The sequence below is a fragment of the Homalodisca vitripennis genome, chromosome 6 (genome assembly GCF_021130785.1).
Source record: "Homalodisca vitripennis isolate AUS2020 chromosome 6, UT_GWSS_2.1, whole genome shotgun sequence".
In the NCBI taxonomy this organism is placed as follows: domain Eukaryota; kingdom Metazoa; phylum Arthropoda; class Insecta; order Hemiptera; family Cicadellidae; genus Homalodisca; species Homalodisca vitripennis.
The window spans coordinates 79,180,441-79,324,619 of record NC_060212.1 but is presented as its reverse complement, the minus strand read 5'-3'; the positions used below and the strand labels follow the sequence as shown (position 1 = coordinate 79,324,619).

At 30.1% G+C, this 144,179-nt stretch overlaps 1 protein-coding gene across 1 annotated transcript; it reads left to right on the top strand.

The window, feature by feature from the left end:
• The first annotated feature begins 47,780 nt into the window (after positions 1 to 47,780).
• LOC124365441 lies at positions 47,781 to 139,359 on the top strand. The gene is made up of 7 exons (XM_046821421.1): positions 47,781 to 48,037; positions 48,434 to 48,514; positions 48,608 to 50,650; positions 57,831 to 57,989; positions 130,476 to 130,667; positions 137,825 to 138,154; positions 138,604 to 139,359. Exons 1-7 carry the CDS (start codon positions 47,924 to 47,926, stop codon positions 139,357 to 139,359), a joined length of 3,675 nt encoding a protein of 1,224 aa, XP_046677377.1. The 5' UTR covers positions 47,781 to 47,923.
• Positions 139,360 to 144,179: the final 4,820 nt, after the last annotated feature.

Here is a 144,179-nt window from a genome sequence, read left to right as displayed (position 1 = left end):
GTCTTTTAATGTCACGTGGTTGTATTTAGTACATTTTTAATACTTATTATTATACGATGTTCTTATGCAGCCATGGTTACGCATATGACCAAAGTGATAATGAACACTAGCTCTCGGGTAAAGTTAAATAGAGTGTCATACTCCATAACCGAACTCAGTGTTGCAGGTATATGAATGAATTTTGTTGTCTCTCGAAAGTAGGTTTTACTAACGTTAAACTTTAAGCGTTTTTTTATTCACTCTAAAAAAACGTCTAACTCATTACCAATTGTAATAGTCAGGTCATTGGTTGCAATTGTATAGATGTTTCCTAAGCTATATTTATAGCACATTGTTGAAAGATATACGTAGGCAAGAGATTCACTGTTTCTGGCTACTAACTTCACGGAAACAACTGGGTTTTTGTTTTAGTAGTTTATAAAAAAATTTTAGTCCAGGTTATGGACTACGTTAGTAGGTAAAAAATAACCATTTTACGTAGAATCTTCAACGTCTGCCTTTTTAAACATCTTGAAAATTTTAAAATTTTACAATAAATAAAGAATATAATACTATGTTTTTATTTTGAAAAAAAAAATTTGGTTTTTATTATAAGCTTAAATATTTTGCAATTGATATGTAACATGTTATTTTTATACATGTATGTTTACTCTAGAGTTAATTAGTAAAACATCAAATGTAAGCAAATTAATAGAACTAAACGAAACTAAATAAAATTTACAAGATAACGTGGATGTTGCATACCTATTAAAGATCTTGTAAATGTTAAAACTTTCCAATAAATAACAAATGTAATACTGTGTTTTCATTTTGAAATAATAATTTTTGGTTTTTATTATAAGCTTAAATATTTTACAATTAATATGTAATATGTTATTTTTATACATGTATGTTTACTCTTGAGTTATTATTGAAACATAAAATAGAAGCATAATAGAACTAAATAAAATTTACAAGATAACGTGGATGCTGCATACTTAAACTATAAATCTCTCATATAGTTGAACTGCCTGATGTGTATTGTCAGCCTGGAGCTGAATGTTCACAATATGGGATATTCAAATCCCTTTCCTGGTTAAAATTAGTATATTTTTGAAGAACTCCGTTCGTATATAACAAATTACAAACAATAAACAAGCCTTAAAGGTAAGTAATTTTTGTTACTTATAATAATAACGAACTTAATAGAATTTAGTGCAGTAATTATTTGAAAATATTTAACTGTTTATTATAAAATAATAATAACATTCATACGAACTATTCTGTTATATTCACGATTGTGCACGTCAATTGAATAAAGTACATGTTTTTGAAAAAAAAAAAAAATATAAAAAAAAAACACAGTAACAGTATAAAAGCTACATGTGTATTCAAAAATCTAGTTTTTAATTAGTGTGGCAACTCTAGTTATTTTACTATTTTTATCCACCGATGCATTGAATCAACCAGAGCTTGTCACTCACTGTTGAAAAACGTTTCCTCGGGCAGTTGAACAGTCTTCCTTTCTAAATATCCAAAATATTGAAACCATAGTAAAATATCATGTAGATAATATGTTACATGAATTCTGTGTAATTTAGTTCTGATGATGTGTAGGTGTACATCCTTTGAATACTAAAACACTTATAATTCAAGTATATACTTCAAAATAAATAGATTTTAATTGGAAACATTTAAGTACAGTATAGGTTTACATGAAAATATATATCTCAATATAATAGAATGATACTCATCAACCAAAGACCAACAAGTCAAATATTTGACATATTGTCATAATTTCTAGACTAATAATCCCTAGAGCCAATAAGTTGAAAGCAGCATGGTATATGGTTGCCCCAGTTCTCAGTAAGTCTGCATTTATCAAGTCACCGTGGTAACAAATGATGCGACGTGACGTCCTAGCACCGAGTTAGCTGTCCATAACTCTCCAGTAGCAGATATAGACTACGAAATGCATGAGATTTTGGACTGGATTTTTTTTTTTAATTGTTGGGAGTACTGAATTTGGAAAGAAACTTATGTAAATTTAATATTTTAAAAATAATCAAGATGGCTGCGTTGGAAGGGAGAATGAATTTAATGAATTGAATGTTAACTGATTTTTAATTTAAATGATTGAAAACTATTTCTGTTACAGCTGCTAAGATACGTCTTCTGAAATAGTGAGATTTACATAGATGAAACTGTTGTCATGCGTACAGAAAATAATAATGGAGTAAGTATTAGATAGAAGATTTGTTAAATATGCAGAAATAGAAAAGGATCTAATATCCAGCTTTGAGTATCCGTGACATAAGGACATGTATAACTATTACATTAATTTTACAAAGTCCAAATGAAATTATTTGTTGTGTAAATTGTGATAGTACATCAGGGATATAATCAAAGCAAAAAATTTACTTAATGAGTTAAAATCATGTAATAATTTTATATTTGGAGTATTAAATAACGTTTCTACCAACAACAAAGGATTTAGTTACTGTAGTGTGCACCCATAATTTGTAACACTCCAAGCTCAACATGACAGACTAGGGATATCCGGTAATAAACTGTTTGTTTGTGGCAATAAACCGCCAGTTTGTTTTGAATAACTGACACCTACGTTAACTACCAAACATGAGGGCTGTAAAGTAATTTTCATGTATATGAAAATTTTTATTTCAAACTATAATTTCGTTGGTGAAATGTGGTTTTATTTAATCCATTTCAAAAAAAATTTGTTTATTGATGATCTTTTAATATTGCTTAAAATTTTAAATTACAAAATGTTTCCGTTTGCAAATATATACTCCAAGAAATTAATGATGTATGAACGTATGATATCTATTTACATGTATGATATGTTAAGCATTATATATCTTGTGCATAACTGTATGTAATTGAAATATAAAATTTAATAGTCTTAAACATTATATAAAAATATAGATATTATTTTTAAATATTGCCAAGGCAGCTTTTATTTTCACAAATGACATACATTTTACACGTACTTAGTTACAGATTAGGAATGGTTCAAAATTTACAGCTCATATTTTGTTTATAGTATTCCTGTTTATTTTTATTTGTTCTACTTATGGAAAAAATTTAAGTTCTACCAAATGCATGTAAGTATTACCTCTACCGTCAAGTGTAAGAATTATTTGAAGACAGTCCTAACTTTATGCCACTTACGATGGTTTTACATCATTCCCAAATAATTCCGTACTTTAAAAATATACTTATGATCTTATCAGTGTAAGGTTAGATATTTTGTTCTATGTAATAGTATTATGTTGGAAGAATTTTATCTTTGCTTAAGAATAATAAAAATAATTTAAGTTGAGAGAGTTATATCTGTCAGTTATTATCGTTTTTTTTTATTAGGAATGTATAGAACATATTTAAAAACAGTCACTGCCTTATGTTACAGTCAGTGTCTTCGGTTAATTTAAATGGCGAGTAATGCTGTCGGTTCTGGTTTTGTCACAACAGTTTTTTACTCATTCAGTTTAAATATCCATTTTGGTTTAGTCGGAAGAAAAGTAAATTCTATATGTGGCCTTCATCTCTAACTTTAATACTAAAGACGCTTTATTAATTTAAGTGCTAAATTTCTTCATTGCGAATATTACATTAACTCTCAATTTGGAACCATTTATATAACTTTGATATATAAAGTAAAGTACATAATTTTAGCTGATAAAAATATGCACCGTTTAACTTACTTTCTTAATCATTGCAACAAGGCAAACACAACCCAAGTTGAATGGTCGTAGTTTTATAGCAAATACACAAATTGCGTGCATAGCTGAAGTCAACTGATAGTAATGTAATGTAATTGATATGTAAATTTCTTTTTTGCCCATTTATTAATAGCCATCTTAGAATAAAAGAGATAATGATAAAGTTAAAAAGTAAGAGATATTAATAATTACACTAATAGTTTCAAAATATATATTCCAATTTCAATGCTGGCAATTAGTGGACACAGAATTTTGCTGAAAAAGTGTTGGCCTTTATATTTAAAATTTTTATTAATTAAGACTGAATAACAGAGTAATTTAAACTTATAGAAAGTTCGGCCCTCGTACAAGTTTGTTCTGATTCTGAGGATGTAAGAAGAAATCTCCCGAAACTTCTGTCATGAGGGCGAATGATTCTGATAAAGTTGTGATGTTTGTAAGCAAGTGGATTCATTTAAGTTACCGATCGCCTCATCTAAACAAAACTACACGATAAAAATTAAGTTTGTAAATACTATCGAAACTTATTTTGCTTACGCGACAGTTTCATAGAAGTTTACACAGTGGAATCTGTAAAGGGGTTATCCTAAGGCAGTTCACATCTACTAACGCTCAAACAAATTGTAACGAACCGGCATGGTCGCTCCATTACAGAACTCTAGAATAATAAGAAAATCTTTATGGTAAAGCACAGCTTACTATTGTAATTCGTTTATGCAACTTATCAAGATGCATGCGGATGGACAGAAGTTAATATGTGAGGCGTAATAAATTAGTATATTGTAAATCATATTAAACTCAGTTAAACAATACTAATACTGCTAGCTTAACCTGCTGTAGAAATAACATACTTTTCCACGTTTTACACGAATCACATTTGATATGTTATATAAAACTACGTTTTAATTCAATAAATACATTTTGAATCTCAAAACTCAATTTACCACCAGATATTCAGTAAAATATACAAATTATAACTTCAACTGCCCCGAAATAATAATTCCATACAAACATTAATATACAGTTTGTTGTTTAAAAATAAATGTCTGATTGCAATAGATTCCTGATATCAAATCTAACCTAATATAGTTAATTTAACTTATTGTTAATTTTTATCTAAATCTATTGATTTATAACTTTTTTAGTAATTAATGTAACAATTTCCTGTACAAAAGAGTATACGTGACCATTTTACACTGTCAGCTGCAACAATTATTTTAATTTGGCATGGGTAACTGTGAATGTATAAAACAAAAAATCCGAGTCGAGTTAGTAAATGTTACGCAACAGTTCATTACATTTGGAATGAAGTTTAGAAATCCAATGGAATATAATTAAACTAATTAAGCCTAAATTATACCTCATTCACAACATTATATGTCTTTTGAAACATGACTACGCTTCACTTAAGTTTTAATTGAATCCATTTATCAAAGTCAAGTGGCAGCTAACTCTGAATGAGTTTTAGGGACGTAACGGAGTATTTGACGTACAGTTACTAGCAAATGAGCAAGTAAGCGGTAAATGAGCTTTCATGTAACTGGCAATTGTAACTTAGGCAAAATTCATAAACATTCCTTATTGATTGCAATGTTGTTTTTCTTTTGGTTTATTTATCAATTAGGATCGATTATAAATGATTACTTGTTTTACTTTGTTTATGTAAAAGATTTATTTTCATCCTTTTCTAAATATGACATTAAATACGTAACATTCAGGTAATTTCCGTCGTACTAACAAATGGTAAATTGAAACTTTCCAGCACTGAGCTACCTTGTTTCTTGAAAACAATTAAGATATAAATTAAACTAACAATGGAACAGAATAAGTTGAGGTTTAAGATAATTTATTATTCTTTGCCTATAGAAGCTAACAACCCCTAGACCTAAGACAGTTTATATGACAGCTCACAGCTGTTATTTTCTGGCCCATTAAGTTTACGGTGTCTGGTAATCAAAGCAGCAATAGCATCCATACTCCGATTATTCCCGACCTGTGGGAGCTTACGCCCTTTGATACCTATCTCTCTGCCAGCTTCCTGTATTTAATATCTCCAGGGAGTTCATAAAGATACATTAGGCAAATGCATTCTATTATGATTAATCGATGTTGTTTTACAATAATTTTCACCTTCACGCGTTGCTGTTTGTAAGACTACAAATATACCTAAAAGGATAGTAAGAATATTTCTTAAGAACACGAAGCAATACGTAAGATGAAACAACAAAATAAAAGACAGTAAATTAATAAAATATATCATGTTCAAAAACGTTATATGAGGATTTTATGAAGAAATTGATTATATATAAATCATTAAGAGCAAATGTATATTTATTATGTTAACTTTTGGAGTATTATAAATGTATGAGTTGTATTTTTAATCAATAAATATATTATAGTTAGTTCTTTTTACTTTTTATTTTTAAATTGATTTCAATCTCAAAATAGTAGATTTTTTTTAAACCATCCATCATATATAATATCATGTAAATCAAATGTGGAGTACGTAAGTGTTTTATGAATAGGTATTTATCTGAGATATTTTATACTGCGTTAAAATATGTTTTTTAATCAAAATATACAACAAACGAATAAAAATAATATAAATTTATCGTACTTTATACATAACACAATGCTAGATAACACTCCCTGCATCAGTAATTGCCGAAAGCAACAGCATGTTTCTGGATGTTTAAATCCGTAACGTTGAACAATCGATTCATTTGCAATCTAATCTCATTTCACGTAGATCCCTTAGATAAGAAATGAACACAAACTCGTTTATTTAAGGTAGATAATTAAAGTATGAGTTGCTATGTATGCTATTGTCTATGGTTTTGCTCAGAAGTGAAAACGAATGACTTATCTAATTATATTTCGAATCAAACATGCGCGGTATGAACTGTATAGTTAATTACACCCAAATATGTTAATACCCATTACTAGCCCTAGTTGGTTTAAAGCACAACTACCGAAGACTAGAGATAAAGCTTTATTTTAATGAAAAAAATCAATTTAGAAAGTAAGTTTGAACATTAGCGTTAGAAGAGTGTATTTTAACAATGACCTCTTGTTACTTCTTTAAGGACAATAATAACAAAGAAACAGGGATAATGTAAAATTATTATTATTCTATAAATATTATAAAGAAATAGGGATTGTACCTTACTACTAGGAACGTAACAGGCTTCAGTAACATTGAATTACTATTGATATTTTTCTATTTTCTTTTTTATTTAAAATATATTCTAAGGATATATTAACAAAAAGACGAAGTGTGCCTTTTTTTTCAATTTTGGCAGACAAAAGACAAATTGTGTCAGCCTTCTGATTGGTACGATTCATAGACAATTTCATATTTAGACGTTTATGAACATATTTCGTGTTCATTAGTCCGTACTTTTATACAAGCATAGAAGGGATTATTCAATATAATATGACCTAATAAATATGATAACTGGCAAAATTTTTTAAATATTCAAACTAAATATGGTACAAAGGGCCTACATGCACATAGTCAGGATGGGTTTCTTACGCTGTGTTAGTTAAGGAAGTATACAGTGATCCATTATAATTAAATATGTTTAAATACACAGTTTCTGATAACTTGCAACTAATTCGAGACACGTTGTCACAATCAAGGTTTTATTATTTAATTTTTTGTACTTCGATTATATCAACAAGTACCATTCAGAGTGCATCATATATTTGCCATTTTTTCTGACTTAGAAGTATAAAAAAGTTTTACACGTGAGCTTCACGCTTAAAAATCTGGTATATTATGTATTAAATTTATTCCTTAAAAACAAAAATAATGGATCTAATTCATATCGGACCTAACACTGAAACTCATATCAATGTTGCCTCAGACGGGTTGTTTGTATTGCTAGAGTTAATGGTTGGCTGACTCGCTATCTATCATCGTTTGTAGGTACCAATCAACGATTTATCAAACGTTGTTATTATAAATCGACCTTTTTGATGTGTCTCTATCTAGAGTTATTCTACTGTACATTGCATATTTATTTTACAACAAATTTATATATTAAAATTTTGTTATAACAAAATATTTAAAAAAGTAAATCTGGCTATTATAGCTATCTTGCCAAGTTATAATGGCTAGATAAACCTACATATATCATATATCAAGTGTTATGGATGGAACCTATGTATTTAGTTAGTTGCTTTACCTCTACTCACGTTTGAATGAAAACATTGAAGGATCCTGCTCAAAAAAAAATAAACAATTTAATAACATTATACTAAATGCATACTCCATGTAACTATATACGTGTAAGCTATACGTACAAGCGTACATAAATTTACACATTCAGCACATAAAACTCTTTATAATATTTTTATATCCAATATTTCTTAACCACAATTGCATAAGGCTTTTACAACTTCTTTCAGGCTGATTCATATATTATGTCACTTTGAAGTAAGTGTTTTATGTTTGCATAATAATATTTATCTTAATATAAAAAAATTCAAAGAAATCAATACACATTTTTCATGTTGTTAAATAAAATTTATTTTGTTTTATCGTCATCTATGTAGATGATCATATAATAAATTTGGCAAAAATCAATTGATAAGGATTAAAATATTATTTTTCTCAGAAGAAACATATTACTCCATATACACCTTATTTCATAAAATTGCTGGTTTTTTAGATAGTGAAATTAAAGAAAACATTAATGACCATAATTTTAAAACTATAAGTGATAATAAAATCATTACTTTTTCAAGAGCTGGCCTTTTTTATAACTCAAAAACTAAATTTAATAAATTACGTGTGATATTTGTTTTAAATTGTTCATAAGAAAACATGCATACAGGTGGATGGATAAAAATACTGGGGACGGAGACCTATGAACGTTTAGTAAAATCTCTTTGTCTTGAACAGACGTATAGTATGATATACGAAAGTCTAGTGAGTTACGGGACGCTTTGTATAAAACCTTTTGACGTAACTACCATGTGCTGAATTGCCTTTATGTGATACCGAACATCATCATGGCCAATACGTACAAACAATTTATTTAATATAAATTAGTTTAAAACTTATTTTAATAATATAATAACGTTATATTACTATACTTGAATTTATATTTTTTAGAAGAAGAATTTACTTGTATAGAGTAAGTGATTTTAAGTACACTATCCATTGAAATCTTTTCTTATAATTTTCCCTAATTGTTATGAGCTTGTTCTCACTATGCTCTCAAGAGCAAACAATAAATATGTTATTTTAGGAACTAATCTTAACATTCTTGCAAAGTGTTACATTACTGAAGCTTGGTTAGGCTTATTGAAGAGTAGCAGGTATATTCGTGTTCCGTAACATTTTTCCATTACCCTTCATAATTACTTCAAAGGAATTTTTGGAAGAAATGAATGTCATAAACATTTGATTTATTCACGTACATCAAGTGCTACGCATACATGACACTGTACTTGGACGTCCATAGCATTCATTTTATTACAAGTTATAAACAAGTTTTTATAAACCCAATTATAATAACTGGTGCTACAAAGCAATTACGCACAACCACAACACTCACGAGCCTTATAGTAGCTGAAGAAATAAAATTTTTTAGGTACGACATAGTTTCATTTCCTATCCTGTATGTCTAATTGTATAATAAAACTTGTTTGGTGTTCGAGAGCCAACAATATGTATTATAATTTAAATTGATCCAAGGGAAAATATTATCGAATTTTCATTTCAGTAAATCGTATATAATGTGTGTGCATATATTATATGTATATATAAATATATAAATATATATATATATACATATATATATATATATGGTATATATATATATATATATATATATATATATATATATATATATATATATATATATATAGGTTTTTGTTTTCATAAATTTAATAGATCTTATAGTATATTAATGTATTTAAATTATCATAAAATGTAACTTTTACGGAGAAGCAAAATATGAAAGCCAGCCACAAAAGGAACTAAATTATAAGGGTTCGTGGACAAAGTACCAAAAAAATTTTAAAGTATTAGAATAAGCATTTTACCTTTTTCCTTTACTTCTGAGAATTGTCTAATGGTTACATTTTATTACATGTAAACCTAAACATGAGCATTTGAAAAAATACTAGTCACTGTCTCAGTGAACTAGTTTATTTTTAAAATGTTGGAACAGGTAATATATTAGTTATTGTTCTATACTATTTTAAAACAACAATTAAACTTTTAATCCATTAATAATCTACATTTATATACAATAAAATATGTTGATGAATTATTTAATATCACTAAAATGACATTTCCCCGTTAAATAAAAACACTTACATTTTACAATAAGACATGATACTAAATTAGTTTGTTATACAGATAATTTTTAAAACATAAACTTCCTTTAGATAGGATAACGAGTTCAGTTTCCGTAACTAGTAACCCCACACGCAACGCAGGTCTATAAACTGTGCTCAGAGGTTTGTAGAAATAACACTTGAGGTACAATTTTCTCCGTATTGTCTTTACTGCTTCCTTTCTTTAGTTAATAATCTGGCTTCATCTGTTGTGTTATAAAACTCAACCCAAATGATCATTGCACACAAAGGTATATTTTTGTAACAGATCCATCACCAAATTATAATGTTTTGAATAAATCATTATTTATATAAAATAAATAAATTTCTTTAAATAAAATATGCTTCTGAAAAAAAAAGACATTGCGTTTCACTACTAACTAGTATTGTGTATATCTCACATATAGTTTGCAGTTTTGTTTTACTTCATGCCTGCCTCACATTTAACTCAAATATTATTTAAATAAAAAAATTATGGTTGCCTGTAAAGTCGGTTTTACGGGCGAAGATTTTACGTGACAACGTCTTTTTCTCGGTAGAATATTTATTGATATGAATATTATTAAATTGCACAATAGGAACAAGGAATTGAATGAAAATAAGAATTGCACAAATTTTAACTATAGAAATATATTTTGTTTACTAAAAACATTGTGCATAATTTGAAATTAACTAAAATTTGTTATTGTAAATGGTAAAGTTGAATAAAACATTTACTAAAATTGGAATTTGAAATTCTTGCTAAACACAGTTAAATTCTAACTCCGCGCGTGGTGATTGGTCGGTTTTAGTTCGTTTGTTTGGTCGCACTGTTATGACAGGTTAGAGGTTATAATTTGTTATTTTAAATGTTTGACTAGCAATACGCGCTGTTTCTTCTCAATCGACTGAATTACGATTGATTGCAGAGTGATTTAAACTAATAATTTACTTAACACTATCAACATTTGTCAATAGTATGACATAACCTATAAACTCAGTTTCTCAACTTTTGTGTCAATCTAACAATTAATCAATCAATCATAGTTTACGATAATGAAATATCAGTGTACAATTATTTACCTTTATTGTTGTAGTTGTTGTAAATGACGAATCTAAGCACTCCACATTTTCACGAATAAACATAGTTATCTGCTTTATCCCGTGCGGCGGACCCACAGTTATCTGCTTTATCCCGTGCGGATCCCGTGCGGCGGACCCACTGGACGGGCATCGTAACGTTACCGAGCGTTACACTTTTTCATGAGTGACTCCGTGCCGCAACCTAATTTAGACGTTGTCATGTCAAAAGAAACGTTACGTTTTAAATTTGATAACCAAACCATGTGTTTTATATTCTTTGATACATTAATAATATTAGTATTTGGGTAGGGATGGTTTTTCCGCATGTCTTGTCCTGCTTTTGTCTTTAACTCGTTTATATTCAAATTTTGTACTGCTCTTAATATGTCACTGATAACACTTGGGTTACAAGTAAAAGCCCACTGGCAACCTTTCTGAAAATCTCTTCCTTTATTTACTGCTTTATGAATTGTTCATTCTATAATTACAAGAATAACGTTACATGAAGAGCTTTGAGTATTTACAAATCAAAGTGTATATTTAAACGTTTAAATACATTTTATTATATTAAACATGGAAATATACCTATTGAAAATAATAAAAGCTTAATTTTTTTATGAAAATGATCAATTACGTTTGGTTACAACTGAATTAATGGTGGATTTATAGATTGTTACTATCCAATGATCTGTCTGAATCACTGTATTTCTGTAGTGTTTTGTATATACTATATACTGTATATACTATAATATTAGCAAGAAAATGATTTCTCTCGAAAAAGCATGAACAGCAGATTAACAGTAGATTGACAAAGTAAGATTTACCATCATGTAAGGTTTGGCTGTACAATATTAGAATTGGCTATTGTGAGAGGATTTATTAGTAAGTTCAATCGGCAATACAACATGCTCAGATGAACTAAGACATATTGTATTTATTTTAAAATTAAATTACTTTGTTTCATATCAAATAACATAAGCTATCAGAATTATAAATTTAGAACACGATAATTGAAATATTACTATCAAAATATAATTTATTTTATTGAAAAGTTTGATATTAAAGCGTGTATTTCCAAACTGTTTTATTTGAAATAGTTTGAATTTTTTTTACGAAAGGTAATAACTGTCCTAAATGTATAAAATAAATTTTTAATTAATGTTACGTAATTAAAATGCATGTATTGATTTATATATAGGTTTGAAATGTATTAAATATGCTTCGGTTTCAAACTACTTATATGATATATACACTTGATACTTTATTGGATTGCCTCTTAGGTAAAGGTTTCTTAAAAGGTAAAATGAAACATATTAATATGATAGACAAAACCTTTATAATATCTAATGTTAGGTACCTAGAAATAAATAAAGAAATTTTTGGATATTTTTACTAGACACTGACACAAGACACTATAAGGCCTAAAGTATTTTATACCACAAATGAAAACACTCAAGCTTACGGACGATCTTTGTTATCGCCTTCGATTTACTGATCTTGTTGTGCCGCCCGTTTTTAGAAGTTTTCCCGCTGTCTGTTTTCCACCTGTTCGTCCTACCTTTTAAACGCTCGCTAATAAATTTGTACACGCTGATCAGGAATAGGCGTAAAAAACTGATGAATTTAATAAGATTTATTTTTTAAAATGTAAATTCGGTAAAATTTAAAATTACAGCGAGTGTTTATTATGTTTTAAAAACCAATGAAGAAATCTCAGTGTCACTCACCAGAAGACATACATCCTTTAACAGTAAAAATTAAGTTACTTAAAGCAAAATTCACTGCATAGTACAACAAAAATTGTATTGCTAGCGAATCGCAAGCAAACTTGGCGTAGTTTCCTCTTGTCTCATTTGAATATATACGAGATATTGAAAACCAGCAAGCCTGATATTCAGGGCTAACAGTGATTGGATGGTCAGAGAGAGCTTTTAGGACATCCATTCAATAAAACCTAATAGCTTTTATATCAAATTGATGGTGTGTACACTAAATAGCACTTAAAACCATTCATTGATTATGCAATGAATAAATACGATATAAATATGCATCCTACAAGTATGTTTTTCATAAACTATAAGTTACATTTATTTAAAGGTAGAGAAATGTTCTGTATTTAACGGACTAGTGTCTATGAATGGGATAAATGATTGCTTCAATTCTTAGCTCAAATAACGTTGTAAGGTTTTTTTTATAACATTTTTCTTATGAGGTAACATTTTCAATAAATACAGTTGTAATAAATAACTAAAATATTATTAAATACAATTGTACTAAATTTATAAATTATTTTGACTATGCATGCTAAATTATATGCATTGTTTTTAATATGCAAATAATAACTCTTTGTATAAAATATGTTTAATTTTAAAACTAAAAATACACATTTTTACCTTCATGAACTGTCTCAAATGAAGGACGCTGTTGCTTGCTTCCTATTTAGAATAAAACTGTAGTAATCATAGAATTTGCTGGGGGTTTTTTCTATAATGTAACATTTTTTTTAAATAACGTTTTTATTTAAAATTTAATAAATAAAATTTAATTTTAAATTTAATCCGTAATAAGAGATTTTATTTAATATTTCACTAGGATTGCCTTAAAAAAATATTAATTTTGATGCTGTTGTACAGGTCTACGTTTAATCAAATGTATCCTCTTCCCTACTAAAAGGACTAGACACTATGTACTAGATTGCTTGTAGTACATGTAATATAACCCTTCATTTACAAGAAATAATTCATTAGAATTGCGATGTAACATTCTAATAGGTCGGGTAGATGAGCCAAATACAGAATAAAAAAAATATTATATGATTATTTCCGAGTACCTCCCTGGATTTCAAAATGTTCCTAATATCTTTTTTCATTATAGAACCTCTTTATATCATATAAAATGCTTTCCAAGCCTACAGTTTATTGAAAACTTTAATAACCAATTTCTTCATAAATTATGTAGTAGTATTTTAGGAACTCTGATAGATGTATGCAACGTCACATTATCTCTTTCCAGACTGAATCCAAAGTTTTAAAATATGAATAAATTACTCTACAACTTACTTTGATATAAGCTGGAAACATATTATAAAATTGCTATAAACATATCTCATGAATAACAGCTAATGTAAGCAAAAAAATATTTTTGAATGAATTGTAAAATAAGTGGTTAAAAATTGCTTTTTCTTATACATTCACTTATTAATATAAACAACTCTGCATTTAACAATAATCAATTAATTATAAAGTCAAATTTAATCCTTTTAAAATAGTACGTAGGTCAACAGAATAATTATAAACAATATATAAGCTAAATTCTCGTCCACTTCATAACATTGTCCTTCTATAATTCAGTTAATGAAGGACCCCAAATATAGTTTTAAATTGAATTATGACACATTAGCATTTCATGATTATTAGAAAGAAATAGTATTTCACTACAACCAAATGTATCCGTAAGTCATTTGTAGAATTTGCTTCTCCAATTGCCTCAATAAAGAATAAAGTATTTTGTTTATATTACTGGTAAACCTAAACGCAACTGTTCATAAGCCGTGCTCAGTGACTTGCAGATATATTTCTTAAGGTTGAATTTTCTCCGTTTTGTCTTGACTACTTTTTTATCCAGACAATATTCTGGCTTTGTCGGTTGGGTTGTAAAACTCTTCCAGAACCAACATCTAACCTCATAAACTAGAAAGACGGGATGGTATAAAACAATGTTAAACAATAATACACTCATAATTAATTGAAACTTAATAACATTGTAATACCAACTAATTAGCTGAGCTTTAAGAAAGCCTACTATTTTAGAGCTGGACAACTTTAATTTGTTTCTATGTCTAACTGCCTGTCTAACTGTCTGACTTTTCAAACAATATTTAGGGAATGAGCTAGCTTATTACACTTGTAACTTGCATATAGCTTGTTTTATAAATAAGGAACACAGGGTTTTATCATGGTTTATATAAATCCGACTCAGCTTGATACTTCCAAGTCGTTTTATTTTACAAAATAGTTTTCAGGCATAGGAGTTAAAATTTAAAAGGTATATTATTTATTATTGTTGAACTTAACTGCTTTATTTGTGGACATTTTAAAAATCATAAATATTCCCGGGTAAAGTCTGACACTGGAAAATACGATTTAGTGTCATAAGTTCAGCGGTTTACCTAATTCATAATAAATCTATTTTCACGTAGTTAGTAGCTTAGTGGTGCGGGTGTAGTCTCAATATTTTATAACAGGCAAGACCAAGAAAGTTAAAATTCTTTACTCGCATGCCTTTGAACTAAAATATAAAAACTACTGGTTTTCCATAAATATTTATTATAATAGGGATATTAATCGTTTTAAATTCTACAACTATATTTAATTTATCAACTTCATATCTTAAGAGATTGGATATGGTTTAAAACATTGGTTTTATGCTCTAAGCAGACAAATGAAGAGTTTCTTATGGCGATTAGCCACAAAAATGGTTTAAAATGGTTGCATCTCCTCGATGACCTACACCTATTCTTTGATAATTTTCATATTTCCTAGAGAGGTTACTTACCTATACCTATACCTAAAAGAGACCTATACTTTTTGTTTGATAATTCTCCAATGTTTTAGAGAGGTTAAGTTTTTTCACAAATTTATTCCATACAAATTAAATGCACTTAAGGTTGTATCCATAAAAGAACTATGAATTATATTTTAAATATCCGATGTCCTCTAGCGTTAATATTGCATGCGTCTTTTTTCTCTTGGGATACAATTTAAAGATTGTATATAAAGATCAGCCACCCAAAGGGGTTTAAATATTGTTGGAACCGATAGAAGAGCGATATGTGTTTTAATTTCATAACTTTTAAATGTTTTAGAAAGATGAAAATCGACACTCAGTTTCTAATCACCAAAATAAGTAAACTAAGACTTTTAGTGAAAACCAATAATCTAAGAAGGGTTGAAAACTTTAAGAGAAATATACTTTTGTTTTTCTTACTTCCCAATGGGCTTGAGAGATGAAATTACCTTATGACATACATAGAGAAAGAAATATGGTAGAATAAAACATTCACAGGAGTTAAAAGTAGGGTTATTGTCTTCTAAAGATCTAAACCTTTTTGTTTTAGTAACTTCAAATATCTTAAATATATTAAATTGTGCACATATGATTCTTATAACCGAGAAAGCAAAAATCGTTTTGGAGGATTAACCGGCAAAAGGGGGTTTACGCTATTTAAGCGTTTGAAAAACACAGAAAAAAGTATTTTTTAGCCATCCTGCTGCCCCTAAATCTATCTTTAAATGGGAAATTTGATATACATGTGTATTATGTGCTCAAAAGACCTGTAACCGAGATACCTACAACTTGAATTAGATTAAAGCGGCTGAAAATTGTACTATGTGAAGACGTAGATTTTTGTAGAATTACTTAATATATAATTTCTATATTACAGCAACAATATAAACGCTTCTATATTACGTATTGTAATCTACTACGTGTCCTGAATATATTGAAATTACAGGGTGTGAATTTTTGTTATCGAATAAGGTATTTAAATTTAGGTCTGCTGCTATATAAAACTGATTTCTCTTAAAGAGAGCGTGAAATGGCGTCTAGAGATAAACTGAAACTCTGTGGAACATGAAATTATACTTAAATTGATTTTGTTGGCCTCTCCTATATTATATTAGAATATCTGTTCATTTAAGTGCTAATGAAATAAATGAATTATTATCATAACTACTTCACAATCAAAGTAGAAAAATTCGTGGATAATGTCTGGCTGGGTTATTATTGTTTATATAATATTGTTAAAAGAGTTTACACATTAATATAATTTTCTATATAGCATGTTAACATGTCATTGTTTAGACATCTATATATTGTGCAATGTTCTGGTTACTAGTACCATTACTCTTAAAACCAATATAAAATTAAACATGTGTGTTAGTGAAGCACTGGTAAATTAATATAATTTATCCCAATATTAGACTTCTTATTGCAAGCCCTTTCGGAATCAATGATTCCCTCATCACTGTTTGTTAATACTTAGCTAATGACCACATTACACATATTTCCGAACTTATTTAGGATTTCAACTTACTTGCCCATGTGATAAACTAACAATATATTATCAAAACCACAGCCATATTTAGGACAGACGATAGCCGAGTGGTCTATGACTTGTTGAGACTTTCATTCCAAGTTAAAAATAGCATATTTCAAACCATAAATTTTAAAGTTAAATTTATTAGTAAAGACGATTTTGTGGATCATTTAGTCGGGAATAAGAAAACTATTAAGACAGCCAGTTTTTACTTTTTATGAAAGGGTTTCATTGTTACTATACTAAATCTACGCAAATTAAAATATGATTAAGGACAAACTACAAAATGATGTTAATATTTATACAATCGTTTTTTTTTTATTTATAGTACGCATTTGTAAGAGATTCCATGGTCAGATTCATAGGGATTTTTACAAACAGACATCATAAACATAAACGATTCCATTTACTGCAGTAAATAAATAAATACATATACGTATATACGTAGTATAAATCCGTGATTAAGAACATTTTAAGATTTAATACTGAATAACCTGGACTACTATTCAACTTTCCTAATATCTCATCTGTAAAAAGAAACAATGGGTTCTTTGATAACATACATTTTATATTTGCATGAAAATTGTTTAGAGCACGGGATTACGTCTAACCGTTTTCCATAAATATAACATTAATATTTTCCTGGAGCATCAATCAAGTTTGTTTTTCTTTTAAAACAAGAATACTATTTGTTAAATCTTTTATTGTAAAAAATTTCAGAAAATTTAGTCTGATATAGTACCAGAATATAACTAACGTTTGTATGGTACATATAAACGGATTAACACTAAGTAGTAAACGACACAATAATAATAACAGCTTTGTTTACATTAATCTCCCTGTTGTCATTTGTTTGCTTATGTTAAGCACGCCATTACACAATGGGCCAGTTTTACTTTAATCTGGTCTCAAAAAAACACATATTCATTATTTTTACATTGAGTGTTTTTGGATTATAGAATGATCGGTTTGAATATTTGTTTCTTAGGTAAGTATTTTCATTAGTTATATATTAACTAATATATTTTAGCTAACCACAACTTTTTTAAATATAATAAATGTATAGTTTTGTATAAGCATTATAAGCTTTCAAGTGTAAACAGGTAAAAATGGATGCCATATGAACATAAAATGGCAAATAATACACAGTTTTATTCCAGGTACTTTATAATAACTAAAGCAAATATTATTATTATTATAATGTAGTTGATCATTATTATAAATAGAGTATTTTACATGAAAGTATTTGGTAGTAATTTTTCAGTCCAACTGAATGTATTCTGTGTTAGTTATGAATATCAAATTCGAACCGTGGACTAGTTCTTATGGTACAAAATTAGCAAGCTTTTAAAAGTATTACTTAGCCGGAAATTACTATTAAAAATTTTTACCCAATGATTGAATTACACACAAGTGAAAAGTCAAATAGATACAATTGCAAATATTTAACTTTTAATACATAACAATGCAGTCATATTCTCATTTACAAATAATTATACTATTTAGTTTTGTATCAAATTTAAGAAACGAATATTTAGAAAACTTTAATTCGGCAACAATAACGAGAAGTAAAGGAGTGATTACTTTTGCCTTGAAGAAAGTAGTGTAGCCTACCGTGAGATAGTAATACAGTGGTACGAAAAGTACATAACAAGTATAAATTTATCATGGTCGTATACCTCAATCAATAAATTACAAGTAAAATTACTCACTGTGGGATGGTTACTGATTGATGCAGCCTGATTTTATAACCAATGTGATAGTATCACAGACTATACATATTACATTTCTGTTATGCTATTAGGCCCACAACAAATAATACTTTATTCAGAATATTTCATGAATAATCCTTGAAACAGTACTACCCTATTTGGGAACGGATCTGCCTTTACGAAATAGGTCTGTATACACGGTTTGAATAAATCGATAGCCACGCATCAAGTTAATATCTTAGCCTCTGATTCCGTGCTTGGATATATTATTTCGGTGTCTATGGAGACTGCAAAGGTAAATGATAATACCGGCTCTTCTTTTTCTTACAAATAATGAATGCACGGAAGCAAAGAGTTTAAATTTTACTGACGGGCTGTCTGTATGCGTATCTGTCTTCCTGACCACTCGATATCTATATAATGAACTAATCTATAGACATCAAAATAAGGAAAAAAAATTAAGCATATTATGAGCAATAATTTTGGTACTGAGGTATATGGGATTCGGCTGACTACTAGCGAATATTTTTAAAAACATCTAATGGGTAAAATTGTCTTGGCTACTAGAAAATAGCTGAGTAAATAAATGTTAAACAAAACCAAATAACCAACAAGAGATTCAACACATTGAAACACATTGAAAAACATTAACACACATATCCTTACTATTCTTACACTTAAATTTTTTCATAAAGTGTTCATTACTGCGTTTAATCTTATTATTCAAAACTATTCCATAAACTCCACTTTAATAACAAAACAGATAAAGTATTCTGTTGCTCACTAAGTCATAAAGGAATACATATGTAAAACTTGTATCGTGAACAAAGAACCTAATTTCTACAAGGGTAAGTTTAATGATAACTCATATTTTTGTAAAACTATTATTGTATAATTATGTCTCATGACTCATTCTAAACGATCACGAACCAGTATTTTGTAGATTAAGGATTTTTTTTAAATCAATCCAATTTTATCGAAATGCATATAAGAGTGGCAGGAGACCACAATCCTATGACTGTCAATTCAAATGGTAATGTGTTATGTATATATTGTATCGTTATAATAAAAAAAACAACCTGTTGGTAATTAACATTTCGAGGCAGATTTGTTTGTATGTGTCTTGTATTCCTCAAACGTCAAATGGGAGCATGTGGTAGGTAGTGCTTAGAAAATTCGTTAAACACAATTTCAACAATTTGATTATTTTTGTGACTTAATGGAGTGATGTTTCTAGCCAATTATATAATTTATACTTAAAAATGAATGTTTATACAAATATTACTGCAAATTATAAGATAGTATTTAATAAATGTTTATTGATAATAATTTATGTCCCACATAATCATACAGTAAAGTCTAATTTGTTATAAATAATTATGCTCCCTCCTCGTTTTCGCTTAAAATAAGGGTTCTAGAATAATAAATAATTGCATTATTTTTTATCTCTGTAATATTTGTAAAAATAATAAGTAATAATTATTTTTACACATATTTAAGGAACAAGTTAGTATTAGCTCAATGATATTAATATGTAAATTCAAATAGGATTAAAGGTTTAAGAAATACAAGATTAAATTGGAAATTCAAATAAACTGACAGTTCAGTAATTAGTTTAGTAAATCGTATATGCGATGGAAGCAGTTACAAGTTGACTAGAGGAACGTTATTAGATTAATTAAAATGTTTGTAACATGTAAACTCGTATGTGTTCTATCTCAACTTTTACAATAATTATTTCACTTGGTTTGTTCTCTGGGTCTATTTACAACCTGCTACTAAAGACACCAGACACTAATGTGAGAAAAGAAGTTATATATATATAACAAATATAAAAAAAGTTTCCAATGTTTTTTATAACCTTCATTTTTATATTTGTTTATATTTTATTGTATACATGCATTTGATAATGTTACTGAAAAGTAACGAAATATTAAGCTTTTCAAGTTGAAGAAACATGTTTTGTTTTCTTTTATACCTATATATATATATATGCCAGCAAATTGACAGATATATTAAATAGACTAGTGTTTTTGACTGTTAATATGTACATGTCACTGTGTAAATAAAAGTTTTAATGTAAATACTAATGAAATAATATAAGTTTAAAGTATTAATACAGTTTACTTATACCATTGGATAAATAATAGAAATAACTTTATCATTAATTCTCATTGATTTACAAGAAGGCATGCAGTACCACAAAATAAATGTTAAAGATGAAGAATGGGATATTTATGTGGTGATGTTCCAGTTACTATGCACTTATAACATAACTAAAAATTACACACACAACAACATAATAGTTTGGTATTTGCCGCCCTGAAAAATGACTTGTAAAAAAATTATAATCAAATAGTACATCAACAAACTAACCAAATTTAAAGGTAGAAATATAAATGAATGTAAATAAATAAATAGAAATCATTTATGAATATAACAACTTTGAATGTAGATATTATTATTCCAGAATATTAAGATTTAAATTATCAATGATACATCCAAGACGATATACAATATTTTTAATAGTAAGCTCCGAGTCAATTATCAGTAAAATTTATTACTAGATTTTTAACTATTACATATTAACTGGTTTGTCTTGAATAAAAAACACAGTTCTAAATAAAAATCATGGATTTATTTTAAATTGGCAAAATAATAAGTTCAATTTTTCAGAATTTTCATAACTATTTGCCAAATAGAATTGACATACCGTTTAGTAATTTTAAAAGGTCCTTTGGTAAGAAATAAAAGTATCAATCAAATGTATCAAATTAAAAATCCGAGCTCTCTTCTGAAATAAAATAATACAGTTTTTAAATAAAAATCTAATACCGCTTGGAAATAACTAAAATAAAAATGTTCACTTCAAAGTTCGCTAAAAATCATAATATAAAGTCAAGCTTCTCTTTCCACTAGTTGTACCTTAACTTTCCAGTCTTTACAATTCAGATACAACTCTCTCAAACAGTTATTAAAGTTCATTTATTAATTCCCAATAAAACAGTACAAAATAAATATTAACAAATTACTACATTTCCAAATTTCAATTAATGTTATTAACAACCTTCAATCTTAATTTACTTTTCTTGCAAGTATGAACCAAATGTAACTTGTATGATTCTATTGTCCTCTATTTTTCATCAAGAATCAGTTATGCAGATTGCTCTGTAGTTTCTATAAATTTAATTTTTCCTATAAAAAAATAGAACTTAATTTAATAATTTAATTTAATTTAATTAATTTTAGATATAAAGGTTCGTTTTGAGCTTTTTCGTCGCTTTAGAGACTTTCTTTCGATCTCTTTAGACGATCATGACTCCAGATCCCAGGAGTCAATTCTGAGACAGATTCAGATACTAGACACTGCAAAAAAGGAAGGTGACTCGAGTTGAACTCAACAGAACCAAACTCTTAATAACATAGATTTGTTATTACCTTTTATGTAATCTTTGCGACAAGTAAAAGACTAAGCATTATATGTAACTGCTCAAATAAGGTTTAAGTTTTGTAAAAAAAAGTTTTTAGAAAATGTACCAATAGTAAACAGAGAAATTGATGGATTTATGTCTAATATTTATATTACATTGATTTAGAAACTTTAATGGAGTTATAATTAACTCCTTATAACAAGTAACCCCAATAATAAATATGTATAATAACTTAAAAGTGTTGAATAGGTTTATGTCACGTTTTGATAAAATATTTCTTGTTAATTATTTGAAAATTTCATATTTGTTACTGTAATCTAAACACATAAATACAAGTTTATAACGCCATCTTTAAATTTTAACCTAAAGATGCATTATTTATATGTTTAATTTGCTCAACACCGATGGGATAATAACTTACAATTTTAAGATAATCACGACACTCTGTATCTTTAGGAAACTAATTCTAGTCTTTTGAGATCAACATATATATTTTCATTGGGTTAATAAGGCGAATTCAGCTGTAGGCCTGACATATCCATAATTAAATTCTAGATATGACCATTTACGCGCCCCTCGTAAAAGATTAGGTCACTAAGCACCAATCGTCTTTATTATAAAAATTTAAATAATAATTTATTAACTAATATACACCTAAATACGTTTGAAAAATATATGGTACCATCATATTACATCATACTTATTTTATGTGCCATAATTGTTTAAGTACCACTTTATGTTTTAATCTATAAAGAACTACGGTGCAGTAGTTACCGTGTTCGTGTTCATAACTATCCCTAAATTTAGTATACTACTTAACAATTTGTACAACCGCTACGTGGAAATGCTAAGAGATATAAAAAAATACATAAGTTTAATTTTGACATAAAAAATTGGTGTAAAATTTAACAATGTATCAAAGACTATTTCTATTGTGTTCAGTATTTTATCAGAGACAGATGATACATGGTTAGTTGCGCCAAACGACAAGGCGCGTCCGGACAACACGAAGTCGATGTTCCTGCCACTAGGTCCAATGAATAATTTATCGCCACCTAAAGCGATGATGGATGTCGGAATAGGGAAGTGATCATAACAAACTCCACTTAAATTACAAGGGAATTGTTTTATATTACTGTTCGAGCCAAATTGAAATATAAATATACTACAAATTGAAATATACTAACACTGATTAGTGTAAAACAAAATACAAGGAAAATAATTGTAATCGATTAAAATGGTTTCGGTAGTATAATATTGCAGAGTAAATTTTATGGGATTTACTTAAATATCAGCTGTTGGTATTTTGATTATATCCCATTAAATTTGATTTAGTATTGATATTTTTTACTGATAAACTATTCGAAATGTAATTTATATAAACCTTATCAAAACCAATTGTAAAGAACAAACATACAATTTTAAAAATATTGTAATGAAAACCAATTGTAAAGAACAAACATACAATTTTAAAAATATTGTAATGATAATGTTTAAATTTTTAAAGTACTAGAACATTATTTTTTGGTTAATGAAATAGGCTACTTTGACAATCTTACATGTTCAGAGACGTAATACACTGTCGCATAAGTATTGTAGTGTTTCACTTCTGTTAGGGGAATATTTATTGTTAAAGACATTTTCAGAATGATAATATTTAATAGTTGGTATTCTACACGGCGATGTTTGTCCATAAGACGCATATGACACAATTTGATAAAAAAAAATGACACAAACGTGTCTTCCACCAACGGCAGAACATGCAGGTGGGTGAGAACAAAATATATCTTCTTACGTGTCTCGTACATTCAGAGAATTACAACAGAATATATTTGTACAATATATTTTCCAGGTTTTAATTTTAGAGAAGATCTGTATTCATAATAAATTATATACATTTTATGTAGAAATACTGAATGAATCTGACAATACACGTCAAAGAGTTTATTTGTTAGGAAAATTACTTAACGAGTTTATATGGTTTGCCTAAAACAATAGTATTGTAGTGTTTCACTTCTGCGGGGGGAATACCTGATATTTACTGCTCAAGTAATTTTCAGATTGATAATATTTAATATTACAGTATATAATTTTTATAAAACAAAAATGTTTAAATAAGAAAATAAAAAGGGCACATGCAACACTGTTGTGTAGTTCGCTTCGTTTAGGGCGTATTTTTATTTGATAGTATACATAGCAATATTATACCGGGTGTCCCAAAAGTCCCATCCACCCTTCTAACTTTTGAACGGAGTTAAACAAACCAATATCCTTTGGGGGGTGGTTATATAATGACAAATTATGATTTTTGCGCAACATGAGAACTTAGCCCCTAAACCCAAAATTGGGGGTTGCGGGGTCAAGTCAAAAGTTTTAAATGCAAACCCCCATCAAGTGATATTTCATTTTAAAGGGCTTTATAAAAGAAGATTAATGCCACAGACTAGAGGTCTCTATCTCAATCCAGTACTAAACAACGGCCTGTCAAACTTTTATTGAAAAGTTACGCTAAAAACACTATTTTCTTAACTTATCTGTTCAAACTTATTCTTAATACTAAGTAGTGAAAAATTAAATTTAACATAATTAAACCTAATATCTTACCTCAACCTTTTTTAAGCTCAAAGTAAATGCTCAAAATGGCCCCCATTTACTTCTTGGCAAAAATAAAGTCTTGATTCAACTGAATGCCTTACGTTTTCCAACATTTCTGGTGTGATAAGTCGGCAAGCGTTTTCAATCCGCATCCTTAACTCATCAAGATTCTGATTTTTGTTCTCTTACACTTTTATTTTCAAAACTCCCCAAAGAAAAAGTCTAGGGGAGTAAGATCGGGTGAGTGAGCTGGTCACTCTACAGCGCCCCGTCGACCTATCCATCTCTCAGGAAACACCTGGTACAAGAATGATCTAACGTTTATATCTTATTGAGGATGGGGGCCGTCCTGTTGGAAAAAAGGATCGTAAATGCCTTGCGTTATGTTGTATATAGCAGGAACAATGTACGCAGGGCCGTTGGAATTCCCATCAATAAAAAAATTTCTACAACAGAATTCTCTAAAATTCCTGCCCAGACACTTAACTTATGAGAATGTTGGGTGTGGTTTTCAATCATCCAATGTGGGTTTTTGTTTGTCCAGTATCGACTATTGTGGCGGATAACTGTTCCGTGTATATTTAAAGAGGCTTCGTCACTAAAACATATTTTAGACATAAACTCAGGATTTTGTTCAATTTTGTGCAGCGTTTGCTCACAAACACTTGGCAGAAATTAAGTCTTAATTCAAATACAAAACAACACATCAAAATTAATACAAAAGTCATTTGATGGGGGTTTGCATTTAAAATGTTTGACTTGACCCCGCAACCCCCAATTTTGGGTTTAGGGGCTAAGTTCTCATGTTGCCAAAAATCATCATTTGCCTTTATATAACTAGCCCCCAAAAGATATTGGTTTGTTTAATTTCGTTCAAAAGTTAGAAGGAGGGGGGTTGGACTTTTGGGACACCCGGTATATAGCTAAATGTGGATAATTACACATCAGTTTTTCACGAGCCCCTTGTTTTCCTTAACTGAAATATTTTTAAAGTTTAACAATGTACAATAGACAAGACATGTAAAGTTTTAAAACAATTTCTCAAACAATAAACTCCTGAACGTGTTTCCAGGTTAAGTGTTAGAGAGGGCTTCTTAGCCCTAACTTCGCCTAGTTAAATAAGACATTCTTTACTTTTCTTACTTTTGAACGTTAACCATCAGTTTCACATATGATTTATGTAATTTATTGTGAATAGAGATTATTTAACAATATTAAAACATCTTTAATGAAAATATACAATAATAAAGAATAGCAAATTTAAAATTCGAATGCATAACGATAATAACCTCATTAAATTAATTTTGTGTACTATTGAACTCTAAAATTATAATTTATGTTATTTTTTATCATCGCATCTTATCAAATTACAGTACAGAATATTCACCCATAACACTAACACTCTTTTGTTTTCTGTTGGCGCTCGTGGTAAATCACCACTACAACCTTTACAAAGTTTAGTTTGGTCGTTTTCGCGATTCAAACGAATTTACCAGTAAGTTCACTCAGTGAACTGTGCGTGTTAGATTGTCAACTTGGTCAGTATTTCGTGATTTAATGCGATGACAAAAAGAAAAGTTTGTGTCTTAAAAATAAAGACTTATGTTATATATATCACATTCGGGACTACATTACGAATCATAATACGGTACAAATATATATTCTAATGAACCCAAGTAATCAATTTTTTATATTAATTGAGAGGAAAAATATATGAACACTACTTTGGTGCCGTTTGTATTTTAGACCGAAAATATATATTTTGCAATAAGAAACTTTTTTTAACCACCGATAAATTTGAAACTAATGCATGTAAATTGTTTCTTAATATTAGACAAAATCAAAGTTATTGTCATGTTCAATATGGTTGATTAGATCAGAAATAATTTTCCACATTATAAACTTTAAAAATAACCAACAAAAATTTTTTAACTTGTAACTATATTCTCTTAACTATAAAATAATAATACAGTAAACATGTCTACAACCGATTCAACATTTTTATCAGACTCCCTCACGTTACTCTGAAAGTCTTTCACAAAAAGATTAGTACCGAATGTATCCCTCCAATACGGTTCAAAATAGTTACTGACATTGTTATAACTGTCAATACACATATTATACAACGTTGTCGAAACATTTGTGTCTGCCATTGGGACCTGTAAAAATTGGTTCGTTTTCCGAATTCAGAAAAAAAACTTTTACTCAAAATTATTCAAATTAATTTGAAGGTTAATATGATTCAGGAATATATATCAGTAATCATCACTCATATTCAGAAGCGTTTATTAAGCTATTGAAAAGCTCATGTTTATATATTATGCAATGGGGACAACAACTAGTTATTATGCATTATATAAAATTATATTATATTAAAAATAAATAGTATTATAAAAGTTCCTAAATAAACATAAACGTGATATATTAAATACATAGTAACAATAGGCGTTGCTTAACGTCATGGAATACTGTAGATTCTTATTAAATATTGAATTATTTTTTATAAATAAGTGATAATACAGGTTTATAGTATTTTTTTCGTCTTTTTTAAATTGTAGTGTATGTAATTTAACATTCTAGAGTTCTACTACATATAGATTATATTGTACTCGCACATGTAGTTATATAACCAAATTTAGACACATTCGTGACTATCTTGTGCCAGATACAAAAATAAAATGTAACAGTTATAACAGTAATATAACAGATTTATAGTTATTACCAATCTTTAAAAGCAGGCTAGAATCCTAAGAGTAGAGGAGGTTTTTAGTTGGTATTCTACGTAAGTACGAGTCCCACACTACAGGCTGGCCACCTGTGTGCGCAAAAGCATTTTCGTGCCTCTATCTCTCTCTCTCTAAAAAAAAACTGTCTTTAGAAACAACTACTTTGTAAAAGTAATAAAGTTATAACACCATGCAATTGTCCCTAAACGATACCAGTCTATAATACAGAATCAATTAAACCAGCAGTATACTTTCAAATCACTGATATTAACGCGATAGAGGTCTGCTACTGATATGAAGGTGGAAAGCGTGACTGAGAATTGGAAGGGAAATTTAGCACAAGTTTTAGTTTTTGGACCTTTGATGTTCATTTTAAGTCTCGTACCTATTCATGAACACGTATGTGAAACTTTTCGCTTGTGGCCGCTTCATGAATTTATCTTGCGTTGCATTGATGCTGAAAGTAAAGCTTTAGACGATCGGAGGTATTTACATGAATATATATTTATAATTTCAATATTAATGAAAAGATATTTGGTAGACACAATATCTTTTACATTAAGTAAATACTAAAGCATAGCCACCTATTTCCTTTCTTTTTTAATCTTAACATACATATGTGATTTTTTTAAAATTTATGTTACTTAAAAAATGTGTTCAAAAGTTTATATATTAGTTTCACACAATCTCACCAGATTAAATATTTAAGAATAAAAATTCTACCAATAAATTTTTAGTACATATAAATAAAAACAAATCGACGTGAAGTCAATTTGATAAGTAATAAAGTAGACTGCACGCTTTAGTGAAAATTACAAAAGTTTGATACTTTTGGTAAAAACTGTGCTTTTCTTAATTAATAATTTTCACTAATTAACTATTAATGATTTAATATTCAACTTTAATACTGTAAACATGAAAAGGAACAGTACGAATTTATGAGTATTAATTAACAATTTTTTAGCAAAAATATGCAAGTAATTGTCTTAATATTTAAACACAAATGGATGAAAATTACAATGATTATATAATTACAGGTGCTAGAAAATTAGAATCTGTAGAGTCTACTCATAGTACAAGTGCTAAAATCCATGGCAACGGTAAATACGTGGGTACTTATTTATACATCTTTATTGCTGTCACAATTGAAATTAATTTTATAATTAACGTCAAACCACCTGTAAATCGTAGCAATGTTATATTTAAGTTCAAAATGAATTGTAAGAGCTTTTATTTATTGTACTTAGAATGATTTTATATAAAAATCACGTAAGGGCATACCGTTTGCAGTGTTTGTGGAAGGGGATGCATTCCTAACGTCCTCTACCCACCGGCCTCTCTCACCACAAAAAACTGTATTGCACCAGCTGCGAATCGTTATACTACAGCATACGGTGGTTACACACACGGACTATTCCGTTCCAACCCAACCTTGGTTCGTGACCATATATATATATATATAATATATATATATATATATATATATATATATATATATATATATATATGGTCCTGATGCCTGGATCTGCAAGATTGTAGCTTAACAATGTTACTGACATTTTCACGCGTGCGTTAAAAATACTATTTATTACTAAAGTCATCACGCTAAAATTTTAAAACAAATATTTGATTATTTACCATTCTGATTTTAAAGCTTTATTATGCCAACCTGTGGGAGCTGTAACAATCAATATATGCAGAGAAACTCAGAAACTCTACCCGAGCTTTGAGTATTATAACATTTTTATACCTAAAGTGTTGTAAGGTTTAAATTATCGTGACGTCCTTTATATTACAACAGACACACATATCGAGGTATATATGTTTTTCGAACTTCTACCTCCATGTTTCATCTTTATTTCAGTGTTTCCATCAGTGAGTACGACGATAGTGTCATCTACGTATCTCCACCACAGGTCCTCGTTCAACTTAGATTAATAACAATTCTTCCAAAGAACACTGGCGAAAATGGGTGGTAGCGGACATCCCACCGTCATTTCCTCATCATACCAACACATTTTACCATCTAATTAGAAATATTTACATTGATTGCATGGATATAACAGGTACGTAACTGCAATTATGAAAAGTTTTGTTTTGTCGTATAGTGTTTGATCTTTACTTAACAAAATTTCAATCATATTGAGTGTATCCTAATTACGTATTTATCAACTATTATTGTTTTAAACAAGAAGAGTTAATATATTTTTCTCTTAATACGACTATTAGACTCGATTCCATGTATTCTAACAATTAGTGGCTCCATCCTGTTGGAAGGAGAGTTCGATAGTATCAGTTTTAAGGAATATTATTTAACTAAGCTACTGACCGTTATTTAACAAAAAATCTGATTCACTTAGCAAATTTTATAACTATAACCTTCAATCCATACCATCTCTACACTAAATTCAAAAGTTCTGCCCATACCATTAGAGCGAATACAAATCTAAAACGTGTTTTAAATTGGTAAAAGAATGGACGTTTTCTGGAACTGCTAAGGTGAAGTTGGGATATTTCTGAGATTAAGAGTGTCGGAGTAAATACAAAATCAAAATTTTTGTTACGTAACTTATGAAGAAACTTTCATTCTAACCTTTTTGTATGTTTAATAATACTACTCTTCATTATTTAGTTTATACCAAAATCAACAATCGGTGTACTAGTGTATTCTATAACAAACATGCAAGTATTTCGAGTGCTCACCATTTCATGTAAGTTTAATATGATTAAAATTTAGCACGTAAATTTGTATTTTAATGGGTCACGTTGTACTTTGACTTTTATTACATTTATAATGAACAAATTATATGCTATAAGTGCGTCTACTTGAATCATAGACTTTAAACTGTAATAATCTAGACACTCTTTTATGTAAAATGTTATTTACTAGAAGAAATTCTATCATTTGTAATTTTGAATTTACTTCAAAACCATATTACATAACATATGTCTTCAAATTTAGAGGCTGTAATTGTTTTTCTGTTGATAAAAAAACTACAGTAAAATAAACTAAAAGTTTCACGATGTCAGAAGACGTCAGTTTTGAACAGCCATTCCTTGACCTGATTAGTAATAACTTTATTCTTAATTGTTAACTATAGCTACAATACATTTGGGGCACAGCAGAATATGATGCCCCTTCCATATCTGTCACGTTATTGGTGCATGAGATAAATGTAATGTAACCTCTGCTATAAAAGTAGTAATATTGTAACATTATTAGTAATACAAGGCTATTAATTGAGATTAAATAGGATTAGTTTTAAATATTATTTTGCTAGGCGCTATCAGCGTTTAAAGCCATGCCTAAGCCAGTTCAGTATTACAGTTTATGTTCCATTTTTCTACAGTACATTTCCGGCACAACATAATACATTCCCGTTCATGGCTCTTAAGGTATCATTAAATGTTACGGATGTGGTTTTAATATCTCTCATAAAAGTTACGATGTTGCTACAATATCGCCTAGGCAATTTCTGCTGAATTGTGTTTCATCCTTTATTGTGATGTCTTTTCATAAATAATATGACTAATTTTCATTACGCTGGGTTTGTTTACTTTGTGTATTTAATTTTTAAGACCGGATTGATTAGTGTTGTAGATATGACGTGTATTCCAAATTGTACGAGCAATGAAATGATTTTGGAAAGCATAATAGAATTGTTAAAGTAAAGATTAAATGGATAATGTGTGTAATAACAATATCAACATATTAATGAGGTTATGTAATTTTTTAATCTCCCCTTATCGATTCAAAATTACGCGCTACATTTAGACTCTTTAACTTAACTAGTTAAAAAAATAATATTTTTTAGGAAAAATATAAAATAGTGGCCAGCGGCTAAACGAAACATTTTGTCCTATGTTTCTCTGACCTTTTGAAATTATGAGTATTATCATCCAAGGAAGTTTGTGAGACCCGTTTGTGAATCCTCTGTGTGTATGTATATACACAAACTAAAACCACCTTTATAAGCAAGATGTATGAGAATCTCAAACAATAGAAATGTAGGAGTTAAACTGCAACTGAAGTCCTCAATCTGTAGTTTTTTGTAATATGTTCTTACATGAATATCAGATCTCAATTCGTTCAACAGCAATATCTTTACTGAACTGGAGTCAAGATTGTTCGCTATAGGCCTAATAATGCTCCCTTGTTGTCCCTCTTATAATAGTGATCAGTTGAAAAATAATTTACATGCTTGCCATTAAAAGTTTAATTGTCTCTGATCGTCAGCTATATTTTAATGAATAAAGTATACTATTTACGTGTTCATTATAGGTATATTAAGCGAACACCTCAGAATTATCAAGCATTTTGTGTGAAAATAATACGTTACAGAACATTTAATAACGAATTTATATCAATCAAAATCACTAAAAACGTTTTTATATTATCATGTTAGTGTATAACGAATAATAATATGACAATCGTATTATGTAGTGTATAACGAAATTTTGAAATCGTATTAAATAAAGATTTCATTAATGATTATCTGAGGTATATAAAATTTGCACTGCGATGTTAAGGAAAATATAATTGTATAGATATCTTTCACACAAGGTTATCGATGTCATACGAGCTTTCAAAATGTGACATATTAGCAACTAATCTTTGCTTACACATTGAAAGGAAAATACGTGTAATAACAGGTTCAAAAGTCAGAAATTTTATGTCATCACAATCTTAACTTTAGTATTCTTTCCTCAATTAAAAAATATTTATTATTTTAACACTGCACTGACAGCTAATATGATAAAAATAAATACGAAGGCAAGTATAATTATAATATATAATTATAAAGAATTCATCTGTAGCCTTTTTAATTTGGCATGACATTTAATTACTACATGAAAAAGAATGTACTACTTTTATGATGGCACATACATAATCCTGCTGAATGGTTTTTCATGATTTATATATATATTTGATGCCCCACCGCCTATCTTTCCGCGGGACATCTGGAATATAAAGTGAGATATAGAATGAAAATTGTGCATGCTACTTTACTTATATAAGTTTGTTTTGTAACTAGTGTATTTTGCGTACTCCTCCCCTATAATAATTCAGTAACCTGTAATATTCTGAATATTAAATGAAAAAGTCAAACTATAAAACTGCTTGCTCTTTCAGGGCTCCAACCATGACCTCTCACTTAGTGGAGAAGAATTCAAACCGTTAGACAAATGATCTTCTCTTTTGTATATGGTACTTTATATCAATGCTTTGTTTTAATTACTATATAAATCAGTTAACTGTTACTTAAAATAAATAACCTTTAAGTAAGCCAATTCAAAGAATGAAGTTTAATGACTAATGCGGGGTAAAATTGTAGTCTTAATATTATTTTAAAATGGAATTGTATATGTATTAAATAGTATTAATTATAACGATGAGTATTTTTAGTTTATATATGTAGGAAATCATAACATAAAACATTAGGACGGGAAAAAACAGTTTAAATGGCCTTTATATAAGATATGTGAAGTGTAAGCAAGTGAAAGACTGCCATAACGTATAGAAGAAGTTTGCCTTTTGACGAGAGTCTAAAATTTGATTCTGTTTAACTCATATAGTTGACATTTATGTTGAATCATATTGATAGCTATTTTTAAAAAGTTGAAGATAAAAAATGGCAAAACATTTTATGATACTTATTTGACTATATAATTTATTGATATAAAAATTATTCAACGTAATTAATTCGTATCTATACTGTTTATAACAATATTTATTAAATATTTAATATTTTGCCTATTAAGAATATATAATGTACACACACACACGCGCGCGCGCGTGTATGTGTGGGTGTGAATGTATATATAAAATAATTAGGTTAAACTAGATCAGAACATCGTATTATTTATAACTGTTAATGTACATTATATTACTTTAACATTACCATTAAAGATACATTTATCTTCTTCTAGTTCCAATAAAAGGATCACAATAAGAAGGCTTTAATTATCTCCAGTTAACTGACAAGAATATGAAAGAAGGGGTTATATAAGTAAAATATTGAAGGACATAGTGATATTGAAAAAATGCAAGAATTAAGGGTAAAAATCTCACTTTTTGTAGTGGAAGCCATCACTTTCGTTCAAATTTTAATCTCCACTGCAATTTATTAATCATATCAAAATATTTATACTAATCTGGATCTGTATTCTGATAAAAATTACCGTATGAAAACTTATCGTATTAAAAATAACATTTTAGTTTAGTATAAAAAACCTTATGATTCTTTAAAACCTTATATAATTTAGCCTCTAATAAATATGTTCAAAGTTTATTAAGAATAAACAATTTTTAGTATGAATTTTGCAGCTAGAGTTGGTTTTTTAGTTCGTTATAAAATACGCGGTGTTGCGTAAAATGTTACATTTGGTACAATATTGAATTATGCAAGAAAAATTACACTTGTAATGTAGTAAAAAATAAAACATAGATAAATACTGCTGTAACCTTTCCTGTAAATTTGGTAAATTTTTAAATACAGTAATGTTAGAGCTTGGATTGAATCATTTATTGTAATAAATGTATGCTTTTAATATTTATAAGTGTTTTCGTTTTCTTGTTGGCATCATACTTATGCACAAACCTCTTTTAATATTTTCTTCTAACGCTCAGTCAAATCTCATTCATAGACATGCACTATTATCGTCCACGGTTTTAGCAATATATAAATCAATCTGAATGAAAATTTTCAAATTTATAGGTTAATTCGTTTTTGTGTAAAAACAGTTAAACTGACAGGCAGATGTAAATGTGTTTACTAATACTCAGCAAACGCTTTTATTATATTGTATGTTAATTTTAATATATTTATTTCCATTACTCATACCTAAATATGTATTATAAGGAAAGCATTTGTTGATAATTAAAACATACATAGCTCACAGTACCTTCACAAGGCCCTCAATAACAGTAAAGTCCCAGATAGAGTAATGTAAAGGACGTTTGTGGTCCCACCCAAACATGTAACTGTACACACAGCTCTCGCAACTTACACAGAACTACGCCCCTTGCTTTGACATGTTCCACTGTGAACGTCGATACGTTACCATGCCGATGTACGGTTAGGTATTCAAATCCTGTTATGATTAGTAGGTCTACTCATGTTTGTCTATCAATATCTAGAGTTAGTTCTTTAATGAAACGTGATATTAAAAAAGTGTACAGTTCACTTGGCAGACGTCTACTGCATCTGTTGCAATGTGTGAACAAGCAACTTTAAATTTATGGAACTTCACGATTACGTCTGCAATATACTTAACTTATCTTTGCGAAACTTGGTTTTGGACGTTTTAAAAGGAAATAGAAGGTCAATATCGTTGTAGAGACCTATCGGACTACCTGGTTTGCACTTGTGTTAAAAATTAAATAATTATGCTTTTTAAATATCAATACCTTTATTTTCCTTTGTTATTTGGATTTCTGCTAACAAGCACATGAATGGTTTAAACTACATTATTCTTATATATATTTTCCAGACCGTCTACTGGTATACCAGGAATGCAGTTATGCAGTTATAAACCAGCACACGAACTCTCTTTTCAACTTTCCTGTTCATCCCCAGTTCCACATAATTTATTCATTCAAACAGTAAGTTTGATCCAAATGATAAGAACGCTAGTGCAATTTTCTATTTTGCTTTGATTAAAATGTGTTTTTTCTGTTTTTCAGAAGGATTAGTATGAAAATGACAAGTAAAGACTACCCAGTTTTTCCTATAATACCTGATATTTTCAAAATAAATGTATAAGTGATAATTATATGAATAATGGGCAGGAATATTTAACCTAAATGCACTGTCAGCATAGAAATTATAGTACTTAGCCTACTACTGATATTTAAATAACTTATAGCAGCATCTATAGACCGATAAAAATCAAATTATTTTACAGTTTTTACTACAAAATTTCACGTTTTTGTTTTAAGAAATCAATGCTCCTTTTTTCCAACTTCTGGCATCAATATTCATTAAATCAGTAGGGATACAAACAATCATTTAAAATGGATTCATTTAATCTTTCAGTAACAAATTATATTATCTGATGATTAAGATGAAAATAGATATCTGATACCCAAAAAGAGAGAATTGGAAATCAATGTACAGTTAGCGAAGGTGAGATAAATAATTTCAAAAATATAGTGAGAAATTTCCTAGTTACTATAATAAATTTGCACCAGTATCTCTGCAAAATACTTAAACAGCTATTAAATAATAAAAAATAGAATATTTAGAAACTTTTGGTGCTGAGTAAACGCTAATATTAATCTGGTTATAAATCACATCGAAAGACCGATGAAATGTTACTGACTCCTACGCTGATAACACTTACGCTACATTTCTATCTAATATTCTGTATATTGTTATTCATTACAAACTAGAATGCATGGTATACCATCATGTGTCCTTAAAAATTTAAAATATTGCAAATGCATAGTACATATAGGAAATAAAATCAATGTTAATTTATTTATTACTTGTAATTTTACTTAAAAATTACAAAATTACTGAATTACTAATTTATGAATTAGATAATGGGTTTGTTTGGCTGATGAAACAGTTGACAGAGGATGAATTTCTGCCTCAACTTATGACTACCCAAGCTTTTACCTCCTTCATTGGGCAGTTAAAATTAAAAAGGAATGTGCGTGAGATCAGCAGATTATTTGAATAAATACTCATATAATTACACTAATTAGAATAATGACATAAATTAAATTAAATAACAGCAATTGTTGTCCTAATGTACATGATGAATTAAATCTCTTTTGTGAAGGAAATTGTGCTTTGTTATCACAAGAAATTTCGTGTGAGGTCTTATGTACAAAGAGGATTAATAGATTCAACATTGTTTGTGCCTAACCAGTAACAAACAGCAAAAAGCTGCAAACTTTCTAAAAGAAACTCTAAAGGGAGAATAGATTAATTGCGATTAACTATTCTGTGAGCAAAAGTGTAGTGTTAAACATATTCATACAAAGCAAGCAAATATGTACACATACTCCGAAATGACATAATTTATGTGTAACAATATATATATAGTATGCTATGTAAAATAATAAATGTGAAAACAGTTTTATAAGACACACACGCGAAAGAAAATTGCTTCCTATTCTTTCCTATTTTAAACAGGAACATTTTGTATAAGAGATTAACAACAACCCTAAATTTTTGTTACTTCGGCAACTGCCAGCAAAACTTGATATATCACCCTCACTTACCAACGTTCATATTAGCATGGAGGAAATATAAATAATATCAATTTTTTAGTCCTATTGACATCAACTATCAAATTTATGTTTCATATTTTAACTTTAATTTCAGCACTTGATACAATATAAAATATAATATAATATATACAAGTAACTGTTTTAATAAAATATTCTAATATTTTCACGTTTTTAAATTGAAAACAACATTTAAAGTAGTCGTACCTTTTCACTGGCAAGAATAATGTAAGTACTGTACTGTACTGTAAGTTAAGACTTGGTGAAACACCAATATATGGCACACAATGGAAAATTAACTGAATACAAAAATGGGAGGCTAAAATAAGAATCTTGTGCCCAGTGAACCAAGCAGAGGTTATAGTGAGAGCCAAAAGAACCTCTTCCAATAAATCTCGGAAAGTAATCTGATCATTTTATAATATCGTAAGAATTTTAAATTCTCATCCTTTTTGTGTAAAATATTCATCACTATTTTCAATATATGCAGACATTAACCAATGGGCATTTTCCACACGTAATATTAGTCTTATTATGACTTTAAACAAGTTACGAATATTAATAATAGAACTATTACTTTCTTTGCTTACAAATTTATATTATTTTAAGTGGATAGCCTAAGTTTAAATGTTTATTGGAAATACCTAAACTGAGTTGTTAATAATACATTTTAAAAATCCAGTTTATTGTGACTAAGTTCACGGTCTTGAGTGTATTTTCATTCCCATAAAATTGTTTGCTTTTGACCATATTATGAACAATAAACTGCACAATAAACCATTTCGTGATAGTAGAATGTAGTGAGGATTAAGCATATAACATTATAAACGCATATTACAAAGTTAACTTGTTTGGTTTGCGTATTGTTTCAATAATCAGTCTTAGCCTCCAATAATATTGTCAAATTTACTAAATGATAAAAGGATTTCTATTATGTTTTGTTGATTGGAATAAGTTGAGAAAAATATTGTAGACAGAGCATAGATCTCGTAAATATAAAAATTATATATTTAAAAACTCATGATTTATAGGTTTTTTACTGGAACTCACTTTATCTCTAATCTGATAAATACAAAACTATTATCGATTTAGGAGTGATTTTTATAGTAAATTACATCTGGTACATTAAATATGACTAATCATAACAAGAGTATTACGCTAATTAAAGAAGGTTTAAACCGAAAGGAAATTCCGTTTGTAATATTAGTTGATGAATAATGTTACTTCTTTTAAAATTAAATCTATTTACCTATTTCATATAATTCGAAAGGTCCCATGATTTACAAGAGAATGGGGCATAACGTGTATTTACTGAAAATAACGAACAAGAGCGATACCTGTAAGATTTGCACCAGCGTCCTTTACAGAGTTTAACTACTAAAAATGACGAACAACAAGAGGAAGGTCTGCATTATTAGCGGAAGCGTGCGGCTCAACGCGTATTACATTTCCCTGAAAACGGGTTTCTATTCGCTAAATAGAAGTCCTTTTGGTAACTGCTGTATGCGAAAAAGGAATTTTAATGGAGCAACTAAAACTTTCAAATAAATTATTACGTCTTTTTTAACCCGTCACTCATATTGAAAAGTTTCATAAAAAAATTAAAAAAAAAACATAAACATACCTTTTTCTCTAGCGTCCTTTAAGACAGAATATGACAGAAAAATAAATTGCCATTGCATATGTAGTTTTATCGTTTGCTTACAATTAGTATATCATACAATGAATCGAAAAATATTATTAATCGGAAGAGATTCCAAGCTATGCCCGGTTTCCTGATATTTGTCATTTTAAAAAGATTTAGTTATACACATAGCTCTGGATATAATTTTTAATAGACTTCAGCAACAGCCCATGTCGGCCAGAGTGAATTAAACCCATTTTAGTCGCTACCCAAATACGAAACTCAGTATTTCACACAACATATTTCACACCGCTCCTTAATTAGATATATTTATTAGCAAATTGTTGAATGTTGGTTTTATCGGTAACCATGTTACAAAACAAAAAATAAGTAAATAAAAATAATTTTCTTAGGAATCTTTCTATAAAACAAAAATTAACTAAACACAACATAAATAGTTAAATAATATTACTCCAGTTGTAGATCTCAAACTGTTGTACAATAAGTTATGGAAAACAATATTAGTTTGTGGTATACGTAGTTAAAAGTTTTGCTTATTATGCAAGTGCATGACCAACATTTTAGATTTAGTCGCTTATTTCCTCATTTCTGGAATTCTCATTTAGATATCATGGTAAAACATTAAAATAAATGTTTCTTTCTCTATCCAGCCAAATTAAAGAGGACTATGCCGAATATCAAATTTATTACTTCTTACAAAATTATCATAATACTTAAAATTTACTTTCACAAATTATAATGCACTTAGACAACACAATATGAGTTTTATCAGAACCAGACAACTACCAATAAGATCCCGGAATTTAACGAGCATGGACTACTAGTTATAGGGAAGGTTAGAGTACTGGTTTTAGGTACCAATGACTCCAGAGAGGACATATTGCAACAAATCAGGGCTGATATTGTTAGTAAAGGAGAAAATATTATAAGTTCTGTTCGAAGTTGTAAACCTGTTTTGAAAGAACGGAAAACATTTCGAAGACATTAATAATAAGGTTAGGTAAATAGCATAATTTTTGGGCAGAAATATTTCAAAGCTAGATAAACGTAGGAATTATAATTACTTAAGTTAAAGAACGTAATGGAGAGACAGTTTGAAAAAAGATATAAAATAATTAAGTAGTTACTCAGAACTTAGGTAAAAAGAGGAATTCAGGCGAAGTAATGTTAGAAAACGTCACGAAATTATGTAATATGGGACCGTTTTTCAACGATCCAAGGTAAAGCAAACTTCCGTTAAAATGTTTTATTAAACTGAGCTAATATTAGATTTAATAAAAGTCATAACTTATGAGTTTCTTTATTTAACGGGTTTGAATTATACGATATTGGATCTAATAATAACTATTATAAATGCACTGACACGAGACAACCATAACATATTTGTAGGAAGAGTATTTATTTAATAAATTAGGGTAAAATTTGTAATTAATTAAATTTCTAATAAGTTATAAATAAGCCAAAAATATAAAACAGTGAATTATTGAAATTTTAGTCCCCCCTGTGTACAAGAAGGAAATTAAAGTTAAACACTTTTCATAGTGTTAAATGATTAATCCACGACCCATACACCCTACAATTACATTTGTGGGCTGGAATATAAATAAATAAATAAATAAATATATATATATATATATATATATATATATATATATATATATATATATATATATATATAATTTATTTCAATAAACATTGAATCGCAAAAAGTACTTGCTCCGCCGGGACTCGAACCCGGATCTCTCACTTGCCGGGTGAATGTGCTACCATTACACCACAGAGCCCTCACTTTTTACGATTCAATTATTTTGTATTTGGCCGTTTCTTTCACATATGTGTTTAAATAACCAAACTAACATATGATCGGAAGACCAAATACCTGTCAAATGACTTCTGTTTACATTCATTAAATTTGTATAAATGGCAATAGCCGAATTTAATTTATTTCAATAAACATTGAATCGCAAAAAGTACTTGCTCCGCCGGGACTCGAACCCGGATCTCTCACTTGCCGGGTGAATGTGCTACCATTACACCACAGAGCCCTCACTTTTTACGATTCAATTATTTTGTATTTGGCCGTTTCTTTCACATATGTGTTTAAATAACCAAACTAACATATGATCGGAAGACCAAATACCTGTCAAATGACTTCTGTTTACATTCATTAAATTTGTATAAATGGCAATAGCCGAATTTAATTTATTTCAATAAACATTGAATCGCAAAAAGTACTTGCTCCGCCGGGACTCGAACCCGGATCTCTCACTTGCCGGGTGAATGTGCTACCATTACACCACAGAGCCCTCACTTTTTACGATTCAATTATTTTGTATTTGGCCGTTTCTTTCACATATGTGTTTAAATAACCAAACTAACATATGATCGGAAGACCAAATACCTGTCAAATGACTTCTGTTTACATTCATTAAATTTGTATAAATGGCAATAGCCGAATTTAATTTATTTCAATAAACATTGAATCGCAAAAAGTACTTGCTCCGCCGGGACTCGAACCCGGATCTCTCACTTGCCGGGTGAATGTGCTACCATTACACCACAGAGCCCTCACTTTTTACGATTCAATTATTTTGTATTTGGCCGTTTCTTTCACATATGTGTTTAAATAACCAAACTAACATATGATCGGAAGACCAAATACCTGTCAAATGACTTCTGTTTACATTCATTAAATTTGTATAAATGGCAATAGCCGAATTTAATTTATTTCAATAAACATTGAATCGCAAAAAGTACTTGCTCCGCCGGGACTCGAACCCGGATCTCTCACTTGCCGGGTGAATGTGCTACCATTACACCACAGAGCCCTCACTTTTTACGATTCAATTATTTTGTATTTGGCCGTTTCTTTCACATATGTGTTTAAATAACCAAACTAACATATGATCGGAAGACCAAATACCTGTCAAATGACTTCTGTTTACATTCATTAAATTTGTATAAATGGCAATAGCCGAATTTAATTTATTTCAATAAACATTGAATCGCAAAAAGTACTTGCTCCGCCGGGACTCGAACCCGGATCTCTCACTTGCCGGGTGAATGTGCTACCATTACACCACAGAGCCCTCACTTTTTACGATTCAATTATTTTGTATTTGGCCGTTTCTTTCACATATGTGTTTAAATAACCAAACTAACATATGATCGGAAGACCAAATACCTGTCAAATGACTTCTGTTTACATTCATTAAATTTGTATAAATGGCAATAGCCGAATTTAATTTATTTCAATAAACATTGAATCGCAAAAAGTACTTGCTCCGCCGGGACTCGAACCCGGATCTCTCACTTGCCGGGTGAATGTGCTACCATTACACCACAGAGCCCTCACTTTTTACGATTCAATTATTTTGTATTTGGCCGTTTCTTTCACATATGTGTTTAAATAACCAAAACTAACATATGATCGGAAGACCAAAATACCTGTCAAATGACTTCTGTTTACATTCATTAAATTTGTATAAATGGCAATAGCCGAATTTAATTTATTTCAATAAACATTGAATCGCAAAAAGTACTTGCTCCGCCGGGACTCGAACCCGGATCTCTCACTTGCCGGGTGAATGTGCTACCATTACACCACAGAGCCCTCACTTTTTACGATTCAATTATTTTGTATTTGGCCGTTTCTTTCACATATGTGTTTAAATAACCAAACTAACATATGATCGGAAGACCAAATACCTGTCAAATGACTTCTGTTTACATTCATTAAATTTGTATAAATGGCAATAGCCGAATTTAATTTATTTCAATAAACATTGAATCGCAAAAAGTACTTGCTCCGCCGGGACTCGAACCCGGATCTCTCACTTGCCGGGTGAATGTGCTACCATTACACCACAGAGCCCTCACTTTTTACGATTCAATTATTTTGTATTTTGGCCGTTTCTTTCACATATGTGTTTAAATAACCAAACTAACATATGATCGGAAGACCAAATACCTGTCAAATGACTTCTGTTTACATTCATTAAATTTGTATAAATGGCAATAGCCGAATTTAATTTATTTCAATAAACATTGAATCGCAAAAAGTACTTGCTCCGCCGGGACTCGAACCCGGATCTCTCACTTGCCGGGTGAATGTGCTACCATTACACCACAGAGCCCTCACTTTTTACGATTCAATTATTTTGTATTTGGCCGTTTCTTTCACATATGTGTTTAAATAACCAAACTAACATATGATCGGAAGACCAAATACCTGTCAAATGACTTCTGTTTACATTCATTAAATTTGTATAAATGGCAATAGCCGAATTTAATTTATTTCAATAAACATTGAATCGCAAAAAGTACTTGCTCCGCCGGGACTCGAACCCGGATCTCTCACTTGCCGGGTGAATGTGCTACCATTACACCACAGAGCCCTCACTTTTTACGATTCAATTATTTTGTATTTGGCCGTTTCTTTCACATATGTGTTTAAATAACCAAACTAACATATGATCGGAAGACCAAATACCTGTCAAATGACTTCTGTTTACATTCATTAAATTTGTATAAATGGCAATAGCCGAATTTAATTTATTTCAATAAACATTGAATCGCAAAAAGTACTTGCTCCGCCGGGACTCGAACCCGGATCTCTCACTTGCCGGGTGAATGTGCTACCATTACACCACAGAGCCCTCACTTTTTACGATTCAATTATTTTGTATTTGGCCGTTTCTTTCACATATGTGTTTAAATAACCAAACTAACATATGATCGGAAGACCAAATACCTGTCAAATGACTTCTGTTTACATTCATTAAATTTGTATAAATGGCAATAGCCGAATTTAATTTATTTCAATAAACATTGAATCGCAAAAAGTACTTGCTCCGCCGGGACTCGAACCCGGATCTCTCACTTGCCGGGTGAATGTGCTACCATTACACCACAGAGCCCTCACTTTTTACGATTCAATTATTTTGTATTTGGCCGTTTCTTTCACATATGTGTTTAAATAACCAAACTAACATATGATCGGAAGACCAAATACCTGTCAAATGACTTCTGTTTACATTCATTAAATTTGTATAAATGGCAATAGCCGAATTTAATTTATTTCAATAAACATTGAATCGCAAAAAGTACTTGCTCCGCCGGGACTCGAACCCGGATCTCTCACTTGCCGGGTGAATGTGCTACCATTACACCACAGAGCCCTCACTTTTTACGATTCAATTATTTTGTATTTGGCCGTTTCTTTCACATATGTGTTTAAATAACCAAACTAACATATGATCGGAAGACCAAATACCTGTCAAATGACTTCTGTTTACATTCATTAAATTTGTATAAATGGCAATAGCCGAATTTAATTTATTTCAATAAACATTGAATCGCAAAAAGTACTTGCTCCGCCGGGACTCGAACCCGGATCTCTCACTTGCCGGGTGAATGTGCTACCATTACACCACAGAGCCCTCACTTTTTACGATTCAATTATTTTGTATTTGGCCGTTTCTTTCACATATGTGTTTAAATAACCAAACTAACATATGATCGGAAGACCAAATACCTGTCAAATGACTTCTGTTTACATTCATTAAATTTGTATAAATGGCAATAGCCGAATTTAATTTATTTCAATAAACATTGAATCGCAAAAAGTACTTGCTCCGCCGGGACTCGAACCCGGATCTCTCACTTGCCGGGTGAATGTGCTACCATTACACCACAGAGCCCTCACTTTTTACGATTCAATTATTTTGTATTTGGCCGTTTCTTTCACATATGTGTTTAAATAACCAAACTAACATATGATCGGAAGACCAAATACCTGTCAAATGACTTCTGTTTACATTCATTAAATTTGTATAAATGGCAATAGCCGAATTTAATTTATTTCAATAAACATTGAATCGCAAAAAGTACTTGCTCCGCCGGGACTCGAACCCGGATCTCTCACTTGCCGGGTGAATGTGCTACCATTACACCACAGAGCCCTCACTTTTTACGATTCAATTATTTTGTATTTGGCCGTTTCTTTCACATATGTGTTTAAATAACCAAACTAACATATGATCGGAAGACCAAATACCTGTCAAATGACTTCTGTTTACATTCATTAAATTTGTATAAATGGCAATAGCCGAATTTAATTTATTTCAATAAACATTGAATCGCAAAAAGTACTTGCTCCGCCGGGACTCGAACCCGGATCTCTCACTTGCCGGGTGAATGTGCTACCATTACACCACAGAGCCCTCACTTTTTACGATTCAATTATTTTGTATTTGGCCGTTTCTTTCACATATGTGTTTAAATAACCAAACTAACATATGATCGGAAGACCAAATACCTGTCAAATGACTTCTGTTTACATTCATTAAATTTGTATAAATGGCAATAGCCGAATTTAATTTATTTCAATAAACATTGAATCGCAAAAAGTACTTGCTCCGCCGGGACTCGAACCCGGATCTCTCACTTGCCGGGTGAATGTGCTACCATTACACCACAGAGCCCTCACTTTTTACGATTCAATTATTTTGTATTTGGCCGTTTCTTTCACATATGTGTTTAAATAACCAAACTAACATATGATCGGAAGACCAAATACCTGTCAAATGACTTCTGTTTACATTCATTAAATTTGTATAAATGGCAATAGCCGAATTTAATTTATTTCAATAAACATTGAATCGCAAAAAGTACTTGCTCCGCCGGGACTCGAACCCGGATCTCTCACTTGCCGGGTGAATGTGCTACCATTACACCACAGAGCCCTCACTTTTTACGATTCAATTATTTTGTATTTGGCCGTTTCTTTCACATATGTGTTTAAATAACCAAACTAACATATGATCGGAAGACCAAATACCTGTCAAATGACTTCTGTTTACATTCATTAAATTTGTATAAATGGCAATAGCCGAATTTAATTTATTTCAATAAACATTGAATCGCAAAAAGTACTTGCTCCGCCGGGACTCGAACCCGGATCTCTCACTTGCCGGGTGAATGTGCTACCATTACACCACAGAGCCCTCACTTTTTACGATTCAATTATTTTGTATTTGGCCGTTTCTTTCACATATGTGTTTAAATAACCAAACTAACATATGATCGGAAGACCAAATACCTGTCAAATGACTTCTGTTTACATTCATTAAATTTGTATAAATGGCAATAGCCGAATTTAATTTATTTCAATAAACATTGAATCGCAAAAAGTACTTGCTCCGCCGGGACTCGAACCCGGATCTCTCACTTGCCGGGTGAATGTGCTACCATTACACCACAGAGCCCTCACTTTTTACGATTCAATTATTTTGTATTTGGCCGTTTCTTTCACATATGTGTTTAAATAACCAAACTAACATATGATCGGAAGACCAAATACCTGTCAAATGACTTCTGTTTACATTCATTAAATTTGTATAAATGGCAATAGCCGAATTTAATTTATTTCAATAAACATTGAATCGCAAAAAGTACTTGCTCCGCCGGGACTCGAACCCGGATCTCTCACTTGCCGGGTGAATGTGCTACCATTACACCACAGAGCCCTCACTTTTTACGATTCAATTATTTTGTATTTGGCCGTTTCTTTCACATATGTGTTTAAATAACCAAACTAACATATGATCGGAAGACCAAATACCTGTCAAATGACTTCTGTTTACATTCATTAAATTTGTATAAATGGCAATAGCCGAATTTAATTTATTTCAATAAACATTGAATCGCAAAAAGTACTTGCTCCGCCGGGACTCGAACCCGGATCTCTCACTTGCCGGGTGAATGTGCTACCATTACACCACAGAGCCCTCACTTTTTACGATTCAATTATTTTGTATTTGGCCGTTTCTTTCACATATGTGTTTAAATAACCAAACTAACATATGATCGGAAGACCAAATACCTGTCAAATGACTTCTGTTTACATTCATTAAATTTGTATAAATGGCAATAGCCGAATTTAATTTATTTCAATAAACATTGAATCGCAAAAAGTACTTGCTCCGCCGGGACTCGAACCCGGATCTCTCACTTGCCGGGTGAATGTGCTACCATTACACCACAGAGCCCTCACTTTTTACGATTCAATTATTTTGTATTTGGCCGTTTCTTTCACATATGTGTTTAAATAACCAAACTAACATATGATCGGAAGACCAAATACCTGTCAAATGACTTCTGTTTACATTCATTAAATTTGTATAAATGGCAATAGCCGAATTTAATTTATTTCAATAAACATTGAATCGCAAAAAGTACTTGCTCCGCCGGGACTCGAACCCGGATCTCTCACTTGCCGGGTGAATGTGCTACCATTACACCACAGAGCCCTCGCAACAAAGTATCATCGCTATGAACGTCTGCTGCCATTCAGTGAGTGTATGGCAACGAACTATACTACTGGAACGCGCACTGCCCATAAGCCACATGTTGTGTTTTCCGGTCGCACACAGCTGTGCATTACTGGTGTATCCATGGACTTGCAGGCGCTTAAAGTGGGCAACAACTCACCGAGTTGTGCGGCGATTAACGGAACGATACGGCATCACGCCTTTTCATGCCGAAACACAAATCATTGTTGTGATTTTTCATTGTTGGCAACTCTTCCTGTTTATTCCGTCAAGACGTCTGATCTGAGCAACTCAACTAGTTTGTTTTTCTTGTATTTGTCAATGTTATTAAAGTTTGTTATTTCGTGACATGGTGAAGAGTTGCTGTGCATACAACTGCACGTCCAGATGGACTAAAGACAGCCACATTTCTTTTCACAAGTAAGTTCTTACTATATCAAACATGTCAATATTTATTTGCAACTTCCAAAATAGTAATTTTTACCAATATTATTTTCTGTATTGCCAAATTATTAACTGGGTTACCCAAATAATTAAATTACGGTAAGACTGTTAGTGAGTACATTAATAAGCTATCGTTTTTTAATCATGAACAATAATTGTATAGTTGAGTAAAACATGCTTATTACTCAATTATTTCATTCGCATTGATCCAAGATATCAATGTTGGTCGTTATAGCACTTATAAACGCATAAACTTATAAATCATTGCTAAAAACAATATCTACTGACCTAATCTACTTTATAATTATTGGATCTTTGGATGTGGATCTTGGCTACTGGTATTTTATTATTTGTTAATTTGTTTGTTTTAGCTTTCCATTGAAAGATGACAATTTACTAAAAAAGTGGATTAATGCGACAAATAGAAAAAATTTTAAGCCAACAAAACATACTGTTTTATGCAGTAAACATTTTACAGAAAATGATTACCATTTGATTTTGCCTGGCACACTAAGAAAATGTCTCAAAAGTGAAGCAGTTCCAAAAATTTTTCCATCTAATATGCAACAGCCATTGGAGAAACGAAGGAGGATTATTGTCAGAAAGAAGGCATCCATTGAGCTACCTAATGCTGAACTGCAATGTAAAGCTGGCACGTCTACTTCATCATCATCGGTAAGTGTAACGTTATCAATTGAGCTACTGTGAATAGACTATCGTCAGAGTTTAATTATGTTTGTAATTCCGTAAACTTCAAACAAATATATCAATTACATTTTAAAGTTCGACGTGGAATTTGTGTAGTAAAAGGAATTTCAACTTCATTTAACACGACTGTTGCTCTTAATATGGTTTAATTACAAAATAGTAGTGCCAGATTATAATTATATTTTTTGTGAAATTTCAATTATTGATTTTATTATTAAACTAGATAGTTCCCGAGGCAAAATTATTATTGGCCCTCGGTCCTACTTAAATTATTGTGCTGAGGTCGCAGATTTATTGCTACGGGACGATTGTTATTTGTAAATTTTATTCACTGTAGAGACTATTAAGTGTATTGTTTTGCAGATTGCGCTGCCGGTTGAACAAGACAATTCGCAATCACCATCGAATCCGGCTACTCAGGAATTAACAGCTCAACAAACGCCGGTAAGTTGATAAAAATAGACATTTATTGGATATTTCTCCAAACACAAAAACAACTCTAGTGTAATTTAATTGAATAACTTTTTTTCATTTTAGGTCAAACGGATTCGATCCAGATTGCCATCTCCCAGCAAAGTTCACCTGCGTCGGAAAGTTAAAGTTTTGCAGCAAAGATTAAATAGAAGAGACTGTAAAATAAAGTCAATGAAAGGTTTAATTTCAGTTTTGCGAAATAAATTAAATGCCCCAGATTCATTAATTTATATTTTGGAAAACAATTTTGCAGGGTGTCCCCTCGAGTTACTGGTAAATAATCTTAAAAACAAAGATAAAAGTAAAAATAAACATTGTTTTTCAGACAAGGTTAAAGAGTTTGCTCTGACAATCTACTTTTATTCACCAAAAGCTTATAGATATCTCAGGGCTTCACACTTAATATTACCAAACCCTGCGACACTAAGGAAATGGATCTCAAAATTTAATTGTAGCCCAGGGTTTTTGGAAGAAGTATTTATATATTTGAATCGTAATGCAAAAGAACATAATCACTTAAGAAATGTAAGTTTAATATTCGATGCGATGAGTATTAGGAAGCAGATATTATATGACGAGCAGTTGGGAAAAAACGTAGGATATGTAGATCTTGGAGGATTTAAAGTAGATAATGAAGAGGAAGTTGCAACAGAAGCTTTAGTTTTTCAAATTGTTTCATTGAGGGGCCATTTTAAATGTGTTATAGGATACTTTTTTGTAAATAAAAATTCATCAATTTTACTGTCGCAGCTAATTAAAGTGGCTATACTAAAACTGAGTGAAGTGGGCGTGAATGTTCAAAGTGTGACCTTTGACGGCACAAGCACCAATCTCAGTGCTTTAAAACATTTAGGTTGTAAATTCCCTGAAACACCATTTTTTAAACTTGATACCATTAATTATTATATTTGTGCTATTTTGGATCCTCCACACATGTTAAAACTTGCACGAAATGCTCTAGCAGATATGAAAATTATAGAATCTGAGTCAGGCAGGATTTGCTTTAAATATATAGAAGAACTTAACAACTTACAGAAAAAACTGGGTTTAAATATATGTAACAAATTATCAGACAAACATATTTTCTACAAAAACCGAAAAATGAATGTGAAGGTTGCAGCACAGACTCTAAGCTCCAGTGTAGCGGATGCTTTAGAATATTTGTATGTAAAACAACATCCACAGTTCATAAACTGTTTACCAACCGTTGAATTCATAAGAATAATTGATAATCTTTTTGATTATTTGAACAGTAGAGATCCATTCGGAAGCGGCTTTAAGGGTCCCATAAAATTAGAAAACAAGGAAAAAGATGACGAAATGTTAAAAAGAGCAGAAAATTATTTGTCCAAACTTAAAATTGGAGAACTATCGGTGTTGGACCATGCAAGGAAAACGTTTGCTTTAGGTTTTTTAAGTAATATCAAGAGTTTTTGTATTTTACGAGACAGATTGTTAGTTTTAGATGATTTTAAGTATTTGTTAGCTTATAAGTTTAGTCAAGACCATTTAGAATTATTTTTCTCCTGTGTCAGAAGTAGGGGTGGAAACAATAATAATCCAAATACTAAACAGTTTACTTGGGCAGTAAGACAACTGATGTTCCGAAATAGTGTCAGAGCTTCTGAGAATGCCAACTGCCTTGAATTTGACCCTAATTCACAACTCGGCCTTCTTGGGTTAGGTCATGATAAGTGTGATTTGGATTTGTCTTTGGATAATGAAATTGAGAGTGCCATGTATATTATGGAAAATTATGATAATTCTAGTTTTAAGGATGAAATTTTATACTATATTTGTGGCGTCATTGTAAGACGTATTGAAAAATGTATTAAATGTAACGATTGTAGTTCTGTACTCCATGCCAATGATTCTGATCCTAGAACACATTCACTTATTGATTTTAAGTCTAAGGGCAACTTAATTAGATCAAGCGATGATGTATTAAAAATTGTTAAATATTGTTATTTTCTCAAGTTATCTGAAACAAATGCGACCACTTCTGTACTGACATCGAGAGTTTGTAACCAGTTTACTGGTAGTGTTTTCAAGGGGCATTTATCTAATGATGAATTCACTGGAAGCCACGAGTTATTTTTAATTAAAACTGTGACTAAACTATTTTTTAAAATAATATCTCATCACATAGCAAAACAGAAAACTTTTGACATTACAAAAACATCCAACTTAGGAATAAGGCAAAAATTGGTCAAAATAATTTTATTTTCTAACACGTAGATTAAGTGTGTCATGTTTGTAAATTTTATCTAGTTTACTTTGAAATAAAATACTGTAAATAAAAAAGTTGTTTTTTTCATTTGCGAAATATTTTAATGTCTTTAATATTCGTTTCCGACTTTGTAAGAAAAATAAAAGTAAAAATCTCAGTTATTTTGATATTGTACAAAAATCAGTTTTTTTAACTAAAAATAAAAATCCACTGTAAAAAGCAGCTACTAACATTTGTAATAATAAATCAATTGTAGCATCTAACAATAATATTAAGTCTAGAAGGCGTTTTAAAGTGATGTTAGATCACTACTATAATGCCTGCCGTATGGGCTGAGTGAGTTCTTGCCCATTTCCAGCGCCTGCAAACTCGGAACGCAGCACAGGATTTCGGCTCGGTTTCTCCGGCCCAGAGCGCGTTCCATTATTATAATTCGTTGGTGTATGGTGGCTCTCAATCAGCTGATGGTTGGACACTAAAGTGCAGTTTTGTCCGTTCCCTCAAAGGTCATGCCCTCACCTCCCCCTACCCCTGTCTTGTTCCGCTCGCTCCCTGACCGTTAAGAAACCAGTTATATCGGTCAGGCTAGGCAAGGGATGAATCCCCCGCCCCTCTCCTTATCAAATATTTTAATAAAACAGCTGTTTTAATTTCAATATTACATTTGTAGAGAGCTTAACAGATTTTGTCTATTTTTCATGCGTTTTGTATGTAATTAAGGATTATTTTTTAAAGTTTGCGTTTGTCTATTATAGACTTATTTTACATCTTTCTCTTCGAAATTAAAGTTTCTACAAGTACCGTGAAAAAATATTTTGTGTTTATTGTACATTTAACATAGTAAATCTGCTTCAAACCTAAATGTAACTTGTTTTTCGGGACCAAGTTTCGCGTATTTCGTCACATATCTTAAAAATTACTGTAGCTACAGGTCTGGAAACGGTTTTATTCGATTTTTCAGTTCATTTTACATAAAGTACGCTAAATTGTACATCTTAATTAACAGCCAACAAATACCCGTAGGGCTTCGTTGCAGCAGGGGAACTGAAATTCAGACGAAATCTTTCACCCTGTATAACTTGGTAACTAAGCATTTTCGGACCTATGTTAATTAGACCTTTTTTTCTTATTTTGATGTGAGGAATCACGCCCTGACTTATGGGCACCTTTTTTCAGAACACCCTGTATATATATATATATATATATATATATATATATATATATATATATATATATATATATATATATATATATACATATACAGGGTGATTCAAAACTAAACGGCAATCTCTCGAGAGATTATTCTATAGCTAAAACCAAGTAAAAAAGTTCATATAACCATATGCCCGGAAACGCTTCGTTAGCGAGTTACGCCTAGCGAAAGATTTCGCCCGGATTTCTGAACCCTTGGTGAAGTCAGGCCGTATAAAAATGGTAAAGGTTGTTACAAAGATACAAATACGATTGTTTTTTATGTTTTTATATCTGACAAATTTATTAAAATTCGTCCCAGAGCTGTAAATGCAATACTTTCAGAGATATCTTACGTAAAACACAAGAATTGGTGCAAAGAAATGACACATTTTTGTGTTTAACGTAAGATTACTTCCATAAATGTTAAATAAAGGTCATTTTTTTCTTAAACATATTTGTAGAACATTTAATTATGAAAAGATTCATGTGAATTACTTAGGAAAAAAATTAATAATAGGTATTGAAATTTAGCTTTATTTAAAAATAAAACAGACGCACAAAAATGCATATTCTTATCTGCATAAAATACATTAACTAATGTTTAGGTTGTGAGTAACAGCTGATCATTTATTCTAGACTGAATTCTTCGTCAATAACGTTCTTCCACCAAGGGACAAGTTGCTCTTTTAGCAACGGTGCATTTTTTTGTCTCACTAGTGATGACTTGAATTTATTTCCGTCCTGCTCGTTATGCTCTAATTGCAAAATGATGGAAATTTTAACGAAAATTAGGTAACGGTCCAATAACTATTTCTCCCTATTACCATTGTCACTTGAGGGTCTCGTGGGACCTGTATCTTCTCGTCTTCTTAGTTATTGTCCTCTCACTCTCGCCCTAGTTATTTACTTGAAACATTTCATGCGTCAAAGGACCCTTTTGATTTATTGAAGTGGGTGTTTTTGAAAAGTGTAACTGTTTATTAATGAGGATACTAAGACCCTCTGCTTTATCCCTCATGTCCGCGGAAAATAAATCTATATTCTGATAACTATGAATTTACTCAATTTACATTCAGGTATTCACAGATTGTGATTACATTCTGACAATCGTTTAGTTGAGACGTGCAAACTAAATTTCTTTGGTGTGGAGCAGATGAAGATAACTCCGGCGAGTTTACAGTCGATAGTATGTAAACATTTAACGTCTTTCAACTTCTTAATTCTCACTTCATACCATAAATTTATTTTATTTAGTCCATTTTATAGATTTTTTTCCAAATCTTCTCGAATTCTAGTCTATTAGTCTACCGTTATCAAAATTCAATAAGTATTGAGGTGAACGTGGAAATACTACAATCACGATGATTACAGTAGAGTGGTATCAAAGTTGTGACTAATAATTTTAAAGATACATAAAAACACGATATACAATACTTGTTTTACCTCCTGTATTGGTACTTGACTGTAAATGAGTAGTATTAAACTGGTTTTGTGTAGTGAATCTATTTTTTCTAATTGAGTATACTAGTGCAACAGCCCTGTAAAATAAACTTCTAATCAAAGTTAAAACAACACTTAGTTTAGGGTACGATAAGCGGATCAGGTTCTTTATATCGAAGAATTTAATCGCCGATACCTAATATTCGCATCTCAAATCCTAGACTATCAATCGATATAAAGTATCTATAACTCTCAATAACAATCATATGTTTTAAATTAAAATTTATGAATCTAATATTTACAGTGATAAAACAAATTACTATAACCAAAATTAGGAAAACTGAAGACGACCATATTTTCTCCTCTCACAGTTACAGTTGTTTCTTTCCCACAAATTTCATATTGTGGGCTTTTCCGCACGATTACAACATGTTGAAGTCATGAAAAACATGTCTTATCATTTTCCAAAGCAATGTCGTGTAGTTTTCTAAAATTAAGTGTCATTTACAATATTCATATGTTACTTATATCAAATTGAAATGTTATATTAAGAGTGTTATTTGAAAGTGTTTACAGCTATTGATAGAGATTATTTAATTAATCGTTAAAAATAATTAATCAGTATTGACTGATTTTATCAATGGTTATGATTAAGTAATGCCGTTGGCCAATTTCCATAAATAAAAACCGGGTCCGCTTATCGTACAATATCCCAACACTTATTTCACAAATAAATAGACGTACAAACATACATGCGTAAAGAAACTTAACTCAAAAAAAAGGAATATCAAACTAAAATTAAGACTATACTTTTTATGTGTAGTTTGTTTTACGTGTAGGCCAGACAAGCCATTGCGTCTATCCTGAAACATAAAACATATATGTGCAGGTATCTATTATGTTTAACTTTCTTCTTCTGTGTTGAAAGATACATGGTGAAAAAAGTCTTTTGGCAAGGTCAGGAAGAATATAACATCATTATAATATTGTTAGACAAATAAGTAAGTATACTAATCGTTATTTAAATTCGTGTCAATAGAATTTATTTCACGTTCAATAAAAACAATATAATTTGATAATATGATGAAGTAACATTACAAAGTCACCAAACCACTACATAATAGTAATGAATTTCATTGTGTTAGTGGTTATTGATATTTTACCGACATTGAAACAAAACCAAGTTCAAGCCACATTTAACTAGCCTAATGAGATAGCATTATGTACAATTACCATCCTTGTTTATGTTTAACGTGTATTTTAAATTAAAGTACGATATTTTTTGCACTTGCATATAATCATCTGTTTACATTCCTAGTCATAATATTTTATAAACCCTTAAAAGTTACTCCTTTGTTGCCATAGTTTTGTTATAATAAAGCAGAGAACTTCAGACGTTTCCATAGTTTTGTTATAATAAAGCCATATTCTGACTTTTAGATCTAGTGTGTAAATTGGTTGAATAAACATTTCAGTGCTATGAAAAATGTAAATAAATCATTGGTAAGATTTTTTACTTATTACATGAATTCTGTAACGTTTTTTACTGAGAAGTTCCAGCTACTATAAATATAAAACTAAATTACCCTTAGACAATGTTTTAATTTCCTATTATAACAAATATAATTTTATTCTAATCATAAGAAACATTTTGGTTCTTGAATTATATGATTTCCATACAAACCAGAAGCCTGGGTAAAACGTTATTGATTGTTATTGTAATTTATATGGGAATTTGCCTTTTCCTAGAGTCTTTACAATTAATTATTAACTGAAAAGGATTATAGACCTGAAGTCTTGAAGGACTGGATAATATGTAAAAACTCTTTATACATTATTATTTTTAGGTGAGATGCACCTTATACTATCATCTTATCAATGGGAGGAGATTTCCATGCCATATACAAGGCTCTCTTATTTCATAATTTTTACATTACAAAATAGAGATTTTCATATCTAAATTGACTTATTTATCATACGACTAGGTATATCTTCAATACATCAATAAAACATGGATAGGAAAATATAGTATTGGAATAGTTTAAAATAATTTAATTGGGTAATTTATTTACTACACTCAAATTAAAATGTTTGTTTGATAATTTACAGATAATCTGGGTGTTATATATCATTTAACTACAAATTACGTGTAATTAGCTTCTTTTAAATACCTTAAAGAGATTTTATATAACGAACTATATAAAATGGAGAGTTTAAGATAGAAATAGATTTACTTATAAGAGAACTTAACCCTTGAACACAACTAAAACATGAATAATTATTTATAACACTGGAGTATGTAAAAATAGTTTACTTAAGTAATTTATTTTCTATACCAATGTTTAAATAGCTTATATACATACGCATTCTCTTATTACTTGACAATTTACATATATTTATCGTTTAGAGAATCTAACTATGCAGAGAATTTTGCTATATTTATAAAATAGTAAAATAAAGAGAATAAGACTAAATTGATATACTTATAACAGAACTCGGAAAAAATAATCCTTAAAAAACAGTTAAAGTATGTCCATTGTAAATGTGTCTCTCTAATTAATAATTTGGTTTTATCTCTTTTAGCGTAAATAATTGTTCACTAGAAGTTAAATGCTAGAATGTACAATTAAGCCTGACCTTCTTACAAGCCGGCGTAGCTGAAATAGTTCCCATTATTCATGATGAATCTGCAAAGGAATTCCTTCTTGTGGTGACACCAATTCTCCACACATACTCACCCTAAATGTCTATCATTCCAGGCGTCACCGTACAGAGGACGTTATTGGTTTGTACGGGTTTCTCCACTTCGTTTCATTGTAAATAATATCAAGTATATAATATATTTAGAGGGTTATAACTACACAAATATCATGTGTAATAATATGTCCAGGATTAATATTACAGTGTAAGTTAATAAGAAACGGGTAAAATAAAATCCTCTTCATGTATTTTATGAAAATTATTTTACATAAAAAATAGGTTTTGAATTCGTTATATTGTTTGTAGTGTACATAATTATGAGCCTTGACCGGACGTGTAGTACAGCTGGCAATGATGGAGCGCCACAGCTTGTTAAAACCATGCAACTTGACCCCTCGGTAAACTTTAGTGCCTAGCACAGTTTGCGTGAAGTTTCAGCTTGTTTATTGTGGAAGAGTAACCCTAATTATACAGTTTTTTTAATAATATATAACAGGTAAATATTTCATGAAATGCATGGTGTGAAATATTGTTACACGTTTTAGGTTATACATAATAAAGCAATCGAAATTAGAGTTAGAGTCTCACTAAGAGTTTAGCCTAAAGGTAATACTCCTCATTATAAAATAAGCTCATAAGTTATTAGATGTTAAATAAAAGGAGAACTGTTTAAACAAGCATAACGTTATTGGTTATTGACCATGGTTGTAAAAGTACGTAGCATAAAAATTTTAATTAACTCTCATCTGAATATAGAAATGTACTGGGTTTTAAATATCACCAACCTGTATATTTTTATTACGTTACGTTCAGGTGAAAATATATTTATTTATTATATGATATTTTAAAGAGACTGACTTATTATTTATAGTGTCGTAAACAAAAACAGAAAATTATATGATTTGATGTTTGATGATTACGTTTTTTAACGTAGGGATAAATGGTTTTCAGTATAAATAAATGAGCTAAATCTGTTAGATTAAAATTTTACATTAGAAGTCTAACAGTGTTTCTATAACAATTACACGGAACTGATATCCTTATATAACACCAATTCTGAAAAATGTAAATCTTAACCAGTTTTAAATATTATAAACTTCACTCATCCGTCAATATTCAAATGTTTCATTGCAAAGAACATCTGATGGTATACATATATTAGGCGTAATCAGATGCCGCAGTGATAACCCGGTTGAGTACACTTGTGAGCAATATATAATGCCTAGGAGTGGTCAGAATTCAGTAATAGAATCAATGGTTTAACACTGCGTCTATTTAAGATAACCTTCTACAACATTGCTAGTTTCCGGGCTTTCACGTTACATTTATGTATAGAGGATCTTCTTTTTATTGTTATATCAGTAAATTCATATAAGTACATGTGTAACATGATAGAATTTTTTACTTATTACCTATATCATTCGTTTCAATTTCTAGTGAAAGTATCGCGAATTTCACAGTAAAAGTTATTTTTATACTTTTTTAGTTTTCCAATTCCGAATTTATATAAAAATTAATTCTTTCACTTCTGTTTAATTTGTTTCTTTTGTTTGAACTGGTATGGACATATTTTTAAAAATTTATCTTTGTACGATTATAATAAAAAAGTAAATTCCAATTTAGGGAAAACACCTGACAGTCTTTGATCATCTAGGAGGCTGCATATGAAGGTCTGTAGTTGAAAGCGTTAGGTTTCAGATTTTTAATTTGGTTTATTGCCAGTGGACACAAGGAAGGGGAATGGACGACCTGATCCGAAGGTCTTCGTATTGTGTTGGAGAGAGGCATGTGGATTTTAGTGCCAGGTGTTCCCTGGTTGCTGATCAATGGCTGTTGACTCGACCATGGTTCGAGAACGCATTTCCACACCTAAATCACTGGGTAAATGCTGCTAATTGTGTTAGATGACAAAAATTTCAGTATCGGAGGTGGAGGTTTCTCTGTTTCTCGGATGACGGAAAAGGAGCTTATTATGCTCCAGAAAGGATAAGTGGAGAAGGCGTTCAGTCGGTTTCAAAAACTAATAAGAACACCACAATTTTGTTTTACCAAACTCCGTGATGCCAGACTCACCTGAAGATAAAGTAAAGGAAGTGAAAAATGTTGTAGAGGTTCTAAAGATAAATAAGATCACGGGAGCAACGCAAACAACACAAGAAAAAGAGTGGGCACGGCTCTGATCTAGGATATATAAGGTGTTAATACTAGGAATTCCTAGAGCGAACGCGCCTGGTCACTACAAAATACAAGACTTTTTAAGTAAAGAATGTTGTACTAATGCTGCGTGACAACACTGATTGCTGTCAATTTATAACAGAATAGTGGATCATGGAGGGCACCAGTGAAAACAACATAAAATAAGTTTTAGATGACGTGGAACACATTTTATTATATGTGCAGACGATGGACGAAAGGAAAAGGAGAGCTTATGACTAAATTCCCATAAAAAGATCTTCAATCAAATAAAAATTATAGATTCCTGCTCCGAGGACAGGAATGCTGAACTATAGCAGGAACATACATGGAGAAAATCCTAAGGGCGAGAAAGTGACTCTAGATCGTGAACCACTAATCTATAAAAGCATTATTAGATAAAAGCTTCAATAAGGCTCAAACGAAAGCTCAAAACCTACAGTATTAGGAACACAAATGTAAAGCTACTCCAAAAAAAGGATTGATTGTTTTTTAGTGGTATGCCTTCATGTCATCCTCCATACTTGTTCGCTTGGTTGAGGTAAAGCTGAGCATTAGTGCAGTCGTGTATTACTTACACCCAGTATGCAAAAAAGCAGTTTCATGAAAGTTTAATTTTACATTAGAGATATATCTTTCATAATACCTTCACTCACTAGTTGCACAACGATCTCAAATTTTGAAACACAGTGCTTAATAACAGTGTATCATATTAATTCTTCATAATTATGTTTTAATAATAATGTTCCAGGTATCTATGGAGGGCAATACAATGTAATATCGTGCTGAAATCGTGCTTATAATCGTGCTGAGTTAATATTGACTTCCCCTTGTGTTTTTTTATTACAGGAATAATCTTATTGCAATATTATGTTACTTGTAAAAATATTATTTAGTAAAATATACGTAGCTCACAATGTTTTTCATGTATTTTCATGCAACCATTGAGGATACCAATAAGAACAATATAAATGTATTTTATTACACTCAGTCAAACTCCATGCAGAAACAAGCACCATATTTGAACTCAGTATTCCCTATATACACTTGAAGCGTCGTGCAATAAAATACGGCAGGTCTGTTTGTTTTTTCAATATATCATGCGGCAATATTTACAGACAGACAAAAATTCTGTTTTCCAGCTCTAGAGTGATAGGATTTTCTAACTACAAAATTGTACACTCAATTAATCGTAAATTGAAAAAAAATATTTACGACACCTTTTGCGAGATGTGGAACATGTTGTTTAGAGGTAACTATTTATCTAAACGGAATTTACTACCCGTAAAAAATTAAGGTACCCAAGGCACCTAATATACTCAGGAGCTAAACTTTGTAGACGTCCATCAACGTTATTTCTTTGACGAACTATAATTTATTTTATATAGTACTCAACACCTTGATAATTTTTTTTTATTATACCAATATTAATTCTAAATAAAATACCTAGAATTTTGTTATTTTAGAATAAAATTATTGCATTATTCGAGTAAATGCTTATTTCTTAATATGACATAAACTTTAGAAACGTATTCATTTCTCTTTATATAAAGTCCCTTATTAATCCTTTTCATTCAATTGAATAATCCGTCTCATTAAACTAGTACATTATTATTTTCAAATGAAGTACAAAAGTTAACGTGAGGAGGTTTTACTCTTACAATGAGTTCAAATCAGTTTTGTAATGCACTTTAAGCCCTCAATATTGCTTTAATCACTTTCCTAACTTTGATGAAGTTGGTTCCATTGAAAGAGCAGTTCTGTGAGTCAGATGATTAAGGTCTGTTGGCTTTAATCTCACTGTACACTATTTTAATTATGAATAATTGTTACTTGATTACATTAAAAAAAAATAAACTTCCAGCAAGATTTACGAACATTTATTACTAACTGTTAATTGGCTAATTTTATATTATAGTACAGAATAATAAATAATAAGTAGGCCTAAAATATAAAGTAACTAATAAAAAAACATAATAGCTTTCACTGAGGGCGATTTAAATTTATATAGGTATAGGCCATTTCATTGTCGAGTTATCTTGTTTGAGGATAGAAAGACTGAAAAACATACTAAATAGAACGTGTATATCCTCATGGCAGGAAAGGTTCGGTTTTCTCCTTATAATACGGAATACGAGATGATGACGATCAGGCACATTACATGGTTAGACGTTCTTTATCTTAGAACTAAATTTTCACACTAAATTGAGGGAATCATACTAAGACTATAAAACAGTATTATTTGATATATCTTTAATAATACATTTATATTTGTGTATATTATGTTGTATAGGATTTTTTAAATAATAAAAGTTTGGTTTAATAAGGGAGGGTACTAAAACGAAAGAGTAAGCCAAAATAAAATATTTTCATCTATCTTTAACATTTACATTAATTTAATTCATATGTTTTCCATTATATTCTCTACATACAAATTACACAGGTTGAAATATCACATGATTAAGCTCAGTTTGTATACAAACTTTTAGTTCTGCGGTTTTATTGTTCCCAACGTGGTTACCAATACGATATAATGGTATATGTTCAATAAATTGACAAACAGGCGGACTGGGAAATGTCCATTAAAGCTAAAATATACAACTTTATTCGTTCAATAAATGAAAATTTGTCAATAGAGATACCGAGAGTAATAGTGAATCACATTAATTGCCGAATGTTTTGCATATGCTTCCAGTTCTTCATTTCAATTAATGGTAAAATCCAGATAAAGGAAAAATCACGGCTCATTGCCGTAAAAAGTTTTTCCACAATGTCTGCTCCTGAATTGATTTTATAATCATTATCTGATCATATAAAGATTGTTATTTAACTGATTTCATGACTATCTTATATAATTTCATAAAGGTTAATTATTGAAACGTTATATTAATATTTAAATGCTTGTTAAAAGAGGATTTATACATCTTTATGTTTTCCTTTATAGTTATAACACTTTTTCACTATATATTTTATTGGGTTTCAAAACATAAAGCATTAATGGATTTGTCAAAACATGAAGCAATAAGCTACATAAAGCTGTTCCTTTTAGTGTATTTTTTAAATGTACGGTATTTTAGATGTAGGGTTTTTAAAGATCTATTATGGAAGTGGCCTTCAGCGTGAAATATTTGTATCAGATAGACTTTATTAAAAGTAACATATTATAACAATTTTAAGAACGATTAACATAAAATTTTGAAAATACTCACTATTCATATAATTGTCTTTTTTAATAACTTACAGCAGCAGAAATGAAATACCATCAGAAGGAAATTATCTATAATAAACTAACCTTTAATGCTGCAAGATCATTTAGTCAGAAACATTTCAGTAAAACTCAATTGTGCTTTAAAGATAATTATCGTTTCTTAATTTAATATCTATAAAGAATCTTGTTCAACTTGCATGTCATCAAGGACCGTCGTTTACTTTTTACAGCTCTCGCATTTTATGGTTTTCTAATATCAAAGATTTATGAGTAACTAAAACTGAAAATATTATGACTACAGGATTACATATTAAATAGTATAATCCCGTAATTTTTTTAGTGTTACAGAAATATTTAGCTGTAAGCTAGTATATTAATTGATTTGTCTACAGAAAAACTAACTAAATATATATTATTTACGGTTTAGGCCTCTCTGTTTGGATTATTTAAGACAAATTAATGCCTCAATCCTCCACGTAAAAAAATCTGAAATACATTATAAAGTAGAAATACCTGGAAGGTGATTCAATAACTAACAATTGCCAAAGTATATAATAAGATAACATGTATTAGAATTTGTATAAGCCTTCGCGTAAACTATAATTACTCTCTCAAATAAAAAAGTATTGTTTTTAAAACAACCCAACTCGTCGTTCTGAACGGATTATTGAGCTTATTAAAATTACTATGAAAAATGAAAATGGAAAATGTCTTAATTAAAGAGGCAGGGTTACGGCAACCAAAAAATGCCCTCTTTACCATTCTACGTCATATAATTTCGTTCTTAAATTTATTCAGCTTTAATTTTACTTGTATAATGATTGTGGACTATTTTAAAATTTTGAATATATATCATACTTAAGTTATAATGTGTTTCAGTAAACTCAGAGTGGTATTAAATTAGCTATTTAAGTTCACCACGAAAGTAATAAAATATATATTTTTGAAGTAAATAACAAAATTTACTTAACAAAACCAAGATACGTGTTCTAGACTTCCATAAAGCTCGGAAAACTGAGAAAAGTGTTTATTAAAATACAAAAATACCATCATCCTGTTTTAGAACTATAGTTCTCACATGACCCATGTTTAAGTAGCAACCGACTATTTTATTACGTTCCCCGTTTGAATAGCTTTAGATTTTAATTATAAGTAAAATATACCACGTCTGTTGTATTTTTTCGTTCATAAACGTATACTGAAATAGTTTAAAACAGTTGTACACGTATTAATAGCATTTACATATAAATACGTGAAAATCAATTTAAAATTTACTTAGAACAATTTAATTATAACCCTCCGAGCGTCCATCATATTTTATGAAATGCACATCTGTTTAGTGAGGTTTTGCAGGCTCTCCTTGTAAAATCTATAATAAATCTAAATATTAACTTAAATATAAAATGTTATATACTTTTTTTTCTGCAAAGAACTAAGGTTTCAGATTGTGTAACTATAAAGTTATAAAAATAATTCTCTTACCTTAGAATTAAAGAAATTAAAGTTAAAAAACTTTTATAAAAAGTATAGACATTTATTTGAAATATTAAATATATTGAAAATTCAGAATAGACAAACTATGGGAAATTTTTGTCCTGAAGACAGAAATGTATAATGTTAAACAGTTTATATATATATATATATATATATATATATATATATATATATATATATATATATATATATATATATATAGGTTATACGGCGATCTAACCGGTATTAGTGTCGTAAAATGAATTTAAATAAATGAATGTTTATAGTCGAAATTTTCGAAGATGACGTTTAGGGAAAGTCCGAGTCGTCGATAATATCGACGATGGACGCTCGGAGGGTCTTTAGTTTTTAATTATAAGTAAAATATACCACGTCTGTTGGATTTTTTCGTTCATAAACGTATGCTGAAATAGTTTAAAACAGTAAATATTAATAGTATTTACATATAAATACTTGAAAATAAATTTAAAACTTACTTAGAACAATTTAATCATAATAATTAAAATATCACACATTACTGATATTACACATTAATAGCAAATAATTGAAAATAATTCATATAATTCTGTATATATTACCAAAAAAAGTGTTATGAAGATATAAAAGGTTTTGTTATATGAGGCAAGCAAGTGAGGGAAATTAAATATTAATTTTCTTTTTCCATAAATAGAATAAAGTTAGACAAAATTAATTTGTAAATTACTAAGTAGTTCAGATTTTAAAAGTTTTACGATATTGATGTAACTAACAGGAGAAACTTAATTTTGTTGTAAATACATACTATACCTAAACAATAACTCATAGGTAATTGGTACCTAACAAATGGTAAGAGCCAATAAAAAGTATTCACACTATAGCCTATGTTATTGCTGTAACTTCTGTAACTAGAAAAATATAGCTATATTAATAGGAATTTATTCCAATGAGAGAAAAAGTTTAAATGAGTAAAATTAATAACGATTAGAAGTTAAATTTATAAATTTATTTCAAAGGTAAGTTTTAAGGTATTCTTCAAAATTTTTGTTCAGATTTCTATTTCATTGGTTTAACAATTACTTCGCAACCAAAACACTGTAACTTTTGTTAGTAAAATGTTTCTCTTCAAATTCTTCAATTTACGTTAAATAAGGACACTTGATCCGTCTCTTAAGTAATTTATTCCGTTTCCAACTTCTTAATCCGGCCAACTTTGCTTTTCTTTTAAATTCGATTAGTGATATTCTAAACAGAATAAAATGATTTACTTGTTTACAATTCTAGAACAATAAGGGCGTTTTTTTTGTAATCAAATATTAACTATATTCAATAATGAACATTAGGTTATTAATCAAAAATTCAGTATATATTGTTAAGATATTATAACATTGATAACACATTTCCTATTCCGTATTTGTGTCTGTTTATGTGCCTTTGTGTCTCTTTTCTTTTGTTTAGATTTATGTTATGGCATAGTCACGTCATGTTAGATGAGGGTCTAATATAAATGTGCCATTAAGTAATAATGTTCAACCCTTATTCTGCAAAGTATTAATCTACAGAATATCTGAAAATTGTTTCGATCAGTCAAATTTAAATTTTTCATGAAATGTTATCCTGACGTAAGCAAAAAGAAAAATTTGGAAAAAATGTTTTTTATTTTAAAAAAACTTAAAAATGTATAAGATTGTTTCTTTATTGATATAATAAACGTTCCATTACTTAAACAAAATTAGATGTTCAAAACATAGATTTTACTAATAGTGGCAATATAATAAAAAAGCATTTAAATAAAAATTAGATGTGTGATATATTTTTCCATCCACTTCAATGTATCTATTTGTCATTGGACAATATAGAATTTAACATGACAATATAGAATGTTATCCAGACAGTTAATCTTACTGTAAAAACGTTAATAATGCATTAATTCGATCTTTGACATTTAAAATGTATCAACAGCTTTCCCGATTATCTTAATAAAAATGATAATAAAGGAAGACCCTAAGACCCTCCTCTCCCGATAACATTTCTAAAACACTAATACGTAGCTATGGTAAGTCGTAAATTGTTTAAAAAATAAAAGCAGAAGAGTTGTAATAAAAAACTGTCTGTGAAGTTAGGGTAGAAAAACGCCTATCAGAAGCGTAAGTAAGCCTTACAGGTACGGGATCTGAAGTATAATACTTGAGGAAGGTTACTTGTTCTGGAACAGAGGTATTAATTTATTAATCTGAGCTTATCAAAAATAATCCATATTAATTCAAAAGCACCAATAGCAATATATTCACTTCCATTTTTGTATTAGCTTAAACACATTCATTATCTTGTTCGATATTTTCAGTTTAAAATGCATACATTATTCAGACTACTTTATTTCTTTAACTTAATATTTATACAAACATTGAATCGCTATTTCATTGCATGCTACTTCATTTAACGCTTTATTAAGATGTGTAACATCAAACCCAGTCACTGTAGTTTACACGGTATATTATTTTATTAGGTACTCATTGTAACTACGTTTAATGAATCTAAAGAGGAAAGAAACTTGTATAAATTAAAAATTAGATATGGATATGTATACTGTGATTATTGAAACAAACTGAACTTTCAATGACTTAATGTACATATAAATATAATGTTTGACAATTCAGTGTTAGGACGACATTATAAATTATAAAATATACATATAGGTACAAATATACAAATTTTGCATATAGGTACTGGTCATAGTAAGCTAATTTTTTTTTAAATGATGGGCGGATGTCACCTTTGGAGAACGGCCCAATGGGAGGTATAGAAGAAAACCTATGATAAAAGCTATTGTTGTAGCTATGATGTTTGAATATTAGTAATTAAAAAAGCTCAGTTCGTGAAATAAGGCTGTCACAATATTGAGAATTAAATTATTTAGGTAGGGAATATTTAATTTCTCACTCAAAGCTATTTGAAAATGTCAATGTTTAAAAAATCAGAATGAATTAAAAAAATTATAAACGTATGAAAGTTCAAGATTGAGATAATTTCCTTAACTCATAAAAATATGAAATTTATCTATGATAAAATATCAATGACAAACACAATACTAGGTAAAAATTAGAACGAGTAACGGGATCAAACTCCAATGTAAGTTTAAAATGCAATTCATTTTACCTAACGGACTAAATAGATACTTTAGTGTTTGTACTGTGTTCCCTAAAAAGCAAAAGATTATTGACGTTATAACATTAGAGTGTTCAAAAATTTGTAAATTTAGCCAATACCGCCATAGAATATAAAGTATAATCATGTTGGTATAACGTGAAATAAATAATAAATGAGGTATCCAAAAATGCATAGTGTGAAGGATATAAAATATTCTCTCTCTCTCTCTCTCTCTCTCTCTCTCCTCTCTCTCTCTCTCTCTCTCTCTCTCTCTCTCTCTCTCTCTCTCTCTCTCTCTCTTTGTACTTCTTAAGTACTATTTACAACCTTTGCGATTTTGAATCTAGTCTAGTTGTTACTTCTTTTAATGCATACTACGATTCCATCCATTCAATAATTGTTACGCTGTAGATGGAGCTTATATTAGTCACTGTTAAATTACATGAAAACCATAAAACCAATATTTAAAACTTGTATTGTTTTGTGAGGCCATTCGATAGCGAGGCTATCATCTTCAAACACATCACAAAAGTAAATACAAAAAGTAAATTTGATTATTAATAATAGTTAACACATGTGATTTAATATTAATTTGTCCTGTGTGGCGTAGTGTGTAAATACAATTAAATTATTACTGGTATTATACTATATAAATTTTGAATGTTATTTTTGTAGTCTTCGTTTAAGTAATATTGAATTTTGTATTGGTCCATCTTCCTGATTTAATAGATCTTCTGTATTTGTTTGATTAATGTAATATAACTCCAATGCATTTACATATCTTGGAGTGTTAACATGTATTAATAGTTTTAGGTTTTTCTGTGATATAGTGTGTCCAGTATTAATACAGTGGTGTGCGATTTGGGAATACATTTATTTAAAAAAGCAAAAAATAAACATGACAAAAAGTCAAAAAAGCAAAAAAGAAACATGAAAAAAAGTCAAAGACAACACTTTTACCTATTAAAGACACAAACATAAATTGGATAAGCACTACATGGACAAATATGTCTAAAGATGTACAAAAATCATTCAGAAAACATAAAAATAAAAACGTCAGATATAAAACAAGTCAATTGAAGAATAAATTTAAAAATCCAAAAGAAGAAGAAGAAATTATTAATAAATCAGGTATATATCAAATTAAATGTGATGACTGCAACAAAAAATACATTGGTCAAACAAGAAGAAAAATTCATACACGATATAAAGAACATTGTCCCACATAAAATTCAACAGAAAAGAAAAATCTGCCGTCGCACACCACTGTATCAATACTGGACACACTATATCACAGAATCAAATCAAAATTTATATAGTATCATACCAGTAATAATTTAATTGTATTTACACACTACGCTACACAGGACAAATTAATATTAAATCACATATGTTAACTATTGTTAATAATCAAATTTAATTTTTGTATTTACTTTTGTGATGTGTCTGAAGATGATAGCCTCGCTATCGAAAGGCCTTACAAAACAATACAAGTTTTAAATATTGGTTTTATGTTTTTCATGTAATTTAATATTTGTTATGTTAACAATGTTTTGGATTTTTATATTATATTTTGTTATTAATGTGTTGCTTAGTTCCAAATACGAAAATAAAATATTTTATTATATAGACCAGGACAAATATGTTTCATGATATAACAGATTAAACTCTTACTTATAATTTTTTCCGGTAGCTTTACCACTTATTTCACGGACATAGGTCATGCTATGCTTACGGTCCTGTACCAAAATGACTTCAATGACCAGACATATGTTTACATGTTACATCGTTCTTTGTCAGCAAGATTGTTGAAAACATTTCGTGTAACAAATTAACCCGTTTAAGTTTTAGAGTCACTACAACATTCAGCAAAAATATTATACATCATAATCTTGTTATATTTAGTCCAAAAGTATTGAAAAGCAATTGTTTCATTAATGTAGTTTCTTTTTTCATTAAAGTACGGCATATTCCTTTTTAGTACACAGGGGTTTTAATTTCTCCCCATAATCAATTGTGTTACTTTAATTTGTAACATATAATACTTATGAGAATAAAGATAGAAAGAACTTCGCTTCGAATTGGATAAAATTAAACAAACAATTTAAAAGTTTTAGCTTTGCTTCAATCGTGGATTTAGTAATATTTAAAAAAGGTTAATAACATTGTTATCTTAATTAAAGTATATTAAGTTAATTGTTCTTATCTTAAAGGTGTATTATTTATTCCTACATACTTTATTGTATATGTACATATTATATTCTTCTTAAAAAACTACTTAATTTTAAACGCTGATTTCGTTTCCTATCCGATTATCGTAGCATAAATGAAGTTTTAATACCGTCTATTGTAAGGAATCTACAAGGTATATCAATCAATATAACTGTATTATTTGCTAAGCCATACCGATACCATTCTTCAGGCTGGAAAATAATGTTATAAATAAACCTTCTTTTATGTATGTGGAACTCTGATTTCTATTTTTGATAAAAATAGCTCTATAATTTGTGATGAGCCTTATTGAATGTTTTTATATTGGTCCTATGGGTAACCATGATACCAAAGAACACATAAGATAATAAATATATATAGAAACAAACTCAATGCATTCAACATAATGTTATAGTGACTTGGAGTGTAGACTTTTATTATTTAATTATTGCTTTGCAACTGAATTCAATAATCAAAAATTTAAATGTATCGTGTGTTAAGATATTTCGAAAACAATTCATCTACAAATTATTTAGCAAATTTCTATTACATTATTAGGTTGCAATCAGCATGTTAGGTAATTTGTTTTACATATTTTATTTTATTTAAAAGAAGACACAATATTCTTACCTGTATGGACCTTAAAGTTTTCCTAATATAGCCATTAATAAATTCCTAGATATATGATAAACCTGTTACGAATAACTTAAATGTTTTCTTATAATTTGTATTTAAAGGTGGGTACTAATCACTAAATGCGACACTTGTGTCGTTTTGAATCAATACTCTGTTCAGTGTTGTTCCAATAAGCTTACGCTAAACACGACTTACAACAGTTACATATTCTGAGATAATCTTAGTAAGAAAATCCACTTTTACATGAGTGGGTGGAAGTCTGAGATTAGTTCTTGGCAAAATATTTATGTGGATCATTTTATGGCAATATATATGTATCCTGTCATTACTTAAATGGCATTTATCAAATATTTTAGTTATCATAAGAGTGGGATAATAGTTCATGTCGGATTTATTTAGGTTTATTTTGTAAATTTTAAGAATTTATATTTTCAACTATTTCATTTTATTTTTACAGATGTAATTTCATGTTGTTAGCATAGGATTCTAATATGTAAGTGATTAATGTTTTATTAAACGTTAAACATAGGTCCATTTGAAATAAATATTATAAATCTTGATGTGATAGTAAAAGTTAATAAGGGACGGTAACATAATTGTTTGAAAATGGAAATGGGAAAAGTTTTTTTTGTGTATGATAAGAAATTGTATTTGGAAAATATAAAAAATTTTATTATTAAAACAGTGTTCTTTAATTCTTTAATCTGTTTAATTGTAAAAACTGAACAGAAAATTATAAATATCTTCCAATATTGTTAAGAAAAACCTGCTCTAAATATCAATATGTGGCATATTGAGTACAGTAACAGTAGTCAAATTTCGGCCGAGGGGTATTCACATATAGTCTAAATTCATACTTATTTAGTTATTTATTTATACGCGATCTCATGAATTTTGCTCTTAAAGCCTTTGATGCGTTCCTGTGTCACACACACACACACACACATATACATATATATATATATGTGTGTGTGTATATATATATATATATATATATATATATATATATATATATATTCTAAGTACTTTTAAAGGTTTGACAAAAACAGGAATTCAGTGCTCATGTTTAAATTTTCGAGTTCTCAAAACCCTTCATCAGAAACACACCGAATCAAAAACGTACAAACAGAACTCAGATCAACAAGAAACACAACCAAAGTACAATTTTTACAAATAAATACCATAAACAACATCAGGATTCCAATCAGCCCTATGTAGAATGTTTGTAAATATTTCCATAGGACAAAACATTTGGTTTTATATATATATATTTTTTATGCTTACCCGGAGTAGAGGTATATAGGTGTATGATTTTATAAGTTTATGTTTTATATATTACAATATATTTGCAATTAACCTGATTTAAATAAAACTTTTTATGCTAAATTCTACTTTTCATATAGCAAATCTTTAGAAAAAACAATTTGGAGCAAGCAATCTTTGTCTGAGATTTCACTAAAAATAACAATGTCAGGGTTCTGACAAAACAATATTATATAAAAAAGTAAAAGTAAAGATGTCTTATTTTATCAGGTGAAGTTAGAGCTAAGAAGCCCTCTCTAACACTTAACCTGGACAACTTAAAGGTGACTTCGGAACCACCACCAACGGGCGGGAAGACGGGCCTGCAAAGACAGGATCGCACCAGCGGTCACCCATCCCAGCAGTAGCCACGCTCGACGTTGCTTGATCCGGTTATCTTGCGATAAATGTTGTACCCGCTGCACAGCTCCGTTGGAAAATATACAATTTCTGCCTTTTATAACTGTTCATAAAAGTTACAAATATACAAAATTAGGTGTTCGCAAAAATTGTTTTGGCTTTTGTCAATGAATGAGAGTTAAAGGGAAACTAGCTAATGTTTGGCATGGCACTCTAAGGTCAAATTTACTTCTCTAAGAGGCCAAAGAATTTGAGGAACATATATGTTGAAATTTTGCCTCAATTTTAAAAACTATAATAAAATACATAGAAACTTATCACCTGAGCCCAAAGATTATTAGACAACATGCACCCTGAAATAGCGTAGGATTTTGGAGTAACCATAGATCAGAGGATAAATGTTACTGAGAGAAAATGAAAGGCTCTTTAGGTTTCAGTGCAGAGACTAAGGGTTATATTATAAACTCTCGTAAAATTATAAAAAAGTAATTAGATTAGTAATTGACGATATAATGACATTTCTGAATTTGCTTTAACAATAATAAATAAATAAATGCATATAATAATATACAATTTATAAAATAAATGGTAATTTCGATTAATTTTGGATAGTTAAATTGAATAAACGACCTTAAATATATAATATTTATTATTATAATAAATTTTGATACATCAGTACATATATAATTACATCTTTACTAATAATGGTGTTTCAACTAACGTAATTTTGTTTGTGTTCACAAATAATAAACTCTGAAGAAATCAAACATGGATATTAAATAAATTTTCATTTGAATTTTTAAAACTAAATAAATCATCAATTATGATAAATATAAGAACATTAATTTTTATCAATACGTACAATCTAACTATGTAAAGTGGGCAACAATCGTGGTAAATATTTTGTGGCAAATGTGAATGCGATGTACGGCTGGCTCTTCTCTCATCTGAATATATACAAGTTATTGAACATAGGTTCTCCACTCAAAGCCACTGATGTCTGGATTGGTACTTTGTTCTTTTCTGATAAATGTACGTAATATGAAATCGAGCAACTGTTGTATATTTTTATTGACGGCCATGTATGTAATTATTCAAGAGAGAGGAGAATCCATATAGTAAATTATTATTTAGCGTTTAACAATAACTTTAACATCAACACACCCTTTAGTCTATGGATCTCAAAATAAACACATAAATGGTTTCGCCTTCTTTCGTTAATGTGGGTGGTTTTGTTTTCTAATTCTTATACACATTTATGATAAACAATACATTCTTTATGTCTCTTTTTTCTTTACCAAAGTTGATAATAAATTTTAACTATTTAATATATGTTTCTTCCATAGAAGTTTTAATTACAGAATTACAGATTAATCTCTTCTACACTTGGTAATAATTTAGAATCTATTAAGCTAAACTTGCAATATCAAACGTTGAAACATAAATATCGTAATGAACCTGAGTCAGCCTAGACGTTTGCTTGCTCCATTTGTAGGTTAACCATTCCTTCTTGTTCATTTTAGTAACACTGAAACCTGTCTCTTTTAAAGTTAGCATTTTAACGTAAGCCATAAAACTTCATGAATTAGGATGCTGCTATTTATCAAGGTTAAGACTGATTTTTTTTCTGGCAGTCTGTAACAGAATTATGCCATGAAATAATCTGTCAAGACTATGTGACTACGGTATACAGAGAATAAATCAGAGGTAAAATATATTGCGTACATCATACCAATTTAGGTAATTAAGTATTTAAAATCGCAAGTCTTTATCGCATTAATCTTTTGAAATAGATCAAAGTAGTTTGAATTTAACCTATATTCGTATTTAAAGATTTACGAATACAAAGGGCTAACAAAGTAATTATAGGTAACAAGATATATAACACAAAAATGAACGAAAACTAAAAAAGTTAGAAGATTATTTAATACATGAGAGGAACAGTTAAATGAAGTAAATTATCTAAAATTGAATATCTCTCTAATTGTATGTGTATTGTCAGAGTAAATAATATTTAACACTCCTTGTGTTAATAGGATATTGCGTTGTTTGCAATGTTTTTCTCTACTGGAATAAAATTAGAATAAAGTGATTTTTAGAATATATGAAATAATTTTAGAAGACTCATTTTATATCGTGGTAAGAAAAATTAGTTTTTAAACATTTTTAGGAAATATTTTCTAGTATTTTATTATAATAAGAATTGTGTAATAAATAACATTTAAATTCATCTTAATAATAGGTATATTTGTTTTTTTAGGCACACTAATAATAAATTCCATATAACCAGGTTCCTTAAGTATAAAGTGCTCAAGGTTGGTTAACTGTTATGGTCTTTCCTCTCTGTATGGAATTGTACTTTAAGATGAAATTACCCGAAGCACAGTTAACGTGTGATCCTTTGAGAACATTTAAAGTTAAGTGCTCTTTCCTCTGAATACAGTTGTTCTCGTTTCGTAATCTAATAATGTTAAAGAAACATGTTCCACGGAATAACTGAGAATAAACACTGATTTAATTTTATACATTATTTACACTGTCTTTACTATCAGCTACGAATGTTTTCTGATTTATAGATATTTAAATTAAACCTGTATACAAAATTATAAAAATTCTTGCTAACAGCCGCATTTTTAGGTATAAAACAATTAAATTTTGATATTAATGTTAAAAAATTGATCAAAAGGTATTAAATTTTACCTTCTTATGAAAACCTACGTCTTTTTAAAAAACATCCATGAACGTCGATTGTACGTACGTACCAAAAAAAGCTATTCAACGTAAAAAATTAGAAGTAAAGCTATCTAATAACTGTAAGACATATTTAAAACTATAAAAGTTCCCCTAGCATGATATTAATAAATTTAAATATCAGTTATGTGTCGCATTTCAAGTGTACCTGTCTCAATAATTCAGAAATATTTGACAATAATATGCACTAACGTAATTTATTTACGTAGTCTTTTTTAGTAAAGCCAAAAACTAATGTAAATTAAAATTTCCTTTTGTTTTAAACATAATTGTCTAAATACAAGATGTTACACGTTACAATTCAGTTTTAATGAATCTAATAAAAAAGAAATACCTCTCCGGAATTGTTTCACATTGACCTTATGACCCAAAAGCCACACCAGATTTACTCGTTGGATCAAAAGTAAGATATTAAATAAGCTTTACTATCTAAGGACTATTTAGTCAAAACCTATAGTCAAACGGACAGACATATAAAGACAGAAATTTCATAACAGTCATTCTATACAGTTACATACCCATTGTACACAAAAGTAATACTTATATTAGTGAAATTCTCAATTAAGGCGCCTTTTTCATTCAAATTTTAGTGACTCTTTGACTCTAGCGAAACAAAAAAAAAATACAACTTTTAACTATTGTAAATTATAAGATAAATTATAACTAAATTACTGCATTAATGGTGTAATTAGAAAGAAATTTTTTATAATACTTGCTTTGATTATTCGAGGCATGTTTTCATGTTCTGCCTCTCTTTAATTTATGAGCCAGTTCGTAAAAACCGTAGTCCGTGTTTTTCAATTACTGATATTTATATACAAGTGAAAAATGTATAAATTTTTCGTATGGTTATATTTAATAAACAAATCCTAAATAAGTGTTAAAAGATATAATTAAATGGAGGAAAAATATTATTATTTGTCAAGCAAAATTTTAAGGCTTATATGCAAGAACTTGGGAAAGATGAGCACAATCAACATTTCTCTAAACAAAATCGCATAAAAATAACAATATAAAAATCCCACTTAAATACGTTTTTTACTTGCATACGGCTTCGTTTGCCAATAGTTTTTTTTCGCACTGGTTTATGTGGGATTGCGTAACAGATGACAATGTGTTTTTTGTGATTTCATCATAGAAAAAATTGAAAATATTTTATGTAGGAACTAATGGTGTTACATTACACCTTTTGGAAAAGTGCAATAGTAAACATAATCTATAATAAGCTTAAGAAAGTTTTACGAGCACGAGAGCAGGTGTAAGTTAGGTTACTAGTAATTACACTAAGTTATAAGTCAAGTATAGAAACGACCTTATTCGACTCAGATATATTTTAATTTTATGATCTTAACATAAAATAAAAACGGCTCCAGCTAAATTTCCTTTTTAGCTTAAGGCAACATCTGAATTCTGAAGCGGTCTCATATTTGACGTTCGGAATAAACCCAAAATTCGTATCGAATAAACACTTCCTGCATCATGCATAATTTATGTATAAAAAAGATCGGTTGCTCCACCATAACTTACACCTGAATTGTACACCTCATGATACGAAGTAAGTGTGTGACTTCTACATCTAGATTACGTTATATTCCAGTGTATCTTTTTCTAAAGAACACTCTTTCAAAATGTACATTATAAGCATCTTCTTTACGAAATGTTCTGAATATCTTTTCAGGATTCAACTACGTGACATTGTAAGATTTCAGACGTTTACAATAAGCTGAAGTTAATGGAGCTTAACTCAACTTACGTATTGAATTCCCCCTCCCTCCTATTATAGCTTAACATTATATTTAGTTTTAAAAATATAAATTTTATATTTTGGTGTTATGTTTTAAACTAAAAAAATAAATGTTTTACAATAAAACCCCATTTTTGGACCACTGGTTGGGACGTTTTTTAAATTTATAAAGATATAAACATTATTGAATGAAGTGAAAACATATATGAAAAATAATTTATCAATCACTACAATTACAGTGTTTAAAATTAATTTTCCTTACTGCTTTTATTTCGGAAAGTAGGTTAATACTTTAAAGAAGGAAGAATTATTACATTATTATACCTTTAAAGCACTGTTTTCAGTTAAACACAAAACGTAATTCTGGGATTGTTCGTAATTATATTAAGTAATTAGCTTTTTAGCCATATATAGTTTTCAATATATATTTTACAAATAAAAAGTTAATATAATAAAATAAATAACAATTAACAATTAATAATAATAATACATAAATAATATAAATTATTGTATTTTATTAATTTACTTGTAATTTATTAATATTATTTTAGTTTATTTTGTATAAGGTGTTGTGTTAGATATTTGTAAGGTGAAGTCTAGGTAGTCATAATTTAAAATGTACATTGATACCGGAAATTGTAACAGACTATGTGAAACATTGCAAGCGAAAATTAAAATTACTAATGAGCCACAAATAAAGTGTGATTTATCTGTGTAACGTTCTAAAATGATGAATTTGATGGACACTAGATAATATATCGTTAGCAAATAACAATCTATAACCGTCAATATAAATAACAGAAAAGTATTTATACTAATTCCATATATGGTTTTACTTAACACATTTTTCCTATTGTCTGTTGTACTTATAATTTAAGAACTGTTTTCATAAAATGATTAAAAGTACTGTTATCTTAAACGTGCCAATGGTATTTATAATTTCTGATATAGATGTTGTATGAACTCTATGGTTTATAATTTATTGAAATCAACTAATTTACATATAACCGATAAACTTATATCAGATTCAGGAAAATAACAGATGCAGATGGGTTTATAAATGACTATAAGTTAAAATAAGTAACAATGATAAGAATACGTGAAGACACTACTAAATTGATCAAACGACCCATTACTGAAACGAGGTTACGGCTACAGGTGGGATTAAGCGCTGCTACCAATTTGAATACTCGCGAGTTTGCAAAACGAGATTGGACGCTGGAAAGAGAGTACCTCTACAGTTTTATCAAGTACCTTTAATCATCAGAAATTCTCTTGCGCTACCTTGGACACGTTCTATTTACGAAGGTAAATGTGGGATTTGAATGTTGTGGCTGATTTAGTACACGGTATTTATTCATCATAATATCATTGAAAATAGTTATACCTTCTTTTATGAATCTTAAAATATTTGTGAATGTGCCGTAGAAAACAAAACCATGAAAAACAAGTAAGAGAATATTTGGTTTACAGCTGCAATATGCCACTATTTTTAAATTATGAATCGATCTCAATTTGCCTAAGCCGGTTTCACATTATAGGTAAGTTCATTCGTCTTTCTATTAGTTTTACTGTATAATAAATCTTAACACGAGTGAATAGTGGTTTTGAAACTAAAATTTACAATTACCTTAATCGACAGAAAACCTGTCATAATTTTAAGGGAAAATATAAAGGGGCAATCTGTAAGTCTGGCAAATGCGCGATATATTAAAGAGACTCTTTATTTATATTCGAATGTAAACACACTGTTTACAGTCAAAATGAGAAACAGCCACACGTCCAATTACTGTTCCCACTGTTCTGTCACTATTTATACACGTTTTGTTGGTTTCTTAGATACTCCGGTTTATCTGTGTACTTATTTTAAGAGGAATATTATAATAATGTTAAACACATGTTTTTATAAACAGATTACGAAAAATGTTATCATAAATTCCAATCACCAAGTACTTCTAAAACCTTGGATTACTTTTTATGTTGGTTAATGGAGTAATAACTGCCTGCTTAGAGCATACCAGCATATATTGATTGATATGTTCCTACCTTTAAAGAAATTTATTAATTCCACAAGTTAAACCTCTAACGATTATCTATTAATATCGATGAATCCGGTTTGAAAATTATTTAAATTTTAAATTTAAATAAAAATCATAATTCAACCATACTAAGTACGAAATAGTATAAAAAATTGTGATTTTCCAAGATGTTTAATCATAAATAGTGTATTATTGAGCTAACAAAAGGTAAAGTAAAATAAGCAAAATAGTACACGAAGTTGAAAGACCTTAACCCACTCGTTGCATTTATTTGTAAAAATAAAAAAATTTATTTTAATTGACATGGTAGAAAATTGGCCTTAATATGATGTTTCACTAACCTAAACTAGTTTATAGATAGACAAGCACCATCGGCATACTGCCGGTAACCTAATAATACAGTTATCAAAACTATCCCAACACACACAACATTATTTTTATGTAACTTGCACTTACACTATGACTGATTTACTACTTGTACACGTTACATTATATTCAATATAGAGTTTCAATGGTTAAAATGTTAAAGGATGATAATAAAATGCATTCTATCATTATATAAACAAATTCATTTTGAATTTTAAAACAATCTTGCTTTTAACTACTAAAAACATATTTTTAAATTCAAATCATATTTTCATTTCGTATCTCCACTCCAAGAGTAAATTCTGGGACAACGCAGATTTTTAGCCTTTAATAATAAAGTGAATTGGAACTCAGCTAACACTCAAGATGAATTAACCTTTCCTTCCATAGTAGTTTTGTACAGGATATTCGTTATTGTTTTTACCGTTAAATTAAACAATTTATACTATTATTTTTAATTTTCTGGAGTAGGTATTAGCTTGTTCTTAATGTTGTATATGTTCAGTATACGGTTCGATGTCTTGTAGTCCTGCGGGCTATGAGTATTAAATGTTTATAAAGTAAACCGTAGATATTTATATCAATTCCAGTTAAAGTAGAATGTCGTTTTATAGAAAAGTGATATTGCAAGGATGTCTAAGAATTGAACCAAAAATCACTATCAGAATCGATTCCTGGAATTCGAGTTATTTTTCAAGTGGATGCTCTTTTCGCGATCCCATAACGAAGTAGGCTCTAAAAGTAGCCTCGGTATTCATCAAGAAGAATTTCTCTGCTAAAGGTTGGTTTTAAAATTCATATAGCGAAAAGAGTTGAATTGGTGCTAAGCTAGAGGTTCGCGACATAATGTCGCCAAGCATGGTATAATTCAAGGCAAACACCCAAAAACTTTATAGAGAGTGACGTCTGTAAGTAAAAAAATATCACGAACGTATAACAAAAGTAAAATTAGGGAATATATAGAGTGGAATATATATATATATATATATATATATATATATATATATATATATATATATATAATATATATATATACTTAGCTCTAATAAATACAATTATGAGTGTCACAAATAAAAATTAAATAATGTTTTTAGAAACAGAGTATTCCTCAAAAAATTTTAAATCGTAACATGCAAAAATAAAAAAAACCCTAATCCTAGGAACTACAACAACCAAGGAAAATTTATTACCACCTACTATCCAGGGCTATACAACATTAATGGTATAATCAAAACAGCACACAATATTCTACCATCTTCACCTCTAACAAATAATTTTTTTAATCCACCTAGAGTAATTTTTAAAAAGCCCCAAAATTGGCAAAACATATTAGTGAGACGTACGCTACCCTCTGATGACCTAACCCAAAATTTAAACTAACCATTTGGCTGTGAATCTTGTTGTAAGCCTCGTTGCAAAACGTATAATTTAATAATAAATTCAAAACGTTTCTGTAGTAGCACAACAAAAAGTAATTATCCGATGATTGGTAAAATGACTTCTGAATCCAGCAATGTCATTTACCAATTGTCATGTAAAGACTGTCCGAAAGACTTCATTGGTCAGACCATAACTCCATTGCATATTAGAATGAACAAAAATCGCAACGATACAAACCTCAAAATTAAATCCAATCCTACTTCGGCCCATGCAATGGAGCATAACAAAACATTCGATGATTGCTGTACTTTAAATAGTATTAACAAAATTCAAAACCCCAATAAACTTAAAATTAATTATTTAGAAATAGTTCATCAGACAGTGTTACAAACAAAAAACCCGGATGGTCTAAATTTAAGGTATGGATAGTTGTAGGTATACATTATTCATTACAATTTTAAATTTGTTTTCTTATATATAATTACACATGTAACTACAAATTGAATTTATAACTTCATACTCTTTGTATTCTGCACAAATATTCACTCTTTGTACCTAATTCAAAATTAGTTTTAATAACATATGGCGGTTATTATTGTTTTTAATACTTTTTCATATTTCTCTAGAAAATGTTTTGTTAAGACGAAATATAGAGGAATTTTTGTTCTATTTTTCTGTTAATTATATATATATATATATATATATATATATATATATATATAACTTAGTTTTAAATTTTGTGATTTATTTTGTTTTGTGCCATGTTCTTCTTTTCGTACTTCGGTCTTTGGTGGTTAGGTATGACTTGTATAAGTATTCTTCCAGTTTTAATCAATTAATTGAATTTAAGAAGCGACTGATAGATAATAACTTTAAACATTTTTTTAACAGTTGTATTGTAATAGTTACGGAAAATATCTATATATACATGGATACTTTTACAAACCTGTAATCATAAATTAACGAAATAACTGCTAAAAATACTAACAATATTAACTATAACAGATTTTGTGCTAAATATGTTTTCTTTATTTTTATTTTAAGGTTGTTGCATGTAATTAATAATCAATAAAAAGTTATTAACTTCATTAATCTTTAATCTTAAAAGCCATATACGAGCATAGTTCCTTATTAAGTGTTTTATTATCCCAAGTGACTTTGAATCATTTATTAAGTTAAGCATAATCTATCTAACAGTGCAATAATGCACTTACAGTAATTCGTTAATTAGCTATAGGCAGTTGTTAATTGATTTCCCAGGCCATAATGAACGTGTTGAAAGTAATCTATTTATTACTTACTAATTTTACTGTTATAACAGATTTCATAATGCAGTATTTGAAGTTTAATCCTTGACACGGTTGTGTCTTTGTAACACTAGGTAATCATATTACGGTGTAAATAACTATAATATACTATACTAAAATATACTGGACAGCTATCTCACGGGGACCTGGAACAATCATACGTCTTTCAAGTTTTCTTTTTACAGTTTATGTCTATCCATGATATCTAAAAATACCTATACACATTAGATTTTCTTAGAACATTTACAGTCAAGATTTATTTCTATAATGTTGTATTTATTTTTATTGGATTTAGCTGAGAGAGGTCTTCAGAACAGTTTCTGACTAGTTGATCATACCTTAGGAACACGTACGTACTTGAACTGAAAACTTATTTCTAATTAATAGACGAATAAAGTTTTTTATTGTAATTGGTATCAATTGATTAAAAGGTATTATCAATCCCTAGTTGCCAGTGCTTGGTGGTTTTTAGACAGGTTACTAAGACAGTTGAAGTTAACTAGGTTTTTCTGTTGGAGTCTGGATCCCATAGCGAGCTCTAAAAATAACTTCTAAAACAGTTTTAATCTTATAGGGATGCTCTGTCTTGTCTGACAAAGTCATTTTAAAATATGTCTTGCATCTATATTCAAAATAATTCCGAACACATTAGTATGTCCAAAAGGAAAAAACAAACATAGGATTATTAAAGAAAAACGTTAAAATAATTGTGGAATAATTAAAAAGATTAATAATTGAGTTTTAATAATAAGTTTTTTATATTATTCTTAATACGACCGACGTGCGATTTAGTAAGAAACATGTTTTACAGAGCTAAAAAAATTAACTGGGAATTAGTTTTTGTTTTAGCAACAAAAATTTTCAAAATGTATAGAATAGTAAAAAGTAGACGAAGTTATTACATCGCTTTATATCTGTAGCTAGGCTCTTGAATTACACACTTTCTTCTGTAAGATAGATTACATCTAACTTTTATTATTTTCATTTCCCATATTTCATAGTAATGTGAGTAAAATAAATATTTTAGCTTCCTCTAAATCTTTTAACATTTCATGTGTGATTTTCCTAACACAAAACTCTAATATAACGATCTTTAATTATTCACCTGTAGTGCATATACTTTCCGACCTACATATATATTACATTAGACCATTACTTTTCCCCATAGTGTCAAACATGAATAATAAAAAATCTTATGTAGTTAAACTTTTGAAAATAATTGTGGAATAAACCCCTATGATACATTTAAATCTGTTCAACATATTATTTTATGACTATTTATAACATTATAGTCATAGTGATAATGTGTCATAGAAATTAAGGTTAACTTACTAATTTGTATTTTTTTTTTTCAAGAGTACGGTAACACACAGAAAATAGTTAAATATAATTGTACAGCTGTAAAAATTATAAAGTGAATAGAAACAACTTTGTGTATACTGCTAAACCCGATAAGACAGTATACCCTATTTTAACATAAAGGGAATGCCAAAACAGAGTTAAAACTAGGCTCTTTTATATTGAAATTTTATAACCAGAAAGATAGCTTAACGTGTTTCGTTTGCTATAAATAACATTATTTTTAAATAAGTCTCGAAAATAAACGGACGTAGTTTTCAATACCCAATTACAATTATAAAAACGAAAATACCCCTGATTTTGATTTAAGAATGTAGCAGTTAAATTCAATGTTGTACCGAAATATATTAAATGTTTATTTTTTATATGTATGATAGCAAAAACATGAAACTGGTTTTGACATATTTTTACTTGATCGGGCAAGTCTTTGAAACTTAATTACACATCTAATCGATCACTGACAAATAATGATCAATCTTCTCTCATATTGTTCACAAACAGGTAACGATAATTTGCTCATTTACATTTTAAACGCTGGTAGTTGTAGAGATAGCTATATTTTTGGTTGTTAAAAATGAATGCTATTATTTAAACTAGCGTCATTTTCCATTTAATTTACTCTTGATATTGCCATTTTCAGTAGGTCCTATTTAATAAACATATCTAAAATAAATTAAACAAAGGTGGAAATACACTAAGAATTATTTATTGCAAAAGTATCAAACACGGAGTATTAATACTTTTTACATAATATATATTTGTAATTACATACTCTGTTGAGTAAAAATTTTACAATTTTAAATATATATATATATATATATATATATATATATATATATATCCCCTATGTATTTAAGTCAGTTTTCCATCCATAATTGGTAAAAGTAAATACAATCGATTACATTGAACTATGAAAACTCTAAAACTGTTGTGTCTCCGAACTAATAAGACTTTTAGGTAAGAATAATAATTAGAAGCCTATGACTAATATTAAATATTAATTTATAGGACCACCAATTTCGATAATCGCATTGACGCTATAAGTTACACGGAACACTGTACGCTGTGTTTTTTCACATGTACGCTGACGATTTACAAATTTACGCCCACTGTGGGGTCCGTGATATACAAATGACAATACGCAACATAAACTTTGACATTCAAAAACTTGTGGAATGGACAACGAAACACGGACTGAAGCTTAACGAAAACAAAACCCAAACAATTGTCATCTCTCACTCACGACTAAAGAACTATATAGACACAAATAATATGCCCAAAATTACTGTAAACAACGTTTCTCTTCCGTACTGTGACAAAGTGAAAAATTTGGGTCTAACTATGAATACAACTCTTAGATGGTGTGATGCTGTTGTGGGCATCTGTTATTAAACACCTTATTAGGTGTTTGCTTCAGTTCACTCACTAAAGAGGATGCAGCACTTCTTGCCAGAACGTGTGAAACTTTTACTGGTAAAAACACTGATTTTCCTCATTTTTCATATTGTAACTCTATAATCAATGATATGACTGTGGATCTGGCTAACAAATTGCAGCGATGCCAAAATTACTGTTTACGTTTTGTATTTGATCTAAGACGTGACAATCATATAACGCATATCTATATTCAAAATTCCATTATAAAATTGGCCGATACAAGATTATTAAACATTCTTATTTTGGTGTATTCTAGTCTTAACTCTGGAGAGCCTATATATTTGGCTGACAAATTCAAATTGATCTCTGAAACAAGCACAAGAGAGACAAGAATGGCCTCATCAATGCTTCTTATTCCCCGCCATCGAACTTCAAATTACAACAAATCATTTGTCGTTACTGCTTGTCGAACTTGGAACTCCCTTCCTAACCATATTAAGTCAGTAGGGAGTCGAAATCGGTTTGCAGCATTACTGAAAGCTAAATTGCTAGAAACTATGTCAGTGGCGGGTTAGTTGGGGTAGGTTTTGGAGGACGGATAGGGTGCTAGTGAATGTGTGTATGAATTTTTTGTATGAATGTATTTATACTAAATTCTTAAAGATACCTTTATTATATAATTTTGTTCTATTTTAAATGTACAATATTAGTTTTATTTGACTTAAGTTCTATATTATTATATTAGGGTTAATTGTAAGACAGGGCCTTATGGCCCTAAATTCGCCCTTTTGTATATTTAATACAAATAAAGTCATTTGAATTTGAATTTGAACACTGGGCCTTTATACCACCAGATATCAGGACCACGTACCATGTGATATTTGACCTACGATAGAATTGTAAGGGACCTTTACTGTGAATATATTCTACTGGACTTCACTAGGCCTTTGGCCTAAACATTTAATTTATGAACTAATCATTCTCTAAATACAGTACATTAAAGTGGCTTAAAAAAAAATTCACGCATATAATTTCATTTGATTTTTTTGGTTTTTATATATATTTGTATCTGGATCTGCCTTTGTATCTGAATAAACTATCAGTTAAATCTTTGTTTTAAACATCTAGTTTTTTCTAAGTAATGTAACGCCTATTCTATCAATGAAGAGAGAATATTATACCTTTTTAAGGTTGTTTTTTAAATACCAAACGTTTTTCTAAATGTTTCGTTTTGTGTACGTCAGGATAAAATTTCTTAAAAACTATAAAGAAGATTGATTAAAAAAGTTTTCTGATATTCTGTTGATTTTTACCTTACACGATAAGGGCTGACCATAATTCCATAGTGGCACATGCTCATCATCTAACATGACGTGACTTTTCCATACTAGTACAACTGTCTATTCAGGCAAAATTTCAAGTCCTCAGCTCAATTATTTCTTGAGATATTTATAGGGAAAGAGATACAAAGGCACGTAAATATACATAGAGACAGAAGAGTAAATTTATTATAAATTTCTTAATTGCTAAACAAGGTGTACTGAATTTTAGATTATATCTTAATGTTCATTCTTTAGTATATTAATTTTTGATTTAAAGAAATAAAATAGCTCTTAGTGCTAAAGAATTGTAAATACAGTAAATCTTTTTGTTATCTATGTAATATTAAAAATCGAATTTAAAATAAAGCAAAGTTTGCTAGGTTAAGATGTTTGATACCGAATAAATTATTCAACAGACAGATCAAGTTTCCTTATTTAACTTAAAGTTAAGACAAACTGAAGAGAAACATTTTACTAACAAGACTTGCAGTGTTTTGGTTGCATTGTAATTGTTAAACCAATGAAATGGTAATCTAAACGTTCATATTTAAGAATCCCTTAAAACTTACCTTTTAAATCCATTTATAAATTTAATATTAAGTTATTTAACTACCTCCTATAAATCGATTGTTGGTCGAATAATATTAAATATTCAATTACATAAAGAAATTTTTTTTTAATTTTTTTCTTAGATATCCCGTGTAGTAAATAATAATTTAACTCATTATATCTGTTTCTCTCACTGGAATAGATTCCTTACTGTAAAATGCAATATCATTAAATTATTATTGCACTGCTTGTTGTGTGAAATTTAAAATAAGATATAACTATGTTTTTCTAGATACATATCTTCCAGCAATATTAAATCAAAATATAAACTAAATCGTTTATCCTCAGAAAAAGTTACAAAATATTCATATTAAAATATTCACTTAAAAATATACTATTACATTAAATACTTGTTTTTTTAATTTAATGTGTAAAATAAATGTATTGTAATTAATATTTGAGAAATATCATCACATGGGCTACAAATCCTGTTCGCGTGAAGGAGTCACACAAAGTACTCAGTTAGTCTTTTAAAACGTAAATATTTTTGTTTATTTTAACGGAAATTAAGTAAAAAACTAAATAAAGTCAAAATAAATTTCTACCGAAATAAAATATAACATGAAAAAGAGAAATTATTACGATGAAGAAAGTGAATGGAAATTATTTTTAAACAAAACTACCAACTGTAGGAGACTATGACCACGGACAGGGCTTGGTGCAACTCTTTGTTCAAAGACGTACATCGGAAAAACTGCGTACAAAATTCACCATTCCTTATCATCGACGGTTGTGTTATCTATATTTATAGCATCAACGTGTTAGTCACGCATGACCTCCCCCAGAAGACACACACACACACACACACACACACACACACACACACACACACACACACACACACACACACACACACATACACACACACGCATACTCATATGTACACCAAACTAACACTCGTGTACACTTATTAAATATTTTTTCTTCACTCTCGCTACATTACTTATTTCCTAATACATACTTTACGAGCCAACATACATACAATCATACTAGATATATACTTATTCAAACATAACCCACATGCTTACAGTGCATTTCCAACATACGTACGCAACAAACACGCACTAACGAGTACATTTTTATATACCTGTCACATAAACACTTAATTTTTCGCTTCCCAACCTACCCACATAATCTATTGTCTTTAATTTTACATAGTTAATAATTCACTAAGTACTCTTCTCACCATATTTAGCAAATGTAATATTCATCTTCTTAAAGAAAACATTGTTGTATACTAAATAATTTTTATGGAATCCGGTAATTTTTTAACAATAATGTGTGATATATAATAAGTATTAGTAGTAGAGACGGTTTTAAATTATCTCGGAACTCTAGTCTTTCCTGTAGTAGAATATCTTGTGGAATATTCATGAGGCAAAGAGTCATATAGGTGTGGTTGATTTTTAAAAACGAAATGTGATGTTTTGAAATGCGAAAATCATTTTCCTTAATCTTTTATTTATATATCTTATGTGTGCCATCCACGTCAATCGATTTTCAAACACAACGCCAAGATATTTATATTCATTAACACTGTCAATTATGTCACACGGGCAATCAGTATTACGAGTGAAGTCTCCGCATACGTGGAGCTTAATCCTATTAATGCAAGTGTCGCTGAATTCGCGTAATTATAAGGTCATAAATTTTGTTTTAGCAACGTTTAACGTTAAAACATTTTGATCAAACCATTTTACCTTCATTCTTGACACTTAACCTGCTTTTACGAAAACATCGCCCCACGTTTCCATATGGAATAAAATTGGTGTATCATCAGCAAAAAGATACAATATACAGGAAATATTTATTTTTGGTATGTTATTCATATACATTAAAAATAAATAACGGTCTAATAACGCTCCCCTAGATTACACCAATATGACGTGTTTAAGGCCACTACTAACACCATTATTCGTTGTAAACTGCTCTCTGTTTGCCCAGTATATTTAGAACTAGTTAAATAATGTTCCACGAACGCCAATGAAATGCAGTTTCGGAAGTATCTTTTCCTATGTAGCGTGTCAAAATATGTTAACACGATCTAGAAATATTAATGAACATCAGGTACCTTTGCTTACAGCCAAATTGACATGTTTTGTTACTGAGAACAGTGCACCGGCCACATTTTTAGATCTGCTGAACCCGAATAGGCGTTCTGCCAGAATATTTAGATTTTCATTATAATCCGTGAATTGATTTCATACAATTTTCTCTGACACTTTAGAGAACACACTAAGTAAGCTAATTGAATGGATGTTAGATCTTTTTGTAATAACGTTGCTTTTGAACAGCGGAATCACTTTGATAACCTTGAAAGCGTCGGAAAACTTTCCGGAACGTATGCTTTTATTAATAATGAGTAGCAGAGGTTTAAAATCAGCTGAAAGTTGAATGCAATCGTACCCAGGAGCTGAGCCTCCGCGTAGGCTACTGACACAGTTGTATAAGTCTTGTTCCGTGACAGTTCTCTTAGTAAAAACAGAGTCCACAGTGTAGTCGTTATCGTCTACAAAAAGTGAACCGTTCGGGTCGATTAAGCTAGACAAGTTAAATCCAACCTGTGATAAATAGTCATTGAACTCGTCGGCCACCTGTTTACTTACATCATACATCGTCGCGTATTGTTTGTTACCTAAATACTGTTCTAGAGGAAATCCGTTATTTTTATTAGTCCTTCCAATCATTCCATTGACGGCTTGCCAAACGATTTTAGGGTTATTACTATTATTATTAAATTTTGTCCTAAAGGAGTTCTTAGTCTTTATAAGGGTGTCCAGTATGTTCATGTATGTTATGAAATAAAGTTTTAAATCAGTATTAGATGGTTAATTCTCAAAAGGCTTCCACAATTTATCTGTTTTCCTGATAGACCGTACTAAGTTCTCTGTAATCCAAGATTAAAGTTTACGTAGTATTTAGGATTACTAATATTTTTACACGCGATGTCCGTACAGTCTTTGATAGCTAATAACAAATAAACGCTAAGTTTAAGATCAGATGTGTCAGTAACATGAGTCCAGCACACACGTTTATGTTATGTTGGGATTTGTATTTTTCTAATATATCGCATAGTATTTGGATAGTTAGTATTACACCGAGGGTAATTTATTTGATTGTATATAGTATATAGTGTGAATACTTTTCATTGGCTCTAACCATTGCTTAGATACCAAATACCTATCAGTTATTGTTTAGGTATATTATTTATTTGCAACAAAATGAAGTTTGTTCAGTTAGTTGAATCAATATTGTAAAACTTTTAAAATCTGAAATAGCTTGTAATTCATAAATAAAATTTGGTCTAATTTTATTATATTTATAAATAATAAATACATAGTTTTCCTCACTTGCTAGTCTCATATTAAAAAGAATCATTTAATATCTTCATAACACTTTCTTTGAAATTATTTACAATAAAATATTATTTATTTTGAATTCTTTGCTATTAGAGTGTAATCTTAGGAATGTATAATACTTAAATTATTATAGTAAAATAATTTTAGTAAATATAAAATGTATTTTTAAGGTATTCGTTTATATTTTAAGGTAAATACTATTAATACGTGTATAACTGTTTCAATCAATTTCAGCACATTTTTTTATGAACGAACAAAATCCAACAAACCTAGTATGTTTTACTTATAACTGATGTTAGTATTTATAATTAAAACCTGAGGGTATTCAAAAGAGTATGGAACCAAATAGTCCGTTGATACTTAAATATGGGCTATATGAAAACTATAGTTCTAAAACACACTCATTTTTCGCTTCTCCTAGCACCATGAGCGTCTTTAAGAAGGATGACGAGTTTGATGACAATAACTTTCTACACTTCGCTCGATGGATATAAACTGCTTGGTATTGTAGTATCTCACATATCAAATATGCAATGCAAGTTAATTTTTTATCTGTAATAAACTAGTATATGTTTCAATATAATAACTATATAAATCGACTAACGTTCTAAATGATCAATAGTAATCATAATTCTCTGAATATCTTTGTGATTGAGATATGCTGTTTTAAACCGTTTTAACGTATTTTAACTTCCTATAATAGTACACGATTATTTTACAGCAATTTTATATACCAGCTTCAATTGTCTAATTGTCTCTTTATTGGAAGAATTTATTGTATTATCTAGTTTTAGCTCGAATATTTAGAATACCGATTAAAAGAATAAAAGAATAAATATAGGTTATTCTTTTTTAAAAAGACATACAATATTGAATTTATGCATCTAATTTTTGTTAATAATTATATTTTGTTATCTTCCTGAGAAACCAAAATTTAGTACAATAATTAACATAATATAATGCACAAATTATTTTTATATTCAAGTACCTATAAGTCAATTACGTTTTGTTAGAAAATGAGTCCTATCGCACTATTGTCAACTGCTTGTTAAAGAGTTTCAGAAGATGCTCTTGATAAAGGTAGGGTGACTGTTTTTCCGTTTTATCATAATAAATGTTCTTAGTTTGCCGAGTGTTAGGGAAGTCTAGAACACGAAGATCTAAGAGAAGATATATTTCTGTCTGTCTTTATCTGTACGATATAATATCAAGACAAATAGAACAGAGTTGGTAGGAAGCAGTGATTCTGTATTGAGCTTAATGCTAGTACATATCACTTGGGACGTTACTAGAAAATTTTACGTTTGGTTGATGTCATCGATACAATTACAGAATACACAAATTTACAAACAAATTAGTTACAACCATACATAATTTAAATATATGATATAACACCACAAGTGACTATATATTTGTGAGTTAAAGAAGTTGTACATACAGTCTAATCAAAGCCTGTTATGCCAATTGTCTATGGCGTACTCCTACATTGTAATAATAAGAAACACAAATTTGCAGTTTTTTTTAAATAATATACGCTAAACACGAGTGATCCCTTGTTGGTAAAAAAATAGCTCGTGATATTTTTCAATTTATTCTACAATAGAACTGATTTCACAGGCTCAATGCAACAGTGAACTATTTGTAGTGTATGTATGTAATAAATAGTAAAACTTAAATCTTATGTTCTTGTTAAAACTTATCACTATTTATGAATGAAATTATAGAAACTGTGTCTATGTAATAAAATAGTAATGGTAATAAAAATAAATATGATACATTTTTATAGATTTGCGGCTACTAGGACATAAAATAAATTTAATTTAATGTGAATGTGATTTTCAAGAAAGGTAGGAGATTAGGAAAACTATTTCAATCTCTCACTAATAAGGAAAACATATGTTGGGTTTTATTTGTTGACTTCACTAGCAAAGTGTGAAAGTGGCACAATCTCACTGCCTTCTCTCATTAGTCCTGTTATTCTTTATTAATGTTGCTTTGATAATGTGTAAAGGTTGATTGATTAACCACGTAACTAAATAAAAATTTCCATGTTTTATAACAATAATCAATTTTAATTGATAGAATTATTTTCAGAATTTAATTAATCGTATATTTAATTCCATGCATTTTAACGTGTTTTTAAAAACCCTTGATTTTATTAAGTGGATTTGTTTTGTTCAGTAAAACAATTATTTAGCTTATTTCGTGGTATTATTAAATACGTTGTTGAATACCTGTCTGAGACTACTGAAACACATTCTAACTTAAGATTGGTAAACGATTCCGACTTAAACATTGTACACAATCAATATAGAAGTAAAATTAAAACCGTATACGTTTTAAGAACAAAATAATAATTTTAATGATCTCATAATTCGTTTACAGAGATGAGTTAAGTTGTTTTAAAAACAAGATTTTATTATCTACGACAGTAACTTGTTCTTTACACTAAGGCTTTTAACAATTCTAATACATGTTTTAAAATGATATATTTGACAATTAATTGCTATTTATTGTAACACATTCTAGATATTCCTATTCTATAGTTTGTTTCAGAAAAGTGTTTAGGAGATGGAATGAGGCATTAATGTGTCTAAAATATTCCAAAGAGGGAGGCCTAAACTGTATTTTTTTATTATATTGGTTAGTGTATTTGGTGATTTTTCCTCCAGCAAAATTAATTAATATGAGAGTTAATTTGTAAAAACCTGTGTGACACCAAATAAATTACGGGATTATATTAGCTAATATGTAGTCCTATTATCATAATACTATTTTCACTTGTAGTTTGTCATAAATCTTTGATATTATAAAAGCATATAATGCGAGAGCTGTAAAAAGTAAGGGAAGGTCCTTGATAATATTCCTGTTGAGGAACATTCTATATCAATATTAGATTAAGAAATAATACTTAACTTGAAAGTACAATTGAATTTCACTGAAAGTGTTTTCAAACTAAATGATCTCACAGCATCAAAGGTTAAAGTTTCTTCTAGATAATTTCCTTCTGAAGGTGTTACATTTCTGCTATCGTTGTAAGTTAGTCCATATAAAAAAATTATATGAGTACTGAGTATTTTCAAACTTTTATGCCAATCGTTCTAAAAATTGTTATAAATTGTTACATTTAATAAGGTATGTTACCAAAAGTTCCCGCTAAAGGCAACGTCCATTAATAGAACTACCGTCGATTTCCTAATGTTTTACCAAACTCTACTAGAACTACCGTATATTTCTATGTTACTAGGCAAATTATATGAGATCGATAGATATATTTATTGGTCAAAATTTACAATAACACTTTTTCTATTCTGCAATATTTTAAAATACCTAAAATAGAATTATTAATATAAATGAATAATATGATATAGTTATTACTAAACGATATATTTTATAAAATTCTACCTATAAAGGAAATCATTAAGAATTTTATAAGTTCTCTTTTCACATTAATTGATATATTACCATAATACTTTAAAATGAAATCTTAACAAAATTTTATAAAATAGTCATGCAAGCAGTTAAGTAACAGATTTCGATTTAATTGGTGGTGTGGCAAAGGACATTTTCGGAATCGATTTAAATAAAAATATGTGTATTGATCTCGTTTGGTTGGCAAAATTCACCCCTCAGTAAGATGCGTTACCGAGGAGGTTAACGATCGTTAAGGGATATCACGAACAGATTTCGTATTGTAACACATAGATGAACACATTTCCATTATTTTGATGCCATAAAAATATGTTTCATTATTTTATTTTAAGATAGTTCAATTTGCATTTGTGTGTTTAGAAATAATTGGAATAAATTAAGAAAATCATTATATTCTTAGTCTATAATACTTCTTATTTCGTTAAAAAGTCCAGTATTTCAGGAAACTAAAGTATGACACATTAGATTTTTAAACTAATAAAACCACTAAAATGGTTCATGTAAAGAATAAGAAAGCCGTATTTATGTAGTTTTCATTATTATTTAATATAGTTAATTAAACATTTAATTTTAGTCTCATTTAATTTAGTTATTTTAATTATTGAACAATATTTATTAACTATATAACGTTATTAAACCTGAGTGATGTCATAGTTGTTGATGTTTTAACGTGAGTAGCCTGTTTCTATAACAACAGGCATCGCATCAAGCTCAAAGGCTAGCTTCATGCACAGTATCTATTTAGATAATGAATATAAAATCAAATAAAGAGCAGATATTGTAACAAAATGTTACAGCAATGCTTCGTCCATATTTTACCGTCGATTAAAATTGCAACACTGGTACCACGTGTACAAAGTTCGGCAATCAATGTGATTCATTATTACTCTCGTTATCTCTATTGAAAGTTTTTTTAACGAAATTTATTAAATGAATGAAGTTTTATATTTTAGCTTAAATGGAAATTTCTCAGTCTGCATGTTTGTCAATTTATTGGTAAAGTTAATTTAACATTTACCAATATATATTTACATTACCATTATATGAGTAACCATGATGGGTATGATAAAACCACAGAATAAACAGTCCGTATAGAAACTGAGGTCAATCATGTGATATTTCAACCTGTGAAAGTTTTATTTAGAGAATAGATTGAAAAATACATGGATTGAATGTGATTGTTTAGAAAAGCTGAAAATATGTTATTTTGTACACCCTATCATTATAGTACCCTCCCTGATTCACCGGAAATTTTACTATTCAAACAATCCTACGAAATTTAATGAACACAAATATTCCAGTATTAACAAGTATGATTGATTTTATAGTCTTAGTGAAGCTGTCTTTATTAAGTGTGAAAATGTAGTTGTATGATGAAGCAAATCTAACGATGTAATTTAGCTGATAATCATTATTTCGTATTATTCAGTACAAGGACAGAATTTAGACTTTTCCTGCCGGGAGCATATAAACAAAATCTTCAGTATTATTATCAGTCCGTCTGTCTGCAAACAAGATAACTTGCGAATGAAATGGCCTACAGCTACATAATCTTAAATTCCAATGATCCCCTATTCTGTTATATATCGACACAAATCGGTGTTGTCACGCTGCATCAGAACACCATTCTTCACTTAAAAATACTTTCTTATTTCGTAGTGACCAGTCAGTATGTACATTTTTGGCATCTACTATAAGTATCAGTATTTGCCCAGTGATTTAGGTGTGGGAATGCGTTCTCGAACCACAGCTGAGTCATCAGCCAGTGATTCAGCAACCAGGGACTACGTGACACCAAAATCCACATGCCGATTTCCCACTCAATACGAAGACCTGCGGATCAGGTCGTCTATTCCACTTCCTTGTCTCCACTAGCAATGAACCAAAACTGAAACCTAAGGCTTTCAACTACAGACCTACCTATGCAGTTTCCTGCCTGATCAATGCCAGTCAGGTGTGTTCCCTAGTTTGGAACTTTCTTTATATTATAATCGTACAAAGGGAAATCTAAAAAATATATCCATAAAACTCAAACAAACAAGAGTAAAGGAAATAATGTTTGTGTCAATTCGGAATTGGAAAATAAAAAAAATTTTAAATTAACTTACAAAAAATTAACTTTTACTGTGAATATAGCGATACTGTTACTTGAAATTGAAACGAATGCTAAATTTACCAAGTACAAACATCTAACACACTGCACATTTACTTATATTTACAATCCTGAAGATCCTGTATACTTAAAAGTTACGTGAAAACCCGGAAACGAGCGATGTTGTAGAAGGCCATCTTAAATAGATGCAATGTTAGACCATTGATTATATTACTGAATTCCGACCACTCCCAGGCATAATATATTACTCACACGTGGTACTTAACTAGCTTATCACTGCGGTGTCTGATTACTCCTAATATATGTATACAAGGATTTACAGATGTTCTTAGTAAGCAAACATTTTAATACTGACGAAGGAGTGGCAGTTATAATATTTGAAACTTCTTCAGTTTTACATTTTTCTGAATTGGAGTTATATGAGGATATCATTTCCGTTTAATTTTTATAAAACACTGTTTGACTTCCAATCTGAAAGTTTATTCGAAGACATTTAGCTCACTTATTTTAAACTGTTCGGCCATCCAAGACCCTTAAAATCGTTGATCCCTTATTGTAGCGTTTCTAAAGCTGTGCTTTAAAAACGCTACACTAAGTAAAGCAAATATTTTTTTATCAATTTCATGTTTGTCGTGTTGAATACGAAGTGCTTATTTTCAGAGGTATGACTGTTGTTTAGAATAAATGAAGGTTTATTTTGTAAATAACAGTTTACCATTTGTGCGCCTTAAACGCAATTGTATTCTCAGCAGGTTACGCTATCACGCCTTAAATATGATACAACAATTACTGTTTATTTAATTAATAATTTTGAAACCAGAAGTAACTTTAACATATTACTGAAATTAAAATATAACCTTATCTTATAGTTTCAATAATACATTTGTATTAATTCTTCTATGTGCGAATTTCAAATATTTTCATAATTCACTAGATTAGAATTTATTAAATTAAAAGTTTTGAAATGAAACACTATAATTTTACATATTGTTGGACATAAAATTCTCTGCAAAATTTATCCTTCAAAGGCGCTTGTAAGTCACTTTTGGACTATTAAACCCCCAAGGCTAGCACCACTCTATTAATCTCAAACATGGTTCCCAAACTATTTCAAGATTCTGGATGAAATCTTACATTAGCTGTTAGGACTTGAAGAATCTAGTTTAATTAGTTTTTCAGAACCAAGACAACACTATTTTCAAGTTCGTCGGTTACTCCAAGTTTTATAAAGGCATCTTGGTACTAATTGGCCATTTCATTCTAACTTTATGTCAGAAACCGTAAAAAACCCTATTCTTAAGATTCAATACTGAAGTACATGCATAGGTTATATGCTGAAATCCATATATCAATTGTAGAAGTATACGTAATAATATTAAAAACTAAGAATTGGAGTAACATATGGCTAGCGCTATTCACAGATGGGCTACGAGCAATAAGTAAAATAATACTTTAACAAACCTTGGTCAAATTATATAATTTACTATTTTTACTTACTAGACTATAAAAAATAAATCAGTGACTTAAAATATCATATGTTAAACAGTATTTTTTACTTGAACGTTACGTAATAAAAAAATACGGCTTAGTGCTATATTAAACACAGTACATGTGTATATTATGATGAAAGTTTATTATATTGTTCATATAACGTATCATTTACAGTGCTCAATAATTTTATATTTTTTAACAGCTCTCTTTTTATTTATCATATACTTACTTATGAGCTTATTTTATAATGGGAAGTAATACCTTTTGCCTAAACTCTTAGTGAGACTAACTGTAATTTCGATTGCTTTATTATGTATAACCTAAAACTTGTAATAATATTTCACATCACGCATACCATGAAATATTTAACTGTGATATGCTATTAAAAAACTGTATAATTAGGTTTAATATTTCACAATAAACAAGCTGAAACTTCACGCAAACTGTGCTGGGCAGTAAAGTTTACCGAGGGGTCAAGTTGCATGTTGTTAACAAGCTGTGGCGCTCCATCATTGCCAGCTGTACTACACATCCTGTGTTGGCTCACTACTATAAAGTTCACTACAGACAATGTAACGAATTAAAAACTTATTGTTCTTGTTTCATGTCAGATCTGTATATAATAATGCTATAAATAGAATTGAATTGTACTATTTTACAATAAATAAATATACCTGAATGTCATTTTTTACAGTTTTCCACATTATTAGGAATGTTTCTTATTACCTAACACTGCATTGGTAATCCTGAAAAAAATATGAAATGTATAATTATAATCCTCTAAATATGTTATATACTTTACATTATTCGCAATAACAAAAAGATGAGAAAACCGTACAAACCAATAACGTCCTTTGTACGGTGACGTCTGGAATGATAGACATTTAGGGTGAGTATGTGTGGAGAATTGGTGTCACCACAAGAAGGAATTCCTTTGCAGATTTATCATGAGTAATGAGAACTATTTCAGTTACGCCGGCTTTAAGAAGGTCAGGTTTAATTGTACATTCTAGCACTGAACTTCTAGTAAACAATTCGTTTACGCTTAAGCCAAACCCATTGTTCGTAGTAAACTAACCGAAAGGTTACTCCCTTACAATAATATAACGTAATTTTTTGTTGGTATTATGCCATATTTGAGGATCAATATTAGGTTGCTATAAGATATAAAAAATACATGCGTTTTCCTTATAACCATTTTATTTTCCACTGGCATTTAAAGTATTGAAATCGAATGATTTAAGTCTCAATCTGTGGTTGATATTATAATATAATTCATGTGCTAGTCTACCGTGCGTGTAGTTGAATGTTTATTTAGTTGGTTATTTTAATATAATGGTAAAAACAATTAACAATTTACCAATCTTTTGTTTTTCTTTAAGTCTATTACTCGATTCACTGAACTTATACCTAGTAATAATATTCCAATATGAATAAAGTTTAAGGATGAATATAAAATTTAACAACGGTTTCATTAAATATTTATCTACAAAATGCATTTAAAATATATTTCTGAAGTGCTACATAAAAAAGATGTATGTGTGGAATAAAATTATTGACAATATATATGTATTTATTTATAATTGAAAGACACGTTTTTTCAGTACTTGTTCAATTCAGATAGCTTTACTCTATGAGACTGAATGATTTTAAGAACTCAATGGGTATATACATGTTTCTTAAATAGAACTTAAGTGACACTAAATGCTGCGAATGTTTAGTTGAACTACAATTCACCTTCCTTTTTCGAGTACCATTTAAAACCCGAATAAAAAATCAATGTTTGGCAAGATTTTAGACGAACTGAACAGTAGAATCATGTTCTAGCTCCTCGGACTGAAATCTAAAATTTATGCTTCCAGATCTGAAGATATCGTGAATAAAAAGTGGAAGGGTTTAAGGAGGTAGTGATTAAAAAACCCCTTACGTTTTACGACTACAAAAAGCACGCCTCTTCGACAGAGGTGTTAGCAACGGTTTGATGAAAATTATCCAAAGCTACGTGCACGACTTGTACAGAATTTAACGTAATGAAATTGTCCTATGAAGTCATGATGATAAATGCTACACAGATGTTTTCAAGATTCTCCCTTGGGGACACTACAGCATACCCTAAATAGCAATGGGTGACTTGGAAATTGGGTCTGCCTTCTCGACATAGTAACCCGATGTATTACTATAAAATTAAATCTGTAAATAAAATGTAAACATACTTTTAAACTTTTTGTTGTCCAACTTATGTCTTACTGTATCATGCAAATGACGTTTTGAGAGATGTCATGAAGGAACACTGTCTGAGACACAAAAACTACACATGCGGTAGTTCCCACGTTATCTTGTGCGGATGGAAAAGTGGTCGTAAAATCCTACCCGACTTTTATCTCATCCCTGGACCTATCCCGATTATTGGGGTTCATATGCATTTCAATCACGAGTGTAGGGTTTTAAAGTCATAAACATGAAAATACACGTCTGCGTCTCCTTAAATAAGTTTCATGAAAGTCAAGTACTGATCCGTACAACAATCTGGAGTTTTTATTTGTTATAACGCAGTTTTGCACTTCCTCAGGCTGGCGGTGCCTATAGATTTTTAATGACATGTATTTCAAATGTCAATTGTCAAATTGGTTACTGTTGTCTTCTGCTTGTTACTGTTGTCCGTTTGCAGTCCCGCGAAAATGAATTAGGGATTTTACACGTTACGGTGCAAACTGGTGATATCATAAATGGAGATGCCTATTTTATCAACACACTGCCACTGAAAATAAATGTATTTATAATATAATTGTCACTCATTTGTTTGAAACCAGTAATCAGTTGGATTTTGGCGTATATCTTTTACTCAACCAATGGCACACTCAACACAATCTATTTGATCATTACTTTTCCGTCTACTGGTTCAGAAGACATAATCAAAAGTGTACTTCTCATTGCTGTACAGAGGCACATTTTAAATAGTTAGTACTGTAATGCAATAAATAGTGTCAGTAGTCGCCAATTAAAACCAAATTTAATAAAATTCTTAAAACATGTCGTAGCTTTAAAAAGAAACCATCTTTAAAACTATCGTTAGGGATATCATTTTATTTTATTCTTAGCTATAAAACAGCTGTTAATGAGGCTAAGGCCAATAAATAATAAAAAAATTAGGTGTAGTTCTTAAAATTTATTTTATACATGTAAGAAAGTATTAACACTTGCTAAATATTATTAACGTTTTTATTTCCTTTTCGATTTTAACATATTCGGTAATGTTATTTTTCACGAAACTTGCAATAAATAAATATCGTAAACATTTTTAAATTGAATTACCAGTTTTTATTATACGAAAGGTAGAAAATAATTGAATGATGCCGATTAAAATTGAAAGTGAAAATAGATTTTAAACTTTCCCTTTAACATGGCCTGGAAACCGCTTCCTATTGATGAGTTGATAGTATAAGGTGCACCTAATCTGGTAATAATAATCTCTTAACAGTTTATACTTAATATCCATGTCTCCAATTATTTCAGGATATATATATTTTTTAGTTAATAGTGTGATTACTAGAGGATGGAAAGCTAAACTCATCCCATGTACATAATAAGGATAAATAAGATTTTATCCATGTTTTTGGTTTGTACGAAAATCATTTCAAAGCTAAAAAGCAAGTTTGGAGTAAACTAAGATTTGTTATAATCGGAGATTAAAATATTGTCTAAGAATTTCCCAGTTTTTATATATATATTAGCTGGAACTTCACAGAAAAAACGTTACAGAATTCATGTAATAAATAAAAATCTTACCGGTGATTTATTGAGATTTTGTAAGGGTCTTTGGTAGAACTGTGTATTCTACCAATTTAAGCGCAAGACTTAAAGGTCTCAATATGGCCCGGAAGTTTTTTGGAGATCCCTGATTTTTAATAACAAAACTATGGCAAGAAAGAAGTAACTTCAATGGGTTTGAGAAATATTATTACTAGGCTTGTAAACAACTGATTATATGCGAATACAAAAATATCATATTTTGATTTACAGTACACGTGAAACATAAACAACGATGTTAATTATACAAAATATTTTTTTATTAGGTTAGTTAAATGTGGCTTAAACTTGGTTTTGTTTCAATTTAGGTAAATAATGAATAACCACTAACACAATGGAATTAATTACTGTTACGTAGTGGTTTTGTGACATTGTAATTTTACTTCATCAAATTATGCAGTTACATTGTTCTTATTGAACTTGAAACAAATTGAGTTAACATGATTTTAAATAAAAAATTAGTATATTTACTCGTTATTGTAACACTATTATAATGATTTTTTATTTTTCCTGGCTTTGCCACAAGACTTTTCTTCACCATCTATGTAACACAGAAGATGAAAGATAAACATAGTAGATACCTGCACGTGTAAGTTTCATGTTTCCGGGATTGACGCAATGGCTTGTCCCGCCTATACATAACACAGGCTATATATAAAAAATATAGTCTTAATTATAGTTTGATATTAATTTTAGTTGAAGTGCATTAGTTAAGTGTCTATATGAATGTGTGTTAGTACGTCTATTTATTTATGTATTAAGTTTTGTTTTAATTATGATTACAAGTTCAGTTTTACGGGCTGTTGCAATAGTTTATCCAATTAAAACAGTACATTTACGACAAAAAGCTTTGTAATATTATTTATTTACAGTCGATTACCAAGACAGGAGGAGGACAAGTATTGAATATTGTGTTTATATGTATTTTCAAAATTATTAGTAAAAAATCTAATACCACTCTACTGTAACCATCGTGATTGTAGTTACTTCCGTGTTCACCCCCATACTCACTAAATTATGAAGAGTAAATCATCATATAACGGTAGAATGCTAGTCTAGACTTCAAGAAGATTTGGAAACAATTCTATAAACTGGACTTAATGAAATAAATTGGTGGGTAGGAAGTGAGAATTAAGAAGTTAAAAATTTTACATATTATGGACTACCAAACTCACCGGAGTTATCTTCATCTGCGCCACACCAAAGAAATTTAGTTTTTATGTCCAAACTAAACGATTATCAGAATTTAATCACAATCTCTGAGTACCTTAATGTAAACGGAGTAAATTCATAGTTCTCAGAATATAGATTCACTTTGCCGCAGACATGTGGGATAAAGCGGAAGGTTATAATACCCCATTAATAAACATTTGAAATTCTCGAAAACACCCACTTCAATAGATTAAAAGGACGCTTAGAGGCATAATATGTTTTAAGTAAATAATTACGGAGAGAGTGGGGGAACAAAAACTAAAAAGACGAGAAAACACAGGTCCCACAAGACCTTCCAGTGACAAAGATAATGTGGAGGAAGAGTCATAGAATATATATATATATATATATATATATATATATATATAAACTTTTAAATATATTGTAATCTGATGTTTTAAACGAGGTAAAATTCCATATTATTTTGCATTACATTATCAGCTACTGAAACTGTTCCTTCATATGTACCAATAATTTCAAAATAACTTTCTGAAACAGTTACAGTTTAAATACATATATAAGCTTAACATCCACAATTAAATTGACTAAGTAGTTTAAATATAGAAATAGATAGGCTATCATTTATTCAGTGATTAATTTATTACGAAAAAGAAAGAGTTTTAGTAATATCTGAATGTCTTTTTCAACAGACGTACGCGAGAAATAATGAATCACATTTATGGCAGAAGGTTATACTTGTGTTTGCAGCGGGGCTGAATTGAAATCTACAGTAAACCTTGATACAGTAAATACTATTTATTGACTGCTTTGTTTTAAATTAGAGGGATTTATTACAATCTTCTAGCAATGTGTTACTCTTAATTTAAAATATCAATCATTAAAAATAAAATAATCTATAAGCGGCAATATGATTAATAAACCTTAAACTACCTTTTGCATACCTTGCTCTGAGTCAAGTAGTCTTTCACCTTCCCTAGATTTTGGAGTAAAATACAATCGGACACTATTTGTATTACAGTACGTGTATTCTATGAATAAATAGTAGAATAAGAAACGATGTAAAAGGTCAGGAATACCACCTGTCCGCGAGGTATAGTCGCTGAACTTACATACCTTCTTCGTTTTAAAGAAAAATCCAATTCACGATTCTTAAAGAGTTCGCTTAAAATAATCTATAAGCGGCAATATGATTAATAAACCTTAAACTACCTTTTGCATACCTTGCTCTGAGTCAAGTAGTCTTTCACCTTCCCTAGATTTTGGAGTAAAATACAATCGGACACTATTTGTATTACAGTACGTGTATTCTATGAATAAATAGTAGAATAAGAAACGATGTAAAAGGTCAGGAATACCACCTGTCCGCGAGGTATAGTCGCTGAACTTACATACCTTCTTCGTTTTAAAGAAAAATCCAATTCACGATTCTTAAAGAGTTCCTTAAAATAATTTTAAACAACGAAAAACACCGAAAATAGCAATTTTAAGGGGTTTTGGGTCATATTTTATGAAGTAAAATGTAAAGATAGTTGGAGCTGTGTCTCATTTTAAAGTTTTCTATTCACTTATCATTATGAAATTTTTTTAAATTTCATTCACTTCTTTTACTCAGTGCTGTACTGTTTTAAATTTTTATTATTTATTTTTTACTTGGTAGAGTCGCTTTGAACTCCTCTTTTTACCGTAGGTTCTTAGTTAACTACTCATTATTTTTGTACCTTTTTTAAATCTATTTTTCCATTACGTTCTTTAATTTAAGTAATTATTATTCCTACGATTATCTAGCTTCTAACAATTTCGGACCAACAATTATGCCATTTAACTAACCTTTTTAAATATCTTCGAAATGTTATCCGTTGTTTTAAAAACAGTTTTCTAACCTAGAAGTTAAGATGTCTCCAGCACTTAAAGTAGTTTGAAGTTTATTTTTGACGATCGAAGGATTGTGAAGGAAACAGGACTTTTCCGGACATATTCCATCGTTCAGTGAAACAGTGTTACTGATTTCTTGTTTCACTGAACGATGGCAAATGTCCGGAAACATCCTATTTCCTTCACTAATAACTTCTCCTTTATTAATAAAAAAGCAGCCCCGATTTGTTGCATTATGTTCTCTCTAAAGTAATAGTCATTGATGCCTAAAACTAGTATTTTAACCTTCTCTATATGTAGTAGTCCATGCATGTTAATCCCGGGATCTGATTGGTAGTTTTCTGGTTCTGGTAGAATTAGTCTATTGTTGTGCCTTGTAATTTGCAAAAGTAAATTTGAAGTACTATGCTAATTATGCAAGAATTTACTATTCGGGATACTCCTGTTTAATTTAGCGGGATAAAGAAAGAACAATTTCACTTTAATGTTATACCATGATATCTGAATGAAAATTCCAGAAATGGTGAAATGAGCGACTAATTCTAAAGTGGTGACTATGCTCTTGGATTAAGAGGAAAACTTTTAGTTACATATACCACAAACTAATATTGTTTTCTAGAACTTTAAGTACAACAGTTTGAAATCCCCTGGACATATAACATTTAGTTATTTAAGTTCTTTAAGATTATAGTAATTTTTTTTTATAAAAACATTTATCTATTAGAACATTATTTTTATTGATTTTTTTTCTCTTTTGTAACATGTTTACCGATACAACCAACATACAAACATTAGCTACAACATGTATTTAAAAAAAGAGGCGGTGTGAAATATGTTATGTGAAATACTGAGTTTCGTGTTTGTGTTGCGAATAAAATGGGTTTAATTTTCTCTAAAATAGCTATTTCTGATATTGACTGTAGCTGAAGTCTTTAAAAAATCATATTATCTAGAGCTACACGTATAATTAAGTTATCTTAAAATTATAAATATCATGAAACCGAGCGCAGCTAGGAATGTTTTCTGGCAAATAATGTTTTGTGATTAATTTTATGATATACTTGTCTGAAATCAATAAATCTATAAGTGCAATGGCTATTTATTGTTCTCTCATCTTCTGCATTAAAGGATGATATAGTAAATGATGCGTTAAATTTTTTTTTTATGAAACCCAATATGAGTAAAAAAGAAGTACAAATTTATTTGAAGATTTTTGCTCCATTACAATGACTTTCATTTAAACAATATTGAAAAAAATTCTACTTAGCGATTAAAATCCCGATTATTTGGGAAATGCAATACACATCGTGCCACACTCTGCCGCAAAATCTTCCAGGCGTCGTTTTCTTTGTTAATTATTTTCAGTAGCTACACGTTGTGCCACACGCCGCCGCAAATCTTGAAGATGTTAATCTTATTTCTCATCATTTGTAATAGCTACACGTTGTGCCACATGCCATTGGAAATCTTGCAGATGTGCCTTTTGTTTCTGGTCATTTGTAGTAGCTAAACGCTGTTAACCACGTTGGCGCAAATCCTGAAGATGTCCCTCTTTTTGCTCGTCATGTCTTATAGGCGTCGCTCTCGTTGTTCATTATTTTTGGTAGCTACACGTTCTGCTTCACACTGCCGGAAATCTTGCAGGCATCCTTCTCGTTACTCACCATTTTTAGAAGCTACTGGCAGTGACGCAAGTTGGCGCAAATCTTATAGGCGTAGATCTTTTTGTTCGTTAATTTTATTAGCTACACTTTCTGCCACACGCTCTTGTATAACCTCTAAATCAGGGGTCCTTTCTACTCCTTTAATATTAGTTTGGGATTGCTGGATTTTAATTTTAGCAGTACGTGTGGGACAAAATATATGAAGTAGATAAATAGATATAATAAAATAGGAGTAAAATTATTCATTACCTAATATTATAAATTTTAAAATAAAATCCTTTTAGTTTAAGCCTTCTTCAATTTTTTACAAAAATTTTAGGGATTTTTAAGTGAAGACGTGAGTTAAAAAAGACATATATTTTATCAATCATTTAACATCAAACCAAATAGCCATTAGCTTACTGCTCTTGATACATCAGATGGTATCTACCAGATTTCATTTACTATATAAATCGCATTAAAATCTATAAAACTATTGTATTTATCAGATTGGAGAGAATGTGAGTTCAAGTGAGAAACCTATAAACTATGAGTTTTTATATTTATAATTTTTAAATTTATGATATCTATGCTCCGTCTACAATGTTTTTCTTAACTTACTCCAGTCAAAAAAAACTTAATAAAAACCCATTTATCACTTAGTAAACATAAGAATATCATTGAAGACTAAGATTGAAAATTGAAACAATATTCAGAACCCAACAAGTAAACTTTGTAATATGCGTTGATAATGTTATAAGCCTAATCCGCACAACATTCCCCTATCACTAAACGTTTTCATCTATATAAAGAATATATATATATATATATATATATATATTTCTTGTGTGCGTGTGTATGGAACTGAAGTCCTCCTAAACGGGTGGACCGATTTTAATGAAACTTTTTGTGTGTCTTCAAGTGGATCCGAGAAGGGTTTAGATTCAAAATTCGGTCCAATTTAAATAGTTTATTTAATTAATTTTTTAACAATAACTCTTGTTGATGTCGGAGTGTTTTACATTGGATCCACCAGACTGCGCTACGACACGTAACACAAAGTGAAATGTTACTTAACAGCTGTTAATACTTTCAGCTGAAGTTCATCAAAGAGGCAGAAACATCAGTTAACATTTAACATGTAGAAAATTGTTATTGTAAAGTGCTTGATCAGTAGTGTAATGAATATTGTAAAGATGAAGTTTCACCAATTGTTCTATTTAAACATTATAATATTACAACACAGCCATAATGTTTTTCTATTTTAATTTTCAGGTTGTCCCGACAGTTTGTGCTGCTATCAAATTTGTGTGTTGTTTTGTAACATCGTGTAATTATTGTGCTAAGTACTAATTGTAATAATACATTAATAGAGATTGAAGATGTTTGATGTGCATAAAAAACTATAGTTATTTATTGAAGTTATTGTACTCATGTTGCAAATTTATTGAAGTGAGTATATTGGTCGCATATCCTCCAATAACCTAAGAAGCATACAAATCGAAAGGTTGTGTTTCTATGTGTCTAGAGGTATATTGTTAACAGTTTAGATAATCAAGTTTTAAACTAATTGGATTAAAAAAAAATCTGTTATAATTTACATTTTTAATCTGCATTCAAAATTGGTCACATAAGTTCAAATTAAATAGCATACAAATCGCATGTGTGAATAACTATTGGTAATAGTATAGGAATTGGTTTTAAATTAAATTCTGTTTGTCAGTTCTGATACTATACTGTAATTTAAAATAACTATAATGAAATTCGGTAGTTTAGATAGGCTAATCAAAAATATCAATAATTCGATTATAATGGTGGCCGCTTATTATACTTCAGCCCTATAGGGAATATTTATTTAGTAATTTTTATAAATTAAATTCTGTTGGCCAGTTCCGATACTATAGGCTACTGTAATTTTAAATAACTATAACGTAATTCGGTAGTTTAGATCGGCTAATCAGAAATATCAATGGAGGTTATCCTCGGTACTTTAGATAGGCTAATCAGAAATTTATCAATAGAGGTTATCCAGATATAAAATTGGAAGTTTTACTAAAATATAATTTTAACTGAAATTCGTAGTAAATATTAAGTGTGCAGTGATCGATCGGTTAAGTTTTTATTTATAAATAAAGTGTTGTTGATATTGGAATGTTTTACATTGGATCCAGCAGAATGAGCTACGATCGCAGTTTCAAATGTTTTTCTATTTTAATTCCAGGTTTTCCCGACAGTTTGTGCTGCTATCAAATTTGTGTGTTGTTTTGTAACCGTGTAATTATTGTGTGAGTGCTAATTGTAATATTACATTAATAGGTCAGAATTAGATTATAGTTATTTAAAGGGTAATGTATAATAAGCGGCCACCATCACAATCGAATTATTGGTATTTTTGATTAACGTATATCTAAACTACAGAATTCCATTATAGTTATTTAAAAATTACAGTATAGTATCGGAACTAGACAACAGAATTTAATTAATCTTAAATAAGTATTCCCTATGTGGCTGAAGTATTAGTGGCCACCATCACAATCGAATTATTGATATTTATGAATAGCCTATCTAAACTACTAAAAATATGATCCGAATTAAATTATAGTTATTTAAAGGCTGAAGTATAATAAGCGGCCATCATCACAATCGAATTATTGATATTTTTAATTAGCCTATTTAAACTACCGAATTTCATTATCTTTATATTTACTTTATATATTGAATTTGATTGTGATGGTGGCCACTTATTATACTTCAGCCCTTTAGGGAATACTTATTTAGTATTGTAGTAAAATTAAATTCTGTTGGCCAGTTCCGATACTGTAATTGGAAAACCATCTAAGTTGTTTGAGTATACTCCTGAAGGATTAAAAAAAAATTGTACATTCAATGGCATTACGATAAATTAAGTTGTAAATTGAAAAAATATACCTGTTATAAAATAGTTAGTTTCAACTTTTTTACCTTCAGATTAAGTAAGTTTAAGTTTTAATTTAAAACATCCTCTACATTTCACATCACTCATGTTATACTCACACACTATCGGTTGGTCGAAGTATGATTAAATGTACATGTAATGAAGTTAGATATTGTAATAACTTTTTAATAGACATTTTTATCAAAACAGCCCAGGTTGTTACAGATTAATCAAAGTTTAAAATTTTCGAATTAAAGACGTGTGTAAAGGACAACGTCTGTCGGGTCTGCTGGTATATAATACAATATATATATATATTATATATATATATATATATATATATATATATATATATATACAATAAATTATAGCCCTACTGCTTATAAACGTATTTTGTTAATCACAGTTACTGTAGGACAGAAATTTCATTCATCATATACAATAAGGTGACCAATGTCATTGTTTTATTTCATTAGTATAATAATTCAGATTAGTGTAATTATATGAAAATTTATTCCAAGAATCAGTTAATCTAACACCATTTTTTTTATTTTAGCTGTTCAAAGAAGGAGGACAAAAATTGGGCAAAGAAGGTGAAGCAGAAGTTTAATCCTCATTTGACTGATTTGTCAACAATTAGTCATTCAGTTATAACTAGGTAATTTGTTAATTTTTAGATATAATTTATCAATCGCTTAGAAGTTTTTAATCTCAGTTATTATATGACAAACTAGGTAGTTTTTACTTGCCATTTTTATACCAAACTACCTGAGACACTGGTATAGCACTTGCCATTAGAAGTCAAATAGAAAATGGCACTAGACTTCCAATCATTCAAATTTTGTGTGGAATTAATGAATTCTGTTGAACTGGGGAAAAAGAGAAAAGTTGAAAAGAGATTCAAATTCAAATGAATTTATTTGTATTAAATATACAAAAGGGCGAATTTACGGCTATAAGGCCCTGTCTTACAATTAACCCTAATATAATAATATAGAACTTAATTCAAATAAAACTACTACTGTACATTTAAAATAAAACAAAATTATATAATAAAGGTATCTTTAAGAATTTAGTATAAATACATTCATACAAAAAATTCATACACACATTCACTAGCACCCTATCCGTCCTCCAAAACCTACCCCAACTAACCCGTCGCTGACATCGTTTCTCGCAATTTAGCTTTCAGTAAGGCTGCAAACCGATTTCGACTCCCTACTGACTTAATATGGTTAGGAAGGGAGTTCCAAGCTCGACAAGCAGTAACGACAAATGATTTGTTGTAAGTTGAGGTTCGATGGCGGGGAATAAGAAGCATTGATGAGGCCATTCTTTTCTCTCTTGCGCTTGTTTCAGAGATCAATTTGAATTTGTCAGCCAGATATATAGGCTCTCCAGAGTTAAGACTAGAATACACCAAAATAAGAATGTTTAATAATCTTGTATCGGCCAATTTTATAATGGAATTTTGAATATAGATATGCGTTATACGATTGTCACGTATTAGATCAAATACAAAACGTAAACAGTAATTTTGGCATCGCTGCAATTTGTTAGCCAGATCCACAGTCATATCATTGATTATAGAGTTACAATATGAAAAATGAGGAAAATCAGTGTTTTTACCAGTACAAGTTTCACACGTTCTGGCAAGAAGTGCTGCATCCTCTTTAGTGAGTGAACTGAAGCAAACACCTAATAAGGTGTTTAATAACAGATGCCCACAACAGCATCACACCATCCAAGAGTTGTATTCATAGTTAGACCCAAATTTTTCACTTTGTCACAGTACGGAAGAGAAACGTTGTTTACAGTAATTTGGGGCATATTATTTGTGTCTATATAGTTCTTTAGTCGTGAGTGAGAGATGACAATTGTTTGGGTTTTGTTTTCGTTAAGCTTCAGTCCGTGTTTCGTTGTCCATTCCACAAGTTTTTGAATGTCAAAGTTTATGTTACGTATTGTCATTTGTATATCACGGACCCCACAGTGGGCGTAAATTTGTAAATCGTCAGCGTACATGTGATATCTAGTGAATGTAAGTACTGTACAAATGTCAGTTACGTAGAGTAAAAATAAAAGAGGTCCCAGTATTGAACCTTGCGGCACACCACCAGTGAGAATCCTGTAGTCAGATACATTGTCAGCCACACTTACACACTGCCGCCGATTCGAGAGATAAGATTTAATCCAGGTAATACTAACCTCGGAAAATCCTAAAGCACGCAGCTTTCTTAACAACAAGCCGAATATAACACAGTCAAATGCCTTGGAGAAATCAAACAATGCCATAATAGTGCACTGACTTCTATCCATCGCTTGGCGAATGTCATCAGTAACACTGAGAAGCGCCGTTTCAGTGCTATGATTTGATTGAAATCGTGATTGAAACTTATTCAAAATATTATTTTCTTTTAGGAATATTGAAATTTGAGAGTGCACTATTCTTTCCAAACCCTTTGAGAGATCAGGGAGAATGCTGATTGGCCTGAAATCTTTTGCCTCAGTGGGAGAAGAAATTTTATTTGTTGGACGGATAAGGGCAGACTTCCAATGTTCAGGAAAAACTCCAGTGGTTAAAGATTTGTTTTATATAACAGTCACCACAGGAAGCACGGCATAAAGGATCTTTTTCAGCATCTTAATAGATATTTTATCAGTTCCGGTGGCATTACTTTTAATCCTGTTTATAGCTGGTAGAGTGTCAACCTGGAGAATATGTTGAAAAGTGAATTTCTCATATGGGAAGATGGGTGGGGGTTGGTTGTGTGTTGTGGAGGTAGTTGTGGAGATGTGTGTTGGTTTACCGGTATACCTGGGAATATACCAGCAGACGACTTAGAAAAGATATAAAGGAATGTATAGTTTAAAAGATTTATGTTATCGCAAAAATAAGTTAGGTATATTTTATTCGTAATCGTCAAGGTACATAAATCTATAGTGATTTATTTACACAACGCAACAGATGGATTGGAAATTCGCCAAATAAACTGTACACTTACGTATTATGTACTAACTTTTATCAAAATACTATATATATATTTTGCTAGACAACCATGAGTAGACCTAGTAAGCATAACATAATTTGGATTTACAAGCGTATGTTAACGGCATGTTAACGTTCACAGTGGACCATGTCAAAGCAAGGGGCGTATTCCTGTGTAAGTTGCGAGAGCTGTGTGTAGAGTTACATGTTTGCGTGGGACCACAAGCGTCCTTTACTTTACTTTGCTGGGAATTTACTGTTATTGAAGGCTTTGTAAAGGTACAGTAATGTTTGTCTGTGTTAAGTATCAACAAGTGCTCTTTCTTTATAATACATTTATTTTTAAGAGATAAATGGGTATGAGTAATTGAACTGATTATATTATTATTAACGTAAAATGTAATCTAAAATACGTGTTGGCAGAATTTTACCGGAACAATTTATATTTGTTTGTCTGTTTTCTTTCCTTTCCACAAAAACAAACTAACCTATTATTTTAAATGTTTTCTGGAGATTGTTTATAGTATGTTTCAAAAACTGTGGACGATAGGTCTTCATGTCTATGACTGAGATTTTACTAAGTTTTAGAGAAAATTTTAAAATAGGTGTTATGCGTAAATGTAAAGCCAATTAGAAAAACTAAAAATATTTAATTTTTAAGAGAATATATTTGTTACGATCAATGTTTCAGTCTAAGCTCTAACATAGGTGTATCTCAAAATTAACTTAATTTTCAGGATAAGTTACAGAAGTTTTCTGTATTAAATGTTTCATTATTTTTAAAATGAAATCCGTTTGGTACCTAATTTAACATCGCGCATTTTACAAAGATTAAATATCGTTATAATCCTTGACCATATTGGTTAGAGGCTAAATTCTATAAGGTTTGAAAAAAAAACCAAAAGGTTTATTATATTAAACTAAAATTGTTATATATCGTTTTCGTTAAAACAATTATAGTTATTAACTACGTAATTAGGAAACACTCAAAATTATAGAACTTTTGCTACAATACCAAACACTACACGACAGAACCATACTTTCCAACCCTTGCAGTTAAATTAAATATTTTTAAATAGATTTTAAAATTTGTTGCTATAATAGGGAAATGGCGGTGGGATGTCCGTTATCGCACATTTTCGCCAGTGTTCTTATGAAAGAATTTCAGAAAAAAGCCCTCTCTTCATCTAAGTTAAAACAGAGGATCTGGTGGAGATACGTGGATGACACTATCATCGTCTTCACTCATGTAAATACTGAAGGAAACATTAATCATGGAGTTGGAATTTCATAAACACCTATATTTCGATGTCTTGATATGTTTCGATAAAATGTTCTTAAATATCATGTAATTAGACAAATTTTAGATATAAAAATGTTATAACAGTCAGATCCCTGGTACACTTTCTTACTTTCTCTGCATATATTGTTTGTTACAGCTCTCCCAAGTTGGACTATGTCATATGATAAAAGCTTTAAAACCGGATTGGTAAATTATTAAATATCAGTTGCATAATTTTAGGACAATGACTTTTATAATAAAATAGGATTATTTAAAAAGCACACTTGAGAATCTTAGCAAAGTTCTCAGGCTAGGTTCTGGCAGATCCAGGCGGTAGGAACTGCCTTTAAAGTGTAAATGCCAAAAATTAGGATTCACTCCCTAATTAGTATTCCTAAGGTAAATTTATTAGTCAGGGAAACAAAAATGTTATCTATAATATCAAACTTTTAAATTTTTGCTAAATGATGAATAGTCTAATTTATCACTTATTTCATCAACTTCCATTTTCTGTTATTTAATTTAAATGTATTAAACATTCATAATAGCAGTCTCTTAATTCTTATATACATAAACAGCTTAAACTGTATGAAACTAATACATAAAAATTTTAACGCATTCTTTTTAATGACATAAATTAAAAAAAAAATTATAATTTAGAATTAAAAAGAAATTATATAGACCTGTTCTTTAGTATTAAATAAATTTAAAAGTAATTGTGTCTACCAATTACATCGTCTCATTACTATTGAAAACAAAGAAATATATTCATGCAAAAGCCTTGGATCGTCCAAAGCCTCCCTTTCAGCATCAATCTATCCCAAAATACATTTATGAAGCGGCCACAAGTTAAAATGTTAACAAACGTGTTCGTGAATATGTACAAGACTTAATCTAAACATCAAAGGTCAAAAATCTAAAACTTGTGGTAAATCTCCCTTTCAATTCTCAGTCAATCTTTCTACCTTCATAACAGTAGCAGACCTCTACCTTTCAATATCAATGACTTGAAATTATACTGATGGTTTAATTAATTTAGTCATATAAAATGGTTTCATTTAGGAACAATTGCATAGGTGTTATAATTTAATTTCTTTTACGAAGTAGTCAAATCTACGGATATTTAGTTACTAGATAATTGTTATATTTTATTTTGTATCCTGGCACAGGTTGGTTACGATTGTGTCTGGATTCTTTAATTAAACTACATATAAAATATAATCTATACATAGACGAACTCTAGAATATTATTTATTAAAATAAAACATATTACCGCTGTTAAAAAGACTAGTATTTAATATATATCTGAGTAATCACTCATTTATACAACTAAATATTTCATGAGAATTTGTAACATTAGTATCAGTACAGATGAAACTATAATATTCCATGGCATTATTCAACATTGCTATTATGACTATGTACTTAATAGATCATGTTTATATTTATGTTTGAAATTTTATAATACCATTTATTTTTAAAATAATAATATATTACATAATAGTTGATAACTAGCGGTTACGCGCAGCTTATTTCACCCATTGCATAACAGATAGACATGCACTCTTTAATAGCTTAATAAACGCCGTGAATACAAGTGATGGTAACTCCTAGATACTCCAGATTCCTAATTCTCTTCAAATTAATTAGAACTTCAGTTTAAGGAGCAGTTTTGTTTTTTTTAAGTCAGAAATCAAATTACATTTTACGAGTACCAATTGAATATGTTCAAATGTCTCTGCAAAGTTGGATAATATTTAAATGGAATCGGTAACTATTTTGGATCGTATTGGAGGGACATATTCCGTGCTAATTTTGTGAAGACTGGCAATATAATGTGATGGAGTCAGACAGTAATTTTTAAACGAGTATAAACATGCTTATATTATTAGTTTCAGATCTAACCAACCACACTTCACATGAAATAGTAAATTCAGTTTTTTGGCCAATATTAAGAAACAGTTTAAATGCTTTTGTTTCAAAGTTGTCAATGATCAAGAACTGTTTTCTAAGAATAAAAGAAACAATACTTTCGGTCTAAAGTACTACCGGCACCATGGGAGTGTTCACATGTTCCTTTTCTTAATGGATTTAGTATGAAAAGTGATTACTTCAGGTAATAAAAATCCATATTTAGTGCATATTGGGATTTGCAATGTAGTCCCTAATGTGATCTTATATTAGATTGGTCTTTATCTTGATCAGATACATTTTTCGTTTTGTCATCACACTAAATCACGAAATATTGTGAATAAAGTTGAGAATATAACATGCACAGTTCACTGAGTTATTTACATGTAAATTTGTTTGATTCAAATCTTGGCAACGACCAAACCAAACTAAGGGTTTAGTGGTGATTCACTACGCGTGGCAACAGAAAGCCAAAGAGTGTCGGTGTAAGGGGTATGAATATTCAGTACTGTAATTTTGTCCAATACGATGACAAACAAAAGCTTCGATCTATAGAGGTCTACAGTAAACAAAGGTAAGGTCACAATCTTGATATAATAAAATTATTTCATATATATGCATAGAAAAAATGTTTGATTTGTTATTTTTCCATCTTTTAATTTTCATCATATTTTGTTTAATACTATTAAAAGCCTACCATCGTTAACACATTGTAATAGATTATTTTGTTCAGTGCACATAGAAAATTACGAAATAAACAAAAACACACACACACACACACACTCACACATATATATATATTTTTTAGCAGTTACCCGCGGCTTCGCACACACTTTCCTGTTAAAAACTCGGACAATATTTCATGTATTCTTTATCTATGACATAACAAACACTCCTGAGATAATCGGTAGTCACTCAAAGGTATTCCAATCTCCTGATCAATTATATATTTAAGTTTAAAGAACTGTGTTTTGTGGTCCGGAAGTTGTAAAGTGAAACAGTTTTTAGAAGAATCTACGAAGAATAATCGTATAATAGACAATGTGTAAATATATAAACTCTTCCAATAAAATATTTAACGTGTATCGTCAGTTTGAAATTAAATCTATATCGTTTAGTATGAATATAGATCTTCTATGAAATTAAAATATGTAAAATATATTGTACAAATATATTCTGTTGTAATTCTCTGAATGTAAGAGACACGTAAGGAAGATATCTTTGTTCTCACCCACCTGCATGCTCACGTTCGTGTCGTTGTTTATCATGTTGTGTCATATGCGTGTTATGGACAAACATCGCTGTGTAGAATACAAAGTATTTACTTTTATATTAAATATTTTCATTCTGAAAACGTCTTGAACCATAAATATTAGGTATTTCCCCAGCAGAAGTGAAACACTACAATATTTATTGTGATATTATATTACGTCACTGAATATGTTACATTGTTAACGTGACCATGTAATACATTTTATAGACCATGCAATCATGTTTTAGTGTTTCATAAATTTAAACATTATCGTTACAATATAATTCAAATTGTAATTTTTTTCCTTTCAGGTAATTTTGACAAGGTTTACATAAATTATATTTCGAATTGAATATTTCGATTAATAATATATATTATACATATTTTGTAAGTATGAAAATTCATCATAAAATAAAGTTTAATTAGCTGTTATGAAAATATTAAAAGCTGGCACTTAAAGAAAGCCTTAAATGTACACTTTGCTATATTAGACTACCGAAACCATTAAACTTGAATTTACACTTTTTTCACGTGTTTGGTTTTTTTCACAGTAATCACTGTTAGTATGCAATATATTACATTTTATTGAAAAAGATAATGTAAAACATTTCCCTTGTAAATTAGGAGGAGTTATTTTTCTTACGATCACTTCCCTAATCGGACATCCATCATCGCTGTAGGTGGCGGTCAATTATTCATTGGACGTAGTGGCAGGAACATCGCCTTTGTGTTGTCCGGGCGCGCCTTGTCGTTTGGCGCACCTAACCATGTATCATCTGTCTCTGATAAAATACTGAACACAATACAAATAGTGTGCAATAAATTGTTCAATTTTATACACATTCCTTTTTGTACAAAATAATGTAAACCTTTCGAATCTCAAAAGACAGTGCACATGATTTTTTGTGCAGATATTGTTGTCTTGGGTTTTTCTTCCTTTGGGGATAGGGTGTGTGTCGCCATTCTATTGACTGCTGTTTGGTTTCCGGTGTAACATGACGGATCTGTCATGTTTCTTCACCTGTCACAAGTTTGTTTAAAAAAGTTCCCACCATCATCACTGTACCGTGTGAGAAAGGCAAAGCACTTCCGAGACTCTTGGTTTTGTGCACGTCTTTGAGCATTTATAAATCCCAATGCGAACACAGCTTGCAATAACCTAAGCGGTCCGCAACAATTTTGTTCAAAACAGTGCGTGAAATTGTGAACGTGAAATGATGATGTCTTGAATCGTTATCGTAAACTGTCCTTCCCAGATCATCGGTGACGAGAGAAGGCTGACAGCTGTGCTTTTTATCATGCATAATTGTTCGAGCACCATTGAACATTGTAACCCACTTTCTCACGATCTTTCACTCATCACGTCTTTCCTGTAAACATCTCGAAGTTGACAATACATTTCTCCCGGTTTCAAATTCCTTGCGTTCAAAAATCTTATTACAGAACGAATCTCACCAACGAGTGGGATCACTAATTGTCTTAAAACATCTTAAAAGTTCAGAAAAACTAAAAAACACAACTGCACAACAAACAGATCTACGAAATTGGCGTGACTCGATAGCCAGTGAACAAAGACGACTACTGCGCATGCGCAGAACGCCGATAACACCGCTACTGTGGCAGTAGAATGAAACGGTACTTTCATTTGAACACGCCTCTTATATATATATATATATATATATATATATATATATATATATATATATATATATATATACAATCTTATTGGTAGCAGCTTGTAACTAGACCCAAAGTATAAAATAAACTAAATATATGTACACGTTAAGTTAGAATACGTACAAGTTTATAAGTTACAAACCTTTTAATAAATCTAGTAACGTTTATTTTGTCAGCTTTTCTCTGTTTACATCGCAAATTCGATTTACTAAACGAATTGCTAAACTGTCAAGTTATTAATATTACCGTATTAATCTTGTACTCCATAAACCTATAAACCTATTTGAATTAAATATTAATATCATAAGAAAAATTTTAATTTGTTGCTTGAATATCTGTAAATATTAATTTAATTTGTTTTTATTCTAAAACCCTTACTTTAAACAAAAACCGGAGGCATAATTGTTTTAATTTCAAAAAATTAGTCTTTAATTTGAAATGATGTGGCACATAATATAACAATAAATATTTAATAGTTATAACCTTATATTTTGCATTAGTGTTTTTATAAACATTAATTTTTTTATAAAACACTAAACACTACTGACCACATGCTCCCACTTGGCTTTAGAGGAATATAAGACACTTAAAACAAATTTGCCTATAAATTTGGTTTATTGTCCGCTTGTTTTGTTCATTATAATAAAACACTTATAAATATCACACTTACACATTTGAACTGTCGAGCATAGGTTTGTGGGCTCATGCCACTCTTAAATGAAGTTCGAAAAAATTTATTCATTGATAAAAAATCTAAAACCTAAACAAACCACTGGTCTTGTACGTGCAGATTGATTAATGTGACATAATTATACAATAATAGATTTACACAAAAAATGACTCATCATTAAACTCATTCTTGTAGAAATGAGGTTTTATTCTATATACAAGTTGTCCATACAAAATCTTTTGCGACGTAACATGCAACATGATACATTCTGTATTTTTTTATTGAATCAGGTTTTATATAGTTGATTTAAGTAATAAGATTGAACACAGCAATGAACACTGTATGAAGATATGTAAGTGTTAGAATAGTTAGGGTATGTGTGTTAATGTGTAACACGTATGAATCTCTTGTTGGGGTGTTAGGTTTGTTTTAACATTTATTTACTCAGCAATTTTGTAGTAGCTATTATGTTTACCTATAATATTAATGTAAAATGATTCTCTAGCACTTAGGCAAATCCCGTATGAACCATCATAAGACTTAGTGTTCCCAATATGCTTAAGTATTATAATTCATTTTATTGCTATAGATTAGATCATTTTTTAGATATCGTGCAGTTAGGATGACAGATAGACATACAGAAAGCTTACCCAATTAAATTTAAACTCTTTGCTTCCGTGCATTTAATTATTGTAAGAAAAAAATGTACCTTAGCAATCTCACAGAGACACGGAGATAATGCATCCAGGCACGGAATCAGAGGTCAAGATATCACCTTGATGCGTGGCCTTTGATTTATGAAAACCGTGCATATAGAGAATTTTCGTAAAGGAAGATCCTTTCCCTTAGGTAACAGTCCTGTTTTAATGATTAATCATAAACTATTCTTAATAATGTATTCTTTATTCTGGGCCTAATTGCATAACAGATAGATCATAGGTGCAGTCTATGATACTATCACGTTGGATATGAAATCAGGCTGCAGAAATCTGTAACGATCCCACAGTGAATCGTTTTATTTGTAACGTATTGATTGAGGTATACGACCATGATACATTTTGACTTATTATTTACTTTTCGTACCACTGTATTACTATCTCATGTTAGGCTACACTACTTTATTAAAGGTAAACTTAATCACTCCTTTCCTTTTCATAATTGTTGCTGAATTCAAGTTTTCTTAATATTCGTTTCCTCAATTATATAAAAAACTAATACTTATATTTATTTGTATACGAAAGTATTACTGCATTTTTATTTATTAAAAGTTATATTTGCAAATATATATATATATATATATATATATATATATATATATATTTATATATTTGACTTTTCACTTGTGTATAAATCAATGTTTCCTAAATCATTATGTAAAAAGTTTTTAATCGTAATTTCCCGCTAATTAATACTTTTAAAAGCTTGTTTATTTTGGAACCTATGAACTATTACACGTTTCCTACTTTATATTCAGAAGTAATACAGAATACATTCAGTTAGTTTAAAAAATTAATACTAAATACTTTTTTATTTAAAATACTCTATTTACAATGATTATAAACTACATTATTATAATATTTGCTGTAGTTATTATCAAGTACCTATAACTAAACGGTCTATTCTTTGACATTTTAAGTCCATATAACATTCCTTTTTACCTTTTCAAACTTATAAAGCTTATGAGAATTATATCTGTATTATATTTAAAAAGTTGTAGGTAGCTAAAATATATAAACTAATATATAACTAAGGAAAATACTTACCTAAAAAACAAAGATTCAATCCGTTCATCCTATAATCTTAAACACCCAAAGTAAAAAGAATGAATCTGTGTTTTATTTGGACCTGATTAAAAGAAAACAGGTCCACTGTGTAATGGCGTGTTTAACATAAGCAAACAAATGACAACGGGGAGATTAATTTAAACAAAGCTGTTATTATTGGTGTTGTTTACTACTTTGTCGTAATCCGTTTATATATCCCATACAAAAGTTAATTATATGCTGGTATTATATATTGGACAAGATTATCTGAATTTATTCGAATTAAAACGTGAATGAATTGCATTTTTGTTTTAAAAGATAAAGAAACTTGATTGATGTTCCAGGCAAATAATAATGTTGTATTTATGGAAAGCGGTTAGACGTAATCCTGTGTTCCAAACAGTTTTTATGCATATATAAAATGTAATCTATAAAAAAAAGTCATTGTTTCTTTTTTACAGATATGATATTAGGAAAGTTGAATTATAGTCCAGGTTATTCAGTATTAAATCTGAAAATTTTCAGTATTATATATATATATATATATATATATATATATATATTATTTATATTATATTATATATGACATATAATATATAATAATATTATATAATTATATATATATGGATTTAATTATTGCAGTAAATTAAATCGTGTATGTTTATGAAGTCTGGACGTAAAAGTCCATATGAATCTGATCATGAAATCTCTTACAAAAGCGTACTTCAAAAAAAACCTATTAAATAAATAATAACATCATTTTGTAGTTTAACCTTTATCATATTTTACTTCGGGTAGATTTAGTATTATAACGATTTCTTAAATTCTCCACATAAAGTAGAAATTCTTTCTGATTATTTTTATTATTTCTGAACAAATAAGCAACAAGGTCGTCTATACCAATAAAGTTTATCAGTTAAAGTTATTATTTAAAAATTGTTATATTTTTAACGTGAAATAAAAGTATCAACAAGTCTTAGACCACTTGGCTATCGGCTCTCCTGAAGATGGCTGTGATTGTAATAATGTATTGTTCGTTTATCACATGAGCAAGTAAGTTAAAATGGTATCTAACTTCTGGAATATGTGTTATGTGGTCATTCGCTAAGTAGTAACAAACGTGGATGATGGAATCATTGATTCCGAAAGGCCTTGCATTATGAAATGTAATATTAGAGAAATTATATTTCTAAACACTGACATGTTACCATGCTATATAGAAACATATTTAGCAAAACAATTGGAATGATAAGCTATAAACTTCAAATCCACGTAGCACAACAGGGAAGTTTGTACCGCGACAAATGATGTAGCTTACTTCAACAATGTTACTATCACTATGCTTCAAATTTAAATAACTCTGGAATTACTATTTTAAAACTTTTTCGTAAAATCCACTTACATGTTAGTTTTTTATAAGCTTTTAATATATATCTTATACATTTAATCTCAAATAATGAAGTAATAAATAAAATTTAACTATTTGGAATAAATATTTAAATATGAACAGTTTTGATTAGCTTTATATCGAAAAAATATATAATAGGTTCTATCACAAACATTATGAATATTATTTACTTTATTATTAGTTTGATATAATTACAAGGCTTATTTGACAAATGTTGAGAACCTACGATCTGCCTCTCATTAGTTTGGAAATATGTTAGACAGTTTATCAGAAACATCAAAATAAATCAGATCATCCATTTAACTATTTATAGATTATTAACGTGTTTAGTATATCTTTATATTTATGAAAGTATATGTATGTTTATGTATAAGTTATTTTTAACAGATAAAAACTCAGATTTTGCAGTACAACACGCAATTTATAGTTTAGAAATCATTTTTACGAATAAGAGGTGATTCAAAAACAGCGCCGGTTTTGATATATCAAATTAAGAGGTTTATTTAAATGAAAATCTGAATTATAAATATGTTCATCTAACCTTCCGATTTCATGTATGAAAAATAATGTCATGCATGTGTCCTCCTCTGCTAAGCTGGCACGCAACAACTCTATCCATGAAATTAGCCATGATTGCACGACAAGTTTCCACTTCAATTTTGCCGACAACCCGTCGAATTTCCTCCTTCAACTCATTGATTGTTCGGGGTTTATTGGCATAAACTAATGACTTTAAATAATCCCAATGATGAAAGTCACAAGGTGTTAAGTCACACGACCTTGGTGGCCATTGATGGTCGGGATTACGAGAAATGACGCGATGCTGAAAACGGTCAAGAAGCAACACAATTGTTTCACGGGCAGCGTGGCAGTTGGCACCATCCTGCTGAAACCACAACCGGTCAATGTCTATGTTATCCAAATGAGGCCACAAAAAATCCCTAATCATCGTACAGTATCGGTCTCCAGTTACTGTCACAGCTTGCCCTTCCTGATCTTAAAAAAATATAAGGGCCGATGACACCGCCTGACCAAAAGCCGCACCAAACTGTCACTCGTTGTGAATACATTTCCTTTTCGTTAATCATACGAGGTTTTTCTGAACCCCAGACACGGCAATTCTGTTTATTAACAAATCCATTCAATTGGAAGTGCGCTTCATCACTGGATGATATTCATTGCGAAGTTTTCTTTCTCCTTCGAATATTTCAATACCCAATTAACAAACTGTCGTCTCTTCTGGTGATCTACCGCTTTCAATTGTTGCGTCAGCTGAATTTTATAGTGGTGATGTTTGAGATCGCACCGAAGAATTTTCCGTACAGAAGAACATCTTAAACCCAATTGTTGAGAATGGCGACGTATTGATAAGCCACACTGTCTCGAACCACCTCAATGTTCTGTTCAGTTCGGGCACAACGACGACGTCCAGAACTTTTGAGGTCAACTGTTGAACCCGTTTCTTGAAATTTTTTCATGAGTCTGCGAACTGTTGATTCATTCGGTGCTTCATAACGTCCTAGAGTACCACGAAGTCACCTAACAGTAGCCGCATAACTCTCTCCACTCTGATAAAACGTTTTCACTATTAACACTTGTTGCGCACAAGTAAAATTCTCCATGGTTAGACACAGAATGCACTAATAAGAGAAATATGAGCTGTGTCAACAATGGGAATGTAGTCACAAATAGAATCAAGGTCAAACATTGCTGCCAACAAATAAAATAAAATTTACCGGTCTTTTCAAAACCGGCGCTCTTTTTGAATCACCCGATACAATGCATAACAGCTATTATCTTTATTTATTATTTATAAAAATAATATTAAAACATAATAAGCTAAATTCTACAAAAATATACATTATTTTAACCAGGAATGCTAATACCAGCGCGAATCTATACAGAATTTTGCTTAATATCTGAAGCTATTAAACATGAACACTTTTGAACACTGCAATAATTTGTACCTAATTTATGCCCACTTGAGCTTCAAAACTGCATAGTTCTTTACAATTTATTAAATTATAAGTGCGTTTCCCAAAACAATTCGTGGAAAAGAAACATACCATGCTTCCACGTCGGGCGTTTCTGATTTTAGTAGGAAATTTAGTTGGCAGGGCTGGGTAACAGCTATATAAAAATGCATTTGAAAGAATACACAAATATGAAATAGCATCTCGCCAAGTGACTAAAGGGCTTAACATTATTAAATTGTTTTAAGTGCTCCTGTATTTACCGCACCGCTCCCCCTACTGTCCCCAGCGCTCGGATGTATACTGAACATTAACTCGTTATCGCTAGTTTCTCTAGTACTGGGCACTGTAAATATCCATTCTGTCCATGCTGGGGTTTCTTCTATTAGAATAAATAATAATAAATGTACAAGTTGTTCGGTCTATGTATTTCAATAAACTTCGTAATTTATTTATGTCTAAAATGAAAGCCAAGCAAAAAAATAACGCATTTATTGTAAAATTAAAATTAAATACAAAATTATTAGTAAAAACATTAGTATAGAAGGTAATATTTGTTCGTCGTTGTGGAGGTATTAAAACAGAAAGTCCCGATAGTCTAGTTTTTATAATATTAGTTCTTTTATACAGAAACTTTCAAGTTTATTATTTAAACAATATAAAATATTATTCTTAGATGACCATGTTCACATTTTAAATGTTGTGCTATATTCATTATTATACCAGATGAACATATACCTTTTCGAAATTTTGTAACACAGTAATTATTAATTATAGTTAGATATGAAAAAGCATTTTTGTAAATTAAACAGGTTTAATTTAGATGAGTAATTGTAATCAGAATTTATTTATTTCATTGGCAGTTAAGTAAACAAATATTACAATACAATAAAATACAATACAATACAAATAAACCAAGAAAATAAATTTAAGTAAAATATCATTGCAGAGTTTCGTGTTATCTGTGGACGCCATTTCACGCTTTCTTTATGATAAATACGTTTTAGATAGCATCACACTACTATTTAAAAGTCTTATTCTGTCAAAAAACAACCTTTTTTGCAATATACTTCAGGACACGTAGTAGATTACAATATGTAATATAGAAGCGTTTGCATTGTTGCTGTAATATAGAAAATATATATTAGTAAGTCTACAAACCTCTACGTCTTTCACATATAGTAACTTATTCTACAGGTTTTAATCTAATTCAAGTTGAGGTATCTCGGTTACAGGAAGTTTAAAGGCATAATACACATGCATATAAAATTTCACCTTTACAGATATATTTATGGGCAGCTGGATGGCTAAAAATATACATTTTTGTGTTTTTCAAACTCTTAAATATCGTTTACCCTCTTTTGCAGGTTATTCCTCTAAAACGAATTTTCCTGTCTCGGTGATAAGAATCATTTTATGTGCCAAATATATTTAGGATATTTAAAGTTATTAAAACAAAAATGTTTAGTTATTTAGAAGACAAAAACTCTACTTCAACTCCTGTGAATGTTTGATTCTATTATATATATTTTTCTTCTCTATGTATGTCATAAGATATGTCATCTCTCTAGGACATTGGGAAGTAAGAAAAATACATTTCTCCTAAATGTTTCAACCCCTGTTACATTATTCATTTTTACATAAATAATTTAGTATTTTTTACTTTGGCGAAGAGAAACTCAGTTTCAAGTTTCATCTTTCTAGGACATTGGAAAATTAAAAATAAAACATATATCGCTCTTCAATTTATTGGTTGGAATAACATTTCAACCCCTTTGCTAGGCTGATCTTCATATACATCCTTTTACTTGTATCACTGTCGATGACATTATCGCTAGAGGACATCGGAGAATTTAAATACAATTCATAGTTCTTTTTTAGGATACGACCTAGTGGCCATTTGATTTTCATGAAATTAAATTTGTATAAAAATATAAACTCACTAGAAAATGGAAAAGTTATCAAAGAAAAAGTGTAGGTCATAGAGGAGATGCAACCCCTTAAAACCCTGTGTGGCTTATAATAAAGAATTCTTCATTCGTCTCCTTCGAGCATAAAACCATGTATGCCTATGCCATTTCCAATACCTTAAGATATGAAGTTGATAAATTAAACACAATTGTAGAATTTTTGACTGTATTAAAATACCTAATGTAACAAATATTTATGGAAAAGCTGTAATTTTTATATTCTACTTAAAAGGCATGAGTGTAAAGGATTTTAACCTTATTCAGTATCGGGAAGGCGGAAAATTAGTGCTGAATGATTGAGTGACTGAGGGCTTTGCCTTTTATAAAATACAGTGATTACACCCACCTCAGTAAGGTACTAAGTACGGAAAAATATATATATATATATATATTATGCGTTAGGTAAACCGCTGAACTTATGACACTAAATTGTGTTTTCCAATGTTTGATTGTCCACGTCAATAACTATAATTTTGAAAATGTGCACAAATAAATCAATATATAATAAATCATATACATTTGAAATTTTTACTAATATTCCTGAAAACTATCTTGTAAAATTAAATATGATAGAAATATCAAGCTGAGTCGGATTAATATAAAAAACATGATCAAACACAATGTTTCTCATTTATAAATTGAAGCTTTAGGCTAGTTTAAGGTGTATTAGCCAGGTAATTTTCTAAATTTCGTGCGAACATTCAGACAGACAGTTAGACATGGAGACAGAAATTAAATTTCTCTAGCTCTACAATTTCAGGCTTTCCTAAAGCTCAGCCAATTACTGATGGCGAGAGAAAAGAAGAGACCTGGATTCTGGCCTATCTGAAATTTGCAGGCGTTACTACTAGTATGTTGCCGCGCCTTGTTTCGTAATTCCATTATTGTTTCACTGTTCCATTGCTAGGATAAACAATTCGCAGGGTTGGCTGTGGGGCGATGCGCCTGAAATTACCGCGCGGCAACACACTAGTACACAGCTGTGCGCCGGTACGGGCCAGGTCTCTTCTTTACTCTCGCCAACAGTAGTTGATATTACACTATTAGTAAGTTACAATTATGAGTGAATTATTAGTAAACATTGTTTAATTCCAACAAGTCTTTCTTGTTTATGTTATGAGGTTTAAATGTAGGTTATCATATAGTTTTACATCCCAACATGTTTAGTTAAGCCAGAATGTTGTCAGAAGAAAATAGTACTTAAGACAAAGTGGAGAAAATTGAATCTCAAAACCTAAATCTGCAAGCCACTGAGCACGGTTTATTAACAGTTGCATTTAAGTTTACCAGTAACATAAAAAAATTCTTTATTGAGACAATATAAAAAAACAACTTCTACAAATGACTAGGGTAGAAAATCGACTAAAACATCAATTATGACTACGGGTTTATTCTTCATAGTAAAAGAAGCACAAGCGTCCTTTATTTTGAGACAGTTAATGAAGAGCAATTAATTGTTTTAAGCGGTATTTAATGTGTACACACCATGAAATTTACATAAAGGCCATTAGGTTTTATTGAAAGGGATGTACTGAAACCTTTGTCTGACCATCCAATCACTGGTAGCCCAGAATATCACGCTTGGTGGTGTTCAATAACTCGTATATATTCAAATGAGACCAGAGCTCAACTACGTCGCTCTCAAGTCGCTAACAATACAATTTTGGTTGTATTATTTTGAATTAGCTTCGACAAATATTTATTTATACTTATGGTATTTCTGATAATGTAGGAAATAAAACCGATTTATTATAAATGAATTTAGATTTCTTTTTTCGTTTCAATTGTTACAGTTTAAGTCATGTTTTTTAACTATTGCAGTGAATTTTGCTTCATGTCACTTCATTTATATTGAAAAAAATATAGGTCTATTGGTGAGTTACACTGAGTTACGAAAACATAATAATCACTCACCGTAATTTTAATGTTTACCTAATATAAGTGCAATAAAATCTTTTAATACCTTTATGACGGTCTTTCACGCCTATCCCTGATCAGCGTGCACAAATTTAATAGCGAGCGTGTAAAAGGTACAACTAACATATGTCCAAAGTTTCGGGTAAATCGGAAAGATCTTGTCACGTCAGTCACCTTTATTTGGCTTCTATCTATACTCTTACATATGTTTCATAGTTTTTACAGTTAAAGTGATAAGTAAAGAGGAAGCTAGAAAAATTAAAATGTGATTACTTACAAGATTTAAACAATCAAATCGTATAATACAATTGTAACCGGAAATAAATATTCATTATTCCTATTTACGCAGTTTTAAAAATTTAAATAAATTAGGTATTTAAAAAATAATATGAAAAAGAATATGTCATTTCTTACATAATCGTATTTTCAAAAAAACCGCCTCTTAAATAAAAGCATATGTCATTTCATTTCATTTCAAAGCTGCATTAGGCTTTTTGTAAAATATCGTAACCATGGAATGAATTGAATTTGACAGTACCGTAGCCATAAGTTACTAAGCCATATATTTTTATGGAGCATTAACTAACACTTTATAAAACTCATTAACAATAATTGACGAATAATTGATTGGTCCCAAAAAAACGATGATCGATACCTGTTCTGCCACTAAATGTTAGCTACACAAATGACTCACAAGAGGGACTAAATAATTGAGTATCAGTCGTGTTCATCAGTATTTACTGATAATATTACCGGAATATATAGTATCTAAAACTGCTTGACATTGTGGTCAAGGTAGTTAGACAGTAGATAATAATAATCAATAAATAAAGAGCCAATTCAATTGTAATCAAACGTAATTGATCATTTTAATAGTCAAAAATTAAGCTTTTATTATTTTCAATAAGTACATTTCCATATCGAATATAAGAAAATAAATTTAAATGTTTAAATATACACTTTATTTTGTAAATACACAAAGCCTTTCATTTAACTTTACTCTTGTAATTATAGATTGAACAATTCATGAAATAGTAAAGAAAGGAAGAGATTTTCAGAAAGGTTGCCAGTGGGCTTTTACTTTGAACCCAAGTGTTACTAGTAGCATATGAGCAGTACCATTCTTCGTAAAATTTGAATATAAACGAGATACCGACAATACCAGGACAAGAACATGCATACATGTTTGTAAAAACGAGAATCATGGTAAAACCTTCCCTCCCCAAATAATAATATTATTACTGTAGCAAAGAATAGAACACATGGTTTGGTTATCATATTTGAAAAATAGGTTATTTTTCTAAAAATTTAAATAACATTTTATTTATATGTTAGGCAGGCATGAAGTAAAACAAAACTACAAACTATGTGTGAGATATTCACCATACTAATTAGTAGTCCTACATAATTTCATTTTTTTTTTATTAGCAGCATATATGAATTAAAGAATTTTATTTATTTGACATGAATAATGATTTATTCAAAATATTATATTGTAATGATGAAATTGTTACAAGAAATACACTTTGGTGTGCAATGATCATTTTGGTTGAGTTTTACAACACAACAGACAAAGCCAGATTATTAACTGAAGAAAGGAAGCAGTAAAGACAATACGGAGAAAATTCAACATCAAGTGTTATCTCTACATACCTCTGGGCACAGTTTATAGACCTGCGCTGCGTTTGGGGTTTAGTTACGGAGATTTAACTCTTTATCGTCTATGAGGGAAGTTTATGTTTTAAATAAAATCTGTATTACAAACAAATTTTGTAAGATGTATAATTGTAAAATTTTTGTGTTTTTATCTAACCTGAAATTTTAAATGTAAATTTTTGTAAAATGTAAACCTGTCTAATGTAAATTTGTTGCTAGTGAACAAGTCAACAACATATTTTATTGCGTGTTAATGTAGATTAATAATGGTTAAAAGTTACAGTGTTGTCCCCATACAGTATAAAACAATAACTAACATTATACACCTTCCAACATTTTGAAAATAAACTAGGACACTGAGATAATGACTAGTATCTTTTTTCAAATTCTTGTGAGTTTAGGTTTTCATGTGATCCAATATGACCATTCGACAATTCCCAAAAGTAAAGCCAAAAGTAAAAAATCGAATTCTACTACTTTAAAATTTGTTCAGTACTTAATACACGAATTCCTATAATTAAGTTCGTTTGGTTGGGTGGTGTGCATGTTTTTCTCCCTAAATGTACGTTTTACGATAGTTAAAATACATTTTTATGCCATAAGAATTTTTAAATTTAGGGGAAACAAAAACCTATATATAATTTTATATATATATATATATATATATATATATATATATATATATATATATATATATATATATATACGATTTACTTTGATACGTGAGAAATCAATATTTTTTCTTGGAGCAATTGAAATTCAAATACAAAGTTTTGGCTCCGTAACACCAAACAAGTGTTATTACACAATTAGACATACACAAATACAGGATAGGAAATTAAACTATGTCGATACCTCATAAATGCCATTTATTCAGCTACTCTAAGGCTCGTGAGCGTTATGCTGTATGTCATTGCTTTGTAACAACAGGTATTGTAATTGGGGTTATAAAACTAATATATAACATGTAATAAAATAAATGCTATGGACTTCTGAGTACAGTGTTATGTATGTGTAGCACCTGATATTCATCCCGTAAAGGCAATTCAGCACATGGTAGTTACGTCTAAAAGGTTTTCTACAGGGTGTCCCATGACTCTCTCGACCTACTGTACGTATACCATACTATAGTTTAGTTCAAGACAAAGAGATTTTACCAATTGATCATAGGTCCCCATCATTATTATCTTATCTGACCGTCTGTATATATGTTTTTTCTACACAATATTACATTAATTCAATTAAAATTAGGAAGAATTTCTCTAAACAAGGCCAGATATTGAACAAGTAACGATGATACTATCAATAAAATTTTCAAAATTATTGCTAATAAATGGTTTTTTTACATCTTATAAAACAGGAATTTTATCAAATAAATTGTGTATTGAGTAATATTTTTCAACGAGTAACATAATATTTCAGTACTTATTATGTGATTTTTGGGCAGTTCTTTATATGATAACGATTACAACAAAGGATGTTTATGTTCATTATACGAAAAACGTGTATTGCTTTCTGTGTATTTTTATTGTAATAATTATACTAAACAAAAATAAAAACACTTACTGCAACGTGACATACTATATGAATCATTGATAAAGAAGTTGTAAAAGCCGAATGCTGTAGTGTTTGTGAAATCTTGGATATAAAAAGATTAAAGAGTTTTATGTCCTGAATGTAGAAAGTTATGTACGCTTGTAGGTATATTACATGTAGTACAAATTTAATTTATGTTATTACATTTTGTATATTTTATGAGTTGAATCCTTCTTTGCTTCCATTCAAGCTTGAGAAGAGATAAAGCAACTAACTGGATATATAGGTTTCACCTGTAACACTTAAAACATATACAAGAATTATCTGACATTTTAGATTAGTATACTTGATGGTTTATCTATCGTAAATTGGCACTATAAAATCCAGACATTTTTTTAAAATTTGTCGTGATAAAACAAGCTTTTAAAATATAACGTTTGTTGTAAAATAAATATGTACTGTACAGTAGAATAACTCTAGATAGAGACACATCACAAAGGCCGATTTATAATAACAACGTTTGATGAATCGTTGATTGGTACCTACAAACGATGATAGATAGCGAGTCAGCCAACCATTAACTCTAGCAATACAAACAACCCGTCTGAGGCAATATTGATACGAGTTTCAATGTTAGGTCCGATATGAATTAGATCCATAATTTTTATTTTTAAGGAATAAATTTAACCCGTAATAGACCAGATGTTTAAGCTTAAAATGTCTTTATACTTCTGTCGGAAGAGTGTAAGAAACTACAAGTAGTAGTTAGATACATTCTAAATGGTGATATATTGACATAATCGAAGTACTTAAACAATTTTAGAAAATATCATACTTAAAAAAACTAAACACTTAAAAAACAAAAAAATGTTGTAAGAATAAAACCTTATTTGTAACAATGTATCTCAAATTAGTTGCAAGTTATCAGAACTGAAATATTTAGTTATAACGGATCACTGTATACTTCCTTAACTAACAGCGTAAGAAACCCATCAAAACTATGTGCTAGTACATCCTTTTGTACCACGTTTAGTTTAAATATTTAGGCATTTATCGTATTCATTAGCTTATATTTTAGTTCAATTATCTACATTAAACTAACGAGTTAGTGTTTATTATTATCTAAGGTATCTACGTGAAAAGAGATTATATTGCAAATAAATTAATTTTTTGACGTTACAGACACAAAAATAAAAAAATCTTTTCCTATCGGTTAATACTGATGCAGGCAATGTTATCTTACACTTCTCTCTCTCTCTAAAGTACTAGAATATTAGTTTTATTTTAAATTTTTTACACTTTTTTAACGCAGTATAAAATATCTATGATTAATACTTACACATAAAAATACATGTGTACTCCACATTGGATTTACCTTATATTATACGTTACGAATTGTTTATTAAGACATTCCTTATTAAGACTTTTCTGACACTGACATAAATTTAAAGATACATAAATAAAAGTTCAATTTAATATGTAATAATTAGAAAACGCATTGGTGAAATTGACAATACTCTAAAAGTTAAAATAATAAATATAAATGTGCACTTAATGGTTGATAATTAATAAATAAGTTTATGAAATCCTTATATAATGTTTTTGAACATATTTTTTTATTGATTTATAGTCTTTTATTTTGTTGTTTCATTTTGTGTTATGCTTACTGTTCTTAAGATCCAATCTTACTACCCTTTTGGATATATTTATAATCTTACAAATTGTAACGCGTGAACATAAACAGAGTAAAATAACATCGATTGATCATAATCGATTAGATTGGCATAATATATCTTTACGAATTCCCTGGAGTTATTAGAGACAGGAAGCTGCCAGTAGGTATCAAAGGGCGTAAGTTCCCACAGATCGGGGATAATGGGAGGATGGATGCTCTCGAGGCTGTGATTACCAGACACTGTGGACTTACAGGGCCGGGAAGTAACAGGCTCGGTGCTGTCATAGAAACTGTCGTAGGTCTAGGGGTTGTTAGCTCTTACAGGCAATGGACGCTAAAGAATCTTAAACCTCAACTTAATATGTTCCATTATTAGTTTAATTTACATGTTAAATGCTTACAGGAAACAACGTAGCTCAGTTCTCAAAAGTTTCCATTTAGCACTTTTTAATACGACGGAAATTACCTGAATGTTACTTATTTAACGTCGTATTTAGAAAACGAAGCAAGTAAGTAAGCATGCGTATGAGTTACAATTGCCAATCACATTAAAGCTCGTTTACGTTTACTCATTTCCCAGTAACTTTACGTCAAATACTCCGTTAGGTCTCTAAAACTCATTTGGAGTTAGCTGACACTTGCCTTTGATAAATGGATTCAATTAAAACTTAACTGAAGCGTAGTCGTGTATAATATAATGATATAATGATGTGAACGAGGTATAATTTAGGCTTTCTTAGTTTAATTATATTCCATTGGAATTCTAAACATCATTCCAGATATAATAACCCGTTTCGTAACATTTACCAACTCGACTCGGCTTTATTGTTGTATGCATTCACAGTTACTAATGCCAAATTACAATAATTGTTGCAACTCACAGTAGAAAATGGTCATATTTATAATTTTTTATAGGAAATTATTGCTATAATTACTAAAAAAGTAATAAAACAATACAATTTGATAACATTTAACAATGAGTTATTTATTAGGTAAATTTTATAGAATTCTGTCAAATTGTTAAAACCTGAAGTTGTTAAACTTTAAATTATTTTTTTAAACTATACAAAACTATTTGATAGTTAAATATATAAATATACGTAAAAGGGATAGAGCCATGGAACATGTTTATCGTCGTATCCTGTTACTGGTTATTACTCTAGGAGATTCCACAATCAAAAGGAAATACCTTGGAAGTATGCAATATTTCCAAACCTCTAAGGGCTTTTGCATACATATTGTATCAACAACAAAACATCTGATTAATGGGCAATACAGTATAGATTTTTAATAAACAAGTGTGTGACTAATTGAACAATAAAATTTTCAAAACCTGGAAAGGGAGGTGTGAGGTGGAATACGTAATGTTGACCTTCTCTTTTATAATATATCCCCATTTACTAAGATAATGCACATAAATGGTATTTGTCATAATCTTATTTTCCATATAGTAGTACACACCAATTAAAGATAGCATGTAACTAATATTTTTCAAATTTAAAGATTTGCTCCAAGCTGAGCTATTATAGGAAATGAGAACACGAATATGTCTTCAAAGAATCCTTTGATATACTAGGGTAGCATTGCATAAAGCTATTGCAATCGACACCTCCGTTTTCAAACAAGAAAATTGATAATAATATTTGTATTACATAATCATTGCAGTGCAACTTAAGTTGCAATTTGGAGTTGATAAAACTGAAATCTGAAGGTAAATGCAGTTTTGAGTTTCAGAATGTATTTTTGGACTTAAAATGTAATTGTATATGAAATATCATGTGATTTGGGTAAAACATGAAATGATATGTTTTTCTATAGCAGGTTAAGATAACAGTTTTATTATTGTTTAACTGAATTTCATATGATTTACAATATATTAGATTATTAATCCTCACACATTAACTCATCCATCCGCATGCATCTTTAAAAATTGCATAAACGAATTACAATAGTAAGTTGTGCTTTAGCGTTTTCTTCTTGTTTTACAGTTCTGTAATGGAGCATGCCGGTTCGTTACAATTAGTTTGAGCGTTGGTGGATGTGAACTGCCTTGGAACATCTCCTTTACAGATTGCTCTATGTAAATTTCTATAATACTGGCGCGTAAAGCAAGATTTATTTCAATAGTCTGTACACAATTTAATTTTTATCGTGTGGTTTTTTAGATGATAAAATCAACTACTTAAATTAATCCATTTGCTTATAAACGGTGTTGTTTCATTATAGCTTTTCTTACCATAGTTTTATTCTCATACTAAAGACGTAGCGGTTGTGTTTCTTTATATCAGAAGCACTCTCCCTCACTACGGAATTTTAGGAGATTTCTTATTACATCCTCAGAATCAGAACAAACTTTTATGAAGGCCGAACTTTATCTAAGTTTAACTTAATTATTTAATCTGTATTGAATAATAAAATGTTCAAACCAAACGGCCAAAACTTTTCAGATAAATTCTGTGTCAACTCCAGCATAGATGTTGGAATATATAAATTGTATTTATTGATGAAATTATAAAGAACTTTTACTTTTAAACTTTATCATTATCTCTTCTGTTTCAAGATGGCGGCTAAAAAAGTATAAAAACGGAACTGTTACATATCAATAACATTACATTACTATTAGTTAACTTCAGATATGCACGCAAATTTTTGATTTGCTATAATATTTACACTCAACTTCAAGTAAATTATTTTTCAGATTTTATTGTTAGGTTTGCCTTAATGCTATCATTAAGAAAATACGTTAAACAGTGCATATTGATGGCAGCTTTCTATCACTCTGGGTCCTATAAGTTTTGTGCGATAGTAATTTTTTAATGATAAATTTGATATACATAATTATGTATATATACTACACACACACACAAACACACACACACACATTTTAATTAGTTACCCACTAAGTACATGTTGTATCTGAAATACATCACTGACTAAGCACGTCGTCTATAATGTTATAAAAAATTTAATAATATATTTTCAAGTAATATAGTAATAAATTATCCTAAAAATATGTACTTTCATTATATTTGAAAGTTATATACACGGTTCAAAATTAACATTTATTCTCATATCAGTGATGAACAAATTAAACACTTAAATTAATAAAGCTTCTTTAGTATAAAAGTTAGAGATGAAAGCCACATATTGAATTCTTTTTTTCTTCCGACTGAACAAAAATGGATATTTAAACTGAATGAGTAAACCAATGTAGTGACATAACCTTAACTGACAAAATTACTTCTCTCTAAAATTTATCGAAGACACTGACTGTAGCATAAGCCTATAACTGTTTTGTATATATGTTTATATCCCTAATAATCTAAAGAAAGGATAATAACTGAAAGAGATCATTATCTTCCCTAAAATTATTTGTATTATTCTTGGCAAAAATAAAAGTGGTCCAAACTTAAGACTGTTAGAAAGAGCAAAATATCTCATCTTACAGTGATAAGATCTTAAATATATTTTTTTTAGTTAGGAATTATATGGATATCATTTAAAACTATTCTAAGTGGTCCAAGGTTTGGACTGACTTTTCAACTAATTCTTATACTTGACGGCTTCGTGATCTTGCATAACAGCGGTAATAATCTTGCATGCATTTGGAAACAATGTTAATTTTTTCTGTAAATATAGAAAATAAAAAAAAAAACAAACATAACCATGAATACGATCAACAACATTTTAGCTGTAAATTGAACAATCCCTAATATATAACTGAGTAAGTATAAAATGTATGTCAGTTGTAAGAATAAAAGCTGTTTTGGTAATATTTAAAAATAATATATATATATTTTTATATAAAGTTTTAAAACTATTAAATTTTATATTTAAAATACGTACAGTAATGCACATGGTAGTTAGTGATTAAAATAAGATACCTGTAAATAAATATCCTATTTTCATACATCATTAATTTTTTTAAGATCATTAATTTGTAAACTAAAAACGAGATCGGTAATTTAAATTGTTTAAACAATATTTCAAAGCGAATCAATGATACTAATTTCGTTTGAAATGGAATAAACAAAACAACATTTCAAAAACCAAATTATGGCTAGAAATAAAAATACGAATATACATGAATATTACTTTACAGCTCTCATGTTGGTAGTTGAAGTATGTGTGCGTTATTCAAAACAAACTTGCTTGTGGCGGTTTATTGCCACAAACAAACAGTTTATTACCGGATATCCTTAGTCTGTCATGTTGAGCTTAGAAGGTTACAAATTATGGGTTCACACTCTAGTAACGAAATCATTTGTTGTTGGTAGAAACGTTATTTATCGCTCCAAATATAAATTTATTACATTATTTTAACTCATAAGTGATTATTTCGCTATGATTATGACCTGATGTACTATAACAATTCAAATAAAAAAAATTATTTAGACTTTGAAAAACGAATATAATAGTTTTCTTACTCTTATGTTAGGTATATGTCAAACCTGGATATTGAGTCCTTTTCTATTTCTGCATATTTAAATAGTCTGATATCTAATATTTACTCCAATATTATTTTCTGTACCCAACACACTGCATGACAACAGTTTGATCTCTGTAACTCTCACAATTTGATAAGATGTATATTAGCAGCTACAATAGAGTTTTGAATCAGTTAACAGTCAATTCAACAAATTACTAACTTAATTCTCACACAGCCATCTTGATTATTATTAAAATATTTTTTTTTTCCAATTTCAGTACTTGCAACAATTCTTTTGCAAAATCCAATCCAATATTTCATGCATTTCGTAGTCGATATCTGCTGCTGGAGGGTGATGGACAGCTAACTCTCTAGGAAGTCACGTCGCATTATTTGTTACGACGGTGACTTGATAAATGCAGACTTGGGCACTGAGAACTGGGGCAACCATATGCGGCTGGCAGTTTACTGGCTCTAAGAACTATTGGGAATATATGTAGAATATAAGTCTGGTTTGTCTTTGGATGATGAGTATTATTCTTATATATATATATATATATATATATATATATATATATATATATATTAAAACAAGTCATTATTTAAACGCATATGTGACAGATACGGCCAAATACAATATAATTGATTCGTAATAAGTAAGGGCTCTATGGTGTAATGGTAGCACATTCACCTGGCAAGTGAGAGATCCGGGTTCGAGTCCCGGAGTTTCGAGTCCTCAAGTAACCGTACTGCGTATTACTACTAACTGTATATATAGTTAAATATAATTATAATGTATTTATAACTATAAATAAATTATAATTTATTCATTCATTTTTAATTTATAAATAAATATATGATTATTTATATATTTCTAATTATTATGTTATTAACTCCACTTATAGGGTTATCTACATACAGGGTGTAAATTAAGTCTGGAACCTCTTTTTTAATTTTTAAACCACAATATAAAAAAATACCAAAGTTCAAACGCGCTTACTGGTGATAGTACCGCATACATCTGCCCAATTACCGACCGGATAATCCCTTTGGGGGACGGTCCACAAGGAGTCAGACAAAATTCTTAAATAGCAGCATAGGTCAAGTTTAATATCAAATTAAAGGTCTTACTTAGCATAGTACAATGTCACAAACCGGACTTCAAAAGGTGGATTCATTCACAAGTTATAGCTATTTGAATTTTAAAACAATTGAACAATGTAAATTATTAAGTATTACAAGTAAACACCAATTTTTAAGTACCTATGCCAAACTTTTTATAACCAAACTTGACCTATGCTGTTATTTAAGAATTTTGTCTGACTCATTGTGGACCGTCCCCCAAAGGGATTATCCGGTCGGTAATTGGGCAGATGTGTGCGTTACTATCACCAGTAAGCACATGTGAACTTTGGTATTTCTTTCTATTTTGGTTCAAAAATAAAAAAATAGGTTCCAGACTTAATTAACACCCTGTATAATAATGTAATGATAAGTGACTAAAACCCTTTTAAAAGTCTTTTTATTGACATACACGTGTTTCTGTTTTTAACCAATTAGTGTATAACTAATTGTTTATTATTAATTTAGAGGTTAATGTACACTGATAATGGTTAAAAACCGAAACACGTGTACGTCAGTAAAAATATTTTTAAAAGGGTTTTAGTTATTTTTCATTACATGAATTTATAATTATATATATGTATATATATATATATATATATATATATATATATATATATATGTATATTTATTTGCTCATAGTGTAATGTTTCCAATTAAAATCTATTTATTCTGGTATATATATATATATATATATATATATATATATATATATATATATATATATATATATATACGTGATAAGTGTATTCATTTTCAGCTGTATACTCATCAGCAGAATTAAGTTACATAGGATTCATTTACCATAATATCTACATTGTACCGTTAATTAGTTAATTATATTTCATATAATGTCAATTTCACAACCTAGTCAGCCAGTATAATTTAATATTATTTTTATCCAATGTTCCGGAACTAAATTATTGGGCGGAGTAACTACCTAATTGGCACGCGGATGAATATTTTCTTCTAACCCTTTGTAGCAGCCCAACTATGTGACCGAGCAGACCTCGCGCGCTATGTCCGTAAGTAAAATTTATCTTTTCGTATTATTAAATCAGTCCTTTGATACCAAACGTATAAAAAGGAATATGAAGTAAAGTAAAGTTGTAAATAGTAAAGTAACGTACCCTTGAAGATCTTTTATTTGCTTGATTGAAATAGATAAAAGTTGTGGCGTCGTCCTTTTGAGGAACACGTTGTTTTAATGGGTTATTGTATCATTAAATGGCTAATACCGTCGCGAATTTGTTTTAGGCGAATTTACGTGTCCACGTGTCTCACGGCTCACAGGGCACATATTATTTGAGTAGATGGCTACCAGTTTCATAACTTCTACTCATCTTCTAGTAACCACTGACTAGAAATAACCCTTCTTAGACTACAGCGCCATTGTCTCGTGCCAAGACGCCGACACCGGGGTTGTGAGTCTACACATTGCGAAGGGAAGTAAAATCTTAATGTATTATAAAGTATAACGTCGTAGGCATAATTCCAGAGAACATTGGATATTTTAGGCCCACCTAACAGATATAGTTTAATTTTTATATTCTATTTGGCAGCAACGTGGCAATACATACATTTTATTTACCATCTAAAAGTGGTGCTTGTAAGTTTCACAAATTAAAATGTACTTATAAGTAAACTTTGCATATTCGAGTATTTATTACTACGACCTCAGAAGTCACCACCCCCATGTGTAATTGTCAAACGGTACAACATTATATTTTACTTCGGTTTCAATCTTTGGGACATTTGGAAAGGAAGACAAAGAGATATGTCATAAACCTCACTATCAGTGAGATATATCTCACCATCAGTGACTGGAAAACTCTGGTTGATCCATTGCATTGATGGATAATATAGTAATATAATTTGAGTTGTCACACTAATTGAAGCAGGATTCACTCGCCACACCACCCGGCTCCGCAGCCTCTACACCCACAGCTGCGCTGCCGCCGCCTTCGCGCGCCACACCACCCGGCTCCGCGGCCTCTACACCCACTGCTGCGCTGCCGCCGCGGTCTGCCCTAACTGATACGTCGCTCACCGCCTCGACGCCAGCCACCGCTTCACCTGATGTCACCGCCGCCACACCTACTCATTCAGCTCCCGCTACACCTGCCGCCGCATCATCTTTGTTGGAGTCATCTGCCCAGCATTCCGACTTAATTAATGAAAATGTGGCCTTGAAGAAAAAAATTGATGAGCTCAACACAAAACTGCAAACGGTACTAAACCATTCCATAGAATCGGATCAACGTTTGCTCGAATACACGACCGAAATTTTTACCACCAAACACCCATCTTTAGCCAATAGTCAAAAAAGTTCAGTGCATTCCCACCAACATACTCAGACAGAAACGCATTTTCCCGATAAACTTCCACTAAGCCAGAATTGCACAAACTGCCATATATACAAAGAAGAAATCTTAAAATTAATTGAAACTATTAGAACTCTTGAAATTGATGTAGAATCGCTGAAGCAGAAACATACATTACCGGTACCTTCTCACTCGTTAACCCTGAAAAATAGATACGAGGCTCTGGAGACCCTGAACGACCAGGACACCACAGGGTTTACTACAGTAACATCAAAAAAGAAAAAAAAGGCACAAAAATACAGCATGAAAACCCTAAATTCTCTAAAAAAAAAATATCTGTACGATAAAAACAAAAGAAAAACCGCGCACACACAAAGACATCGGTTCCCTTCCGCAACGTGACTGTGATTGGGGACAGCCACGTTCGTAACCTATCAGCTATTTTGAGGAGGAGGACCTCTGCTTCAAACATCGTTGGAGTCTGCAAGCCAGGCGCGGGGCTTCTCCAAATCAAAACCACTACCCCACCACCAGAAGACCACTGCTTCGTCATAATTGCCGGGACGAATGACTTGGCTTCCGGGAGACAAGACATAATATACCAACACATGGAGGAAATCATTCAGCAATATTCCAGCAACTCGAAGGTACTGGTGTCACCGCTGCTACCCAGACATGACCTGCCTCGTGACAGTCCCGTCCACAAGAAGGTAGCGCTCGCCAACAACTACATGAGCGAACTATGCGAGCGCTACAAGGGTGCTGCTTTCCTGGACATTAGTGACCTGAGTCGTCATCACTTCACGGCTCACGGCCTTCACCTTACCACTGCAGGAAAGGCTATACTGGCTGACCTCATTGTGAAGGGGTTGAACAGCCCGCCCAGAACCTTCAACAGAACGCCGGCAGAATCAGCCCCGAGACCGCCACTGCCGCCGCCGACGCCACCGCCACCGCCAACTAGCGCCCAAGGCCACAACACCTACGCGGAGGCTGTAACTCAAAGACCTGCGGGAGCGTCCACCCTTCCAACAACAAAAACTGTCTATGGTGTAAATAAAAATAATGCTGTTTTTTTAGGGACCCCGGACACCAGCGCCGGACTAAATTGACAAACGAAATAAATCAACAACAGAAGCGCTCAAAATTTCAAAATCACGATTCAATACGACTGCTTCATCAAAACGCGCAATTAGCGACAAACAAATTGGATGCAATTCAGCTCATGTGCGAGGACTTACAGACTGACGTACTTGTAGTTACTGAAAATGGCTTCAACCACAAAGACATTGACCGTTGTCAAATCTCAAAATTCAAGCTGGCAAATTCGTACTGTCGACAACTCTCCAAAGGAGGAGGAGTCGCAATTTTTTGCGAAAACGGATTTCACTTTTGACACTGTTTGCATCAAAGAAACGATTGAAAAAGATTTTGAAGCAGTCGGAATCAAACTTCACACGACAAAATCCAAATTGGCTGTCATCGGAATTTATAGGTCACCCAGTGGAAATGTAGAGAACTTTTTTTCCAAATTCGAGGCCATGCTGACTGACCTAACAAATCGCAAACAGGAATTTGTCATTATGGGTGACTTCAATATTGACGCCTTGGACAGATGCCACCCATCCACAAAACGTTTGTCTGATTTGTTGAGGTCTTTTGGCCTCATGCTGTCAGTCACAACACCCACTCGCGTGACAGCAACATCACAGTCAGCAATTGACAATGTGATCACCAACTTACCAAGTGTCGCAGTTGAGGTGGTTAACACAGCAATATCAGACCACTATGGCCAAGAGGCTAAAATCAGTGGAGAAAAAATTTTAAGGGAGCCCAAAATCTCAAAAACAATAAGAGACACTAGGCCACAAAATATCGCTCTCCTCAACGCATCTCTTTCCAAAGAAAAGTGGGAATTCTTGAATTGGTCTCAACCTCTAGAACAGAACTTTAAAGTTTTCACGGAATGTTTTAACTATCATTTAAATGTGTGCTGTCCTCAAAAATCAATTAAATATTGTCCCAAAAGGACTAACAATAAATGGATCACTAAAGGAATTTTGGTTTCGAGAGAGAAATTAAAATTTTTCTCCGAAATTCAGAAAACCACTTCAAATGAAGATTTTAAATTTTTTTTCCGAAATTACAAAAGAATTTACAGAAAGGTGATCCAAGCCGCGAAAGCATATGATGTCTCAAAATCAATCACCTCGTCAAAAAATATTTCTAAAACAGTTTGGGGCATCATAAACAATAAAAACAAAACACAGAAAACAATCAAAATTAAAATTGGGGATAGGCTTGTGGAGGATGCGACTGAGGTTGCGAACGAGTTTAACAGATTTTTCGCATCTGTTGCTTGTGAGCAAAATCCTTGTCCACCACCTCCTCAAGTAAACCCCACGCGTATACAGGGACCAGTTTCCTCATTGGCACTGGCTCCTGTAGTTGAGGAAGAGATCGTGAAAATCATTCAGCAGCTCCCACCCAAAAAAAACAAACGACATTAATTTGATGTCGGCGTGGCTTATAAAGAAATGCTCCAAGCATATTGCCAAGCCACTAGTCCAATTAATAAATCAGTCATTCGAAGAAGGAGTTTTTTCCTCGCTCCTAAAAATTGCAAAGGTGAGCCCAATCTTCAAAAAAGACGACCCATGCTCTGCAAATAATTATCGGCCTGTCTCTATTTTGCCTGTTCTGAGCAAAATTTTTGAAAAAATCTTTTTACAAAGAATGCTTCAGTTTTTGAATAATCACAACCTTCTTTCTGAACACCAATTCGGTTTCAGAAGGGGCAAGTCGACAATTGATGCAATTGTGAGTCTTGTTGAAATGGTAGTAGAGGGATTAGAAAGTCGAAATCTCACTTTAAGTGTATTTCTCGACTTAACTAAAGCATTCGACTGTGTCGACCACGTGAAGCTGCTTGACAAACTTGAACCCCATGGCATCAGAGGCGTGCCTCTTCAGTGGCTTAGCTCATTTCTAAGCCGCAGAAAACAGCTTGTTCAAATCTCAAACAAATTTTCCGAGCCGTTGCAGCTGAGATATGGAGTCCCTCAAGGATCAATTCTCAGTCCAATTCTTTTTCTCATCTATGTCAATGACATAGACTCATCACTACTGCACGGGAAACTTGTGCAGTATGCTGATGACCCAACACTTTGTTTTACCAGCAAATCCAAAATGATTCTGGAACAACAAAGCTTTCTCGACGTCAACAGTTGTGTCCAGCACTTCAATAGCCTCAACCTCAAAGCAAATTCTTCAAAGTCAAACGTCCTGACTTTCGCACTGCGATCAGGAAATCTCAATGACGGTGCAGCCGTATTATTGGAAGACACAGTGCTGGATGAAGTCGAATGTTCAAAGTTTCTGGGAATATTCCTTGATCGAAGATTGACTTGGAATGCTCACATTGACCACGTTTGTTCCAGACTGTCCTCAGGCATTTATGTCTTGAGATCTTTAGCCAAGTACTGCCCTACTCAGGTACTGATGACGGCGTATTATGGCTTGATCTACCCCCACCTCACTTACGGTCTGGTGTTATGGGGAGCCTGCGCAAACAACCATTTCTTTCGAGCATTCAAAATTCAGAAGCAAGCGATTCGCATAATCGCAAAAATGAAATTCCGAGAATCGTGCAAAGAAGCCTTCAAAACGTTGCAACTGTTGACTCTGCCTTGTCTCTACATTCTTGAGACAAGCTCATTTTGTTTGTCCAAATGTGCATTAACCCGGGGCCGTGACATACACGAGTATGAGACAAGAGGCAGAGATGCCTACCGAACTGGAAGACACAGGACGGGGGTTTACGAACACTTGCCCTCCCAGGCAGGTATTCGGTTCATCAACAAGTTGCCAGATCAGTTAAGAAATGCCCCAACGCCTAAGGTGTTAAAAACTCGTTTAAGACGCTTTTTAGTGTCGCAAGCATTTTACAGTGCTGACGAGTTTATGGCATTCGACTGGGTGACCGCACAATTAGCAAACTGACTACCGGTGCTGGAAATGGGAATATTGGCTGGATGAATGTGGAGTTGGCTGAAAATTTGTACGTTTGAATGTGGTTTGAGGCGATGTGAAAGTTTTAAATTTTAAATATTAATTTTAGAATATCTTGACTATTGCTATACATGTGATTATGTCCTGGCAATAAAAATTTATTTGATTTGATTTGATTTGAGGATGGATTTTATTTTGAAATATATATTTAGCTTTTCTACTAGTGAACAGTCTTTTCTTAAAGGAAAGGACTTTATTCAACTTACTTAAGAAATAATTAAATACGTAAATTAATTACTGCACAAAACTATTAAATACCTGGTTATTATTATGATGAGTAACACAATATTATTAGCTATTAGGCATATTTACAGCTTTAAAATTATCACATATTAACTCAAGTTTAAACAGTGAGGGGTTTGAACATCTCACAGTGTTAACATTAAAACAATGCTGACAATATTTAGCAGGCAGTTCAACCTTCTGAGAGATTTATGGTTTAAGTATGCAGACTACGCGTTATTTTATAAACTTGTCTTTGAAGTAAATTTTTAGTTTGGTTGAGTTCTGTTAACTTCCTTATATTTCATGTTTAATAGGTAATAATTAATAATTTTAAAAATGTATTTAAAAATAACACCACGTAATAATATACAATATTTTTACTTGTAATAAAACCAACAAGAATGCATTTTTATCAAATTAAAACCCTGTATTTTAATGTTTCATAGTAACTATTTACCAATTACTGAAAATGTAAAATGTAAAAATTTACAAGATCCTTAGAAAAGCAAACTATGAAGATTCTACGTTAAATGTTTATGTTTTAGGCTTACAACGCAATTTATACAATGCATCTGTATTTTTAAAACACTAAAATCTACACTATCTTTTAAAATACAAACTAAAGCTAGACTTTTCCGTTTGGTAAGTAGCTCGAAAAATCAGTGAAAATATATTTAACCATCCCGATCAATAATGTGCTACAGACAATTTACAAACTCAGAAAACACCTATAACATTTTAAACATTGTCCTAATTCCATTCATTTGGCAATGAAATAAAAGCAATTTGATTTTTAAGGCTGAGAGAAAACCTACTTTAGAGAGACTGGAAAAATGTATTTATACATCTGCAAAACAGAGTTCGATTAAGGTGTAAATTACTCCATTTAATATATTTGAGAGTCAGTGATCAATATAATATTCGCTTTATGGGTTACAATGATCGCATAAGAACATCGTATAATAATATATATTTGTAAATTTAGTAATTAAAAGTTTGTGACATTGAAAGACAATTAGCTTGACTACACATAAATCAACAACACTTGGTTAATTTGTTTATATACACTTTTATTATTTCAAAACTGTTATTAAACCAAAATTTAAAAAAATACAAGTATAACATGCATTGATATGTAACGTGAAATATTTTTAATATATAATATTTATTTAACTTTATTTATACATTGTTAAGAATTACTTATAACATATATCATATCACAGAATATCAGCTATGCGTCACGATTGTCACAATATCTCTTTAACTTGCTGGATAAATGCAAAAAGTTTAAAGTTATATATAAAATATATATAACAATGTTTATTTTGTACACTTAGAAATTGATCTGATATTTACAAATTTCGATGTTTTATTTTTATCAATTATAAATGATTGGTAAATAGGCATAAAACGAAAATGAAATGCAATAGATACTACGCAAATTGAAACATCTGCGACCAGAAAAGAAAGAAAAATCGCTTCTCAGAAATACGTATGCATATATTTCTTTGATCTCCGTAATAATTATTTGGTTCTACAGCCTGAAAATAACTTGGAATAAAATTGAATTTCAAGTTTTGTAATTATACTACACCTTTTGGCCTAATTAACCTTTATAACCCGTTTTAGTATGTTA

Coding starts and splice junctions, on each gene's coding strand:
- LOC124365441 (XM_046821421.1), top strand. CDS start 47,924: ATGCAACAGCCATTGGAGAAACGAAGGAGGATTATTGTCAGAAAGAAG. Junction 50,651..57,830: donor ACGAGTTATTTTTAATTAAA/ACTGTGACTAAA, acceptor GTTTATTGCCAG/TGGACACAAGGAAGGGGAAT. Junction 57,990..130,475: donor TTCCACACCTAAATCACTGG/GTAAATGCTGCT, acceptor ATAATCGATTAG/ATTGGCATAATATATCTTTA.